This window comes from Pteropus medius, unplaced genomic scaffold (assembly GCF_902729225.1).
Source record: "Pteropus medius unplaced genomic scaffold, Ma_sr-lr_union100, whole genome shotgun sequence".
In the NCBI taxonomy this organism is placed as follows: Eukaryota; Metazoa; Chordata; class Mammalia; order Chiroptera; family Pteropodidae; genus Pteropus; species Pteropus medius.
In genome coordinates, this window is record NW_024349802.1 from 18447403 (window position 1) to 18582152 (window position 134750).

The 134750-nt window shown below is 44.2% G+C and overlaps 3 protein-coding genes, 1 long non-coding RNA gene and 3 pseudogenes across 65 annotated transcripts; 5 read left to right on the forward strand and 2 right to left on the reverse strand.

The window, feature by feature from the left end:
- Nucleotides 1–7140: 7140 nt before the first annotated feature.
- Nucleotides 7141–63186, reverse strand: ZNF300 (zinc finger protein 300). 50 transcript variants are annotated; one of them, XM_039836588.1, is made up of 15 exons: nucleotides 63088–63186; nucleotides 62505–62610; nucleotides 38795–38913; nucleotides 38173–38324; nucleotides 36795–36907; nucleotides 36467–36562; nucleotides 23657–23713; nucleotides 21554–21616; nucleotides 21225–21340; nucleotides 19619–19713; nucleotides 15554–15597; nucleotides 15256–15335; nucleotides 11286–11412; nucleotides 10958–11053; nucleotides 7400–9726 (listed from the first exon to the last, which is right to left on the reverse strand). In XM_039836588.1, exons 11-15 carry the CDS (start codon nucleotides 15579–15581, stop codon nucleotides 8168–8170), a joined length of 1890 nt encoding a protein of 629 aa, XP_039692522.1. In that variant the 5' UTR covers nucleotides 15582–15597; nucleotides 19619–19713; nucleotides 21225–21340; nucleotides 21554–21616; nucleotides 23657–23713; nucleotides 36467–36562; nucleotides 36795–36907; nucleotides 38173–38324; nucleotides 38795–38913; nucleotides 62505–62610; nucleotides 63088–63186; the 3' UTR covers nucleotides 7400–8167. The 50 variants fall into 50 exon arrangements, with proteins under 50 accessions (XP_039692515.1, XP_039692522.1, XP_039692523.1 ...); XM_039836581.1 differs by lacking the exons at nucleotides 62505–62610; nucleotides 63088–63186 and adding an exon at nucleotides 41465–41693 and having other exon boundaries at nucleotides 7141–9726; XM_039836589.1 differs by lacking the exons at nucleotides 62505–62610; nucleotides 63088–63186 and adding an exon at nucleotides 41576–41696.
- On the forward strand, nucleotides 19698–28239 carry LOC120581202 (protein phosphatase 1 regulatory subunit 12A-like; annotated as a pseudogene).
- On the forward strand, nucleotides 34850–34968 carry LOC120581869 (uncharacterized; annotated as a pseudogene).
- Nucleotides 41810–55776, forward strand: LOC120581578 (uncharacterized). Of its 5 annotated transcripts, XR_005647331.1 has the most exons (5): nucleotides 41810–41989; nucleotides 43526–43618; nucleotides 50980–51078; nucleotides 52160–52338; nucleotides 52654–55776. It is a non-coding gene; the product is annotated as an uncharacterized LOC120581578 (long non-coding RNA). The 5 variants fall into 5 exon arrangements; XR_005647328.1 differs by having other exon boundaries at nucleotides 41810–42213; nucleotides 52160–55776; XR_005647329.1 differs by having other exon boundaries at nucleotides 51767–55776.
- On the forward strand, nucleotides 43722–43840 carry LOC120581834 (uncharacterized; annotated as a pseudogene).
- Nucleotides 63187–68901: 5715 nt separating the features above from the next.
- GPX3 (glutathione peroxidase 3) lies at nucleotides 68902–77235 on the forward strand. The gene is made up of 5 exons (XM_039836631.1): nucleotides 68902–69057; nucleotides 73791–73944; nucleotides 75123–75240; nucleotides 75667–75766; nucleotides 76166–77235. The coding sequence occupies exons 1-5, from the start codon at nucleotides 68974–68976 to the stop codon at nucleotides 76385–76387; spliced, it is 678 nt and encodes a 225-aa protein (XP_039692565.1). The 5' UTR covers nucleotides 68902–68973; the 3' UTR covers nucleotides 76388–77235.
- A 199-nt stretch (nucleotides 77236–77434) lies between these two features.
- Nucleotides 77435–118842, reverse strand: TNIP1 (TNFAIP3 interacting protein 1). 9 transcript variants are annotated; one of them, XM_039836573.1, is made up of 20 exons: nucleotides 118684–118837; nucleotides 110499–110604; nucleotides 109116–109212; nucleotides 103991–104162; nucleotides 102662–102796; nucleotides 101210–101295; nucleotides 99684–99767; nucleotides 97629–97820; nucleotides 94107–94201; nucleotides 92351–92471; nucleotides 88924–89013; nucleotides 87270–87335; nucleotides 86986–87117; nucleotides 84812–84940; nucleotides 82557–82688; nucleotides 81335–81460; nucleotides 80730–80795; nucleotides 80223–80414; nucleotides 78821–78911; nucleotides 77438–78231 (listed from the first exon to the last, which is right to left on the reverse strand). In XM_039836573.1, the coding sequence occupies exons 4-20, from the start codon at nucleotides 104124–104126 to the stop codon at nucleotides 78197–78199; spliced, it is 1908 nt and encodes a 635-aa protein (XP_039692507.1). In that variant the 5' UTR covers nucleotides 104127–104162; nucleotides 109116–109212; nucleotides 110499–110604; nucleotides 118684–118837; the 3' UTR covers nucleotides 77438–78196. The 9 variants fall into 9 exon arrangements, with proteins under 9 accessions (XP_039692509.1, XP_039692512.1, XP_039692511.1 ...); XM_039836574.1 differs by having other exon boundaries at nucleotides 109104–109212; XM_039836575.1 differs by lacking the exon at nucleotides 110499–110604 and having other exon boundaries at nucleotides 77435–78231; nucleotides 118684–118842.
- Nucleotides 118843–134750: the final 15908 nt, after the last annotated feature.

Genomic DNA, 134750 nt, shown 5'->3' on the forward strand with positions numbered 1-134750 from the left:
GAAAGAAAATATGAATTTTGTATGTGCATTACAACTGAAATTTTCTCCTTAGGTTTCTTAATTTAGTAAAAATATAGTTTTAACCATGACACCAATATTTGTATTTACATTATTGTTATAAAACAATTTTATATTCATGGTTATTAAACTTTTTAGCTGAATTTATCCTTTCAATTATGTAATTTGTTTCATTCTCAATGAAATGTAATTCCAAAATAATTTCTTTTACTACGTGAAATGAATAAAAGAATCAAACATTATCAGAATTAACTAATTTTCTGGTTGATACATCTAATGACATCGATACAAACTGACCTCATTGAAACTCTTAGCAAGGTTTTTCTAATAAAACAAAACACCAGAAACTTGCTCAAGAAAACTTGAAGTAAAAAAAAAGAGCATATCTATTTTAGAAGAACAGTGACTAGACCTAAGTGTAAGGATACATGCCACAAAGTGATATGTCAACCCCCTTCTGCTGCCACATGTGTAAATATATCATCTTTGGCCGCAGTCGTCTTAGTATACTCACCAACTTTCAAAAAATGCTGATGCTTCTTCAGCTAATCGGTGTCTTCTGTTTTTTGTAGGGTCAGTGATATCACTGCTACCCCTAAGGTGGGTGAAAAATGTCAACAAATGTATCCTGTAAGAAGCATATACATTAACTCTTTAAAGGAACAAAAATTAATTATTTTATTAAATTTCAGCTTTTTCTGTTTCTCTTTTGTTGTTGTTGTTTATCGTTGTTGAAAAGGTTCATTGCCAAATGAAAAAAAAGTTTAAACTATTAAATAGCTGAATATTTATATCATACATTTAGTGACAATCACTATAGCTAGTGTTCAGCCTACTCTTTTCAACTTTGTACATAGTAAGACCACCTGGCCTCTGTTTATCACACACATCTCATTACGACTTATGAATACATTGACAGCTTGTATAAAGCCACATGCTTTGATCTGAAACCATCCTGTAAGGCCATTCCAGCTCCAGTGTTCCTCGTGGGATAGATGAAACCTCTCTTGCCATTGCCCCACAGTTCAACTTCGGCTTTCTCTGCTGTCTGCCTAATAAACCATCTGTACTCCAATGTGCACCTCAGAATCTGCTTCCCAGAGAGAACTTGACCTAAGACCCAAGAGTTTTTATGTGATCTAGCATGCTATATTTCTTAAGGCCTAAGGAGAAACTGTACAGGGGAAGGTTTGGCTGAGAGCTGAGAAGGTAATCTGGGTGAGGGTGTGCCTGCTGAAGCAGCCATTTAGGATCCTCAGGGGCGAAGGTAAGCTTTGGCCTGTGGTAACCATGGGCATAAGAATGCCTGGGTGATGGGAGCTCTGAGACCTGGGCACCAAAGAGCAGGTGACACCTGCTGGGCGTTGGAAGGAGTGCATGCTTTCCATTCAGACTTACCAATTCAGCTTGCTGACTGAACAAACGGTCTAGCCGTCTGTTATGTAGAGAGGGAAAAGAGTGTGGATTGGTAATAATATAAACTTACAGAAACTAACAGTAATAATATCCAAAGGTTTTCTAGTTTGGGTTATAATGCATTCAATCAAGCCAGGGTGATATTCTTTAAGCCATGTGATGCTACAGTTAGAAATGTTATACTTAGCATGAGAGTCTTGTGTTCTAAGAAGCTGTATTTGTCCAATAAGAGGTATTTGGCTTCTGATCTTTATCATTCAATAAAAGTCCTTCCCTTGCAACTATCACAGGGATTGTATCAAGACATCTCATGTTTCATCAAGACATACCCCCAACCACAGCTTAGGGGCTTTCACAGGATCTACAAAGAGAAAGTTCAAGATTGCTCTGAATGGTGAACTCTGCGTGCTTCTGTTTCAGTTATCTGTTGCTGTGTTAACAGGTCATCCTCATATTAGTGGCTTCAATCAGCAACAATTATTACCATGGCTTATGAGTCTTTGCATTAGTTGGGCTCACCTGGGTAGTTTTTCTCTACATGAGGTGAGCTATGGCTGCAGTCACCTGAAAGCTCAACTGGTCTGGAATGTCCAAGATGGCTTGCCAGAGACTCAACTGATTTGGAATGTTCAAGATGATGGCAGTCGGTGACTGAAGGCTGGGATCTCATGTGGGGCTGGCTGTCAATCAAAGCACTCAGATCCTCCTTCATGTGTCATCTTCAAGTGGCTCACTTAGGCTTCCTTAAAAGTCTGCTGGTCTCAGAATAATCAGACTTCTATGGAGGCTGGACCTTAAGAGTGCAAAATTGGAAGTGGTTATGTTCTTTTTAGTGGTACGTCAGGGATAACATAACACCGCTTGTGCCACATTCTATTGTTTAATGCAGATCATGGGGCCAGATCAGAATCAAAAGAACACTAAATGAGGAGACCACCAGGAGTTGTTCGATAGTGGTCATTGACGTCAGAGGTTACTGCAACCTTCCAATCTTTCTTTTTCCAAGTAGGACTGTTCACAGTGGTTATCCTGCCCCTGTTCCTTCATCAAATGTTAAGTGTGTGTGAGTTTTAACTCATATGTCTCTGAATTAAGAGCAGGCACATCTCAAATTTATACAGAAACTATCACGAGACCCTGAACTTTGAGCTTTAGGACAAATGACAGAAAATTCGGCTGAATCCCTTAGGGAGGGAGTGAGGACATTTTGCACATTAAAGGAAATGAATATTTATCAAATAAATATTATTTCATATAAATAGTATATATAATATATAACTTCATATTAAATCTTTTTATATAACAATATGTAATTATATTATATATATGTAAGATATTACACATTATATTATATATTTTAATACAATGTATTACATTAATGTAGCTATTAATATATCTATTATAGAATATTTTAGAGATGCTCTCTAAAATTAGTTTGCATTCTAAAGATATTTAAGATTAACTTTGTGAAGGAATGACAATAGTGATCCACCTCATGGACTTCTTTCAAAAACCAAATAAATTAGTATTTCTAAAGGATTTAGGACTGTGACTGGCACATAGCAGACATTGAGTAAAAGCTTTCTAAATGAATTCTTTAAATTTATATATAAAAAATATGTAACCCCTCCCCCAATTTAAATCTCTGAACTCCCTGAATTCTATCTGCAGACTCCCAAGGGCCCAATGGACCTCATGTTAAGATCCTGTTGTCAGAACAAATAGGAGGCATTAGCCGAATGCTTCCTCCCTTGTACCTCCAAATTGTTTCTGCCCACACCATCTGCGATGGCCCCTCAAAATTCATATGTTGAAATCCTAACCCTCAAGGTAATAATGTTAGGAGGCGGGGCCTTTGGGAGGTGAATAGGTCATGAAGGAAGAGCCCTCATAAATAGGAGCAGTCCTTTATAGAAGATACCCAAAGAACTCTCCTCTCCACCATGTGAGGACAGAGAAGTCAGCAGTCTGCAACCCAGAAGAGGGTTCTTACCAGGACTGGACCATGTTGGTACTCTGATCTTGGACTTTACTTTCAGCCTTCAGAAATGTGAGAAATAAATTTGTTTCTAACAAGCCACCCAGCCTCCGTAATTTGTTACAGCAGTCTGAATGGACTAAGACACTATTCTTTCCTCCTGTATCAGAGAATAAGGTCCTCTTTAGACCTCACTTTCCCTCTGTGTTCTGTATTCCAGGTCATCCCACTTCACTGGGGACTTTGTGCAATAGAGTGTCCTCTTTTCTTATACACAGCTATGTTCCAAGATAGAGCCATCAAAATCTTTGAACACAACAGATACTCATCAGTTTGTGCATAAGTGTCATAAAGACACCAGAACCTAAGCTGAGCAAAGGGGTGATGGCGGGGACACTACCACCAGTAACAATAAGCATTACTTCAAGATGCCAAGATGGGCATTGGCCTTATCTAGAGATGAAAGGAAAAGATGGTCCCAAACCCTGAGATGTAAATCCCAGTGAAATAACCCATTTTCACTTGTGGATGCCAGCACCTACCCCTTCACTGGCCTGGGCTGACTCTGAGATGACAGTAGCAAATAGAAAGGGCACTGAGTGAAAAATATAGAAAATTACCCATTATGTATCCATAATTTGAGTCAGCCAGAGCTCCATATAAAAATAAATGGTTTAAACATTGAAAGGTGGGACACATGAAAATGACTATGGCCGAGCACCTGCGGGGGAATGTTAGAATATTAGCCATTTGATTAAATTGGGCTGAATCTGGCTGCTGCTGTGTGATATTAGCCTGGGGTCTCTGTGATTTTAGCATTGCCCAAATTGAGCCATTTTTCAGCTTTTATATAATCAGAACTTTTTTGCTGTTTGATGTGGCCTATCACTTCCTACTTCTTGAAACTCCTTCTTGGCACACATGATAACACACGCTCCTGGTTTCCGTCACGTTTCCTTGACCATGAGATGTTTCTTTCCTCAGTTGTTTCTTCTCCCTTATTTCTGAAATCTCCATCTCTTGGTTTCATCTACCACTGTGCTGAGGACTTCCCAACTCTACCACCGGCCCAGCTTCTCCATAGAGCTTCAGAATCATGACCAAACACCTGCACAGTCGGCCACCTCCATCTGATATCAAGCTTTGTCACTGGCTGCTCTTTTGACCTTCAGCTGTGTCCCTCTTCAGATGCAAGAGAATGTCTTTTGATTTATTGGAAAAACCTCATTTACCTCCTGAGATAACCAATGGAGGGATACAACAGTACTCCAGTCATTTCAGCTCAGGGCACAATAGCTTTACCTGTCTTTGAGGTAGAAAACAAGCAGAGTCCAGAGGTAAGACTTAGCAAAAACTCTAGAAGGTGGGGCCAGGGTGCTTTAGGAGAGGAACCAGAAGCTAGTCCTGCAAAGTTTTTGGTGCTCTCTGGGGCTCATCTGCAAAACACATCATGTTTGGAAGGGCTCAGAGCCAAATGAGCTTCATTTGGGAGGTTTTCCTAATTCTGAATTTCAGAGATTCCTTAGATGTCAGCTTCTCTAATTTCATACCCAGTGTTGTAACACCCTTTACAGAATCTTGACCACTAAATCTATTCTTGAAAACATATTACACCAACCCAGGCAGTCTGAGTTGATGTGTTGTTTTCAACTATGAGAAAGCACTTTGTTTTTAACCATGATCTGTCTGTATCCCCATGACCGTCCTGCATTGATTTTGTATGTCAAAGGCAGTGCAACATGGCTGTATACACATGAAAAATTTGTTAGTAGCTATCAAAATGTAAAATGTGCATACTCCTTGCCCAGCAGTTTCAATTCTAGGAATTGATTCTTCAGATATATTAACAAAAGTTTATAAAATAAAGGTGTATTAGGATGTTTACTGGTGAACTGTAGTAATTCTTTTTCTTCGCCTGCTCATGAGGGTCACAAATGTTAAATCATGAATAGTGCAAGGTACATTGATAAGTACCATAAGTACATTTCTCATGTAAGTACATTACATGAGAAAGCAATTGTGTAATATTAAAATGATCTGTCTTCCTCTCTGGACTATGATCTCCATAGTGTACTAGATTAACTCAATTGCGTAGTAAAATAATATCTCCTGAGGGAAGAAAAATTTAGTCTTACTGTTTACCTACTCTGTGCCAGGTGCTGCACTTGGCACTTTACATGCATGTCTAATGCTCTTAACAATTTTATGATTAAGGTATTGTTATCTCAGTTTTACAAATGAAGAAAATGGAGACTCAGAGGACTGGAATGACCTGCATATGTCACCAGAGCTAGGATTCAAGCTGTCTTTCTGACTACATAACTTGTGCTCCTTGCCAGATATTGGGAATAATTTATTTTAATTCCTAGTATAAGCAAAAATGGGTATTCTATTTTTTTTTAAAAAAGAACTAATATATTTTAGACTTATAGAAAAGTTGTGATATCCCTCACCCAACTTTCCCTCAACTTTCCCTAAACGTAGTGCAATTACAAGACCAGAAAATTAACGTCAGTTCAATATTAACTAATATAAATTTCATATTTGAATTTCATCAGTTTTCCACTAAAACTGTTTTTAAAAACTTTTTTATAGGCATTCTTCTGTTCCAAGATCCTATCCAGGATCTCAGACTGCATTTAGTTGTTATTTCTATGTAGAGGTCCTGCACTTTGTGATTAGATTTCAAGTGGTATCTTTAAAATTTCACTCTGTTGCTGGTCTGCAGAATTATTGTTCTATATTTACTATTTTTAATATTAAAATTGCATAAAGCAACTAATCTTTATTTCTAATACCTAATCAGTATATATATTTTATACACAATTGTATCATCTGCAAATAATGTCTATTTTACTTTTTCCTTTCCAATCCTTATGCCTATTATTTCTTTCTCTTGCCCCACTGCACTGGCTGGCTCCTCCAGCAAGATGCTGAAGAAAATGAAGTGTTAAACCAGTAGATGCTAATTGCGAAGTGGGATTTTTATAGAAACCCACAAGGTTGCCTGGGGACTGTGACAGTGGAAAAGATCAAATGGAGGCCTGTAAGGTGGGAATTGTGGATCTCTGTTATATCCACGTAAGTTCCAGAGCTGTCACTACATAGAATTCCCTCTTCATTAAATTTCTGTGTTCCCAATATAATCTCTTGTCCTTCTCAAACCTTCATAAGGGCTGATTGAGACATCTTCCATAAGGAACCCTCAGAGTAGCCTAACCCATGAAATGTACCCCTAGGCCTTCTCCAGTTCTAAATGGTGAATTATATTTGATATTAGTGTTCTCAGCTCACTGTTCATAATGAGACCAGGAACTTGCTCATACAGGTTCCCACATCTCTGTCAGGTGTGCCCTCTCCCCTGCAGAGGTTCTCATATTTTCACAATAGATCAGCCATGCAAGAAGGGAATCAGGTGAGTGGGAAATGTGAAGGAATCAAGTGAGAACATGAACAAGGGTAAACTACATTTATCCATATGGACAACTTGCCAGGTATGCTCTCCTGCAAGGCACCTCCAGCATAGGTCCTCATCTAAACCTGCTCATAGAGGAACAGGTAGAAACAGAGGAAGGAAGGCAGGAGATATTTTAGAGATATCAAATTCTCAAATCTATGACAGGCATGATTTCTCACCTCAAGAGTTTTCCTGTGTCCTCAGTTCCCAAGGAAAACTGTTGGGGCTGCAGGGCAGGTGTCAGAAAGGAACTGAAGAGACAGACAGGGTCTTTATGTGCATTCGCCACAATTTATATAAGTGTATGTAAAACATAATAAAAGTATAATAAAATGTCACTTTAACATACCAAGAATCAAGGCCACCAGGATCAAAGACAGTAAAATGAACCAGTCATTGGAATGGGAGATCAAAAGCAAGAGTGTCTGGAGTACAAAGCAGTTCAGATGTGTCTTTTACACATTAATCTTAGCATCCTGTTGTAGTAGAATAGAAAAGAAAGGTTAAAAAGAACTAATATTAATTAAAAATATGTCCAACGCTGTACTTTTATTTACCAATAAGAAAAAATATTCAGACGGGTGAAGCAAGCTTGCCCGAAGTCACACGATCTGAATAGTTGAGCCAGTATGTAAATCCAAGACCATCTGGTTCAGAACCAAAGTCTTTCCACTATTCCAAATTCCCAGGGAGGGAAAGTAAAGGGGAGACCTGGTCAGGAAGCATCTATTTCAAGGTCCAGGATACTTCCAGAAATACAGGTCAACATATATACTTGAGATGGGAAAGCACATAAACATCACCTTTATTGAATTTGATTAACCCATCTTTCCATCTTTGTACATGAATATTAGATATATACCTTTAGGAGTCAAGCTAAGCCCCTCCATATAATGCAGTTTCCAGGAATTGATTTTTTTTTTACTCGACCTTTCTTCATGTCTTTTATAGAGAATTGCCATATGGTCGAAATTATGATAAGCTAATATTAGCAATTTCACAATGTCTGGTTATTGTTATGTGGCATAATGAGGAATATGTAACTTGACAACATTCTGATACAAAATTTGTTCTACTGATCACTCAGTTTGTACCTTTAAAAGCTTTACATGCCATTTTGAAAATGTCCTTCATTTATATAATTTCCATCACCTTTGCTGAGTTAGGTATCATCACACTACAGATATGAATTCTCCTATAAAATTGTATCTATAATGATATCTTCCACAAACTTATCGAATTCATCAGAGTTCCAGTATTTGTTAAGGCTTGAGCTAATACTGAAGGCTTTCTTGTGTTCAGTTCATTACAGTTTTACTATTATTATGAATTCTCTGGTGCACAGTGAGTTGTGACTTCTGAATGAAGGCTTTTCCACATGTAGCACATCGATAGGGTCTTTCCCCAGTATGAATTCTCTGATGCAAAACAAGGTCTGACTTCTGGGAAAAGGCTTTCCCACATTCAGCACATATATAAGGTTTCTCTCCTGTATGAATTCGCTGATGTCCTGGGAGGTGAGACTTTTGAGAGAAGGCTTTCCCACATTCGGTACATATATAAGGCTTTTCTCCTGTGTGAATTCTCTGATGTCCAATGAGATGTGATTTCTGACAGAAGGCCTTTCCACATTCACTGCATTTATAGGGTTTCTCTCCAGTATGTGTTCTCTGATGTATGATGAGCTGTGACTTCCGGGAGAAGGTCTTCCCACATTCAGTACATTCATAAGGTTTCTCCCCAGTATGAATTAACTGATGTGTAATAAGTTCTGTCTTCCTGCTAAAGGCTTCCTCACATTGAGCACATTTGTAGGGTTTCTCTCCAGTGTGAATTCTTTTATGTATAATGAGGTGGGACTTCTCACAGAAGGCTTTTCCACATTCGGTACACTCATATGGCTTTTCCCCAGTATGAGCTCTATGGTGTATAATCAGCTGTGACTTCTGGGAGAAGGCCTTCCCACACTCTCTGCATTCATAAGGTTTCTCTCCAGTGTGAATTCTCTGATGTATAATGAGGGGTGACTTCTGGGAGAAAGCTTTCCCACAGTCACTACATTCATATGGTTTTTCCCCAGTGTGAACTCTCTGATGTATAATGAGGGATGACTTTTGAGAGAATGCTTTCCCACATTCAGAACATTCATAAGGTTTCTCCCCAGTATGAGTTCTCTGATGTACAATGAGATGAAACTTCTCACTAAAGGCTTTCCCACACGCACCACAATCATATGGTTTCTTTCCAGTATGAATTCGTTGGTGTACAATAAGTTGTGACTTCTTAGCAAAGGCTTTTCCACATGTAATACATACACAGGTTTTCTCTTTAGTTTCAGCATTCTGGTACTGAATAAGGGATTGCTTGTGGATGAAAATGTTTCCACACTGATTATCATCACAGGGTATTAATCCATTTTGAATTTTCTCAAGATTAGAATTAGATGCATCTTGACTAGATGATTTTCCATATCCAAAATTCTCATCAGGGGGTTTTCTTGAATTGATCTTATTACAACTAGATAGGTCAATATTAGATTTCATATACTTTTGAAATATATCATAGTTATGGGGGCTTTGTCTTGAAGTACCTGGCTCTATGTACTCTTGAAATATTTTTCCCAATGTATTATATTTATGGCCCGACTCCACAGTCACTGTTTTGTTGTTGATAACTGTTACTTGACTGAAAATTCTGTCTTGGTTTTCCGGACATCTCTGTAGCTGGCCATCACCTTGACAGATTTTTAAAATGGAGTACAATGAATCATCCTTTGTGACTCCTTTCAGTGTCTTATTATGGATGGAAAAAGACCCCAAAATACATGATTGAGGATTGTCAAGGTTACTCTTCCTGTCTAAAGGAAAGAAAAATAAAATAAAACAACCATAAAAAACAATTAACAGAATGCAGAGGAGTGGAACAAACAATTGATCCAACATAGTTGATGAACTCAGAAAGCATAGGTGAAGAACAAGCCATCTTGCTTGTACTAAGACAGTACAGCATATAGTAGGATCGCGTGAATGGAGAGATAAGGATGTTAAAGAGAAATATTCATGGATAACTAGACCTGAAGGAGATAGACAAGTGTCTGGGTTATTGTCACTCTAATCTTGGATTACTTCTCTAGAATCTTCCCATTTCCCTTGCTTTCTGAATAGAAACGCTTTTCACCTTTTGAATTCATTTATTTTATAAACCATCTGCCATATGTATATGTATATGTAACATATGTGTATATACATGTACATATATGCATATATATACACACATGTATGTATATATGTATATGTGTGTATGTATGCATTAACAACTACTGTCCTACCACTACCATTCAGAGAAACAAGGTCTCTTCAGCACTCAGAATATTTTAATGCTCCTCAGTCTATTTTCTCAATTAACAACTAACACAAACAACAGAAAAATCCAAGAACCTGTTATGAATTCAGTATCAGATTTACACCAAGAATCCAAGCTTGAATTCCAAGCAGGAATCCATGATTCTCCATAAATATCTTCTATATGTATCAAATAAAATTAGCAAAGTTTTCCCAGAAGAGTCATATTTCCCTAACTCCAAGGTTTTCTTCATATACTGCCCCCCCCACCACCACCCGTTTGACTTCACCTTCCTCCTTTGGCATCATCAATACTTAACATATCTTTCAGAGCAGCTACCACTGCATGCTCTGAAAAAAAGCCTTCTCAAATTCTGTTGCATCTCTTCAGATTCTAATTTTCTCTACACTTTTAAAAACAGTCATTGTATTTGATGTTTAATTTTGTACAGCTATGTATCTGAAAGTCTTACCTGCTAAAGCACAACCTATGTTCTTGGAAAAAAATTGCCTTCTACTGTCTATTAAGGCTCTTCATAAAAGGCATTATATAGAATAGTGAGTGAGGATCAGTAACAGCTCTGCCCTATAAAGACTCACAATTACTTGATTTTTTAATGTATGCCTATTAAATCCTCAGCATGAGAGCAAAGAATAAAAGAGTTCAATAAGCATAGAAACATAAGCCTTAGGCAACAATTAAAAAAAAACCTAAGCAAATAACACTGATATTTCACTGATTTTCACCTGGATAGATCCAATTTGATATGTTTCTTTTTATGATCCATGGATCTTCTCCTTGTTCCAACTTGGAGATGACATCTGGTTTGGAAACTGGATGCCCTATTAAATGGAAATCACAGAGGAATTGGAATGGACTGCACTGAAGGAAGAGGAGAAGGTGCAGTTTAAGTCTACCATGAAGCAGTCTAGCTGGCACTAGGCAAAGTAATGGCCTCCATTTTGGAAGATTGTAAAAATCATTATATATGTCAGGAACCACCTAACCACAGCAACTGACAAGGAAAGGCACCTCACTGTACAAGTCTAACTTACACAGGGAAGCCATGCTTACCCATTGAGACCAGGTGGCTGAAGTTCTCCAGCATCACATCCCTGTAAAGGGTCCTTTGAGCAGGGTCCAGCTGTTGCCACTCCTCCTGGGTGAAATCCACAGCCACATCCTTGAATGATACTAACCCCTGTAACAGTATATTCCTGTTCAATCTGAAATGATCATTCTCATAATTTCTACTATAGTATATAAAACTATACCTACACCTAGTTTTGTGTCATGGTATTTGGGAGAAACAATGTAAAAGTCTGTCTTTAGCAAGAAGAGTCAGAGAGATAAGGAAAACATAAGAGGTAAATCATAAAATTCCTATCTATATACAAATGGTAACTTAATAAATGACAAGGGTAGCATTCAAATACCTAGTAGGAAGACGGATTACTCAATGACTAGTACTGAAATAACTGGATAGTCAATAAGGAAAGAATAATGTTGAATCCATATGTTATAAGATGAATAGTGTCCCCTGAAAATTCATATGCTGAAATCCCAACCCCCAATGCCTCAGAATGTTACCTTATATGGAAATAAAATCATTGCAGATACAATTAGTTATATGAGGTCGTTAGGGTGGACCCTAATCCAATATGACTGATGTCCGTATCAAAAGGAGAAATCTGAACAGAGAGAGAGACAGACATAGATGGAAAAATGCTATGAAGAGACATCGGGAGAAGATGTCTACAAACCAAGGAGAAAGTCCTGGAATAGATCCTTCCCTCACAGCCTTTAGAAGGAACCAACCCTACTGACACCTTGAGTTTTAACTTCTAGCCTCCAGAACTGCAAGAATAAATTTCTGTTGTTTAATCCAACCAGTTTGCTGTACTTTGCTATGGCATATCTTATGTCTTGAAAAATTGAAAAAATATATTCTGGATGAGGCAAAAATTTAAACTCTAAAAAAATACCTCAAACCATAAAAGTTAACAAAACAAAGCACGGAAGAATTTATATTAATAATTATAGAGAAGGCTTTTTTAAGTATAATATTAAAAAAGAGAGAAAAGCTACATTTAGAGAATTACAGAATGCCAGAGTTCTTGAAGATAATCAATCCCCTCATTTTGTAGGACAATAATCTTAGTTTCTCCTAAATCTAACAGTTCTCCTATATATATGCAATAGCTAGTAATAAAATGAAATGGATCAATGACAATAGAAATACCAAAGAACAAACTTAACAAAAATTGTGCAGGAAACATTCATGAAAAAAACAACAACAACGAATTATTCATATGGCATTAAAATAAAGGACTTAGGTAAGTGTAGAGCCCTGAGGTATTTCTGGAGGAAAAATGAACTATTTTAATTATGTCACCATTATGTTCACAATAGTTGTCATCTAATAGTGGAATCTGAGTGGTCTGTATTATTTTAAACTATTTTTTCAGGGTTTTCTCTAAATATTCCACTATCATCAAATATTGCTTTAAGAATGAAAACAAATTAAATATTGTTTCGAATATCAACAGTCCCCTTCTTAAAAGCATCCTTTAGACTCACCTTTGCATATATAAATAGTCTCATCTCAATCTTATGGTCTTTCTCATCCCACACCAAGTCCCATATTCACACCATCAAGCTGCCAAGAATTTAGTTTGTCCTTGTACCAACACCATTAACTTTCCCATTTAATGTTTGAGAAAACTGAGGATTATAGTGCTTAACTAACTACTTGCCAGAGGTTACACAATGAATATATGATTAACTCAGATTTAAATGCAAGTGTTCTGTTTCGATCGTTTGTGTTCTCAACCATTGTGCTCCACACTGTGTCCTTGATATTATAAACAAAATAGTTTATATTTTATTAGTTTAACACCACCTTTAGTAAAAACTTTCCATTAAACACCCTCCATTTTAGTTTTCCTCTAATTCTCAGCCTTTCTAGAATCACTCTGCTCTTTCAACTTCTGCAAATGCTGTTTCCCATTCCCACTCTCATTCCTTCATGATCCGAAGTTCAAAAATCTTTCAAGCCTGTCCCCAAGTGCCTTATAAAGCTGGTTGTTCTCCCTCTCTGCTGAAACAGTTTCCTGCTCTCATACCTATTATAGAACTTTAATGTGTCATTGTTGGTTTCCACATCATTTACTCAAGAAATGTTTGCTAAAAAGGAATGAGTGAAGATTATAGAGAATAAAATAAAGTTCATGTTAAGTTAAAAAGTTTTGTGCATTAGTCAATTATATATTTTTGATTTGAAGGACAGTAATATGAAAAAGATAATCAATGTAGAATACAGAGAAAATCCATTCTGATAGAAAAATGAATAGAAATAATTCTAACATTCTTGTTTTGCTTTATTAATGATATTTGAATGCTTCGATACACCAAATATGTATAAATCTTGTTACTTTTGAAAAAAACATGCATAATCAGTGGGAAATTGTATTTTTGCCATCTACAGACAAGTTTTACAGCTTGGGTAACTGTGGGAATGAAAGAGATGGGGGTGGTGGAAGTGGAATGTTACACTAGCTACTTTCAAAAAATTATTTTCAATAATATATATTTATCCCAAGATATCAAAAATATTATTCTAACATGTAATCAACCTTTAAAAATTATTAGTGAATTTTTAAAATTATATCTTTGAAATCCAGTACATATTTTATTGAAATGTCCAGAGCACATTTCATTGAGACTAGCCAATTTCAAGTGCTCAGTAAGCACATGTGGCTGGTGGCTCTGTATTAGACAGCACAGCTCTAAAGATACTAACATCTGAGAAGGAAAAAAACCTATCCTTTCACAAGAGAATTCAGTTTTTAACAATAGTAATAACAGCTAACACTTAAAAATAGAACCAGCCCCAGTTACAGTTCAAGGCATGATTTTTTACTCAATTCTCACAACAACCCTATGAGGATTATAATTTCCATTTTACAGATGAAAAAAAAATCCCAGTCAACCAGGCCACAGGAAATAGTATACATCTGCTAAAATAATAAAGAATAATTCTATGTATTGGGATGGGAACATATTAAAAATGTATACAAAAATCTTTACATTAGACAGTAAAGTTAAAAACCAAGTTGTAGAACAGAATGTTTACTGTAACATTATTTTTCCAAAAGGAAGGCACATGAAAATAAGAGACATTCTCACACGTTTGTACTTTCACATATACAGACTTACTTGCAGTTACATAGTAAAAGGTTTAGAAAGTTAAAACAAATGGTTAACACCAATAACCTCAAGAGGAGGGCAGTTTAAAGTTGAAAGGTCTCTCAGCTTTTAATTTTTATCTTTCCATATAGTTTAAAATTTTTATACTATATATATAGTAAATATTGATAGGAAGAAAAATATAATAGACTGTTAAAAATGAAAGAGCAAAGGTGGAACAGGTCCTGAGTTGGACAGTAATCCTACAAACTCACAAAACCACAGCAAAAGATACAAAGCATCAGGGACTCCTGCTCTCCAGAGTTTGCCAGATAAATTATAATTTAAGATCTGCCATTTGAAATATGTATTTTGGAAGACCATTCAAAATGTACACATCCTATGTTATCTAGATTTTATTGGTGGATTAAAGCTGGATGACAGGAAGCCTCCATAATCAATTTGGTCCTCTAAGGTTTGAGGTCAACAAACTTTTTCAGTAAAATATGTATTTTTAGCATTGCGGGCCATGTGGTCTCTGTTGTACTTAACCCAACTCTGCCATTGTAGCATGAAAACAGCTATAGCCAATACACAAAAACAGCATGGCTGTGCTGTCAATAAAACTTTGCTTATAAAATAGTTGGATTTGGCCCACAGGTAATAGTTTGATGACCCCAGCGCAAAAGGATAAAGTTCAAGGAGTTTAGCTATGACACTGATATCTCCCCTCTAGAAGTCATCATTTTATGACACAGCTATAAGAAATTTATTGCATTTACCACAGGAGTGTTGTTGAGAACACTGTGTATCCCGTCACCTAGAGAAAGATCCAAAAAGGAAATTTTAGTCTTACATGGCAAGAAACCATTTCTTCCCATGAGAAATTAACCTGCTTTCTCTTTAGAGGACTGCATATCATGTAACTGATGATGTCTGTAAGAAAGATCAGAAAAATTGATATATCAATATTTAAAAATGGTTTAAGGCCAGGTTATCTACATTTACCTAGGAACTCTTTCTAGGTCTTGATATTTATTTTGGTTACCTTTTCCCTAATCTAGACTTTAGCTCTTTTTACGTTTCCATTTGATTCTATGGAAAACCAAGGAGGAAATTTAAAAAATTAAAAATTAAAAATAAAAGCAACTCACCTGGGACTTCATCATTTTCTGCTCTCATCTAGAAGGACAGATGCCTGATAAAGGAAAATTGATGATCAGAAGGATGTTTTCACTGACCAGACCCAGATAGCCGCTTCCGGATTCACCAGTCTGGAAACAACTACCACCAGAAGTGGAATGGATGACCAGAGAAAGTTGTTTGGTCTTCACAGAAGGGTGGGCAAGCACCATGTGAAAGAGGAAGTCCTCTTGTGATTATACTGTGATCACATAGATCTTAGACAAGGTTTTTTTAACTGCATGTTTCATGTTGATTTACTAACCACTTATTTTTCCCCTTTATGAACAAGCAGTTACATTTGTAAAATGTTTTCATAAGGCAACAAACATGGAAAGATCTATATGAGATTTAACTGCAGGTAGAGTTCCCTGGCAATAAGAATGGCAATGACCACATGGAAAGCTGAGGAATGCATTCCCTTATTCCCAGCAGCTCAGTTCCAATACTCTCTTATATTTTCCCTCAACTCAGCAAACTCTCCTGCCAATCAGTATTCATGAACCAAAATGTTAATTTTAAGATGTTTTCTGTTTAAATTTTTATTGCTGATTTTCGACAGTGCAGTTATCTGCATATAAAAATAGTGATAGGTTGGAACCACTGACAAAAGTATACATCTTGATGCAGGAAAGTACATAGCTAGTGAATTTTTCTGTTTGCCATGCAGACAGAGCTGAACTGGTTGAGGGTAAGTGAGCACTCTCGTGACAGGGAGATTTTATCAAAATAGATCTAAGAAGAAACAATCAGGAGAAATAATTATACTAATCTCTGGGTAGTCAGCAGCTGCTCAATAACTATTTCTCGAATATAAAATGATTTAAATAAACTAGAAAGGGATAGGACTAAAATCATATCCTTTTCAATTTGTTTCATCTTGTTTTAAACCTTTCATTAATAATAAATCCTTTTAATAATACTATCCTTTTAAATTTGTTTGGTCTTGTTTTAACCCTTTTCCTGTTTGCCTCGAGATAACTTGCAGATTACAGCCGTAACCTTACCCCCAAAGTTTGCCACAAAATATCTAGCTTTTATTACTATTTTCACATCGCTCTAGGACAGCGATAGTCTTTGGGAACAAATGACATCATTCTATTTATAGCATTGTTTTTTAGTAGTTTGATGGCTGAAAATGTCAAAGCCTAGAAAACGTAGCATTCCTACATGAGCTGTACTTTTTTTTTCCAAAATAATCATTTCTGTGGGGTGCACCAGGCTAAGGGCACAATGATGTACTGAGATGGGGTTTAGTCTTTAAGAACTCAACAGTTGCCTATGATCTGTGGAAATTTTAATTTATGTAAAAACCTTTCCCAGTAAACTGAGGCTAATCATCAAAACGCCCCAATCCCACTATTGCTCATTCCAAATCTCTGAAAGCTCAGGACCTAGCAATCACACACTCCACAGAACTTCCCTATGCCTATCACATGACTGACTACTACATGTACACCCCCCCATTTTGTCCACAGTACCCTCACCAATCACTGAAAATCACCGACCCCAATCATCCCCACGAGTCAGTCCCCTTACACGCCATCTCTGATCACAGACAACCTTAACACTGACACAACGTTCCCCAGTTACTAACCTCATAGCTCACACCATCCCTCACTCCCAAATAAACCCAACACCAATCCCATATTCCTTTCCCAAAAGTGACTTCATAAACCTCCAATCACTGACCCTCACGGACCTTTCCCCCCATTACCAATCCAATAGACTCATCACTGCACTTATCTGCTTTCTGACCTGCAGCTCCGTTATCAGGTCCCTAAACGCCGGTCAAGGATTAACCCCGGACCGCTGTCACATCCACATTGGCGAACTCTCCTGGTTCCTGTCTGGGTGAGCAAAGAGTGGCGCTTCCGAGCCTACGCTATTCCGCTATTCCGTACGGAGCGGTTTTGCCCACCTCGCCTCCCTGGCGGCTTTGTTCAGGAGGCAATATGGCCGCTCCCAGGCACTGGGTCTAAATGGGAGCCGCCATCTTGAGAGTTCAGGCAGTTCCGTACCCTTGGAGGAATTCTTTTTATTCAGAGCCAGTAATTGGGATGTGCCACCAGCAGCGAGAAGAGGGAAGGTGATGGAAAGGATTTTACAAACAAGTAAGGTGCAAACTTTGCTGAGAGATTTTACAGAAGCATTGGGGAAGAAGTTTTAGTGATACAGCCTCTTTTAGAAGACTGCCTTTGGTGACAGAGGAAAAAATTGGGGATAGTAAAATATTCTTATTGACGACTCTTCTTAAAAGTGTTTGTAAATGGTACAGCTTTATACTGGAAGATTCTACTTGCTGAGAGGGGTGAAAGCAGGACTGGGGGCCTGAAGTGATGGAAGCGTTCACTGGGTGACGGAGAAAGGGATACACAGAAATAATGAACTTTATGCTAAAAACAATTATAAGGAATTCTCTAGGGGAAATTATTACTGTAGCAAGAAGTTGCAAAGGCCGACTGAAAGAAAAAGGGGAATCGCGAGGAGAATCCGAGACTAGGAAAATGCAGAAAGATAATGAGAGCAAAGGAGAGGCCGGTGTAGGCAGAGATGAGAGATTGAAGGGCAAAAAATGGGAGGCACGGGAACGGAGGTAGGAAGCTAAGGGACAGAACAAGGGAGGCTCAGACAGGGAGAAGGAGACTGAGACAGGGAAAGGGAGACTAAAAAGTAGAAGAAATAAAAAAAGGAAGAGAGTGATGAGATTAGGTTTCAGGGAAATCACCTGGTTAAAAACTGAACCAATAAACCATCATATAAAACATCAATAAAACATCACTGATATCATAACCTTTAGACCTTATATCAAGTTTCTATACCCTTTTTTAAAAACAGTATGTTAAATTGATGTTTCGTGTGCATAGATAAAATTTTGAAGCATCAGTTTTCAGAGAAGCCTGATTTTTGGCTTATGTAATTAAATGAGCAGCAATTTTACATTTAACAGTTTAATTTCTCATGTCAAATCAAAACAAATCTGGACTTAGATAAGGAGAGATTTTTTTCAGAAAGATTATTGCAGTAGGGAAAAACACTAATCTCAGAAATCTGCAAGTATCTCAAAATCAAACAGAGTAAGTCTTTTCCTTTTATAGGAAAGGCTAAGAAGGGTTAGCAGGAACTTTTGAAAGGTAGAGGTAGGCAAGTGGCAAAACCAAAGGCACTTCAACAAGAAATGTTTCTGGGGTCCTCAGATTCTGAGAATAAGCTGTTAAGGATGTTTGCATATACATATTGCTTTAGTGTGTGGTTAAACTTGAGGACAAGCCAAAGTTTAGGGGCCTGTGGAGAAAAAGAAGCCTGATTATGTTTGGTCAAGAAGAGGGTAAGAAATGGGCAGTTGTGATCACTCACTACAGTTTAAACTTCCAGAGATACGTCAATATCTACAACATGACCAGTGCTTAAGGCAGTATAGCCACTGTGTGAGGTACTAAGGGTATAGTAATGATTAATTCAGAATCCTCAAGGAGCGAAGTAGATATGAGAAGGGGCCGGACTGTGCATAGCCTTGTAGGAATTGTGACAACTTTAGCTCTTAATTCCTAAGAGTGATGAGAAGCTATCATTATGTAATAGCTCCTTAAAAAAGAAGTTGAAGAATTCCTTCATGATGAAAGAAATAAAAATTAAAGCTGCAGTAAGGTACTATTTTTCATCAATTAACTTGTAAAAAAAAAAAAATTTGGAAACATGTAGTGTTAGTAAGGCATGGAATCAGGAATTCTCATATATTACTGGTGGGACAGAAACATGGTGTAGCCCCTAGATAGGGAGTTTGACAATAGCTAGCAAAATTACATGTATTAGTTATTTATTGCTGTGTAACAATTTACCTAGAACTTAGCCATTTGAAACTATAAACATTTAATGTTTATAGTCTCATAGTTTGTGAGTCAAATCTGCTAGGTGGTTCAGGTTTAGTCTCTCATGAGGTTGTAGTCAAGCTGTCGGCCAGCACTGCAGTTAGGCTCAGCTGGAGAAGGGGATGATGGCAAGCATCAGAATACCAGTTTCCAAGCCCCGTTCCTTACCGGATGGGCCTTTTTTTAGACTATGTGATTATCTTCATGACATGGCAGTGGTCTTCCTGCTTCTCAAGTCCACCTCAGGATGCAGAAGCTGGCTTCTACCAAGACCAAGTGAGTGGAGGGAAGGAGAGGGAGAGTGAGAAAGCACACACAAGATGGAAGCCACACTTTTTATAACGTAAATTGGAAGTGATAGCTCATTACTTCTTCTGTATTCTGTTTGCTAAAAGGGAGTCATTATGGCCTGCCCAAAATGGAATAGGAATTGGGTTCTACCTCTTAAGAGGGGGATTATCAAAGACTATAGGGACATAGCTCTAAAACCACAACACTATATAGGTTTTACCCTTTTATTCAGAAACCCTACTTCCAGGACTATATCCCAAAGATACACTGGCAAAAAGATATGTTCAAAGGTTATCCACTGCAGTACTATTTTTAAAACCAAAAGACAGCAGTCAACCCAAACATCTACTATCTGAGGTCTTGTTGTATAAATTGTGGTATATACACAAAACAGTACTATTCACCTGTCAGAGAGAGTCAGACAGAAATATCTCTATGTACTAATATGGAGTGAACTTCAAGATATGATGTTATATTAAAAAAAAGTGAAAAAATTGAGAATAGTTATTGCTATTTAGTTTCTTGAAATGTGAAAATGAATAAATAGATATACAGTCAGTTCTCATTATTCACGTTAGTTAAATTCTATAAAGTTTCTGCAAACATAAACTTAGTGAAAAATGAACCAGTGCTCATAGGAGAAATAATGTAAATATATGTGTATACACTTACACATATATACATATGTATGTATGAATGTATACATAACACACATATATAGGTTATAATCTTCAATTATAACTTTGTGGATTTTACAACTTTGTGTAATTAAGATTATAATCTTGAAATCAACTCATACTGGCAGATTCTATTTTATTTTACAAATGAGAAAATGAGGTTTAGAAGCATTAAGTGAATAAACTGAAGTCACTCCACTAACAGGTGCCAGAAGTGGATTCAGACTCTATCCACTGGTCCCATAGCTGGAGTTTCTTGTGCTACACTACACTGCCCCTGCGGTCTCCATCCTCTCAGCATCTCTGTTTGAGAGCTGGAATAAGAGGGAGAACATCCCCTTGTTCAAACTCAGCTAGAAAAGAGTGCATGGGGAAACTCAAATTTTTCACTGCTCTGTGTATGTCTGTTAATGACTGCAAAGTACTGATTTGGGGATTACAAACAAGTTTTAGCAAGTAGGTGAATTTGCAGGTATGGAATCTGTGAATAATGAAAATCAATTTATATGTTTATCTTAAAAATAAAAAGCAAATAATAGAAGAAAAAAACCATTAAATAAAATATATCTATAAAGGTGTTGTTGGTTATCTACTGTGCTGAGATGTAGCAATGTACCCTTAAACTTAGTGGCTTAAAAAAGCACACATTTATTGTCTCAGTTTCTGTGGGTCAGGAATCTGAACATTAATTATCTGGGTCCTCTATTTCTGGGTCTCCCACAAATCTATAATCAAAGTATTGTCCTGGGATGGGGGTCTCATCTGAAGGTTAAACTGGGGAAAGAGCCACATCCAAACTCAATTACATGACTATTGACAGAATTCACTGATTGCTGGCCTTAGGGCATTCAGGTCCTTGCTGGCTGTTGGATGGACGCTCCCACAGTACCCTGCCATACAGGACTCTCCATCTTGCAACCTGCTTATTTAATAAGGCAAGAAAATCATAACCTTTATAACCTAATTACAGAAGTGACATCCCCTCAATGTTGCCATATGGTATTGGTTAGGAATCACTTATTCATATGGAGGATATTACAAAAGTCGTGAATACTAGGAAGTAGGAATCATTGCTGGTCATTTTAGATGCTTTCTACCACAGGGAAAAAGGAAATGGAAGGGACAGAGATAGTACCCAATCTTCTTTACTGTACAATGTTCTTTTTGTTGTTGTTGTCTTTGGATTTGACTTTAGAACCTGAAAAAAATCATGTAATTATGAAACAAAATTAAATCTTATAAAACATTTCCAAACTTCCACTTCTGGCCAAAGTGAAGTAGCAGGGAATGAACTGCACTTTCACCTGAAACAATGGAAAAACTACAAGTATATGAGTCAACGGTTTTCAATACATTAGTCATCAGGCAGTGAAGGAGAGTGATCCTTAAAGGTAGGAAACAAATGAGGTGATCCGTTTGCCCAGTCTACTGCCTTGAGAAAATTTCCAGAACATGGCACAGGGAAGGGAAGTCCAGGTAGAGGCCATCGGATTCCCAGAGTTGAGGGGAAAGAGCTAAGAGTACAGAGAGACCGAAACAGCTAGAGTCACAGAACACAGGACCAAAGAGGAGAAAGCTGCACAAAAGAGAACTCCAGAGACTCGCAGAGGGTTCACTTCAAGTATTCATCAGAGTATTGGTCAGTGTGTGTAGGTAAGGAAGCTGATTATCAGAGTCCAGGAAAAGAAATACCTGAAAAGAATGAGGAAACAGCAACCAGATCTCACAAAAAGCCAAAATCAATGCCTGTTACTACAAGCCAGACTAGAAAACTTTTCATGGGACATGGGGAAGACTACTCAAAAGGTTCTGCCTCAATACTGGGAAATAATTAGTATAAAAATCTTGCCCTGGTGCCACTTAACAAATCAGACCTGAAAGGATCAAACTGTTTCCAAATAACAACTGAATTGCAGAGAAAAGTTTCAAAAATATTTATTGAGACACAAAAGTATCTAGCATCCAAGAAAATAAATTCACAATATCTGGCATCAATCAATAATTACCAGGCATGTATAAAAACTTGAAAATGATACTCATAATAAGGAGAAAAATCAAAGAAAAAAAACCAGACCAGAATTGAAAAAAATATTAAAAACTGCAGACGTGGATATTAAAAAGTTATTATAGAGCTTGTAGTCATTAAAAGGACAATACAAGAATATTATGGAAACTTGAAATTCATAAATTTGACAAGGAACAAAAAGTGGACCGTTTCCTCAAACACCAAAACTCAAGTTGAAATAGGTAATTGGCATAGTTTTGCAATGACATAAAAACTTGATTTTTAAGTAAAGACCTTGCAAAAAGAAAAGACAATGTCACTGGAGAATTTTACCAAAATTTAAAGAATTAACATTGGTTTTACACAATCTCTTCCAGAAAATGGAAAAGAAGGAACACACCCCAAACCGAAACCACACCAAGACAGTACAACAAAAGAAAACTACAGATCAATATCTTGCATGAACAAAAATCCTCAACAAAATTTTCATAAACCAAAGCCAACAATCTGTTAAAAGAATTACACACTATGACCAAGTCGGATGTATTCCACATATGCAAAGCTGGCTCAAATTCCAAAATTAACCAAGTAACCCACCTATCAAAAAGACATGAAGAAAAAGTATATGATTATATCAATTAATACAAAAAATGAATTTGACAAAAATCTAACACCAATCCATGATGAAAACTCTCAAAAAACTAGCAATAGAGGGGAATTCCCTCAGCTTGTAAAGAGCATCTACCAAAACAAACAAAAAACCCTACATCGCACATAATACTTAATGGTGAAAGACTGACTGTTTCCCCGCTTAGATCAGGAACCAGACCATGGTGTTTGCTCTCACCACTCTAGTTCAACACAGTACTGGAAAGTCTACCCACTAAAATAACACAGGAAAACAAAATTAGAAGCAGACAGATGAGAAAGGGAAGAAATAAAACTGTCTCTATATGCAAATGATATGATTGTGTAGAAAATTCAAAGGAATTTACCAAAATTATATCTAAAACTAATAAGTGAGTTCAGCGAAGTCACAGGATACAAGATTATCATTGCATAAAAATTAATCATAGTTTTATATACTAATAATAAACATAGAAATAAAAACAATGTTTTCAATCATGCTAAAGAAATGAAAATACTTAGGTTTACACTTAACAAAACATGTACAGGATCTTTAGAAAGTCACAAAATATAGTTGAAAGAAATCAAATAAATGGAGAGACATACCATGTCCATTGATTTGAAGATTCATAACAGTACAGATGTTAATTCTCCCAAATTGATCTATAGGTTTAAAGAAATTCCTATTAAAATCATAGTGAGTTTTTTTGTAGACTTAGGATTATTCTAAAATTCATATGAAAAGGCACAGGACCTAGAATAGCTAAAACAATTTGACAATGAAGAATAAAGTGAAAGGAATCATTTCTACAACTTCTATTCAACATTGTACTGGAGGTTCTAGTCAGTGCAATAAAGCAAATTAAAATAAAATAATAAAATAAAATAAAATAATAAAATAAATAAAATAAAATAAAATAAAATAATAAAATAAATAAAATAAAATAATAAAATAAATAAAATAAAATAATAAAATAAATAAAATAAAATAAGATGTCCAGTTTGGAAAGGAAAACATAAAACAATATTCGTATATAACGTGATCTTCTATGTAGAAAAATCTGATGAATTCTACCAAAAAAGGCTACCAGAACTACTTAGTAAGTTTAGGAAGGTTGAAGCATACTAGATCAATATATAATAGTTGTATTTCCATATATTACAAACAATCAATCAGAAATTAAAACATCTATAGATTTTTTTTTAAATATGAAAGGCTAGGGAGTAAATCTGACAAAAGATGTGAAATACCTGTACAATAAAAACTATAAAACATTGCTAAGAGAGATGAAAAAAGACAAAAGGACTATGTTGTATTCATGTGTCAGAAGCCTCATTACTGTAAATCTCCCCTAACTGATTTAAAGGTTCAGTGCAATCTATTCAAAATTGCAGCTTTTGAGAAGAAATTGAAAAGATAGTCCTTAAAATTCATATGGTAATGAAAAGGAATAAGAATAGCCAAAATAACTTTGCAAAAAAAAAGTTTGAGGTCCAACACTACTTGATCTCAAGAGTTTTTATACACATAGCTATTATAATCAAGACAGTGTAGTATTGGTGTAAAGATAGGGAAAAAATGGATAAATGAAACAGAATTTATAGCTCAGAAGTAGATCCAGCTGACAAAATGACAACAAATTCTCAACCAAAGTTTTTCAGAGGGAGATAGAATAGTCTTTTTAAGATATAGTGCTGGAATAACTGAATACTTATATTTTAAATGGAAACAATTCATTATTCATACCATATACAAAACAACTCAAAATGAGATCGTAGCCCTAAATATAAAATCTAAAACTATAAAACCCCTACAAGAAAATGTAGGTGAAAACCTTTGTGACCTAGGATTAGGCAAAGATTTCTTAGATAATGACACTAAAAGCAGGAACCATAAAATAATAAATGATAAATTGGATTTTGGTCTCCAATTGTTACCATTAAGAGAATGAAATGACAAGCCACAGACTAGGAGAAAATATTTTCGAATCACATACCTGATAAAGAAACAGAAGCCAGAATATATGAAGAACTCTATAACAACCAAACCATTAAAACTGAGCAAAAGATTTAACAGACACTTCACCAACGATACACCGATGGCAAACAACAACATGAAAAGATGCCCAACATCATTAGTCATCAGAGAAATGCTAATTAAATCACAATGAGATGCCACTACACACCGACTAAAATGACTAAAATTTAAAAACTAATATTACCAAGTGTTGGCAAGGATGTAGAGAAATGAACTTACACACACTGCTAGTGGGAATATAAAATAGTGCAATCACTTTGGAAAATAGGTAATTTCCTTTAAACATAAATCCGTATGATCCAGCCATTCCATTCCTAATATTTATCCAAGAGAGTAAGTATTAGGCATGTGCGCATGCAACATACAAAACATATGCATATAAACACCTGCACAGGAACGCTCATAGCAGCTTTATTTGTAACAACCAAAAACTGGAAGAAACTCAAATGTCCATCACAGGCAAGAAGATAAACTATTCGTACAATGGAATACTAATCAGTAATAGAAAGGAATGAACTCTTGATACACGCAATAAATTGGATTAAATTCAAAACAATACGCTGAGTGAAAGAAACCAGTACATAGTGCATACTTTGTGATTCCATTTATATCAAATTCTATGAAATGCAAAAGAATATAGAGTGGCAGAAAACAGATCAGTGGTTGCCTGGGCATGGGGTGGAGAACTGGTGAGTGAAGAGTAATTACCAAGGGTAAGAAATTTTGGGGATGTTTGTTATTTTGACTGCAGTGAGTTTCACTGGTGTATACATCAGCCAAAAGTTATCAAATTGTATACCTTAAATGTGTGCAGTATATTGTGTCTATTAAAACTTAATAGATCTGCTTTAAAAAAAAACTCCACCATGCCTTAAAATGACCTACATTCTCTGCTCCTTCCTCATATTTCTGATGTCATTATAAATACCTCCTCTCCCCATTCACTCCACTTCAACAGACATTCTCCTTCTTCCCCAACTCACTTTCACCTCCAGGCTTTCGAGAATGCTCTTCTTACCAGTATACAGATTTATCATTACTATTACCAATTGCCATAGCAAATACAATTTAGATTATCTTCCCAAAATGAAAATGACTTTCTCATCCTTTCTTAATCCAAGCCTACCCACACCTTATAATCTTTAATGTATGAAATTTTGGAATGTAATTTCACATAGGTTGTTAAACCAGTATAACTGTTCATTCACTCCATCACTTAGTCCTTCAACTAATATTTAGTGAACAGCTATTATGAGCCATGCAGTCTTCTAGAGCTTGAGCTTTATAATACAGCTGAATACTCCTGCCCCAGCCATGTTTAAATGCTAGCAACTTGGACAGACAGTAAAAATAAACAAAATAAATTACAATATGACAAGGATGCCATTAAAAATTGAAATAAAGTAAGGTGATTAGTAACACTTGGGGGAGTATTGTAGTGTTACATACGGAGGTCTGTTAGTCTTACAAAAATCTGACCTAACAAGTCATCTAAGAACAGAGTCATAATACAGTGTAATTCTGCAATGATAATTTATAATGATAATGAAGAGTATCTGCTCCTCAAGGCTACCAGAAGAAAGAGAATAATAAAGATTAGAGCAGAGTTAAACAAAATAGACAATATAAACCAATAGAGAAAATCGACATAACCAAGAGTTGGTTCTTGGAAAAGATCAACAAAATTGGCACACCTTTGGCTAGACTGAGAACAAAAGAGAAAAGATTCAAGTATTTAAGATCCAAAATAAAAGAGGGAACATTATGATTGATTTTACAGAAATAAAAAAACATGAGAGTACTGTGAACAACTGTATACCAACAAATTGAATAATCTAGATGAAATGGATAAATTCCTACAAATCCAAAGCTTATCATAAAGAAGTAGAAAATCTGAATAGATATAGAACTAGGAAGGAGATTGAATAAGTAATCAAAAATCTCCCAACAAGTAACCGTGACTATAACTGCCTCTGGTACTGTCTCTTCCAAATCACAAGTCAAGGAGAGATGCACAGATCATACCTCACTCCTGTTAGAGATAAAGAGTCTGAATCCCAAGAAAAGCAAGATCTAGATAAGCAAGATAGTCTTGAAGACTGAAACCAGGAAACAGTAACTGATATTCAGGAAGCTGAAAAAACAATAGGAAGAAATTGTTCTACCTGAACTAGAGAACAAGAAAGTAAGGAAGAAGAAAAAGAAAAGATAAAAATAAAAGGAGTCAGAAACATCTAGAGATGACTGTAAACAAAAGTTCTCCAGAATATAGGATGAGACTTACCATTGTTACAGACTAGAATCAACTTCAAGTTCAACCACTCCATCCTCTTGACTTTCTACCATGAGTAGTTTACTCTGCCTCAAGTCAACTGAACAGGCCAAACAGCCTTGTAGATATAACTTGTTTACTACTGGGGATGGGGAGACAGGGAGTGGGGGGTGGGGAGGGGGACCGGGGAGAAGGAGGGAAGGAGGGAGAGAGAGAGAGGGAGAGAGAGAGAAAGAGAACGAACAGGAAAAAAAGAAGATAAATCACAGCCTAAATCAGAGAATGATGGCGACCAAGAAAGATCTTCATATTGGCAACAAGATAGTGATGAAAATGAAAAAGAACAACAATCATACAGAAGAGGATTCAAATAGGAAAGAAACATATACAGATTCCATTTCTAGATGTGAAACCAGTTCCACATCAGCTAGTGATCAGTATAATTCCTTGTTGAGTTTCTCTGGAGCATATGGTTACTTAGAATGAAGAAAATCTTGCAGTAGTAGGCTAGAAAAGGATGGTTCAACAGACTTTAAAAAACTTTATGAACAAACTCTAGCTGAAAATGAAGAACTGAAAACACAGCTACATAATACAAATAGGGAACTGACAGATCACAGATTGTAATTGGTAAAGGCCACCCAGAGATAAGAAAGATTTGCTGAGAGGTCACTATGGGAAATGAAAAGAAAGGAATGAAGAGCTCCAGAGAAAAAAATATCTGAAGTCGAAGAAAAGTTCAAATGTTACCAAGACCTAAAAACAGACAACCAGAGGCTAAAGAATGAAAATGAAGCCTTGATTAGAGATATAAACAAATTAAAAAAAGAAACAAATAATAAAACTGCACATATTAGTAAACCAGTGGACCATAACTGAGTCACTAGAAGTCTGGGAAGAATCCTTTGGAGACTGTCATCTTCAGATATCCTGCCAAATGTCCGCTTATCTAGGATTTTTGTTTCATTTTTTTTTCTTGTATCAGTACCCTTATTTCATGTTAATGCAGCTGCTGAGTTTTTTCTAATGACCAAGGAAACTTGTTTACAGCTCCAGTTTATAAGGAAATTGTTCAAGGCCAGATATACTTCAGATATTTAACCAGTAGGCCTTAGTTGTACATAAGTATTTTTGTGTCAACAACTTCCAGCTCTTACAGAAAACAGCTATTCGACATTTTTTTAATGTGCCAGTTTCCAGTTTTTAATATTTAATTTTTTCTTTTACAGCTAAATTTGAGTTTGCATTTTTTTCCCCTTCTAATTCTTCACATGGCAGAAAATAACATTTACAGAAAATAACGATTTGTCTTGTGAGATCACTGTCATGTATTGGGCTAATGTTGTGTTTCCTCTCACCTGGAATTAAATTGCTTGTCAAAACACTGGCCTTCATTGCTTGTGCAATATGCATTTATTTCTTAGATAAATGCTTTAAAGTCGATTGAGATTAGATTCTTTTCAGTCTTGTTTTCTGCCTTCATTGGTCACTTTTTTCTGTTTTTTCATTATTGGAGTATAAGACACTAGCTTCTGTAATCTTCACATTCATTTTAGCAGGTACTGAGTGATGCTGTTATAATATGTGTTGTTTTGATTTTTAGACCACTACATGGCATGCTTCACTATTTGGGGAGGTAGGGGTGGTGCTTAAACAACAGAAATTTATTTTCTCACAGTTCCGGAGACTGGAAGACCAAGATCAAGGTGTCAACATGGTCAGGTCCTCTCCCTGGCTTACAGACAACCACCATCTTCTCATGTCCTCATATGGTCTTTCTTCAATGCCTGCCTGAATGCAGTCGGCTACTATTTTCATATTTCAATATCTGTTCATACAAAGTAGGCTACCCCATAGCTATGTTAAAAACAAAACTGGCTAACAATGTGATATAAAGATTTTAGAAGGTACACATTACGTGGAGCTATATCTTTACAAAAAGTTTTCTACTGTAAAGTACTTTTACTTTTCTTTTCAGTTTTCATTTGATAGTATTCAACCATAATTAAAGTTGTATAATTGCTTCACACTTCACCTATATTTATCTGAGTGCTAAAACTGTTATGCAGACACCACATGTAGCCACATAGGCCACTATATTGCCGCCATATGTGACTTCTCCAATCAGGGTGCTTCCCTGAAGATTCTCATGGGAGAAAAGTTGAGCCCATAGCAAAGAACACAATAGCATTTTAGAGATAGCAGGTGGGATTTTTTATGTCCAGACATCATATTTGCCCAGGTGAGCTATCCCAGGCATGTCTTCCCCATTCCTAATGGCTTTTCTCTGAGGGCCACTCAATGCTCAGGAAAAATAGTTGGTGCCACAGGGAGGGGGTAAAACAGGAACTGTGGAGGGACCACACAAGGTCTTTATATGCAAACACAATCATTTATATGTGTTTGCAAAATAAATAAATTAAAAGTAACTGAAGTCTCCTTAACATGGCATGAGTTAGGCCACCAGATACAGGAGCAGTGAAATGGACATAGGACAGGGCAGGAAATGCGGAAAATCAAAAGCAAAATATTTGGAATGCAAATCAATTTTAAACATGTATATAGTGGTATTAACAGCCTACTACAAGAGAATAGAGAGAGACAATAAAGGGAAAAAATATTAGCTGAGAAAATGATCTGTGTTAGGATTTCACATACAGATGATGGAACAGACACAGGGTTAAAAAAAGGCTTCCCTGAAGTTAGACAATCTGCTAGTGGAAGAAGGATTAAAACCCATGACCATCTGACTTTAAAACCAGTGTCTTTCCACCACAATAAGCTCCTAGAGATGCACAGTAAAAGGGAGAAATGAACAATAAGTGTCAATTCCAAGACCCGGGTCCATTCACAGACACAAGCCAACTCATATGGCTTCTCTCTAATATGAGCTCTACGATGTATAATCAGCTGTGACTTCTGAAAGAAGGCCTTCTCACACTCTCTACATTCATGAGGTTTCTCTCCAGTGTGAATTCTCTAATGTATAATGAGGGGTGACTTCTAGGGGAAAGCTTTCCAATAGTTACTACATTCATATGGTTTTTCTCCAGCACGAACTTTCTGATGTATAATGAGGGATGATTTTTAAGAGAAGGCTTTCCCACATACAGAACATTCATAAGGTTTCTCCTCAGTATGAGTTCTCTGATGTACAATGAGATGTGACTTCTCATTGAAGGCTTTCCCACATGCACTGCAATCACAAGATTTTTCTCCATTATAAATTCTTTGATGTATAATGAACTGTGACTTTTTAAGAAAAGATTTTCCACATTCAATACATACACAGTTCTTCTCAGCTTCAACATTCACATATTGAATAAAACATTGTTTACTGCTGATCTTTTCATACTATCTTCAAACTCTATTATGAAGTTATTTATGTTTAAAATAGGAAGAACCAGGTGTTCTCCCATATCCAAAAATCAGTGCTTTTTCTTGCATAACCCCTATTACAACAGAATAGGTTTATATTATATTTCAAGCTCTTTTCAAATGAATTATATTTACACAATCTTTGTCTTGAAGTTTCTAGCTCTGTGAAATTATAAACTATTTTTTCAAATGCATTATATGTACGGCCTAACTCCTTAATTACTGTTTTGCTGTTGATGATCATAACTAGCCTAAAAAGCCTGTCTCGATTTTCCTGATCTCACTCCAGCAGGTCATCACCTTGCCAGACTTTTAAAATGTAGTACAATGAATGATCTCTTGTGACACTTCCCAGTATCTCCTTATGGAAGGAAACATCTCCAAGTACATCCAATTGAGGGGTATCAAGTCTAGTATCCCTGTCTGAAAGAATAAAGAGATAAAACAAAACATATAAAGATTTAGTGCAGGACAGAAAAAAATAAATGGATGTTTTAGAGTGGTCCATGAAGAGAGCAAATCTGAAGGGCAAGAGACCATTTAAAACACAATAAAACATGTTAGTTTATCATGTGAGTAATTACAAATGAACTTTACTTCCGACAATGGTGACAATGTAGTAGTCATGGAATTCACTTTAGAAAACAGGTATAAAACTGAATAACATGATTTGCAAAATTACCAATTCAGGGCATTGGAAAACTACCAAAGACAGCTCACAAGCTGTAAAGTGTTTACTCACCAAACACTTCTACTTCATTAGGTAAGAATGGGGAGCTTGTGGCATTCTTTCCTAGGGTTTTCCTACTCCCATCCCGAGTTTATAGGACAATGACAGATAATGCAAATCCACAGGGTACAGTTTAATGCTGACAGTAAAGCAGCTAGAAATTTAACAGGGAGAATTTGAAAGCAAAAGAGTCATAGAAAGGTAATGGATAGGCAATTTCAAGAGAAGAAAGTATATAAAAGAACCGATTTGACTATAAAGAGGCAGCAAGAAGAAATTTCGAGAGTAATTGAGCTTTACTATGTTATGATTGTTGTGGTAGTTAGCTTACTCTATGCCTTTGACAAAATTTAAAGATAGAGTAATATTTATACTATATAAATTAAAAAAATAAAAGAACCACATGAAAATTCTAAGGTTGAAATGGAAATTTCACCAACTGGGCTCATTAGATTTGAGAAAGCAGAAAGCAAAATCAGAATCAGTAAACTTAAGGATATATCACTAGAAATTATCCAACCCAAAGAACAAAAATCTATTATAAAAATAAACAGAACCTCTGCTATCTGTGGAGCAATATTAAGCATTCCAGCATATGTGTAGCTGGCATGCTAGAAAAGGGGGAGAGAAAGAGGCGAAAAAAATATTTGGAGAAATGTCTTAAAAATTAACACATTTCATGGAAAACATTAATTTACACTTCCAAGAAGCTCAACAAACCTCAGGGAGGATACCTAGACACCTAGTCACCTTATTTTGGACATATTTCACAACACTGAAAGCACAAAGTCTAAAGTCTTGGAAGCTAATCCAACCTTAGAAAAGAGTATGACAATTCACTAAGACACAGAAAACAGGCTCACTCGATATCATAGTTATACAATGGTAAAAAGGCAAGTACTGTTCAAGCTACTCTACATAGAATCTTTGAAAAGAAATGACACATTTTCCATGTTTTAAATTGCAGAGTAGTAAACAGTTTTACTATATTTTCATCTCTCTGTACACAGTTATAATGACCAGTAAGATATAGTTTTTAATGTTTTGACAAAAAAGTTTAAAAGTCACAAAAAATTATAATTTTTCCTATTGATTATAAAGATTATTTTGCAGAGTTTTGGCTTCCATGGTAATTTTATGGTCCCTCATTATCATACAAAGTGAAAACTACCTGTACTTAAATGCTCATATTAGAAAGCAAAACCATTCTCAAGTCAATGACCTACGCTTCCACCTTAAGAAGCTAGAAAATTAACAAATCGAATCCCAAATAAGTAGAAGACAGGAAACATAAATATATAAGGGAAATCAATGAAATAGAAAATGGGCAAATGGTATTGAAAAATCAATGACATCAAACCCTGATTATTTAAAAAAATAATAAAATTGATGTGGTTTAGCTAGTGATTAGGAAAAAAAGAAGACATAAAGTAGCTGTATCAGGAATGAAAGAACATCTGTATACTAGATCCTACAGATATAAAAGAATAAGGGAATATTATAAAAAACTTTATATCGATGAATTTGACAATTTTGACAAAGCGGAAAAACTCTTTGAAAGACATGAATTACCGAAACCGACTCATAAAAAACTAGATAATCTAAATAGATCCACATCAAGAAAAAACTTAGTAAATAAAAATCTCCCCACAAAGAGAAGTCCAGACCTAGACTGATAAATTCTTTCAATGAAATAAATCATAATCGCAAGTAGAACAGTTTTTTTTAAGTCTGTGAGTCCTTCTAGCAAATCGTCAAACCCGAGGGTGGTCCTGCAGACTCACAACACAACTAGCAAACCAATTCGAGCAACATATAAAAAGAATTATACACCATCACCAAGTGGAACTTATCCAGGAATGTAAGGTTGGTTTATTATCTAAAAATCTATTAATTAAAATTCAGTAATACCTCATATAAATAGATAATCTAAATAGATGCAAAAAATGCATTCGTCAAAATCCAACACATCTTCATGATAAAAACACTCAACAAACTAGAATAAAGACTTTGTCAACTTGACAAAGGGCATGACAACTTACAGCTAACATACTTAACAGTGAAAAACTGGATTTTTCTCCATAAGATCAGGAACAAGACAAGGATGTCTACTCACCATTTTATTCAACATTTTACTGAAGGTTCTAGCCAGGGCAATTAAGCAAGAAAAAGAAATAAAAGGTATCCAACATGTAAAGAAATGTTTAAAAGTATCTCCATTTGGAGATGACAAAATCATTTATATAGAAAATCTTAAGGAATCAAATAAAAAACTTCTGGAACTAATATATGAGTTCAGCAAGTTTTTAGAATACCAAACCAATATACAAAAATCAATTGTATTTCTATACACTTGCAATGGACAATCCAAAATTGGAATTAATGAAACATTTCCATTTCCAATAGCATCAAATAGAATAAAATACTAAGAAATAAATTTAACAAAGAATTACAAAACTATAAAACATCGTTGAAAGAAATTAAAGATATAAACAAATGGAGAAAACATTTCATGGTCCTGGGTCAGAAGGCAATATTGTTAAGACGGTTATACACCTCAAGTTGATCTACAAATTCAACCAATCCGCATCAGAATCTGAAGACACTTATTTGTAGAAATTAACACTGAGATTCTAAAATTCATATGAACCCTGAAGAGCCAAAACAATCTTGAAAAAGAAAAAATAATGTTTCAAAAATTACACTTCTCAATTTCAAAATTTATTACAAACAACAGTAATTAAGAGAGTGTGATATTGTTATAAAGACAGATAAATAGATCAGCAGAATATACAGTCTAGAAATAAACCCTTTCATTTATGGCTTATTGGGTTTTTTTGCAAGGGTGCCAAGACCATTCAATGGGAAAAGAATATATTTTCAATAAATGGTGCTGGAACAATAAATAGCCACACGCAAGAGAATAAAGTGGGACCCTTACCTCAGACCACATGTAAAAATTCACTCAAAATGGATCAAATACATAAATGTCAAAGCTAACAGTATGAAAATTTCAGAAAAAATTTGTGGGGTAAATCTTCATGATTTTGTATTTGGCAATGGATTCTTCGATATGACACCAAAAACATGAGAAACAAAAGAAAAATAGATAAACTAGGCTTCATCAAAATTAAAAACTCTTGTGCTTCAAAGGTGACTATCAAGAAAGTGAAAAGACAATCCACAGAATGGGAGGAAGTATTTGCAAAACATGTATCTGATAAGAGACATATGATATTAAAAAATCTATATAAACAACTATATCTATATAAAGAATTTTATATAAGTTTTATATAAAGTTCTATAAGAAATTTATCTATATAAAGAATTCTTACAACTGAGCAATAAAAAGATAAATAACTCAATTCAAAAATGGACAAAGTTTACAGCCATGCTACCCTGAACAAGCCTGATCTCATCTGATCTCAGAAGCTAAGCAGGGTCAGGCCTGGTTAGTGCTTGGATGGGAGACCACCTAGGAAGATCAGGTGCTGTAGGCATAAAAAATAAAAAAATAAGGGATTGTAACCTGACAAGGTCCTTGAAATCTGTGAGGTCAACCAAGGGTTGCCTCACCTAAAAAAAAAAGAAAAAAGAAAAGAAAAAATGGACAAAGGATCTGAATAGACTATTTTCCAAAGAAGATACATAAATGGCCATAGGCACAAGAAAAGATGCTCAACATAGACATCAGGGATTGTTTTGGTTAAACACAGAGTTGCTATATGACCCAGCAATTCCACCCCTAGGTTCATATCAAAGGAAAAATAAAACATATGTCTACATAAAAACTTATATATGAATGTTTATAGTAGCATTATTCATGTAGCCAAAAGGTGGAAGCAAGCCAAATGTCCATCAACTGATGAACGGATAAACAAAATGTAGTATCTCCACACAATGCAATATTATTTGCCAAAAAAGAATGAAGTACTGATACATGCTATAATGTGAACGACCCTGGAAAACACTATGTTAAGTGAAAGAAGCCAGTTACAAAAGACCATATATTACATGACTACATTTAAATTAAATATCAAGAATAGGCAAATCAATAGAGACATAGAGTAGACAGTGATTGCTTAGGGCTGGAAAGATGGAGAACAGACATGTGACAGCTAAAGGGTACAAGGTTTCTTTTGGAAGTGATAAAAATGTTTTAAAATTGACTATGGTGATGGTTACACATACCTGTGAATATACAAAAAAACACTGATTTATTTACTTCAAATGGGTGAATTGTATGGCATGTGAGTTATAGCTCCAAGCTATTTAAAAAATAATAGAAAATTTCTGGATATATCTAATGCAACATTAATTATACTCACACTGTGCATCCAAGCTTATATTCCACTATTCCCCAATAAACATCTTTTTACTGAAATCAAGTAAGCCTAGAAAATTTCTGCCAGAAAAGCCATATTGATTCCTAAATGCAAGAATTTGTACATCTTCTTTCCTAGAGCTTGCCCTCATCCTCCTCTTTCTGCCTAACCCACAATTCAGATACACTTCAAAGTTACTGGTTCATGCTTTAAAAAAATGCCTGCATAAACTATGCCCCATCTCTTTAGACTATAATTTTCACTGAACTCCGAAAGTATATTGGACATGCAATTTTTTACAGCCATGAATCTTGATGTCATGTCTTTCTACATACAACCTATGTTACTGAAAAACATTAGCGTTCTGCTGCCTTTAAATTTCTTTTAGAAAGGCACTAAAGATACGATTACTGAGTGGATCAATATGAAATTTGAAATTACTGAGTGGATCATAAAAAATTACTGGTGGATCAGTAAGAAATTTCTCTCTGTACATGTTCTATTAGTACTTAAATAGTTGTTGAATACCTACCACATGCTCAGCATAGGAGCAAGATGGAACAGAAGCTACAGATCTGGGTAGAAACAAGTCTCAGCCACCAGCCAATGAAAAATAAGAACAAAGAAACTGAGATTTTACTTCTCTTTTGTCTCCCATCTGCCAGATTTTTACCTGGATAGATCCCATTTGATAGGTCTCCCTTTATGATCCATGGCTCTTCTCTTTGTTCCAACTTAGAGATGACATCTGGTTTGGAAGCTGGATACCCTATTATAAAGACATCATAGATGAATACATTGGAGGAAGAAGAAAGGGTACTGTTTAAAAGCCTCACAATGAAGCTGTCCAGCTGGACCTCAGTAAAGTAATGACCTTCCACTGGAGAGAGGAAAGAGCACAAAATCCTTACATATGTCAGGAACCTACTCAACTCAATCAAAGGAGAAAGGAGAGGCACTGGATTGGATGATGCTGAGTTATTTAGGAAAGCTATCCTTACCCACTGAGACCAGGTAGCTGAGGTTCTCCAGCATCACATCCTTGTACAGGGTCCAGTGACTGCCTCTCCTCCTGGGTGAAATTCACAGCCACATCCTCAAACGACACTGGACTCTATAATAATAGCATGCTCCTGTTCAATCTGAAGGGATAATCCTCATCATTTTTACCATAGTAAACAAAACTATATGCCCAGTTCTACATTATGCCTATTGAGAAAAATGATGCAAAATTCTGTCTTTAGAAAAAAAGTCAAACACGTCAAGAGAACAGAAGAGCAAAAGAAGCCTAATTATACAAATGGGAATTCAATAAAGGCAGCATTTCAAATAAGTGAATTATTCAACAAACAGTATTGGGAAAACTAGATAGTCAATTGGTTAAATATTAAAGTTGAGACTTTATGTTTTAAAAAATAGAATAAATAACTTCCAGATAGAGAAAAATCTAAACATCACAAATTATTAGTATGTACTAGGTTAACCCAGGAGGAAGGAAATGTTAAAAGTTCTTTCATGTTTTAATTTTTACTCCTATTTACTTTTTAAAATGTTTACACCAAGTAGAGATAATTCATGCAGGCTAGGAAGAAAAAAAACAGTAAAATGACTTTATAAACTGAAAAATAGAGAAAAAACTGGCATTAAGTTAGGACTAAATTCACAAACCCTGAGAACATAGCAAAAGCTATGGAGTATGAGACATCCCTGTTGGCCAAGCGTTAGCCACTGAATTATAACTTAAGAACAGCCTATTTGAGAGAAATATTTACTTTGGAGACAAACAGACGCTTATCACTCCATCTTATCTAGGTTTTATCCCTGGATAAACTGTACCAGAGTTTCATAAAAAATAATGCTTGTGGAGTTTGGCTCTGACATTATGATGACTGCCCTCTAAAATAAATATTTTAAGACACAACCACAAAAAAAAAAAGATAAAATTATACAGGAGTATAGGTCAGGACATCATCTAAGACCTAAAAGAATATATTTTTTTCTTCCTAAATCAGCTGAATTCTCTTTGTGGAGAGAATATAAATCATGTACATGTCCTCTACCTTTCCACTGTGGCTGCCAGAAGATATCGAACAAATTTGTGCTTTAATTTATAAACTTATATAAAAATATATAATTTAAATATAGTGAGTGTATTATATTTAATATAATTTATATATAACAAATACATATATTTGAACTATAATAGTAGTTTTATGTGGTTTAAAACCACATATCTGCACATTACCATACTACATAGCAACTCTTTCCAAGTCTTTATCTTTTGTTTGCTCTACATTTCCCCCAATCCTAATGTTTAGCTTTCTGCCCTTTTCCATTTGATTGTATAGAAACCATGTATAAAATAAGGAAGCAACTCACCTGAGACCTGGTTATTTCTTGCTTCTCTTCTAAAAGGGTGGAGGTCTGGGGAATCACGACTGGGAGACAGACTCGAGTCTCCAAGGGCCAGAACTGACATTCACTAGTCTAAAAACGATGACCACCAGAAGTCAAGTGGATAACAGGCCACCCTACAAGAGAAGGTTGTTTGGTCCATACAAAGGGGTCAGCAAGCACCATGTAGAGAAAGTCCTCGTGATTAGAATATGATCATGTAGAACTTAGACAAGGTGTATTTTTAATTCAATAAATGCAGATACGTTTTCTGTTGATTTACTAACACCTTATTGTTCTCCCTTGAACCAGCAATTCTAGTAATTCTATTTGTAGGATTCTATCGTGAGACAATAATCGTGAATATGTGTATATACTTATTTAACTGCAGATGAAGCAGTTCTCTGGCAATAAGAATGGGAATAACCAAATACAAATTTGAGGAATGCATCCATATTCCTTAGACAGAAGCAACCAGCAAAATCCTAACAGTTCTTTCATATTTTTATTGCTGATTTTCAACAGTGCAGTTGTCTACATAAGAAAATAGTGATAGGTTGGAACCACTGATAAGTGGGAATATACCACAATGCAAGAAAATATTTACCTGGTAAATTTTTCGCAGTCCCAGGACGGGTCATGAAGATAGGGATGAACTGCTGAACTCATTCACAGGAAGTGAGTGATCCCATGTTAGAGAGACTATTTCGTATGGGGTACCTTAGGCTTTATCAAAATAAATATGGAAAGAAACAGTCATGTTCACATTTGGACACCCAACTCTGCAACAAGCAAATACGAGATGTTTAATAAATGTTTGTTGAACAGAATATATAACGATTTCAATAAACTTAGATAGAGGCAGGGCTGAAATCACAGCTCACATGAGAAAGAGAGAAAAACAGCCCCTCACATCTGAGAGCTGGCCTGGCACTCACAACTCTCCTATTTAACATAATTACATAGAACATCGACATCAGACAAGGCCACACTGTGACCACGGCAGAATAAGACAAAAACAAGACTTCTCTGAAATCATGTTTTAACACAGACAAAACAACAACACTGTCCAATCCACAAAATACCAAATACCACCCTCTACCAGTTAACCTGAAGGACTGCTACTTTTGTACCTATTACAGTTTTAGTCTCAGTCTAGTCTTTCATTTTTCTAGGTAAGATTTATTAAAATTCCCAATCATTGAATTATCCCACTTCCTGACGATATCCAATTCAGAGCAAAGCCCACTTGCTTAAGCCTGCCTCAAAAATCACCATACTTTATACTCACAGGTCGTCTCAGGGAAGTGGAAAGGCTGACCCTGTGAGTGAGATGTCCCTGCGGGTCCCCATTGTGCGCAAGTTCCTAACTTGATGCTAGAGGAATAAACCCAACTTGTTCAATACGGGGTTCCTAGTGGTCTTTGGCTATAGAGAGAACTGACAATAATAATCCTATCCCTTTAGATTTATTTGGTCTTATGTTCAAAGGATGTTTTCTTCCGTGAGGACTGAGTGATGGAGCGAGATGGTGGTTTGAGAAAACATCTGAGGGTCTTCGACTTGGCAGTGGCCTCTGACCTGCAGAGATTGTAAGGTGAAGACTTTTCTAGTAGACTGGGACTGACCTTTATCAGCCCCTGGTCCCTGTTAATGATTTCCACAAGTCACTGAATCACTAGGTACAGAAATTCCACAAATCACTGGCCACACAGAGACCCCATTGGCACACAGACCCATGTAGTTAATAATAGAACCTACTTCATAGAGTTGTTATGAGTATTAAATTAGTTAATACATTCAAAGCACCTATAACCGTGCATGGTATATAGCTGCAATGATCTGACACCAACTACTTGGAACTAGACCAGACTTCACAGGTTAAGGGCACAGTCTTACACAAGACTGCCCTCACTTCAGTCACCAGCTGTAAACTCAGGGGTTCTTAGTATACCCTCACTTCTGGCCAGTGGGCTAAAAATTCAGGGGTTCCCAGAATTCATTCAGGTTTGATAATTCACTTCAATGACTCACAGACAAAATTCAGGAAAGCACTATAGATGCTCAACTTACAATGGGGTTACCTCTCAATAAACCCATTATAAGTTGAATATATCATAAGTCAGAAATGCATTTAACCTACTGAATATCATGGCTTAGCCTAACCAATTTCTACTGAATGCATATCATTTTTGCAGCATCATAAATTTGAAAAACTGTAAGTTTAGCCATCATAAGTCGAGGCTATCTATATACTTATGATTACAGTTTTATTATAGCAATAAAATATGAATAAGAACTACCCAAAGGGAGAGACTCGTAGTGTAAGGTCTGGGTCACAAAAAGCAACTGTTGTTCTCTCTGTGTTGAGTCGGGATGTGTGACCCTCCCAGCACATTAACTGTGTGACAATACACAGAGTATTGCCAACCAGGGAAGTTCACCTGAGCTTAGTTTTTATTGCGATTTCATTACCTAGGCATGATTGGCCATGAAGATAAACTCAAACTCCACCTCCCCTCTACTCCTCAGAGGTCAAGAGGTTGTCCAAATGATATCCTGTGGTTCAAGGCCCCAACTGTTTAATCACATGGTTGGTTTTTGTAGGGTGGCCAGTCTTCTATCTAGGGGCCCACCATGAGTCATCCAGTTAGCATAAACTATCAGGGCCTACCATGAATAACAGAGACATTCCTGTTGAATAACAGGGACAGTCCAAGGATTTAGAGGCTACCTCCCAGGAACCAAAAGCAAAATCTTTATTTTGCTAGCCAAATTCTTTATTCCAAGGATTTAGAGGTTACTTCCTAGGAACACTGAACAAAAGCCAGCCAGATTCTTTATTATACAATAGTAAATGCTGTATAGACATTTCCTTTTGTTGAAAATTTATGTCATATAAAAACTGTTATAACACGGAAGGTGATTATCCAATATTATTTTTTCTAAATAACCAGTTTCCCTGGAATTATAGATATCAATCAGGACACTGATTAACGTTGCAATAAATCAATTTGGAACAACAGTATCTTCATGATACTGAACTGTCCTGTGGAGGAAAATTGTCTCTCAGCTTTTTCAAGTTTTCTTTTTAAATATTACTCAGATGAGTTAGCTATTGATCTTCATATTTATGTAATCTATATAAATGTGTGTGCTTAGAAAATATCCAACTTCATCACAAAATACTAATTTAAAGCATTGTTAGCTTCTATTTGCAGGCATTTTAAATAAATCTCTGAGTTGCATTTCCCCTTTTTTCATACTTTATACTCACAGGTCCTCTCAGGGAAGTGGAAAGGCGGACCGCAAGAAGTACAAAAGGCCTTCAACTCAAAGTCAAATTCCAGAGTGAAGAGCCCAAACTTTTGGTGAAATGTGATCCCACCCAGTAGAATTCTTGAAATGGAGTAGGTCTGGTCGCTAATGGAGTAGGCTTGTTGCTAAGTGCCACCTGTGCCTCCCTCTGAGTCTTCTTTGCGGAGAGGACTGGAAACTGGGGCGGGGAGCGCAGCGCTGTAATCAGGTGAAACACATTTAAACTAGGTGCCTCACGCGCACCTAGCCTGTCCCTGCGCATGTGCAGCACTGATACATGGGAATTCTGGGAGATGTAGTTTGCGGTCGGAGGGAACACGGCGCCCCTTTCTGCATTAGTGTGCTCTCCTTGACCTCACATCGCTGACCCTCAACCGCGGCGGTGGGTCCCGAGTCCATCACTAGGCTGTACTTGGTTGAAACTGGAGGTGCGCCGGCCGAAGAAGAGGGCGCAGGTGAACAACAGGGCTCAGCAGACTTTGGGGTAGGTGTGGACGGGCATGTGTCAAAAGCGGCAGTGACCCTGCACAACCTGGGCTCGTGAGGCCAGGCGGACGGGTCTCAGAAACCAACGCGGTGCACGGGCACTGCAGGTGTCGCGCCACGGAGCGCATGCCTGTGCGCACAAGTGGCAGACACCACGAGGAGGAACGCCTTCAGCAGTTTCGAAAGAGAACCAAGCTTTACTGAAGGTCTGAAATGTTCCAGGTGAACTGGTATTTGTTTTCCATAGGTGTCTAACTTTATCTCTTACAGCAACACTTTAAGTCGGTTTTTCAAACTATGGGCTGCAACCCAGTAGTGACTATGGGTGGTGAAGTCTTGTTCAGTGAGTCAAGACTAGGATATTTATTTGCCAGTACTTTTTCTTTAGTTGGGATACAATTTACGTGCAATGATTTGCACGTGATTTACAGAGAATAAAAGTGTAAAATTTGTTGTCTACACCCAAGTAACTACCACCCCACCAAAATATAGAACATTTTAATCCTCCAGAAAGCTCTGCCCATTCCAGTTAACCCTTCCCCAGACCAGTTTTCCAATTTCTATCTGTATAGGTTAATTTTGCCATTCTAGGTCATATAAATGGAATCCTGTAGTATGTATTCTTGTATGCAAGCATTTAAAAAAGTTAAATAACACTAAACTATCACACATATATCCCAAGTGATAAGAATTTTTTGTATAACTTACTACAGCTATATATATATGTATATATATATATATTCAAAGACTATTTATTGAGCATCTGTGAGCCAGACACTGTTCTGGTGCTGAGGATACAACATTGAATCAAACAAAAATCCCTGCCTTCATGAAATTTTAGTTTTGGTAAGTAGGGATAGTCAATAAATAATAAGTACAATAAATCAGTAAATGAGATAGTATATTAGAAGATGAGGTGTTATGCACGAAGAAAAAGTAAATCAGGGTAAAGTGTAGAAAGGTTAAGTTTGAATTAGGTAGACAGGAAAGGCCTCCTTGATGATATTTGAGCAAAGACTTGAAGTAATAGAAAAGTGTGCTGGGCAGAGGAAACAGCGTGCGTGCATCCCTGCGCATGTGTGCGTGTACACGCACTAGGTTGTTTTGTAAAATATGTTCATTACCTTAATCAAAAAGTAAAAATAGTGAGAGTCCCTGGTACAATGCAGGTATTAGTTCCAATTTTACTGAGGCTCAGAAAGGTGAAGTGACTTGCTGGAGAATTACATCAACCTCATCTCAGTGGATGAGGACCATTTCCCAGTGTCGATTGGCATGTGCCTGATTGACTACTTTCCCTGTCTTAGTTGCTCCAAATTGCCAGCCCTTTGAAGTACTTTTACAGGTTTGGCCCTGAGTCTCAGTAGACCAAGATTGATAATCTTTTGGGAGGCATAGCTACAAGTTTGTTGAAGGACATCTCTTTTTCGGGTACAAATTGGCATCTTCATTAGGCAGTCTGGATGAGTTCAGAGTTCAAAGGACCTAAGGCTTGGGTAGCTAGGCCATATCCCATATCATTTCCCATTGACAGGATATCAAACCACCAAGCCAGTTGTGATCCACAAGTTGGAAGAAGAAGAACCATGGATGATGGAGAGAGAAACCCCAAGTTGGAGCTACCCAGGTGAGTTAGGTGAAGAGGGGTATAGATGGAGGTGAATGAAATTAAGATCACAGCTGGTCAGTCTTAGAAAAATGTGCTTCAGGACTCTTTCTAAAGGCCTTCGGTCCATGGCCACACTACCTTGAACAAGCCCAATCCTGTCTGATCTCGGAAGCCAAGCAGAGTTGGGCCTGGTTAGTACTTGGATTGGAGACCACCTAGGAAAACCAGGTGCTGTAGGCATAAAAGATAAAAAAAGGATTGTAATGTGACAAGGTCCTTGCAATCTGTGAGGTCAACTACGAGTTGCCTCGCCTAAAAAAATTTAAAAAACTAAATAAATAAAGGCCTTGGACCTTTGGAAATAACCAGGGACTGTTGACATAAGTTTCCTACCTACCCGAACGCCGTTTCCATGGGTCACTTTCCCTCATTCATGCTCTTGTTTGCATGGTGGTTAGAGAATGATATTATCCCCTTCAGGGGTATTCCACCTGTGATTTTTATCAGCTTCATTAAGGACTTTGAGATTTTTTTCTTTCTTTTTTTAAATTTTGGCAAGATATACATACCAGAATTTACTATTTTAACAATTCAGTGACATTAAGTGTATTCACATCGTTGTGCAACCATCACCATGGTTCAGATCCAGAACTCTTTCATAATCACAAACTGAAACTCTGTACCCACTAAACAATAACTCCCATTCCCCCTCCCCACCAGCCACTGGTAGCCACTATTGTACTTTCTATTGTTATGAATTTAACTATTCCAGATACCCCATGTAAACAGAATCATAGAGTCCACAGTTTAATGTGTCTGATTTATTTTGCCCAGCATATCTTCAAAGTTCATCTATGTTGAGGCATGTGTCAGAATTTCATTGCTTTTTATAATTGAATAACTTTCCATTGTTTGTATATACCACATTTTATCCATTCATCTGCCAATGAACATTTGAGTAGCTTCCACCCTTTGGCTATTGTCAATAATGCTTATGTAAACATTGTTGTACAAATATCTGTTTGAATCCCTGCTTTCAATTCTTTTAGTTATATACCTAGAAGTAAAACTGCTGGGTCATGAGGTAATTCTGTGTTTACATTTTTAAAGAATTGCCATGATGTTTTCCACAGCTACTGCACAATTTCACATTCCCACAAGGGTTCCAATTTTTCCACATCCTCTCCAACCAACACTTATTTTCTGTTTTTCTTTTTTTTTTTTTATAATAGTCATTCTAATGGATATGAAATAGTATCTTATTGTGGTTTTGATTTGCATTTCTCTAATGACTAATGATGTTGAGCATGTTTTCATGGGCTTATTGGCTATTTGTATATTTTCCTTGGTGAAGGAAGTGTCTATTCAAGTTCTTTGTCCATTTTTAAATTGGATTTTTTTGTTCTCTTGTCATTAAACTGTAGTTCTTGGTATATTCTGCATATTAGTCCCTTACAAAAACCCACATTATTCCTTCCTCCAGTGTTCTAGTTGGATTTATTTGATTCTTTAGATCTTCTTAAATATGCCTACCAGATTTGCTACCTAAAGGATACTGCTTATTCTCTCAATAACCTGATAAAATAAATCTTCAATTGTTGTCTATTACCTAATATATGATATTTAACTCCTTCAGCTGTCTACCCTCTGCAATGTCAGTTTTTCTTCTTTCCTCAGACTTAGCTTTATTCCTTTTGAAACTATAATTAATGACCTAACTGGGTAAGGATTCTGGCCACCAATTACAATGTATGTGGGGTGGGGTGGGAGGGGTTTTCCCATATCATCAAGGAATTCAACAAAGCTAGCTGGGTATCCTACAATTCAACTCAATTCTGACACCGTCTACCCAGAGATTGTGTCAGAGTCCACAGTTTAAGGGCTCAGTCCCACAAGATTGCCCTGCACTTCAAATGCTAATTGCAAGTCCAGGTTGTTACCTGTACTTCTGACCAACTAGATATAAATCGGAAGTCCTCCTCAAGTTTGATTAATTTGCTAGAGTAGTTCACAGAATTCAGGAAAGTCATTTACTCACTAGATTACTGATTGCAAAGGATATTAAAGGGAATGAATCAACAGCCAGATGAAGAGATACATAGGGCGGGGTTCCAAACAAAGGCCCTTAACGTCCTCGTGGAGCTTGGGGCCTGGCATGGTGGCCTGGAAGTGTTTTGATTCCTCATCCTGGAAGCTCTGTAACTCGCCTCCGTGTTTACAGAGGCTTCATTAAATAGGCATGATTGATTAACTTATTGGCCATTCATGATTGATTCAACCTCCAGTCTCTCTCCCTTTGCAGAGTTCAAGGGGTAAGACTGAAATGTCCAACCCTCTAATCATATGGTTAGGTCCGCTGGTGATCAGCTCCTGTCTTAAGGTGCTTTCCAAAAGCCTCCTCTTTAACATCACAAAAAACACCTTTCTTGTTCTCACCACTTAGGAAATTCCAAGGGCTTTAGGAGCTCTGTGCCAGAAACAGGGACAAAGACAAAATATATGTGTTTCTTATTATAAATCACAGTATCACACAAAAGTTATGTATTGGAGCCTCTGGGGACTCAATGCGGGATACAGAATGAAAATCTACTCACTTTTTTAAAGACTTGATGACTTATGTGTTAGAAACTGGGCCAGGAAACTCAGTAGAATTGTCAAATTTTGAAACAAGGAATGATATTATTGTTCTGAATGTCGTGGCTTAGTGTAATAAAAGTCAGGTACTGTCCGAGGTTTATAAAATAGATGGAAATGAAAATGGATCCATGGTGAGACATCTGCTGCTTAAGGTCTCCACATTAGTGGAATCCAAAAGTTTGGAAAACATGATATAAAGCAGAAATTGACAAACACACAGTTGTGGGAAAGCCTTAGCAAGAAATCAAATCTCATTATACATCTGAGAATCCATACTCTAAAGAAACTTTATGAGTGTATTGAATGCGGAAAAGCTTTCTCTCATAAGTCACACTTCACTGAACATCAGAGAATTCACACCAGGGAGAAACCCTATGAATGTAATGTGTAGGAAAGCCTTTTTCCAAAAATCACACCTCAGCATTCATCAGAGAAACCGTATGCTTGTGATGAATGCGGGAGAGGCTTCAGCATGAAGTTACACCTCTTTGTACATTGGAAAATATACGCAGGAGAGAAACTTTATGTATGTCCTAAGTGTAAGAGAGCTTTCAGTAAAGTGTCATGCCTTATTAGACACCAGAAAATCCATACTGGGTAGAAACCTTTTGAATGTAATGAGTGTAAAAAAGCCTGGTTTGGGAAGTCTGACCTCATTACACATTACAGAACTCATACAGGGGAAGAACCTTCTGAATGCAATCAGTGTGGAAAAGCCTTCAGTTATAGCTCAGCCTTCTGTTGACATAAGAAGACTCATAAAGAAAAAATTCCATAAAAGAGAAATTAATGGAATATCTTCAACTAAAAATTACAGTGACGGAAAGCTTTCAGTAGAAATCAAACCTGATTAAGTGTCAAGTCTTACTAAGAAGAAGCCTATTAATTCAACATATTTTTAAAAGAATGTAGCTTTATTTCTATGGAAATCATATTCCAGATGTGTTGCCACAGTATTTCTAGAAGATATTACAGATATGTACTCTAGACTACAAAGATTTTTGATATATATAAATAACTGGAATTCCCACAACAAAATTAGAAAACCATATATGGACAATCTGCAAGATATGAAAGCATTATATTCCTAGCTGTGCTGCATTATATTATGCACCATATAACATAAATCACATATGTATCAGAATTGCATATGTGAAGCTAATATAATTATGAATATAAAAGTATTATATATGGAATGTCATCTACCAAGATTTTCTGCATTAAATAATACCATTTTTTCTTCTATTAAGAAAATAAGAATTTTAACAAAAACCATGGCATTCAATAAGAGTTTGAAAGTGTGAAACAATAAACATTTTTCCTGTTGTTTGCTGGTACATATAAAAGATTTCTGCTACTCCTTGATCAGTGATAGAGTATTATAGAGGTGTTGTTATTTACATGAAATATATAAATATGAGATAGATATCTTATGAGAGTGAACAAAAAAATAACCTTGGCCTCTTAGAACACGCACTACAATTTAAACAGTAATTTCTAAATTACCCCCTTTTTACTTACTGTTATTGTTCTCTCCTAAACTCATTATATTAAGCCCTAATGGCCAGTACTTCAGAACGTGACTGTATTAACTTAATTATTTTAAAAAGTAATTAAGTTAAAATGAGGCTGTTAGAGTGGACCCTAATTCAAAATGACTGGTGTCCTTATAAGATAAGGAGATAGGACATACAGAGGGACACCAGGAATGAAGGTGCACAGAGGAAAGACCATGTGAAGAGGCCATAGAAGGGTGGCCATCTGCAAGCCAAGGAGAGAGGCCTCAGAGGAAACACCCTGCTAACACCTTGATCTTAGACTTCTAACTTCTAGAACTGTCAGAAAATACATTTCTGTTATGTAAGCCACCCAGTCTATGGTATTTTATTATGGCAGCCATAGCAAACTAACACACGTACTACTGCTCTTTTTCACTGGAGTATTTAATAAATTTGAATATACAAATTATAAGTACTACGCGATCCAGCAATATGATAAGGGGCTTGCTGTACTGTGCACCATTTCTCTCTATTTGGAATTTCCTAATCACCTTGCAATAGAAATACTTTCATAAGGATTTCACGATTCAGAAATATAGAGACATTTTGCAGAGAGAATTGTTTATTTTTAAAAATCCATTTAATGGTGGGAGACAGATATCCTGTTAACTTCCGTGTGAATATCCATGGCATTAGAAATCAATGTGTTTCTTCTTTATTCATTAAAAATGGAACCTTATTTTCTTAAATTGAGGTGTAACAGAGAATTAGGAATACAGAGAATATGTATACAAGAGGTAGTGTAAGAGCTTTCATTCTGGAGCCAGGAAGATCTAGATGATATATCTGCTTTGAGCCTTATTTTCTCTTCTGTGAATTTGAAATAACAACACTATAATTTGTTGGGTTATTGCAAGAATTATACAAGATAATATATGTATAATACCCATAAGATGTTACCTATTTTTATATTTTTTCAAGGATATAACTGGAAAGACACATTCTAATTAGAAAGACAGACAAGGAAATGATTCACTGTAATTGAGGCTGTGATAGAGGGAGATAGAGAGGACTGTGAGGGGGTCACATGCATCATTCTGTTTCATTCTCACAAAGATGTAGGCCTTGAACCACTGCCTCCATTGCCCCTGTTTTAAGTCACTGAATTTTGAGGCTGGTCCTAGAACTATACTGCTAATGTTACAAAAACTAAAATATGTGACACTGGCTTAGCACCTAGGCAGTAAGAAAACTGATGTCAGAAGCCGGAAAGATGTTTATAAACCAGCAAAACTTTTGGTAAAATTGCCTCCTCTATGTATATTTACTATGCTGATGGCTCTAGAAGATATTAGAAAATAGAATATTAGTAATATTTGCTGGTTGATATTAACTACATTGGATAAACTACTACAAGAAAGAAATAAACTCAGGAAAATTAATGATCGACAAGCAAAAATAAAAGCATACAGTCTAGAAATTTGGGGCCTTACAGAGTTAAAACAAATAACTATTTCTAGCCTTCCAAAAGTAAGAGAATGATTTAAATAGCTTTGAGAATCAACAACCTGATAAACCTTATCGGTGACATAAAGTGACTCAGGAGAAAGATTTCATTAAGAGGCTGAAATCTCCTCATTCAAGCCTGATACCCTCATAGCAGTGTCTCGTCCGCCCACCCCAGCTCTGTGTTACAGAAGATCAATTTTAGTGGTAGCTAAGAAGACTGGTCTCCCATTCCCAACCTAGCTCCTGGCTGTACAGCAGGGTAGGGTAGGCCAATAATACTGGGGCCCTGATTCCCTCCCCACAAAATCTTTGTTTGTAGGGTGGATGTTCCATGCTGTGGAGGGAGGATGGGCAAGCTGAAAGGACAGCTGGCTACCATTCTCCCAGCTTTCACTTGTAGATCTGAGCTTCCATACTTGGGAAAATAGATTAAAAAGACTTCAGACTTCCACTTCTCCATTCAAAATCCTAGTTGTAGGGAGGGGTTTCAATGCCAAGAGGAAAAGCTTAACTGATAGAGACTGCTAACTCAACTAGGGGCTAGTGTCAAAATTTAACTGGATTTTTGGACATCCAGTTGGTATTAGAGAATTGATGTAGAAAAACCCTGCGCATTTAGTGTCAGAGTGGTGCCAGAAAAAAGACATTGTACCCTTCAAAAGTTAAGGAGAAATATTTTCTCAGAAAAAAATATTAAGGGAGTTTGTCACTAGTAGACCTACCTTGTCAGAAACATTATAAGAAAATCTTCAGAAAGAAAGAAAATGATATAAATCAGAAATTTAGATCTACGTAAAGAAAGGTAGAGTATTATAGAAGGAATAAATGAAGGTAAAATAAAACCTTTTTTTTCTTAGTCTTAATTGATCTAATAAGCTTTTTTAAAAAATAGTAACAGCAGTATATTGGTTGATTATAGCCAATGGATAAGTGAAATAAATGATAGCAATGTCATATGAGATGGAAAGGAGGAATCATATATATAGATATAGATATAGATACATATCTATAGATATATCTTTATACTTGAGTTTCTTGTAGACAACACACACTGATGATGGGAATGTAAAATGATGCAGATGCTTTAGAAAAGTCTCTGGACGCTCCTCAAATGACTAAGCATAGAGTTACCATAGGAACCAGTAACTTCACTCCTAGGTACATACCCAGGAGAAATGAAAACTTATGTCCATGCAAAAACTTGTACACATATTTTCAGAGCACCACTATTCACAGTAGCTAAGAGGTAGAAACAACCCAAATGTCCATCAACTGATGAATGGATAAGTAAAATATGCTATATCTATACTATGGAATATTATTCAGCCATAAAAAAAGAATGAAGTACATGATACAGCATGAACCTTTAAATATTATGCTAAGTGAAAGAAGTCAGTCACAAAAGACCACGTGCCATACGATTCCATTTATATGAAATGTTCAGAATAGGAATTACACAGAGACAAAAAGTAGACTAGTAGTTGCTTAGGACTGGAGGAAGGGATGAGGGGATAGGAATGATGGCTAAAGAGTATAGAATGTCCTTCTGAGGTGATTAAAATGTCCTAATATTTACTGGTAATGGTTACATACATTCAGTGAATATATTGAAAGCATTGAACTGAATACTTTAAATGGATGAATTTATGGTATGTGAACTATATCTCCATGAATTGGTTTTTAAAAATTGAATTGTTGGGCCTATAATATGTAGAGGTTTAATATATTTTACAGTACAAAGGAGGAGAGAAAGAAAGAAATTATAGGGGATTGATGAAGTGACATCAGATGGTAACTTGAAACCACAGGAAAAATTGAAGAGTGCCAGAAATGGTAAATGTTTTTTTAAAATTTATATATATGTGTATACGTGTGTGTCCTTTCTTCTCTTAGTTTCTTCAAAAGACATAAAGTTATATAAAGCAAAAATTATAATACTATATTGTTGGCTTTTAACATATATAGACATTATGACAATAATAGCGCAAAGGGGGTTAGAAGGGAGCAAATTTTCTGTATATCACTGTTATTAAGTGAGTTATTAATCTGAAGAAGATTGAAATAAATTAATAGATATCTAAGATGTCTAAGCCACTGGAAAAATCATAAATAGTTTTAAAATCAGTAGATATCTAAGATGTCTAAGCCACTGGAAAAATCATAAATAGTTTTAAAATCAGTAGATACTCTGCCATTAAGAATGGAGAGCCTAACTTCTCAGTCCCAGTGTGTGCGGTGCATAGTGACTTTGAAAATGGATAGAATGTGAAGAGAAGGGCAAACAGTAACTTTAAAGTGGAGAAACATGACAAATACCACCTCAGACAGGTGGTCAATGTCAGAATCAACACTGATAAACCACGTTGATAACATGTACTCTTGATATGACACGTGGCACTTTACCTCAGTGGCCTTCCTCCCCAAAACAAATCGCAGTCTAAGCATGAGAAAAACATCAGAAAAATCCCAATAGGGGGACATTCCACAAAATACCTGACCAGTTTTTCTCAAAACTGTCAAGGTTATAAAAACAAGGAAAGTCAAAGAAACTGCCTCAGCCAAGAGGAGCCTAAAGAAGCATGATGGCTAAATGTAATGTAGTATCCTGGATGGAAGGAAGCCTGGAGAAGAAAAAGGACATCAGATAAAAACTAAAGAAATCTGAATAAAGTATGGAGTTTAGTTATTAATAATGTATCAATATTGCTTCATTTATTATAACAAATGTATCAGAGTAATGTAATAGAATCAATGGTATATAAAATCTTGACTATCCATCTACATGCTGCAGAATCCACAAGTGGTACCCGCCACAAGTGGAATCATCCTCTAGAAGTTCCTGAGAAAGCCCTGTGGATGGAACGAAGTTTAGAACCAAAGACGTTGCTGGTCCTCTTCCCATTTTCTTTAACAGAAATTACTCGAGAAGCATCCTGACATCTCCCCGTACACAGAACATGATGGAAAAGAGAGTTGGCAAGATTGGGAAGACCTAAGCATATGAACATTTATTTAAACATGATACGCCTGGAGAAGATGGTGTGAAGAATGGAATGAGGTCTGATAAGACTCCAAAGGAGGGCTGTTTTAAGGGTGAGATGATGTGTCCTGGGAGCGCACATAAGGGAGAAAGGTTTTCTATGATATATATCTGTTAGGTTAGCAGATGTAGTGCACATGTAGTGAATTAGGGGAGCAGGGGAAGCATGTGGCAGGGCGGGTGCCATGCATCTGGGATTAGAGTGATTTTAGGAACAATTTGAAGCCCGGGGGCTTACCCCCTCAGTGTTCTTCACCTCACAGAACAGCAGAATCCCTTGGGTAAGACAAACCCTGATCAAAGACCCAGACCTCCACCTCTTTCTCTCCCAGGAAACTCATTTTCCTTCTGGCACTGTTCTTCTGCAGGGCAGAATTCTGCTGGGTCTTCACCTCTTACAATCATCCTTACAATGATCCTTGGAAAGAGTCATCATCTGGTATTCTAAGATGGGTCCCTTGTAAGGCCATTTTGGCCATGCCATCTATACTTGCATCTCTTCCCACAAAGGCATCTGAGTCTAGTGGCCAATGGACTATTTCTCTTTCTAAAAAAGTATATATGTATATTACTCAGCGTACTTTTCTACGTCCTCTCTCCTCACTGGAACGTGCCTGCCTCATGGAGCATGGGATGGTTTTTGTGATTCACTTCTCTTTATGAGGTTGGTCACAGAGATCTGCAGGTGGGCTGTGTTTACTTTCTTTAAGAAGATGTCATTGGCTCGGGAATATCAGTCAGCCATGTCTGAATCCCAGACACAAGGAGACCCCAGAGAAGAGGGTGAGGCTGCCCCTAACTGCCTAGATGACTAAGTCACCAATGTATTAGAATCTTGAAATCACAGCACCATGGAAACAGAATCACAGAATTTTGGATCTGGATGGCACCAGAGAGCTCACATAATCTAAAACATTAACAACAACAACAACAAATCCTGGGGACAAAGGGTCAGATTTAGGACTTCTGATCAGCCTGGCCAAGAACAATGGCTACACAGCTCCCATCAGCCCACATCTGAGATGCTTCCAGAACAGCAGCCAGATCCCGTATTCTCCTTGGCTTGCTATTCCTACCATCTGCCACTTGGGGCTCTCTGCCTTGAGCAGGTTCAAGGAGCAAAAAAGTGATAGTTGAGGTTGCCTCTCAGAGAGGCTCATGTTTCTCAGGTTGACTTCAACATTAGCTTACTGTGTGTGTGCGTGCACTGCATTGGGACCTAAGGCATTTTTACAATATACGATTCAGAGTACTCCCTGACTCAGATTGGCCTGTCACAAGAATAGGTACCTAATTTTTTTTTTTTACTGATAGATTCCCCACAATTAAAGAAACTAAAATTTTCTAATGGCAATAATACATGTTCACTGTTAAAAACTCAGACATATAACTATAAAGAAGAACATGAAAAGCAACTGAATTTCGCCTCCCAACATAAATGCTGTCAACATGAGACATTTAAAAATGGGCCATAGTTTATAAGTTTATAACTAGAGTTTTACTTAGCAATACACCATAGACATCTATCTCATTATATTCAAATTGCTCAATAATATTTCCCCGTGTGGATGTGCCATAATATATTTAGCCAAACTCCTATTTAGAGGCCTGGTTTGTTTTCGATTTTTCAGTAATATAAACAATGCTGAGATAAAGCTCTGGTTCCTAGATTATTTATGTTGGCTGGTTTTAATATGTGATATGAATTTTATCCACAAGGGGGAAGCAGGCTACTGTGAGAAGACAAGCTAAGATTGGGGAGGAAAACAAAAAAAAACCCGGAAAGTTCTTTGGCATACATAAATTGACTTCAACCTTGAGGCAAATATTAATGTTTTCCTCTTTTTAAGGATAAGGAAACTCATGTGGGAAGCGTAAGCCATGTGTGCAGATTCTCACCAACCAGTGAGCACCAAGGTGGAATTCAAAGCATCCTTTTGATTCCATATAGCTGGCTTTCTTCATTTCACTACACTTCCAAAGTTGACATCAGTAAGATATTCTTCCTACATTCAATTCAGTTCTAGGTACTGTGCTGGGATATTATTCAGCAATGAATAAGAGGATCCCTGCCCCTCAGGGGGTCATTATCAAGTGCGAGGGCAGATTTATACATAAATAATTGAATGACTAAATGCCCACCAGAAGAGACAGAGCCCAGGAAGGCAGGAAGTCATTTTGGCAGTGAGGCAGGGCACAGCTTTATAAAAGAGGCTCAATGACAATAAGAGCTAAAATTAATTGAGCTTTACTCAGTAAGAGACACTGTGTTAAGTGCTTTATATGCATAACCTAATTAAAAGGTCCACGTAGACCAGGAAGGTATTGTATCCTTTTCACAAAGACAAAAATTAGTGGTCAGAGAGGTTAAGAAACTGGCTACTTGTGGCGTAACACTGCAACCTACATCCTAATTTGGCTTACCATCCCCAGAAGGGATGATAGACCTTCAACAGGCAGAGCTTGGAGACTCCTAGAAGAGGAAACACAGAAACAAAATCTTAGAGACAACAAATACCAGCACCTTTGGGAATACAAGGGGCTGGGTGTATCTGGGGTATGAAAGAGGAAGGATCTGAAGAGATAAAGACTAGAGGAAGAAAACGAGTCAGATTGGATAAGTCTGTGAATAGCAAACCAAGGAGATCCTACTTTATCTTGTATTGGGGGGAGGGGAGCCCAACCACAGAGAATAACATTACCTGTGTTTTATGAAGGTTATTTTGGTGCATTGCATAAGGGAATAAGAAGATTAGTTAGGGGATTATTAAAGTAATCCTGGCCAAAGATAAGAAAGAATGAGAACCAAAAGACATTACTGAGATAAAATCCACAAGATTTGACATCTCAGATATCACGGAGAGAGAGGAGAGAACTATGGTTAAGAGTTCCATGTCTGGGCAACTGGGAGAATGTGAGCATGTACACCAAGCGGGGGCTGTGAGGAGGGAGGAGATGAGGTCACTTGTTTTACATGAGATTTTCTTACTGAGGGACCTCTGAGTGGAGATGTTCAGTGGAGAATTAGAAGTAGTAAGCTGGTGATTTAGATACAGAACCTAAGAATCAGAAGAAATGACGCAGGGAGCTGGCCAGGGAGAATCTATACTTGAGATTCAGCAGAAGATGAAATCTGCTGAGAAGAGACTGTTCCAAGACCTGACCACTGTCTGACCTGTGAGCTGGACCTAGTTCAGAAGGGAGATTGCTCACTGCAAGTCAGTGCCCATTCTGTCATAAACCATCACCCCTGCCTTGCCTCCTGGTATGTGCTAGTTCCTGGAACAGGCCGTTATTTTGACCTGGTCAAGCATATAAAGTAATTCCCTGTACCTGGTAGCATTCACCTGCTAGACCCCATGAATGTTGCCATTTTACTCTATATAATTCTTTGGCACCTACCCAGTGGTGCAGGGATCCATTTGTCTCGCAGCTGCCCAAGACATGCCTCTTACGTAAGCTTCTCTTAATAAACTCTATTAACTACCAGACTGAAGTGGCCAGCCTCTTTCTTTGGTGTTTCCTTGTCCTCTACTTTCAGAGGTAGATTTTCAGTCCCAGGACCTTTTCCTGGGCCTCCATATACTAAAAACCTGTAATTCCACTGCCAGGTTTCTGTCTTAGATAACTAAAATCACACATGCACAAGAAAGCTAGTCACGGCAGCATTGTTTGCAGCAGTGAAAGTCTGGGTGAGGGGAGGAATAAGTAAATAACAAAAACATCCACATGGTTAAAAATTAAGTATATTAAAAATAATAACATGGACAGATCTCTAAAACATACAGTGGTGAGAAAAGCAAGTTGCAGCACAATAATAATGTGTAATACTACCTATGGAAAAAAAAGAAAAGTAAAAAAAAAAATGCTGTCATGTATATTTAAAATGTGTGTGTGTGTGTAGAGAGAAAATTTTAGAAGGATAAGCACTGCTAATTATGCTAAAGGAGAGGAATTGTGACGAAAAATGGAGAGAAGAGGTGAAATGGGATTTTAGCCTTAATTGTCAAGTTTTAATTTTACAAAAAAAATAGTCATGTATTACTTATGTAAATAAATACTCTCGAACTATTAAAAATATATAGACTCAATGGAAAGAAGAGAGAATGGAAGAGAGGGACATATTCGAAGACTCTGAGTAGGGCAATATTGTGGGGAACACTGAGAGAAGTTTCTGGAAGTATAAGGTGGAAGCGGGAATCCACTCACCCACCCTGCAGAGGCAGCCAGCCACATGAGCCCTATGAACTCGGTTAGTTTTTAACAACTTTCAATTACAGCCACAAGCTCCTGTGTCTTTGAAAGGTCACATGCCTCACCACTTGCCTTGGAATGAGACTGTGTATTTTCTGTTCTTTTCTAAGTTGTAAATATCCTAAGATTTTTCATCCAATTCTTGTGTTTGGACATGTCCTCCCTTCCCCAGAAATTCCACAGTGGTTATTCTTGGTGTCCTCATTCCAATCCTTCAAGCTGCCTATAAAATCCACTTCCTCCCATTCCAGTCCCCGCAAATACCTGCCTCATCACTTGTCTCCCATTCAGAAATATTCCCAGTCTAGGTCACTTGTAAGAGCATTGCTGTGGGAGGCCTTTTATGGACTTTTTCAAGGGACACCCAGAATAGATGTAGCTAACACTGACTGAGCACACGGAGGTGCCAGGCACAGTGCCAAACTCAGAGAGAGTATCTCATTTAACCTTTCCAACAAGTGAAGAGGGCAATACTATTATAACCCTTATTTCACAGCTGAGACTCAGTGTGTGGTGGTCAGCATAGGGGTGGATAAGCATGTGTGTGTGTGTCTTACTACGTGAGTTTATCCTAAAGGACTGAATGAAGGTGGGGTGTAGGGACTGGGGAGGAGTGAGGGAATAGACTAGGAAGCAACTTCTCAGGTGATTGAGAGGATTCAGTTTGCCAAGTGCCTTGATAGCCATGATTTCATTTGATTGCACCGCAGTGCTGTAATGGTGGGGGCCATTAGGGAAAATAATGAGATGAGTCAAGCTTTAATTCCCGTAAAGTGGCAACCATTGGGCCAAAGGCTTTTAGGGCCCATTAACCCCACTATTTGGCCTTGAGCAAGTGCCCAAGGGGTCGACACAGACAGGACGTGTGCTTCTGTGGCCCCTTCTGGCCCAGCTCTTTAAGAATCATTGAGTTCTTAGCAGCCACTCCTCCCAGTCTAGAAACTCTTGGCCAGGCACCTCCTGCTTTCCAAGCCCGCCTATCCCAGGAGATAAAGCTAAGAGGCAGAGGAGCCAGTTCCTGGGGTTAATAAACAGGCTGTTTGTATCCAGGAGCAGTCACAAGGCAGGAACAGACAGGCTAGGAGGTCATGCTCCTTCTGAATGTTGAGGTTTCTCATAAACATTTGCTCAGTGAGCCTTCTGGGATGCAGAGACAACTCTGGGCCCATTGCCCTTGCCGGGCAGGGCGCCAAGGCCCCCACTGCTCACCTCCGTCTCCTTTCTCCCCACTGTGTTTCTCCTCTTCCTTTTCTCCTGTCATTCTTCTCCTTTCTTCTATGATGGAAAGGGGATACCTTTCCACAGTAGACACATCTGATAACTTTGGGCAGGTATTTCATCCCTCTTGAATCTCAGTTTCCTCCCTTGTAAAGAAAAATGGAGGTAACAATGAGGCCCTTCTCGCAGGATGTATGGGAAGGTGCCTAGCTCTATGTTGGGTATTTGAAACACATCTGTCTTTCCCTTTTCTCCTTTCACTCCATCTCTCCTCCCTAATCCTGGCCCCTGCCCTTTTCCTCATTCTATTTTCCTGCTTCGGTCCTGCCCCCATCTCCACCTGGGAAATTTCCACCCCCTCGGACTGTTCTTCTGTGTGAGTGGGTGGGAGGGAGAGCCAGGTTTAGCCCTAAGGACAGATGATCACTGCGAGGCCAGCTCAGCCAGGCCAGCCTTGGCACTTACCCATAAAGCCACACCCTAGGCCACTCTGCTTTTAATAAACAACCCATAGGATTTGGGAGTGGAGGGAGGATGTAGAATGGGTGAGGCAAAGATATTTTAACATTTGGCTTATTTTTGCCGGCAATCTGACTCTTCTGGTGGCTTAATGAGGAGAGATCATTGCGTAAATTGCTGTGTGACTTTGGGCAGTCCCCTTCACTCTCTGGGCTTCAGTGTAGGGAGGGAGGATAGAAGTGGAGAGTGCAGGCCCTAGATTTGCCAGATTGTCTGAAATGGAACCCCAGCTCTACCACTTACTAGCTTGGGTGATTAACTTCCCTATGCCCTAGTTTCCAAAATTTTAAAATAGAATTTATATGTTCTTTATAGGGTTGGTAGGGGATTAACTAAATTAGTCTGTTTAAAGCATTTAGAACAGAGCCTAACCCATAGTAGGCACTCAGTTCATCTTAGCTATTGTATGTAAATGAGAGGTTGAACAGAAGGTGTCTGCACGTGGGGAGAGCAGGATATTCTCATAGGGTTTTCTAAAGTCCTGAAATCTCTCATTCTTCCACTTTGTTGACCTCTGGATAAAAACAGGTCAGAATCTTGTCCACAAAGTACTTGACTGTCCCAGGGAGACTTTCAAAACCACATGGAGCCCTTAGAGGTCATGTGATCCATGGTACAAAAAGGGCATGGAGGGCCAGAGAGACTACAAGGACTGGTCTGAGATCACAAAGCTGTGATGGGTGGCAGAATTGCCAGTGGAAATACGGAGGGTAGGGAGGGGTTTATTAGTTCAGGCACCCACTCCACAGCTAAGATACTCGAGGTCATCACTGACATCTTTAATAATTACTATGTAATGAAGAGGAAATATATCCCAAGTACTGCCCCAAAAGTTTTCACATGCATTATCTCAGTCCATACAAAAATCTCCTTTTTACAAATGTGAAAAGATGCCTTGCCCAAGGTGAAACAACTGGAAAGAGGTAGAGCTGGGATTCGAATCCAGGTTTTTCTGATGCCAAAAGCAAAGTTCTCACGTGACACACATTTAATGCTTCTTAGTGCCTAACTTGGGACTTGAGGCAACAACCCAGAAAATAAGCCCCTTTCATTTTTGTCTGACTGAGCTGGCCAAGCAGATAACACCAATGGACAAACCTGGCCTCCCGGTCACCTTTCCAATCCTATCCACCCTGACCCGCAAGACACAATGAGCGACTAGACCCATGTGGGAGAGTAGGTCCTCTCCTTCAGGGACCCTGCCTCGATGCTATTTGTCCCCACCGTCAGGGGGAGAAGCAGTGGCTGTTTTAGCCAGAAGCAGGGAAGGAGGACTTAGAGTCTGAAGTGAAGCTTATGAGCCCGGCTTGCCCAAACTTCAGCCAGAACCTTGATTTGGACAGGAAGACTGTGAACAAATGGGAAGTGGGAGGAGAAGCAAGGGGCGGGGGGCAGTGTCACCTGAAAAAGAACTTCTCAAAAAAACAAAGTTTACAGTCGGTATGAATTTGTCGATTTAATGTAGTATAGGACACATATGGTTTATATTATACAATCTGCCTTCACACGTGTGCAGAAACCCATCTGTTATGTTCATTGCAATATGCTCGGTGCCCAACCCAGGGCCTGGCTATCGTCAGTGCTCAATAAGCATATAAAAAAATGAATGAAAATATGGATGGATAGAATGAAACCTGGGTCAGAAAACCTGCATTTTAGCTTTTAGCTCCATGGCTCGCTGTGACCCTTGGGCAAGTCACTTTGGCTCCATAAGCCTCAGTATTTGTAAAATAAATATCGTGCTAGTTTCTATTTCAAGGGCTTTGAAATCATAGAGTTCAGGCTGGGTAATGGTGGCTTAAACACCAAATACCAAGCTGACAATTGTATTCTTCCAAAGTACACTAGATTACTGGGCTTAGCAATCTATTCAAGGGGCCTTGCCAAACCAGGGCCAAAGGAAAGCCAGAAATATGGTTCTAGGACTGGTAATTAAACATGAAAGAGCCTGTAAAGCTGATTGGAGGAATGTACCATCTAGGAGGGTGCAACAAAGCAGGCATGCGTAAGAGATTCTCTCTCTCCTAGGGGTTCTTCAGCCTTGTCCATTCTGGGGATCAGTTAGCATTAGCTGGAGCACAGATAAAGTCTGAGAGGTTATAGGTCATCTAGTCCACACTCCTCCCTAACCTTCTAAAGGTAAGAAGATAATCGCCCAGTGAGGGGGTGGTTAAGGCTGAGTGACAAGGTTCAGGAATTCTAGTCCCAGCTCACTGCACCACATTCAAGAGGGAGAGTATGCAAGGATGGGTTTTAAGAGAAACAGATTAGGCCAGGGAAAGAATGCCTCCACATAGCAATGGTTTAAAAGGGCTTAAAAATAGGAGCCATCTAGATAAAGAAGAAAGAAAGGTTAAAAAAGAATTGCTTACACCTATATGGATTACGTTTCAAAGCTATTTCACAAGGAGTAGCTTGTTCAATGTGTCGTTTTGAGGTGGAGCATTACTGATGCGGCGTCACAAAGCCTAATTTTCATCACCCAGCTCTGTCGTATACAAGCCCTATGACCTTGGGAAAATCCTCTCTCCGATCTGCAAAATGGTCATTTAAAGAATGAGGACAGTAAGTGCCTTTCCCACAGAGCTGATCCTCGGGGACCTGTTCAGTAATGGATGTGGAGGGAGGTTGGTTATATACTCCACAAAATGCTCTACAAATGGGCAACTTCGCAAGGTGGTCACAAGTGAGGACCCTGGAGCCAGACCTGGATTCAAGCCCCTGTCACCAATCACCAGATGTGTGATTTAGACCACTTGCTTAACCTCTCTGTGCCTTAGTTTCCTCATCCATAAAGCAGATGTGGTGGGAATCAAGTATGATCACACACGTGAGGTGTTTAGCACAGTCCCTGGCACATACTCAATGTGCAACGTGTTATTAGTTATTATTACTAGTTGAGCAAGAGGGATTTTCTCATTTAATCCTCAGATAATCTTATTAAATAGAATTAGTCTCATCTTGCAGGTGGGGAAACTAGAGAGAAGAATTAGGCCTAGAGAAAAGAATTGCTTACCCACGATTGATAGCTAATCAAAACATAGCAAAGCCAGGACTAGATTCCGATGCTCTGACTATTACTCTAGAAGAGAGTCGGGAAGCAGGGTGAGTGGCAGTGGAAACGCTGGGCAGTGGAGTCCAAGGACCACACTTAGAGTTGCAAGGAACTAGATGATCTATCTCTAAAGATCTTTCTGGCCGGATGGTCTCTATCAGGTTGAGAGAGTAAAGCCTGAGAAGTAGGACAAGAACTAATTCTGACCCTGATGCCCTAAAAGACTTTGGAGGCCATTGTAAGGGCCAGGTTATTTATTTATTTCCGATGGACCCCTTAAAAAAAGGAACTTGATGTTCAGAGCTCAGTCAGGCTTTCAGCGTCAGGGTCAGCTCACTCAGACCCTCCTCCCTAGCTCATTTCTTAGCCTCACCTGCACTTCACTACCTGAAGGGAAGAGATACAACTTTCTGAGCCATTCCCCTCCCCTGTGGAGGGCAGGAGGCAGAGGTTTGTCCTTAAGTAAAGGCAGGACGAACGAGGCTAAGAGACACTCTCAAATCTATGTCTCTCCTCCTTTTTCTCATTCATTCATTCATTCATTCATTCGGTCAGTCTTAAACAACTATTTATTGACTATTCTGCATGCCTGGTACTCTACTAGGGACTGGAGTTATAACAGAGAGTAAAACAGATATGGTCTCAGACTTCATGTGGCTTACATTTTAGTTGGGAAGAGAAAGGGATAGACCATAAATAGGTAGATAAATAAGTGAATGAGATCATTTAAAATTATGAAAATAGAAGAATAACAAAACAAAGTGACGGGAGTCTTCTGTCTACTGTCCTCAAGATAAAGTCCAAGGCCATTCAAGCCCATTTTTTACCACTCCAATTGTCCATTTTTTCCACTCCAATCTTATCTCTTGTCACTTTTTACCTTGAACTCTCTGCTTCAGCCACAAAAAACATGGAGCATCATAGTTAGAAGGGGCCAACCAGCCTTTGATCAAGTGGTTCCTTTCACCCCAAACAATCCTTCCCTTTTCCTTACCTTTTTCATGTCTCTCACCCAGCTAACGCCTCCTACTCCTTCCCAGCCTACTAGTTACTCCTACCTGGAAGCCGGCCCTGCCACCACTGGTCTGGCTTAGGTGTCCCTCTCCACGCCGCCACTTTCTCTTAGGAGAGCATCCATCACCCTACGTAGCCAGTTTACTGTCATCAACTCACCAGACTGTGAGCTCCTTAAGGGCTGGAATCATGTCGTTTGCTCTGAATGGTCAAATCCTCAGCATTTGGCACACTGCCTAGCGCGTAATTGGCACTTAATAAACACCTGTTGAATTAATTAACACTTAGTAAGTTTAAGAGCCCAGTAATATGAAGAAAAGGCATTTATAAGACTTGGTTTTTATAAGACAAAGGGAGGAAAGTCTCAGTGAGCCGACCCTGAAACTAAAAGCCTGACTGAGCTCTGAACATCAAGGTCCTTTTTCTTAAGGGGTTTGTGGTCCATCAAAAATAACTAAATAACCTGGTCCTTACGATGAACTCCAAAGTCTTTTAGGGCATCTGGGTCAGAATCAGTTCTTGTCCTACTTTTCAGGCTTTGCTCTCTCAAAGGAAGGGAAAAAAACAATTCCTCAGTCTTTGCTGCAGTTCATATGCAGCATCTTTTAGCTCCAATGCTCTATCAGAGCCTCCTTACTAAGGAGGCTCACCAATCAGGCAGGGAAGAAATTATTAACCCCATTTAACAGCTAGGGAAGGTCCCCCCACCCCAGATAGATGAGTCTATATTAGCTGAAGTTACCCAGGTGGACGGTAGTAGAGTGAATGAGGTTAGGGCCCCAGAGACCTCAGACACAACCTCTTCATTTTGCAGGGGATGTAGATGGGGTGGTAATATGCAGACTCTGAACTGAGTGTTCTAGCTCACTGAAAATCAAAATAATCACTTGAGGGTGACAGTAAAGGAGGAGACAACATGATTTACCCATAGTCCACCCTCACCCTATAACCCAACCTCGACTGGGCAGACGCTCAAGGGCACCGCCCCATTTTTCCTCAGGAATTCCTCCCTGGGGTCAGTTCATGAGAAACTGTATACTCAGACTGATGGCACGATCAAAACCTCAAAATTCTAACTTCCTCGTTTCAGAATTGGGAGGAGTCCAAGGCTCAAAGAGAAGGGACTAGTCTAAGGTACACACTGAGACCTGACCAGGACTCCAGACTCTCAGTCCAAAATATTCTCAAGCAATCCCCTTGATATGGACCTTCTGAGTTGGGGAAGGGGTAAGAATGAGGTGGCCTTGAACTGGCCACTTGTTAGCTGTGGTCCTCTTGGGTGAAGAGAGGCAGGAGGGGCAGTGAGCTACTTTCCCATCTGGTTGGCCTACTCCAGAGTTTGTTCCCTCTAGTCCTTGCCGGTTTTGTGCATTATTAGTTAACCCACAGAAAGTAGGATGCAAGTTGTTTGCTGGTTGGTGACTGTTTATGAAGGTTGTTATTACTACTCCAGCACTGTAGTGTCCTAGCTAACAATAACCTAGAGAGGGTACAAGGTGGATGGACTGAGGGTAGCAGAGCTCTCTACTTAGTAATGGGGAAAAGGATACGTTTTTGGGTTCCATCAAAATATAAGGATGTCGAAGAGGAGGGAAGGGACATTTTGACTGAAAGCTTGGAATTGTAGCTAGCCTAGATGTGATTCTTGTAGATGCCTGTATTTGCTATGAGGCCCTGGATGAATCACTCAACCTCTCTGAGCCTCAGCCTTTCAGACAAGAGGGTCAAAAGAGAGTTTCTAGTGACTCTTCCCTTTTTTATAACTCTCCCTCCAACTAAGCAGGCTCTGGAGGGACTGGGAGTCATTAACTCCATCTCAGCATTTGTCAAGGCCTATATTTGCCAGGCCAAGTCCTATTGAAGTTTAACTGGGAAATCTGCAGAAAAGGGTTAGCACGGCAGGCCTGAGACTGCCCTCCTTAGAAAGATCTGTTTGCATGGTTGGCCCTTGGTTGGCTTTCAGGAACTTTGATTTCAGGAGGATTTCTACGGTTCACAGAACTGATAAGAGTGGCTTACTGTGCCTAAACTGTTTGTGCAAACAATGTAGTTTGTGCTGAACACTTGCTTCCCTTCTGAGTGGCGGGAATTTTGGTACATACCAGGCAGAGAATGCCTGCGATGCTGGCCTCCAATAAAAGCCCTGGGCACTGAGTATCTAATGAGCGTCCCGGCAGACAACATTTCCCATGTGTTGTCATGGTTTGTTGCTAGAGGAATTAAGCTCATCCTGTGTGACTCAACTGGGAGAGGACTCTTAGAAGTTTGTGCCTGGTTTCCTCCAGACTTGGTCTCATGCATCTTTCCCTTTGCTGGTTTTGCTTTGTATCCTTTCACTGTAATAAATCATGGTGTGAGTACGGTGACATGCTGAGTTCTGTGCGTCCTCCAAGTGAATCAATCACTGAGTGTGGAGATGGTCTTGGAGACCTCAGACAGGAATTAAACCTAAATTTCACAGAGACGACCATAATCCTATACCAATCTCTTATGAATATATAGCTTAAACCAGCACTGTCCAATAGAAATATATAACATCAGTTGCATGTGTAATTTAAAATTTTCTAGCAGTCACATTTTAAAATAAAAAAAAAAAACAAGTGAAATTTCAAGAATATATTTTTAACCCAATATATTAAAATATTAACATTTCAACATGTAATGATATAAAAATGTATTGAGATATTTTTATCCTTTTTTTCATACTAAGTCTTCAAAAACCAGTGTGTATTTTTACATCGATGGCACATCTCAGTTTGGACTAGCCCCATTCCAAGCGCTCCAGCACTGTCCAGTGGCTGTCATGTTGATAGCACAGGCAGAGAGATGAATGGCAAGGGCTCTGGAGACAAGACATCTGGGTCAGAATCCTGGTTCTGCCACCTACCAACTGCATGACCTTAAGCAACGTTACTTAACCTTGCTATGTATTAGTTTCCTCGTCTGTATAACGGGGGTAATCATGTCAGCTACCTCATGAGGTTGCAGGGACTTTTCAAAAACTGCATAAATCTAAGGCGGTATCTGGAACACATAGGATGTTGGGTGAATGCTTGCTGTTACTCTTATTATCCAAAAGCTTGGCCCTTGAGATCAACTCCTCCCATAGATGAGGAAACTGAGGCTCAGAGTTTAGAAGGCAGTGGTTTCAAAAGCAAAAACTCTAGTCACTTCTCCTCTTGATGGATTCCCTGTCTCCTGGCTGGCTCTGAGGCTGGATCTGCCAATTATTCAGAAAACCAGCAGCTGGCCCCACCTGGATTCTGCAGTCCCTTCCTGATTGCAAAACAAGGCCACTATTTGAAGATGGCACTGAAGTGATGGGGGCTGGGCCTCCATTCTGCTGCCTCCATCCAGACTCATTGGTTGGGCTGGCTCACCCCATCACTGAGTCCAGGACTTACTCAGCAATGATAAGGCTGGCTTCCTTTATTTGGCTTTTTACAGCCTTTATTGTTTATTAACTCATGTTCTATCTTCCTCAAAGACACAGAGCATCAGCACATTTTTCAAAACCTCTTTCTAAGTCATCTGCGGTCTCCATTCACCCACGAAGAAAATATTCCGGATAGGTAGTGAGATCCCTGTATCCGTCTTTAAAAAAGAGGGTGAAGAAATACTGGATGCCCAATTATCTGGGATGCAGTAGAGCACTTTCTCAGGCTGGAAGCCAAACTGGCTTATGATTTGTCTACAGCATCTGTCTCCACCCTTCCTTTCCCAAAATATAATGCATATCATCTACCCTCCTCTAATAAGCTCACTCAACATGTCTCACATGTCTCAAATCTTACTAGCAGCTGGAATCAGACCAGTTTTGTGGACTTGAACTTGTTCGCATGTGCTAACCTGAAGCTCTGCTTATTCTATATGCCAATAGTGTTTTATTTGATATTCATTTATTTAATAGATAGTCATTGAGCATCTACTATGTATTAAGCCCTCTGCAAAGCGCTGGGAAGGAAGCCTTTGTGGACCTGATGATTTAGTGTAGAAAACAGACAAACAAGAAATAACAATAAAGTATAACAAAGGGTTGATGCAGAAAGTGTCAAATGCTCTAGAAACTATGATTAGGTGACCTGAACTATAATAAGGGGACTATGTAAGGGCACCTGAACAAAACTCTTTTCTTAAGAAGCGACATTGAAGTTGAGACCTGAAAAATGGTAGGAGAGACCAGTTAAAGAGAGAACATGGAGTGCTCTGGGCAGAGGAACAGCATAGAAAAATCTGGAGGTGAGAGAGAATGGCATGTTGGAAGAACCAAATAAAGTCCAGCACAGCTGGGATAGAGAGAGTGAGAGGAGCGTGGCAAAAGATGAGGAAGCTGCCGAACCCCGAGGACATTGCCGGAAGCGCTAAGGAATTTGGACTTTAACCTGAAGGCAGGAGGAAAACAACCTGGTGCAGCATAACATCTTTCAAAACATAAGGTTCCTGGGAACAAATCAGCCACAATGTTTCTAAAAAAGCTGGTGGCAAAAAGCTTGGGAGGTACTCTTCCTTGTGTTCATGCTCTTTGTACCAAAGCTCAGACCTCATTTGAAAATAGTCTGTAGCCTGAAGTTCCTCCCCCATGCCCGCTGTGCTCCCCCAACCTCCCACCCCACTGTCTGTGGGATCGGTACCCCTGAGTTTAGTGCGGCAAGGGCCTTCCTTAGACCCTTGGAACTATAGAGCCACAGAGACCACCACTGAGAGACTGTCAAGGCTCTTGTTTAACAGAGGCCCAGGGAAGGAGAGTAATTTGTCTGTGGCCCCACAGAAAGCCTCAGGCCTCTGTCACCTTCTTGTTTCCCCTGAAGAAACTGAACAGTAGGGTTGGGACTAGGGTAAGGCAAGTCGGGCACACAGGGTGCAAAACTTAAGGAAGCGCTCACTCCCAGGGGCCAGCTCTGCACTTGCATGACCCTAGGTGCCCACTTGTCGCATCCTCGTCCTGGCTCTGTAGGACACACCGTGAGTGCAGAGATTATAACTTCCAAGAACTCTGACATCTCTCGGGGTGTTAACATAATGCTGGGCACATATTTTGAGGGGCACTAGATGCTTACCGATGCTAATGAACAGTACATTTCTGACAAACTGGTAGGTATACAGATGTTTGTATCTTTGGGTACATATGACCTTCAAAAGACAACAGAACTAAGTGAAGAGGGACTGAGACTGAAGTCTAGAGACCTGGATTCTAGACTCCTCTCTGCCACCTATTTGTTATGGGAACTTAGGTAAATTGTTTCCCATCTCTAGGCTTCAGTGAAATGAGGTGGTTGAATAAATCACATTTATTGAGCACGTAGTCTGTGTCAGCCACCGTTCAAATGTTTCTGTGATTTAACTCATTAAAAGACTTTCTGCCCTTCAGGCTTCCCTTCATTTCAACAGGCTGTGGTTTGAGGTGAGGAAGGCTTCACAGAGAATGTGGGACTTGAGACAGACCTTCCAAATTCCCACGGGAACAATAATATCTTAAATCATAATAAAGGCATCGTATCTCACAGCCCTTCTCCATCAGAAGACAGAGACTCACCGGCCTCAGAATCACCTTTGGAACATGTCTGAAGGTAGATTCTCAGCCTCTTCCCCTGAGATTCTAATGCAGCGATTCCACAGTGGGGCCTGGGAATCTGTATCGAAAGCTTCCCAGAGAGTCAGACAGATTTGGGAGGTGCTGATCTCAGTGCCTTTCACTACCTGTGGACAAACTCTTACCTCGACAGCCCAACCTGATCATCGGAATCTCCAAGCAGAGAAATGGATTCATCAGTTAATGCAGCAAACATTAAGCACCTGTTGTGTTCTAGGCCCTGTGCCAAGTGGTGATTATGAGCCCTACTCTCAAGGGATTCCTAGTTTGTCACTTATTTTAGAAGCAAGTCATCTAGCCAGAACCAGTGGGGCCTTAGAGATATCATCACCAATCCCATTATATAGGGAAACCGAGGCCCAGAGAGGGAAAGCAGCATGTTCGAAACTCCACAGGGAGCAAATATATTTCCTGCTCCCAAACCAGCTGAGGTATCCCAATGGTCTTCCCAGGAGGGGGCTGCATTTTAAATCCTCCGTCACCCACTCTTTGCTTCTTAAGCCCTAACCCTACACAGAGTAAATGTTCCGGGAATTCTATCTTCAGGTCTTGCTGACATTTTTAATCCTCAACATCTGTTCAACCTAGATGGAGGCAGGAGGGAAGAGGGAACACCTTGGGGTGTTAGACTGCCTAGGAGTGCTTCCCCGGATTGAGCTTCCCATCAGTGCTTCCGTGCTGAAACCCTTTCCCTGGCTGTGATGGAGGACATTGTGCCTGCCTCCTCCTGCACTTTAGAGCCAAAAGAATAGGGGGCCGCCTCTCTTGTTCACAAGGACCTGTTTCTCACCTCTCTGCCCAGACTTGCTTGTGTCACTGTCGCCCCGGGCCTGGGGAGGGGGAGAAGCGGAGGGTAAGTCGTGCCCGCCCCCGAAATACTAGCCGCCCTCCCATTGGCTACAAGGACTCCGGGCCAGCCACTGATTGGTCATCGCTGAGGGCTTGAAAGGTGACTGAGAGCACCGGACACCTCAGACAGACCGTGGCCCGGGATCAGACAACGTCTCAGGCGAGCCCGAGACGCGTCCCCAGCCCGCCATGGCCTGGCTGCTCCGGGCATCCTGCCTTCTCTCTCTGCTCCTGGCCGGCTTCGTCCCGCTAAGCCGGGGGCAGAAGTCGAAGGTGAGTGAGCCTACGGAGTGGGGGGCAGGGGAACGAACATAGTAGCCCCCAGGTGTCCATCTCTCAGTGGCGTGGCACGCATCTTCCCAGGCTTCCCTTCAGAAGGGCTACACCTTGGCGAGAGGGGCACCCTTAACTCCTGTTGCCTCCCTCATGCGCCTGGATCCCCCACACCCAGAGCGTCGGTCTCCTCGCACTTCCACCTGTTGGAGACCTGGGTGACCCGGGTGGGCAGAGTAAACAGGAGAGGAAGGTCCCTCTCCCCGAGTTCGCGATTTCTCCCCCACCGCTACCTCAGAGTCGCCTTGCTACATCCATGCCACCTCTGAACGCCAGCTACTCCCCTCCAGTCTGGCCTGAAGGGAGCGCGGCCACGGAAAAAGGCCTACAGACTTGGCATCTGGTTGGTCCGCTGTAGAGAGGTTCCTAGGGAGACTGACAGGCAAGGAGGAAGGGAAGGAGATCGCAGCTGGGTGGTACCCATTTTGAAGCATTGCCTTGGGGACTCTTAATAAACGAGGAAGAAATGCACTTGGATTTGGGGCATTGGTAGCAGAGGCAGAGATCTGTGACAGAAAGAGCTCCAGGCTGTCAGTGCTCAACACCCTGGGCCCTGACTGGATCTCTGCTCCTTTCTGGGCCTGATTCTCCATCTGCAGAAGTGGGGCTGGGGGCAGCGGGCAGTGGCAAAATGAAGCTGGTGATTTCAGAGGGGATGCTTAGAGGAGCCGTAAAATCCCCCGCTGTTCTCTGAAGGGTTTCCTGCTCTGGGGCAGCCTCCCAGCCCACCACCCACTGCCCATATTGGTCTGAGCACCTGGTAGTTGGAGCAAGCTGGGGACTGCCAGCTCAACGGGAGAAGTTTTCCTGAGCCTCAGTCTATCCCCAGTAGGGTGTGGGGATATAGAGGCCAGGGGTGACCCAACATGCCTATTTCCTTGGATGGTATGTGCCAAGGTGGGCCCTGAAGACATCTCCTCTTCTCCAGGGTAGGGAGACAGAAGCCAGGCATAGTGATAGACTCAAAGAGAGATTTCCGTCTACAACCTCTGAACATACACATACACACACACACACACACACACACACACACACACACACATCATGCTTGTGTAAGCTCAAGAATCTGCTTTGAACTGTTTCTACTAAAATCTTCTGGGTCTTTATTCTCAGATCTTAACAGTCCATGATTCTGTTTCCAAAATTCTATCCACTGCCCAGGAAGCCCATTCCAAGTGCAGGATTCCTTCTGTCTGTTTTCATCCCCTGTCCTGTCCTCAGCCTAAAGCCCATTCAGTGTGCCCTCCTTGGACTCATCAGCCTAGAGACCAGATGGCTATCAAGCCACTTCCTCCAAGCCTTCTCCCTTTTCATCATCCCCAACTCAAAAGACATTTTCCAGGGCAAGGATGGGACCGATTTCAGGACTGAGGGTGTGGGGCGGCAGTGGGAGCAGACCATAGGTAGACCAGCACCATGGAGTCGGTCCTGCACCCTCAGTTTCAGGAGAGCAAGAGAAGGGAAGGTTGGGCCCTGCCACAAAAAGGCTAGAGGTAAGAGCACGGACCCCATGAACAACGCTTCACAGCTGTGTGTTCTCTGCAGCACTCTCGGGAGGAAAAGATGGATTCACAGAGAACAGGATGGGTATGGACTAGAAAAGTCTTAGGGTGAGGTATGATCTTATCAGATGCAACCAACTAGGACTTGCTGGCTAATGACAGTCTGGGCATGCCCATCCCTCCATCCAGGTCCTGAGAGAGTTGAGATGTCTAGCCCTGGGTTCTAGGACTCAGCCACGTACCTTACCCCCTACTCCAGGGCCAAAGGGTGGGGAAGGTGCATGTGGAGAATGGGATGGATAAAAGGTGACAGCTCCAGAGGGATGTCTGCCTCCTCCCGATTCAAAGGGACAGGCTAGAAACAAAGGGAATCCTTTCCTTCCCTCTCTAGACCGGCTTAAGGCTGCCCAGGCTCCCGTCCTTGCTCTATAAAAGGACTTTGCCGAAGCCGGAGAGAATAACAGCTGCTGACATGCATTGGATCCTAGTAACCAGTGGTTTCTAGGTGACTAAACCAGGCAGAGAGAATCATGGAAACACAGGCTGACGGAGCTGAAGGGCCCTTGAAACAGCACTGAATCTGACCCTGTCTTACAATGGAGGAGCCGGGAAAGGAGTGGTCAGAGTCAGAGTGAGAGGCACACAAGGCTCAGAACTCACATCTCCTGCCCCAAGCCCAGTTCTTTTGCAGCATCGCACTGATGAGTGATACGATGGGAGAGGAGAGAGACAAAGACCAGCAGCCCAAGACTCCAAGGTCCTAGCTGAGTCCCTACCCCGCTCCACTCTCGAGCCACCAGAATTCTCCTGTCTTGTCCAGCTGTGGAAGGATCGAGGCACTCTCACTGCCCTTCCTCTCCATCTCCTCTCCCCCCGCCCCCCATTTAAGGTGCTCGTCGCCAGGATTCCCTGGACCCAGAGGAGGGAAGGGGGCTCACATAAGAACTGGGCTGCAGTGCCCAGTGGTGAGTGCAGGCCATGCTTCTCCTACCATGGGCCTCCCTCTGACCCCTATTGTTCTGAACCCACAGCGCTGACCTCGCTGGCCTCGGTAGAAATTGCGGAAGCTCTTGTCACTCATCCTTCCTCCTATAGACACCTCGCCAGTGCATCATCTTCTTCATGCTTGGCTAGGGAACATCAAAGGCCTCTTCACAATAATGTGGGAACAACAGAACCCTTTACCTGAGCTGTAGGCAGAATAACCACTATCCCTTGACGTGGGGATTTCTTTCCAAGAGTCTTTCAGGTTGGTTTGATCTGCCATTAGATTCGCCCAGCCATTTTGGGAGGCAGGTGGTGTTACCATCACCAGTCAGTAGATAGAGGCTCAGAGAGTAAAAGTGACTTGCCCAGGACTACAGAGCCAGCAAAAACTAAAGCCTAATGAGAAGAGATTCCCCTTGCCCCGCCTCCATCCTGAAACTGTGCCTAGAAGTTGAACCTTCATGTTGTTTATAAGCTTTCATTATTTGGACAATCTCTTGGCTTTTTTTTTCCTCTCCATTTCCCAGAGTTTGTTTTTGAATTAGGGCGAAGTGGAGGAGGTGGAGAAAACAGAGAGGCATGCAGGAAGAGAGGCCTCGCTTTCTGGCTGCTAGACCTCTGTGGCCAGCTGAGGTATTTGCTGTGTCCTAGTTGTTTGTACTTTGAGGCAGAAATGACCCCAGCTGGGGCAAAGGAGGCCCAGGGGCTGGAGGAATGTTGAGCTTAGGTCTAAGGCCTGCCTCCAGCACCCACCAAGAGTCACAGGGAATGGAACATTAGATTCACATAAAGCAGGGAATTTGCACTGACGCCGAGAGCTTGCAGCTGTCAAGGAATAGAGGGCCCCAGACTCACCTGGTTCAGCAGGCCTGTGATGTCTTCAAGACAGAGGTGGCTTTTCTACAACCTCCTGGGGCCACACCCTGCCAGCCCAGTACCCTTCACCCAGTTCGGCTGAGGTACCTCACCTCAACAACAAGTTTTCTAGGATTGATGGGAAGAGAGAGGGTGGATTTGCATCTGTAACTCCAATCACCTGTCTCTCCTGGTCTATAATGCTAGTTTGCACTCGATTTGTTGTCTTTCCGCCTCTCATATTATGTCAGGGGCAGAAGGCACCTTAGAGATGACCTGATACAATGGTGGCAAGCTCTTTCCTTGCCCATCATGACTGGCCCACCTACTGATTGTGTTATCGATACCATTACACCCTTTCAAGAGTAGACCCGGATTTTTGTAGTCTGGGCCAGAGATGAGGGAGGGGCAGAGTGGAGTCCGATGCAGTCTCCTGCTTGCTAATAGTAATCCCATCCTTCCTTTCCCACTGATATGATGCTATCAAGCCACCATGGTTGAGAACAGCTGATCCAGTTTAAGGTTCTCATTTTATAGAAAAGGAAACTTGAGGCCCATAGAAGAGAAAGGGCCTATCCAGAACCACACAGGGAGTTAGTGGCAGAACCGGATGTAGAATCCCGGTCTCCCGACTTGCAATCCATTTTACGCTGTCCCTACTTGTTCTGGAGGTGGACTGTGGGGCAGCAGTTGGGCACAGAGGAAGGCATAATGGTCATTGTCCCAAGTGCTCACTTTAGAGAACGTCTAATATACGCGAGGTTCTGTTGCTTTACCCTTCCCGTATTTCATCCTCATGGCGGGGCTTTCGCCATTCTTGGCTCCTACTCCTATATCTCAATCTTACAGCAACAGCCTCAGCTTTCCAATCCTCCAGGTTTGGAACCTCTGAATCACTACTCTTCATACTGCCACTTCCTTCTTTCTGCTCAGTTCTTCCTTCACGATGGTCTTGTTCAGGCCCCCCTCATCGCTTGCCTGCAGTATTGCAACAGCCGCCCCAAAAGTCTCCATTAGCTCAGCCAGTAACAGTCACCAGTATCAGGGTAGTCTCCCTCAGAGCCTAGAAAATGTTTTTAAGTTGACCTATGATGTGAAGTAATGACTGCAGTTTTTCTCTAGGTTTCCATAGCATTCGCCAGCATATTAAGCGGTTTCATAATCATTATCTTGCGCAAGGAATTAGGAAACCTTAGTTCTAGTCCAGTCCTGATGCTCGGATTGACCTCGGGCAAGTCATACTCCCTTGGGCAAAATTATCTTGAAAATAGAGATCCCCAAGTTCCCTTCCAGCTCTCACTGCTCCGTGATGCTGGTTTTCTGTTCCAGGTGGACTGCCACGCTGGCATGAGTGGCACCATCTACGACTATGGAGCCCTCACCATCGACGGGGAGGAATACATCCCCTTCAAGCAGTATGCTGGCAAATACGTCCTCTTTGTCAACGTGGCCACCTACTGAGGCCTGACAGGCCAGTACATTGGTAAGAGCCCACCTCTCCTCCCCTGCTAGATTTGGGGCTGTTTCTGCCAGTCGGGCATAGTTTAATCACAGACCCTTTCCTGGTGCAAGGGGAAAGGGGTGACAGTGATCATGAGATTCCAAACTGTGTATCCCAACTCTACTGTGTTCCAAGGTTTTGTGAGGATGATTATCTAAGCCTGAGGTCCGATCACCTTTGGACATTTCTAGATTCCCAGTTCTTCTTCATCCCTGGGAATCTTAACTGCCCCAAAAGCAGAGATTGGGTTTATGCCCGAAATGTCTTTCACTGGAGTAGGAGAAGGTAGCAGCTTTTTCTTCCTGAGAACTTCTCATCTGCCCTCAGCCACATCTGCCTTAGCGCTTCTCCTGGCCCCTATCTGGAAAGCAAGCAATGGGCCCGAGGCCATTCCGCCCAGGTTTCGTGATCCCTAGTATCGTCACTCCTTTCTTCTTAGCTGGGGTACAGTGAAGAGGGACCAGCTGGGGCAAAGGCAGCTGACAGCACCCACAGGAAAATGCTCTGGGGCTGAGCATAGCCTGCTGGGGGGAGCTGAGGGAGGCAAGGTCAGTCTGACCCTGAATGTTCGGCCTGAAAATCACAAGTGAATTCCCGGAAGTGTAATGACAGCGGGCTGGAAGGCCCAGTGGGTGGGTGGTGTTTAGAATGCTTCCGTCAAGCCCTTGGAATAGAGCCGAGTACATTTGTGTGAGAGATGGACTGGATGCTGGCCTTGCACAGGAAGCAGGAGGCACTGAGGAAGCTGGGCCAGGGCCTCCCGTGGATCCCTGAATTTCCAGAGTTTAAGAGGATTGTGAGGGCCCCACTCCGCCCCACTCCAGGAAGTCCTCTGCCATCTCCCCGTGATAAATGGTTCTTGCTCCAAGAAACTCAATCCTGAGAGTCTTGAAGGAGCCTGGCCCAGGGAGGTAGTGGACCTTGGCAGTGGGCGGGTGACTGACAACTGACTTCTTTCCCCGAAAACCCTCCAGCCCATCCGGCTTAGAGTCAGGAGGATGGAACTTGGATCCCAGCAACACATTTGCTCGGTGATCTTGAGCAAGTCCCCACTGTCAGGCCTCAGTGATTTCAGCTGTTCAGTGGGTGAGCAGACAGAGTGGTACGGATGAGGCAAGGCTTACCGGGCTACCCCCGTCTCTGCTCTCTCCCTGGCCCAGAACTGAATGCACTACAGGAAGAGCTTGCACCATTTGGTCTGGTCGTTCTGGGCTTCCCCTGCAACCAATTTGGAAAACAGGAGCCAGGAGACAACTCGGAGATCCTACCTGCCCTCAAGTGAGTGTTCACTCAGGGTCCCAAGAAAGCTCCTCCAGAATAGCCCGCCCTGTGCCCAGCCCAGGCATCTCCTGCACTGGCCCCTAGTCATGATGGATGTTTATCAGCCAAGACTACTTCTCTGTTCCAAGAACCTCCCGTGTAGTGAAATGAGGGAAAGAGGACAGGGATGACTGATTGTGAGTGCACGATAGGGGTGGGGACCACTACAGACGGGGAGGGGTTACTGAGAAGGAGCCAAACTGGAAAAGGAAGTCTGCAGACCCACATTATGCCTGTGCCCATTCGACAGTCATTGGCTCCCACTGCCCACTATGGAGTAAAGTCCAGATTCCCAAACCCCCTGCCCTGCTCTGTCCCGTCCTCTCGTTTCTGAGCTGTGTGCCCATCTACCTCCTTGGGACCCACACGTGAACATTCCTCCAGGTACGTGAGACCGGGTGGGGGCTTCGTCCCTAATTTCCAACTCTTTGAGAAAGGAGATGTGAACGGGGAGAAAGAGCAGAAGTTCTACACGTTCCTGAAGGTGAGTGGGCAGCGGCCTGTGCAGGGGCCTCTGCCCGGCTGCCGCTGGCTCTGTACTGGGCTCCAGCCCCTGCGGAGACAAGGCCCGTGCCATCCCGCCCTGCTCCCGGCTCCCGGGGAATTTCTTGTCCTCTATTGTTCCGCCTAGAGGGCTTTGCAGACCCTATGATCTCATCAGCTAAATTTTACAAATAAGACCCAGGCAGGGCCCCAGAAGGGACAAGCTAAAGGTCTCACAGTCTGATAGAGCTGAAGATGGTCTGGGATTCAGTCTCTGAACTCCCAAACTGGTGTTCTGTTTTCTGTGCCAGGCTGGTCTCCTACCCCCAGGAAGGCCCGGGGAGAAGGGGAGTGGGAGGGGCTCCAAGCCAGGTGAACTCTGCTCTTCTCTCTGCTCTAGAACTCCTGTCTCCCCACCTCGGAGCTCCTGGGCTCACCTAACAGCCTCTTCTGGGAACCCATGAAGAACCATGATATCCGCTGGAACTTTGAGAAGTTCCTGGTGGGACCAGACGGTATACCCATCATGCGCTGGCACCACCGGACCACGGTCAGCAATGTCAAGATGGACATCCTGGCCTACATGAGGCGGCAGGCAGCCCTGGGGGTCAGGGGGAAGTAACTGAGACCTGTCCCAGCCCATGTCCACCATACAGGGCTGGGGAGGATGTCCGTTCAGGAAGGAATCCATTTTTCCTGCCACACCACACTCCCGCCAGACCCCTTCCTATTACACAGGGCCCCAAGCTGATATGAACGTGTGCATATCGTTGTGTCTATACTGCTGTGCATGTGGGTGTTTGCACACATGCCTACAGGTGTGTGTGACCATGTGTGTGAATGCACGAGTGTACTGCCACACGTGTCCACCAGCATGAATACCCAAGAGTGTGCGCCGATGTGTACCCACAGCTGTGTGTCGTGGAGAGCGCTAGAGAGCAACAGCCCTTTCTCTCCAGTTCTCTGCTCCAATGATAACAATTCACTTTCAGCTGAGCCCAAAGGAAAAACAAACCAGCTCTAGATCCAATTGTTCTCCACCTGGACCTCAGCTTTGGGGCCACCATCCCCCACTGCCTCCAGATACCACCCCCGAAGTGCCCAGAAGTTTCCGGGTCTACCACACTGCCTGAACTGCCCTTTCCATAGTACAGCCACTTTCCTTCCTGAAGGGCCCTCCCTAGCCTCCCTACCCCCCCAGTCCCCCCGCCCCCAGCAGCCAGGGCAGATGTGAGAGCAAGGGCCACGTTCCCCTGTCCGGGGTGGCATCTCCATGAGGGAGGGGCCCGAAGCCCTTGTGGGCGGACCTCCCCTGAGACTGTCTGAAGGGCCAGCCTTAGTGCATTCAGGCTGAGGCCCCCAGGCAGCGATGCCGCCCCCGCTACTTCGGAGGATGTGCCCTCACCCCTCACCCTGGCCCACTGGCATGAGACTCACCCCTGCCTGCTCAGTAAAGGCCTTTCTGCAGCAGCTGAGCCTACTGTGGTGCTTCCTCAAAGGGGCTGCCCCAGCTGGGGATGGGGTGGGGGTAGGGGGGCCCCCAGATTTATCGGCCAAGAGTAATAGTGATGGTCTCAGGAGCCTGGGGGGAATGGGGCACAGAGGTCAAGGACCAGGACAGCAGCACTCTGAGTAGGAAGGGAGCATCAGCCAGGACATAAAACAACACCAGTCACAGAATCTTCCTCTTGGATTTATGTCCAAGATTCATGCAAAGAGCTTCCCAGGGATGGACAGCCATCCCAATCCGGGCCTCCAGCACAACAAGCCTCCAGCAGCAGGGCCTCGGGCCTAGCAGCTTTGGGGCGGGGCCCCTCAGCAGATGTGGCTGACGTGGCCTTCATCCCAGGCTGCGGTGGCACTAGCAAGGCTGCTGCGGGTGGAGGTGGAGGGCCCCGCAGCAGAGTGTCCTGTCATTCTCTTCTGCTCCCAGAGGCAAACCCATTCTTCCCACAGCTCCTCACACACAGGGAGGGCTGGGCAAGGAGTAGGTCCTGCTACTACAGAGCTTGAAGCATAATTAAACAAACATAAACTGAACATGGTTCCCCAGAGGAGCTGGAACCACTTCTGGGGAAGTTCTGAAAGAAAGGGGTCTAAGCTGCACCCCACTCTTGAGATTGCTGTCCCCCAGCAGATTCCGCGAAGGATGGCAGGTCGAAGCCAGACGAGGCCTCTCTCCGTTAGGTGGCAGGATAGTGAGTTTTCCCATGTTGTGCCAAAGTCGGCCCAGATGAAAGCTTTCTGGGTGGAGCCTTTCCAGTCTGTAAACAGTTCGGGTTGGGGCCAGGGCTCAAGATGGTCACCCATCTCAGCTTCCTGTCTGGCTGAGGCTCTGGCCGCTCAGAGCACCATGGCCTCTAGTTTTTTTGTAATCTGAGGTCAGCAGGCTCTACAAGACGAAAGTGGAGCGAAGTCACGTAATCTGGTCTCACTGAGGCCCCTCGCGGTCATTTTTTGCAGAGTCTAAATAAACAAAAATTTTGAGGACTTAAAGATGATGTGGTACAGTAGATTTCAAAGTCCTGTGGAAACCAATAGAGTAACAGTGAAAGTAACGGCTAGAGTTATTGAATGTTACTGAGTGCCAGGCCCTGAGCTAAGTGCCTTAGGTACATTTGTCATTCAAGCCTTGCCCAGCTCTATGAAGCAGGCAGATTATTACCCCTTTATGGAAGAGGGAGCTGGGGGCACAGAGACGTTTTAAAAAGCTTGCCCAAGGTCCCTGATCTAGGAAGTGTTGGAGCCTAGTCAGTCTGGCTCCAGATCCCTGGAGTGGCACAGTTCTAGAGGAGGAGATGGCCCTCTCCCTTTGACCACCCTCTGCCCCTCATCAAAGTGGCCGCCAAGGGGCTGCACAGAACCTCCAAGGCTCTGTGGGGAACGTGAGGAAATGACTGAGCAGCCCAATCCTTCCTCCCAACCACTAACTCCTCCCACCACACTCCTTTCTATTCGCCTGCAGCCTCTGCTCACACTGCTGAGAGGAGGCGCGCCACCTCCTGGCAGAGCCGCTCCTCTTACGAAACTCCCTGTACTAGGGGATCTCACTTGCCTGGTTCTGCAGGCCTGGCCGTGGGCGAGTCCATCGCTTGGGAGGTCTGATTGCGCATCCCTGAACAGGGTGGCCGCCAGTTATAGTCCGGCTGCAACAAAACGTGGTACTTAATAATCAATAACCACACTTGAAAATGACAATAGCAGCTACAGTGCCAAAACAGTACCAAATACACATTAATCGAATATACAGTTGTCCCTTGGTATCCTTGGAGAATTGGTTCCAGGACCCCCTAAGGATACCAAAATTCATGGATGTTCAAGTCTCTTACATGAAACAGTATAGCATTTGCTTATAGCCTATGTACATGTCCTCTGGTATACTTAAAATCGTCTCTAAAATACTTATAATACCTAACATAATGTAAATGCTATGTGAAAAGATGTCATACTGTCTTGTTTAGTGAATGACAAGAAAAAAGTCTGTACATGTTCAGCACAGATGAAACCATCTTAGGCCTAACTGCTCAGTACACATCAGCAACAACGAAACTTGTTTTTCCCCAATATTTTCAATCCACGGTTGATTGAATCCACAGATGTGGAACCCGTGGATACCGAAGGCCAACTGTAATCGAATCCTGACAATGACCCAGGTTGCCATCTCCATTTTACAGGTAAGGGAACTGAGGCTCAGAGGGGTTAAGTAACTTTCTGAAGGTCATTCATCTAGGATGGTGGCCAAACTTCTATTAGAATCCACCTCTCCATAACTCCAGAATCAATCTTTTAAGCCCCACACTACACTCCAGTGTTTAAAGAAGGTGTGTGTAAAGAATGCTCATAGGGAGAGAAGCTGGAGAGGCCAGATAGGAGGCTGCTGTCATTGTCCAGGTGAGTGGGGATACCTGAGGGGGCTGTGGCAGAGGGGCTGAGAGGATGGAACAGGTGACAGCGGCTCTTTGGAGAAAGAAGGAAGCAAGGAAAAGAAAACAAACAAAAAGGAAAGGAAACAAAAAAGCAAAGGAAGAGGAAAAGGAGAGAGAGAGAGAGAGAGAGAGACTGAGAGAGAGAGAGAGAGAGAGAGAGAGAGAGAATGCCTGTGAGGATCTGTGAGGATCTGTGGCGTACCTGGTTACATGTGGGAGCTACGAGAAAATGTCAGACCCACACTCTGATACCCCTGGCCTTGCTGGCTGGACGGAGCCCTCCCTGCTGCCCTGCTCTCTTACTCGGCCTATTCTGTCCCACCTCAGTGACTCTGAACAGCTCTGGGCTGCGGAGTCCTGCTCCTGGGACAGCAGGCCAGAGCCGAGCCCCGAACATCTGCCCACACACAGTGCTGTTCATGAAGGAGCCAAGGATGCAGACTCTGACCCTCTCACTTGACCTTATCCTCCGGAAAGTGTCTGAGGTGGCCTGTGTATATGTCCTGGACTGAAGGAAGGTCACAGACTCACCAGATGGAAGAGGCGGGAGTTGGGGAGTGGGGGCGGGTGCTCCATGGCCATGGGGGGCGGAGGGTAGCGGATCTGGGACCAGTCCTCAAAGCCGTGATGTGGCACCATGGGTGGCATGGGCGGGTAGGCATAGGGGTAGGCTCCGAAGAGATGCTCTGGGTGGGGCTCCATGTGGTAGCGCTCTGCCGAGGCCTGTAAGAAAGGCTGACGTCTGTTTCTGCTCTGTGACGGGCAGCACAGGTCATCCCCAGTGATGCCCATCTCATCTCCCATTCTCTATTTAAAATTTTAGTTCTCTGAAGGCTGGCACATGGGCACGGAATAGCAACAGTGCTGACAGCTAATGCGTCGTGAGCACTCTGCACCAAGTACTGTTCTAAGTGCTCCACCTGCATTATCTCGTTAGTTAGCTGGAAGTTGAACAAACACTGCCTCTTCCATCAGGCGATGGCTTCCTAAGGAAGGTACGGCAAGGTAAGTGCTGCTTCCTCTCTCAAGCCCCCTCACCTTTGCTTTCCTCTTCTGCTGTTTGAGGACTTCTTTTGCCTTTTCTTCATCTTTGAATGCTTTTAGCTGAGGAAAGAAGGAGGGAGAGAAGATTGTTGGTCCAGCTGTTTCTTAGCCAAGTCTGGACCCAGGGCCTAAGCAGCCCCAGAACTGACCGGCTGATGTGCAGGGCTACCAGTCTAGGCTGTCCTGCCTGGCCAGACACGGGAAAGGGCTCTGTGGGGCAGAGCATAGCCCAGACCTGTGGCTATAGGTGAGGCCTGCTCATTTGGGGAGGTTTGAACACAAGTCAGAAGGGTTACTGTGAGCCTCCTTGCTTCTGTGCTGCCATATTATCATTTTCTAGCTGCATTCTGTGAGAGAGGGGATGGCCTGGGATCAATTAGTAAATTTGCTCTGTAAAGGCATCAAAACCGATTGTGAAAAGTCAGAGCTGGAGGTCAGAGAGGGGAACGGTCTTGCTGAAATACACAGAAAAGGGGCGGCAGAGCTGGAAGGAGAACCAGTGCGTGTCCTAACATCCAGTCTCACTGGGACCCTCCAACCCGTGCCCCCTTCTCATGAGCACAAGCCGATGGCCCCTTCCATGGTCCCACCCTTCTCACCTGGGCGTTCGAAAGGGTGACCTGGGCCTGCAGTTTCTCCACCTGCTTCTTCAGCTCTTCTTTCTCCTCGTTCATGCGCTCTCTATCACTGCGCTCCCTCTGGAAGTCCTCTTCAAAAATCTTTACCTGGAAGGGCAGGGACGGGGGATGGGATAAGGAAGGGCGGGCGGTTCTGAGTGGAGGTTCAAATCTACTCAAACCCAGAATCCAGGGCCTGCTGCTGGGAGTCACAGATGTCAGAGCTGGTGTCACCCCATCTCAACATCCCCTGTGGGGAAGGGAACGGGGGTACACCTCCAGCCCCACCTCCAACTTCAAAGACAGTAGCTCTGGGTCCCTTTATGTTATATTCTGGGCTTTGACATAGGGCTTTACTTAAACAAGTAAAAGCCTTGGCTTTTTTTTTGTAAAAAAGGTCGACAGCCACCAGCCAGTGCAATCCTTTCATTCTGCTACAGCCCCAGAGGCAGAGGCCAAGGGACCAGAGCGTGGGTAGAAGACTGGCTCTGAGAGCTGAGGGCCTATGAAACTCTCCCAAGGCTCTGGGGGTGCCTGGCAGGGATGAGCCCTTGCACTTTCACATCCTTACTCTAGGTCAGTGGGGCGCTGACTGGTTTGAGATGGCAGATCTAAAGCATGGCATCATATAGAAGCACATGGGAGAGCCATGACCTTTTCAATCTCCTTTCAAACCTTCTGTGTCCCTCACAGAGGAAGTCTCCGTTTTAGGCTAGTATGTCTTTAATGCCTTTCTTGTATGCATCAATTTCCCTAAATGAAGGGAAATTCAGGTTCAGAGTCACATGACAGTATTCAGCTCAAGTTTAACAATGCTCTTTTGCTTTTACTGTATTTCTTGCTTACAGTTACTTTCTATTTATGGCAAATAATAAACAGGTTTTTCCATTTATAATAGTGATATAAAGCTCCCTTTTAATTAGATTTATTGAAAGTAATTTACTTAAAACTTATTTTTAAAATATAGGTAAATAATAGCACAGTTGGGGTGTAGAGATGGCTAAATCATCTAAGTGACAGAATAATGACCTAGTTAGGGACACATTGCTGGAAAGAATAATCTTATAACCAGACAGGGGTTCTGGCCAATGGCCAGAAAACGAACTACTAATTACAGCTTCCCCCACGATTCCCAGCCCTTCGCTGGCCCTAGGGAACGGGAATGCTACAGCTCCCACTGAGCACCTCTTCCCCTTGGGCTCACCTGCTGCTTCAGCAATTCGTTCTGCGTGACCAGCTCCTGTTTCCTTAGGAGGCCCCCAGCTCCTTCTGGGTTCCCAAAGGCTGCTGGTGGAGATGATGGAGAGGCCTGGATGCTCAGTGCTTCCTCCAGGGCCTAGGATCAGAGGTGAGAAGAGAGGTGATGGGCCCATCAGGAGAAGCCCTGGAAGTCAGGCCCCCCTCGAGGGGTCATCCTCAGGGACCCCCTTCCTGATAATAACGATAATGACAACCACCACCACCAATACTATTTAATACATGCAACCCTATTTACTGACACCGTACACACATTATTTCATTGAATCCTCTCCATAGTCCTAGGAAAAAACACTATGATCATCATCCCCATTTTACACAAGTGAAAACTGAGGTTCAGGGACCTAAAGTGATTTGTCCAACGTCACACAGGTAGTAAGTAGCAAAGTGGGGATTCAAACTCAGCGTGTGCTCTTAACCAGCAGCCTAAACTAGGGTGTTCATGTAGAAGAGAGAATCTCCCCTTCCCTGAGCAGGTGTGGCTCAATTCCAGCACCCCGACCTGGAAGGAATATCAAGTCCTTTGGGGGAAGGAATCTCATTCTGCCTGGCCCTGAGATTCTGCAGCTTCCACAGCCCATTCCTACCAAGCCAACCCTTCCACCCTCGCCTCTTCTAAAATTAGATTAGACTGGATTTTAATTTTGACTTACTTAATACTTTACCTATCTAACCCTGAGAACGGACTAAAACATCACCAAATAACATTCGAAAAGAAAAAAAGAAAAACACTCTATTATAACATGCTCACACATACTTTTCTTTATGTAAACAGTGTGCTCGCATCATCTAGAAAGGCTAAACGGTTTTCTCCGTCAGCCCTCTTAACATTGGAGAACGTTGGACCACCTCTCAAGACTGGCCACCCTCGTCGTCACCTGGGCTTTGGCCCCCTGGACAGCAGGGCCTCTGCTCACCATGCGTTGGCACTGCCTGCAGCACCTTCCTGGACCATGGGGAGATAAAAGAAACCTTCCCCAGCTTGGACTTGTGCCCCCACTTGGTCTCCTCAACTCCCCCCCAAACTCAAGGAAACTGCTGCGCCAAGAGTCCATTTAGGATGGGGGAGGCTGTGGCTCCCTTCACCCTCCTACTTTATCTGATCCATTTTTTGGTTGAGGAGACTGAGGTCCAGGGACAGGGAGCACGCTGCATTAGTCATCCATGTCAGTGCCTCTGCCCCCACCTGTGCCAAGGAAACCTGCAGGGCAGTGATCCTGCCTGGGTCATCTCTCCACCCAGCGCCATGTACGACATTCTGCCTGGATTTCAACTCCAAATTCCCCAGCTCGGGACAAATCATTCTTTTCTGGAAGAACAGGTCCCAAGGCCCCAGACTCGGCATAATCGATGCTTTTGAAACACCAGAACCATCGGAAGGGAAAAGCTGAGCCGCAGACTCAACAGCTCCTCCAGGCCTGTGGAGAACGTTTCCTCTCAGAGCTCCCTCCTCATGCTCTTCCAGCCTGTCCTGGAAGATGGGCTGGAATGACTGCGACCAGGGCTCAGATGCCAACAGAGGCCCAGAGAGGGTCCCGCGTCTAAGCTGGGACTAGAACCAGTCCCCGGAACTCGGCCCGGCCCACTGCCACCAGCCTTGGCTCAGAGGAGAGGGCTCCTGTCTCACCCAGCCTCCGCCCTGGACGCCCTGTCTCCCTGGATGCCACTTCTCAAGGGCAGGTGAGAGCCCTTGGGCCTGTGCTCACCACCCACTCCCTTCGGCGACTATTTCCTGAACACATGCCTGGTGCCAGGCACTGTGCCAGGCACAGGGGGTACATAGCCTGGGGAAGAGGCACGCCCCCCACTGCTGCAGCAGAAGACAGAATGTTATGCCAGTAATCACAAGACAGCGTGGGAAGGGGTGTGAAAGAAGTTGCCGGTATTCTAGGTACATAGAACAGGGTGACCTGAATGAGACTTGGGGAAGGCCGTGCTGAACCTGAACAAAGCAGGTGGCACAGCACATCCAAGGGCCTGGGGTGGGGGCACAGGCTCATCCCAGGGCTGGCCACTCTGCGTCGGGGAGGGAAAGGCAGAGGTGGGGGAACAGTGAGGCTGCACAGAGGCCCCCAGCACCAGCGCCCTGACCCAGGAGTCGCCCTCCTGAGTTGAGGGTCGGGCCACTGGCGATGGAGTGGTCACTTCAGGTGGGCTCAGGGAAGTTCTGTCTGCCCAGGGACCAGGGCCAAAGGCACCCACCTTGTTGAGCCGCTGGATCTCCTTTTCCTGGTAATCTCGCTGCCGGGTCAGCGGGCTCAGCTGATCCTGCAGGTACTTGACTTTCTGGCGCAGCTCCTTGGTCTCTTCTGCCAGCCGCTCCTTGTCCGTCTATAGGGAGCGCGGGGTTGGTAAGCAGGAAGCGTGTGCAGGAGGCTTGGACTCCCTGTGCTGCCCGCCCCAGCCCTCCCTCAGGCATGCCTCCCCTTTCCCGCTCTCCCTCCGCAGCGCCCACAATGCTCACACACAATGTACTGTGCAAGGCATCTGGGGTCAAAGTGCTAATGCTCTGTCCTCAAAGAGGCTCTTTTGGTTGAGCAAAAGGCCCTGGGTTCTGACACCAGCTCCTCCACCAGGGAGCTGAGACCTGGGGCACCGTCACAGCTCTCTCGGGTCTAAGCTTACCTATCTGCAATGGGTAAGGGGTTCTTAGCCTGAGTCACAGATGGTTGTCAGGAGGTCTGTGAGCCCCAAAACTAAATGCGAAATTTTTTCTGTGCAACTTTCTAGAGAGAAAAGCCATAGTTTCCATGGAAATCTTCTGTGACACACAGAAAGTGATAAACCACCAAGAATCTCTAAAGGACCTTTCTGTTCTTATAGTCTCTGAGCCTAGAGGAGAGAAGACATTCAAAAAAATACATATCATGAGGCAGAAAAGTGTTCCCTCACAGAGAAACAGTACTGTGAGGTTAAAAGAAAGAGTACTGGAGCCGAAGGCTTCCAGGTGGGAGCCTGTTCCAACAGCCACTATGGAACAGTCAGGGCGTCTTCCTTGCAGAGGGCCACAGATGGATTGGCCTTTAGAGAGAGCCACGTCCTAACCCCTTTATATGACAGGAAATGGAATGTGCAGAAAGAGGAGGTGACTTATCCCAGGCCACACAGTTAGCTGGGGCTAAAGCCCAGGTCTCCTAATTCTGGTGTTCTCTCTCCCTTTGCAAGTCAAAGGAAGTATTTAAAATGGGGGAGGTAAACTACTCTGGGCTCCCATGACAGAGGCTCCAGGATTAGCACGGCCTCTATCACCATGTGTCCTTATCTACAGGGCCATGCTTTGTCTTGAAACATCCCACCTTCCCCAGCTGAAAGGGAGGTGCTGTCAGATTTAGGGCCTTGCCCATCTACTGGTGTGAGCCAGGGGAAGGGACCAAAGAGCCAGGGGTCTGGCTGACAGTCACGAGATGTGACTGCACTCAAAAGAAAAGATAGGTAGTGTCCTCTCTACCACTCGTCTTCAAGGTAAGGGGGGTCACTGAGGCAAGCTGACCACTCAGATAAGATGCCGATGAGAATGAACTCTGAAATGCAATCTGTGCTGATAATGTCCATTTTGAAGCAAGGCAAAAGCAGCCCGGGCCCAGTTCCCATGAAAGGGAACACATTGCAACATAAATAAAACCCCCTACGAGTATGGGAGTCAAATGGCCTTTCCTCTTGAAGCTGTAACAAGATCCTCAAGGGCCTTGGCTTGGTGTCAGTCATACACATGACAGATCAGATGCTATTTCTTCAGTGTACATATTCCTGGCCCCCCAAGACTGGATCTGGTCCCCCTTTCTGTCCTCTCAATCCCTGTAACTTCTCCTGTGTAGTACTTAACACATACTTACTTGCTTCTATAATTAGCAGTTTAGTGTCTCTTTCCCCTCAAGGTTGGGATTGGACTATTCACCCCTGAGTCTCTGTGCCCAGCAGAGTGCCAAGTGCATACTCTGTTGAACAATGACCAGATGGACAAAGAAGCTTTGTCTAATGGTTTAGCCCCTCCCCCACAAATAGCCATAATTCTAAACATTCAGCAGCAACCCATTCCCATCAAGTGCACTAGAGCAGGCCTGCTTGAATCTCTTTTATATTCTCGGCTTCCCTAGATTATAAGATTTTAATTGAACAAAGGTTCTTCTGTATAAAAACAAGAAAATATGAAAAGCAACACCTAATTTAACCTTTTTAGATGGAAAACTGAGGCATGGGAAAGGGAAATGCTTTCGCCTACTGCCACACAGCCTATTAGCACCAGAGCCAGAGCTGGACACCCCAGGTCTCCTGACTCCCACTCCCTGGCTTATTTACTCCACTGAGCTCTTGGTTAAGGGGGACTGGGGAATAGGCCTTTGGGAGCTGAACCTGCAGGGCTCAGCAGTCACACTTGCCTCCTCCATTTCAATCTTGGACTTGGCCAGGAGGAGCTTGCGGTCAAAGTCACGCTGCTTCTGTTCCCGCTCAGCCTCCAGGTCAGTCACCTGCTTCTGCAGATCCGCCAGCTTCTGGCGCAGCTCAGTGATCTGGGTTCACGGCAGAGAGAAGAGTACGTGAGGGTGAATGTCCAAGGCTCAAAGCTGCTGAGAAGGAAGCAGCAAGCAGGACACTGGGGATGTGCTGAGAGCACAGCCGAGAACCTGAGTTCAGCCTTGACTTCCCGCATCTCCCACGCTACCTTCTGCTCATACTGCTGCTTCATCAACCGGAAATGCTGGTCCCATTGCTTGTTCACTTCGAGCAGCTGTGCAGAGAAATTGGGGTTAGCAGGAGACAAGCAGAGGAGGACCAAAGACAGCCACTCCACACACACCGGCTTCCCAAGGAACACGCAGTGCGTGTGAACAAAGGGTGCCTACAGACACTGCCTTGATCCCTTGCTTCCCTTGTTCCTCAGAGATTCACCTTGATGGACTGCCACGTTTTATCCTTGCCAGGGCAGCGAGACTAACATCAAGACACAGAAACGGTATATGAGTTTGGTGTATGATGATAGATCAGACACCTTTTTAGATAGCAGTTTGGGACTATGTATTAAAACTCCAAGTTCTCATTCTCTTTACTCTAATAATTCCACTGTGAAAAAGGTAACCAAAAGAAACACTTGCACAAGTGTGTTAAAACATATGTGTATCATTGACCATCTCGACAATGTTTGTATCAGAAAAAAAATCTAGAGGCCAACCTAATCATAGATGGGTTAAGGAAATTAGAGTATGAACAGAAAATGGAGCACTCTGAAGCTATTCAGAAAATTGGGCATTTAATACATTGCTTCAGTTCTAAATGACACAAATTATTTGCCATACTCAATATAACAACTCCTCAGGGAAGAAAAACAACCCTACATCATTAAATAAATAAAATAATGGGAAAGGGTATCCCAATTTCATAAACACAGGATGGAAAGTACTCAAAATTAACCTAATATAGTATATTTATATATACTAACCAATGTCCTCAAAGATAATTTTAAAGAAAGAAGTAATTTGCAATACAACATATATAATTTTTAAAACAGATTATACATTAGTAAGTACATAGAAAAAAAACAAGGAATATACAATGAATTGTTATCAACTGTAGTAATCTTCAGGAGGCGACATTCTCAATCTTTATATAATGAGTGTTATGTTACTTTTGCAATCAGAAAAATTACCTTATGGCACAAACAAAAAGAAAACCAAAAGTAATATGCACGTTGAACAAAAGACTAATGGAGCCTGACTTCCAGATGTGCTGGAGGACCAGGGGCAGAAGGCCCAGGGATGTGGAGAAGGCGCTGAGCTGCGTGGAGAGGAGAGGCGAAGAGAACGCAGAGGACTGGGTTCCACTTCCAGTCGGGAAATACTGGCCCAGGGGTGGGGGATGGAGGAGGAACAAGCATGAGACACGAGGGAGTAACCTCAACTTCTGGAGACTCTCGGCTGGTTAGAAGCAGTGCCACAAGGTGTGGGATCCTCTCCTAGTATGACATTCCCTTCCTAAACCAGCTGACGGAAGAACCCCAGGCTCTCTATTCCTGACGCCCAAACTTGCCTGTCTTAGCATAGCCTCTTTCCACCACCCAGGGTTTACCAGGGAAGTGTTCCTAAGCTACCTCTCAACAATTTTAGGCCATGCCTCAAATGCCACCTCCTCAGAGTGACCCCTTTGGGAAGGGAAAATGGTCAAGAGACAAGAGCCCAGGACAAGGCAGCAGGTCTTTTCCATGGGTAGACAGTTCAGTGGTCACCCAGGGACTAGCCAGAGCACCAAGGAAGGCCTTTGTCCTGTCGGTCCCAGGATGGAAGACAGGTCTTCCCTGACCATCATCCTCGCCGGCCACCTACCTCAGTGCGCTGCTGCTCCAGCATCTTCACCTTCTTCTCAGCTGCACCCAAGGCTCCTGCCTCTGGCATCTTACCTGCTGTCACACTAGCCTGGGGAGAAACACAAAAGGGCCTTCAGCAGAGCCTCAAATGATCATTTCCTCCCCACTCAGAGCTCCTCTAAGGCCCCTCACTCAGCCCTCTGTCTCTCACCTCTCTATTCTCATACCCATCGGAACACTGATACACGTCTCATGTCATGACTAAGCTCCCTTTGGGAAGTCCATTGAGACCATTATTCTCCCTCCTTGACCCACACTGGCTCCTAGGTTCTCCTCCCCTACCCTCCGCCCCCTCCCTGCGGCCACTTCTTTCCCTGCTTAGGCTCTATCTCTGAATTACTACTTAGCCGCTTTCCCCCACCCCCCCCACCTAGCCTGCAGCACACCTGCAGCGTCCCATGTGTGTATGTACACACACACACACACACACCAGCCAAACATCCTCTGGCCTGGAAGGTAAGAGTTATATATTCCTTAACATTTTATAAAATGCCTATCTTAAAAAGTTTTTAGAAATATAAAAAACTAAATAAAGACGTGTGTGTGCATGTGCAATTAGTACATGTACACATATTTCCTAGCTCTAGCCTCTGAGAGGGCCTAAAGCAGTGACACCCCAGGAGCAATGAGCACACCCAGCGCCCAGATCTTGGTTTCTAAATGCCATTCTCCACAAAAAGAGAACAGTGTTCCTTAGAGAAGTGGTTAATTCCAGGGCTGGGGCAGGGAAAATATAAGATGAGTTTGGAGCATCTTATGGTGCTAGAAAGTAAGGAAGTACTCAACAATAAAGGCATGTCAAATGGGCATAGGAGAAAACTTAAAAGATCGTCCTATGGCCAAACTGGAACAATTTGAACTAGAAAATAAATTGTGATAGTACTGGATTATAACCCAAAGAATAAATTTCCATCTACTGGTAGAAAGAAATAGCTAAATAATTAACTAAATAGGGGAGAAGGGACAATTCTATCTTACAGAAGAATTCCAATTAGTGACTGTAGAATAAATGAGGGAAACACAAAAGCGCTGTGAGATCCACCAATAGACACTGCAATTAGTGAGCAAAAGTGTAAGGAGAAACAGGACTTTGCACGGTCTCAAAGTTTCTCATCCAAAATAGAAACTTATGCATTTCAAAGAGAAAATTTGTCACTTTATATGGAGAAACCTGACAGACACCCCGTTAGCCACATGATCAAGGCTGACAGTAATAAGACACAGTGACATCATGTCCCCTTGACATGATGCACCGAGACACTGTGTCATTCGTGTGTTCTTGCCCAAATCCATAAGCTCGATCCAATCATGAGAAAACATTAGATAAAACCAAACTGAGGGACAAGCTACAAAATAACTGGCCAGTAGAACCTAAAAGTTTCAAGTTCCTGAAAGAGAAGGAACAACTGGGAACTGCCACAGACTGAAGACTAAAGAGAGGTGACAGTGAAACGCAACGTAGGGTCTGGAATCGATCCTGGTACGGAAGCACGCGAGTGAAAAACTGATGAAATCTGAACACAGTCCACAGTTTAGTTAACAGTATTGTCACAATGTTCATTTCCTAGTTTTGATCACTGAACCATGGTTATAAAGTAAGACCTTAAGTCTCTGGGTGAGCCCTGAGGGTAGAACTTGTGGGGCTTGAGCGCCCCCTGCAGGTTGAGGTCGGTAAGCACACCCAAGGAGTAAGGAGCGCGAACTAAGGGAGCCCTCACCTCCATCACCTCCTCTGAGGAAGGCGCGAGATGGGCCTGTCTCTAGAGGCCTGCTGCCTCCTGGAGGCGAGCTGTGCCCAGCAGTACTGGGGAAGGAGGAAGAGGGAGTGCCAGGCTCCCGGAAGGTACACCCTTAACCTCCACAAAGAACAGAGGAGCCGGCCAGCCCGGCTGCGGACACCGAATCTGCCATTAAAAGCAACAGCTAATGTTCACTGTTTGCCACATGCCAGGTACTAAACCCACTTTATGGGTATCACATCGCTGAATCCTCCAACCACCCACCGAGGTTAAGTGTCAATATCTCCATTCTACAGAGGAGGAAACTGAGGCCAGAGAATATATATAACTGTCCAAGGTAGTAGCGCTGGCAAGAGCTGCAGTCACATTCAGCCCGCACGCAATGCCGGGGCACAGGCTTCGCCACTGCCCCGTCCCGCAGCCTACGTGGCCGTCCCCCCTGGCAGGGTAGTAAGAACATCTGGCTATCCCGGGAGTTGAGAGAGATGAGTTGATATTAAAGAGCTTTGGAAAAGTGAAGAGGCCTGCCTACAGAGTTCCGAGAACGCGGGAGAGATCAGGGGAGTCCACAAGTCACTTCCACAAGAGGGCAGACAAGGCAGGCTCCAATGTGATGGGTAAAAGGAAGCAGAGATGGGGCTAGGTGGCCTGGGATTCAGAGGCCACTCCTCAGCACGAGTCCCTGCCTGATAGCAGGAATCTTGATTACGTGATGTCTCATGACCTCTCCAAGCCTCCTGCCATAGCTGGGTTGTGGAGTAATAGTCTTGGCCCTGCCTACCTTAGAGAGGAGGTCCAAACTAAACAATGGATTTGTGTCTTGGGTAAACTCTACAGTAATACTTAATTAACTTATTAGGATAATTACTACTATTACATAGGTGTGGGGTTTGTTAAAGATGTTGAGTCCTTCTGTGCGGCCATTAAACCCCATTAAAAAAAATGTGTCAGTAAAAAGTTGGGACTCAGTGCTATGGCCAGGAGAAAGGCACAGATGGGGCAAGGAGGAGAGGCAGCTCCCACTTGGGGACTGGATACGAGCCAGGGCTGGGAGTAGCGGTGGGAAGGGAGAAAGTGGGCTAGCCCTGTGGCATAACCAGGCCATGCCTTCCTCTCTCCATGTCAGAGGCGCCAGGGTGCAATCACAGCAGCTTAGCAGAGTCCTCAGAGAACCTTTCACGGGGCTAACACCCTAGTTCCACAAAGAATATCTGAGACCTTGAAGTGACTTTTGGAGCCACACCATAGGCAAAACCTTGATAAACTGGGATGTGTTTAGGGAATGTAGCCAAAGTAAGCAAAGGACTTGGCACCACCTTCCATGAGCAATGACCAGAGGAGCTGGAGCTATTCAGCCTGGAGAACAGAAGGCTTACGAGGGCCGTGGAGCCACAGTCATGGCCATCAGCCTGCGTGTGTGTCACAGGGAATGAGATGCTCTCCATGTGGCAGGAGGCAGAAGGAGGGTTAAGCAATGAAAGCTCCTGGGAGGCAGAGTGTCAGGCCAAGCTAAGAAAAAGCCATTTAACGACTAGAACCTTCTATCAGTGGAACCAGCTGCAGCAAGAGGTAGTAAGCTCACTGCCGCCGGAGCCAGCAGTGCATCAGCAACGGGGGATGCTGTGGAAGGAGCTTCTGACCACGTACCTGCGGCTGTCTGGACAGCCCCTTCTTGCCTGCGCCTTCCATCTTTGGTGAGCCTGGTCGCCCAGAGGCACCCTCTTTGCCGCTGCTCATCAACAATTTCTTGAGCTCCATGTTTTCCTCCCTAGGTCAGAGGCAAACAGAGGTCAGGTTGCTGGCCCTGGGTTAAGGAGGCTGGCGGCCTTGGACATACTACTCATCTGAGTTGCAGCTGAGTCCTAGGGACTAAGGCAAGACCCTGACACCTCCCCTCAGGTCTAACCAAAAAAAGGCATCCTTAAGCCACTGTGTGGCAATCTGTGGGTTTCTCTAGAAGTCTCAGATGACCAACAACAGGGTGTTCCCAGCTGTGGGATGTCTGTACACATGAGATCTTCAGGACACAACCAAACCTGCATTAAATAACCCTGAATCACGCTCTAGTGAGAAAGGCACACTCTTTACAATTATCTTCAAACTTCTTGTGTACAGCACAGGAAAAGCCTCAGTTTGGCACTAACAGGTCTTGATCACCGTTCTAAATACTTGCTAGTCTCCCCTGTTAACAGAGAAAGAGCAGGCTTCAGGCTCTGAGCCTTCAATCGGCAATAGTACTTCACCAGAATTTATGAACATCCTTCCATTTTCGCTGAATTTATTGTTGGAGTTATCTTCTATTTCTTATAGGTAATGCTATCTTCCATTTACTCTAGTGAAAATTTTCTTTATAATTTTAAATAAAAACATGATTCAAATTAAATTCTTAGGTAAAAAGAAGGTAGGTGATATAGGACATAATAAAAGTGGATTCAGACTGAAATATGAAAATATTTCTTTATGTTCTATTTGCCAGCTGGGTTTCCATGTAACAATAAAAACAAAAACAAAACAAAACAAAAAAAACAAGAAGTGGCTTTCCTAAGGTCAAACACCGAGGCTTAAATCTTGCCTTCTAGTCATGAATCTTTTCTCCAAGCTGGGTTTTTGGATCTGTGGATGGAGTCACTGTGGCTATAAAACTCCAACTGCTTGGAAGTAAATAAATACATGCAGAAGCAAATAAATATATGCCGATTCAAAATGACACAGTGGCTCAACAGTTACACATTACTCTGTCGGGCCTCACATGCCTCTCTCTGGGCCTCAGTCTCCCTCTACACAACGAGAGGTGTGGCCCTCGTGATCTCAAAGGGCCCTTCCAGCTCTGACAGTCAAGATCAGTGTTTCTCAAGCGTGATCCTGGGCCCACCTACGTCCTAACCACAGAGGCCCTTTGGAAAATAAAGATGCCTAGGTCTTGCCTTAGGCCCATGGAATCAAGAGTCTTGGCAGAGGAGGGAGGGGTGAGAGTGTAAACTTGTGTACTTTGCCTGACCCTCTGGGATCCTGATGCACAATTAAGTCCGAGACCCCATAGTCCAGATGAGAAAGCCCTGACTGTTCTCAGGAAAACAGAGCAGAACCGGATGGTGACCAGCAGGGGGCAGCAAAGTCCCGAGCCTCATCTCCAACAGCCAGCCAGGGGCTGTTAACAGGCTAAGCTTAGGGGCAAGTTCTCGAGGAAAAACTGCAATTTGTACAGCCCTTCTTCTGAAGTTCTCAAAGCACTTTATAAACAGACGCTCCTCAAGGTTCCCAAGGAGAAAGGTCACGAGATCTGACATCCAAAGCACGGCTCTGGGCACAGGCCTCAGAGCCTTCATCCCGGAAATCAGTGCCTTGCACTCCCTCCTCCTGCCCATCCGACTCCTCACCCCTCCTCCACGGGGCATGGACTTACCGCAGCCTCTCGGCAGCCTGATCCCGCTGTTCCAGGCCCTTGTCCAGCTTGGCCTTCAGGGCCTCATTCTCCTTCCGAAGCTGCTCACACAGGGTCTGCAGGGCAGAGAGGTAGATGAGGGCTGGGAGGGGGTGCATTCCCAATGATGATGTTAGCGGACAGGGCAGGGGCTCCAGCCATGCCGCTAGGCCCATCCCGGCCCCTCCATGCATCCTCTCCCTCAGGAGCTGGCCATGAGGATGCCTCATGGCAGACCAAGGATCTGTCACGAGGCCCTCTGGTTCTCCGAGGCTGAGTTCCACTCTCCTCCTTCACTGATGTCCCCACTGGCCTTCGCCTGGCTGACTTCTACTTCTGCTTCAAGTCTTAGCTTAAACATCACCTCCTCAGAGAAGTCCTCCCTGACTCCCACATTTCAGGTGAGATAGGTCACCTCCATTATCCTCACGGCTCCCTTCCCTCACCCTTTCTGGTACCTGTGACCATTAAAGCTAAAGAACCGTTTGTGTCCTTATTTTCATAATGTCCAACTCCATCCCCCCGCACTCTCAGTGGGCTGGGACCCCCTCGCCACTCTCTTGTCCACTACCAGGTCTCCAGCCCCAGCTCAGGACATAGTGCAGGTCGACACTTAACTCTATAGAAGGAATGTCTGAATGACTGAACGGCCACATGAATGAATGACCAAGTGAAGAGCTGACAAGACCATGAGAGCGCAAGTGCCTCGTGAACTGCCAGTCACTGGATGCTATCTGAGGACTTTATTTTCAAAGAAGGCTAATGCAAGGTGAGAGCACGGAAGATAGACAAACAGACTTGGGGCCTCACAGGTGGGGAGCGGAGGGAGGTGCCGACTAGTAATGGTGAAGCGCTGTCTCAATACTCAATCTTTCAACAAACAACATGCACCAGGTACCTGGTTGGGTGCTCTTCCCCCCACTGCCTCATCGGAGCCTCACAGCGTTCCTAAAGCTACGTAATTCATCTCTATTTTAAAAGTAGGCTAATGCAGGTGAAGTAATTTGCATGAGGTTGCACAGCTGTTAAGAACCACCGCAGGGATTAAGTTCCACCTGGCAGACCCTACCCTGGTGGGTCTCTCCCCCGTGATGAAAGAGCGGAGAAGGGAGGCAGGGGTTGTGAGCTGGGCTGGAAGCAGGGACAGTGGTGTTCACCAGACATTCCACCCGCTGCCTTCCATTTCCACATCCCAGGCTCACTGCACTCATGTGACCAGTTCCGGCCAATGAAAGACGAGTGGAAGAGACAAGTGTCCCTTCTGGGCTGGCCCATGCATGACTGTCTGGTCTCTTTTCCCTTGTGGCTGTGGCTGTCTCATGTTCCAAAAGGCATGAGCTGGTGGGGCCACTAAGTAACTGTGGAGCAGAAAAAAGTCCCTGCCATAGAATGAGGGAAAACTTTTATGTTACCTTGGGAGACTTTGGAGTTGTTTATTTCCACAGCAAAATCTAGCCCTTTCTGACTAACGTAGGAGAGACTTGGGAAGTCTTAATGGAGGAGACAGCCTGGACCTGGAGGGTGGTCAGACATGAGGGATCTGAGGCAGAGAGAACCAAAAGCTACTGTGACTGGTTCCAATGCCTAGCTAAGGCCTTGCACCATATCTGGCCTTGAAAATGTTTGTTGAGTGAACCAAGAAACAAATCAATGAATGAGGAGAAACCGGATTCATCTGCCTCTACCCACAGGCTGGGCAAATACCAGGATGCCACAGCCCTGGGCGGGGCCTCCAGGGAAGAGAACGTCCTGCTCCTGGTCATTAAGGGAAAGCAAGGACGTGGCCTGGTGTGCTGTCCGCCCTTCCAGGCTGGAGGGCTGTTTCCTCTAAGTTTCTGGGAAAATGTCCTGGGCACAAAGCAGCTGATGAAGAAAGGTTGTCACAAAGGTGATCACATTCCGTCATGGGCTAAAAGCTCACCTGTGAGTTCATTAGTTCATTCATTCATCAAATGTGCATTAAGCATCTATCAAGTGCCAGCCACTGGGACATAGTGGTGAGTATGACAAACAAAGTACCTGCCCCTTTTATGAGGCTTACATCCTAGCAGCAAGTGCAAGAGTAAAAACACAAAGTAAATAAACCGCCTAATAAAATTATTATAAACTATGGTAAGAGCTAAGAAGGAAACAAATAGGGGCCTAGTATAACAGAGGCTGGCAGGACCCCCTTTTATAAGGCCCAGAATCAGTCCTGGCTTCAGAGTCAAAAAGCTGACACTGAACGTGATCTCACCCCATGTGATCGCCAAGTTCACCTCCTCAGAGCTCAGCGTTGCCACCTCTAAGCCTCACTGACATCTGAAAGTCGCTGAAAGTCATCTCCCCCAGCCTGGCCCTTAGGCTCCGATCACTCCTCCAGCCTCACCCCTCAGCCTGGCCCTGACTCGAGATGGGATGGGGGTCCTGCACTCTCCCTGGGATACGCTGCTCCTCACAGCTCCCCCACACCGTGTCTCCTTTGCTCTCATCAACCTAGGCCCTTCTTAAGGTCACACACAGTGGACATGCCCCCCATTAACTGGGCACTTGAACATCTGCTAACATAAATGAGACCACAGACCAGTGACCGGCATGAGAGGGTCTAGGAGAGAAGGAGGAGAATTCAAGTTATAGCTTTGTCACTAAGAGCAGGTGCTCAGGTCCTGAGCAGGTCCTCTCGAAGCCTCAGTTTTACCATCTGTGAATCTTTCCCTCTACCCAAACCCGCAAGGCTAAGATCCCCTGCCTAGGACAGATGATCAGTCATCATCAAACCTGAACAGTGGCCACTTTGTGAGCATTTACTATGCTCCAGTCTGTACTAGGTACTTGACGTAAGACCTGCAGCAATCCCATGAGGCAGACATTCCTAATGCCATGCTACAGATAGGAGTAGTGAGGGATACAGAGGGTAAGTGACTTCTCCAAGGTCATATAGCAATAAAGAGCCACTACTGGAACTAAGGACCATATGACTCCAAGGCCTGGGCTTGCATAAGGAAGAACTCTGACTTCGTTCTCATGGCACAGGAAGGGCTATGGAAGGGAGTCACCTCAATCGGGGAGGCAGACTACGATGGGGGTTAGGGAGCATGGCCTTTGGATTATCAAATGCCAGCTGCACCATCTATATCTTAGGCCAAAAAAAAAAACACCTCTCGAAGGCTGTGTCCCCATCTGTGAAATGGAGATGAAGATGGCCTTCCTGCTTTTATTCCCTCCCTCTCCCCGCCTGCCTTTGAAGAACAAGGCGGGCAGGATCCTGCCCACATCCATGGCCTAGGGCACCCCAACCACGAAAACTGCATTGCCCACCCCGGATTTCCCAATTTCCCTCCTCTTACCCGTCCCTTCCCACAACTTCCCTACCCTACTCACCACCCCAAAACAAGAAGCCTACAGTCAACCCACAGTATCGCCCTTGGAAGTCCCCAGGGTACCCTGGATCCTTAAGAGATCTAGAAGAGGGGGAGGGGGAGGCACACCTGCCCATCCCAGGTGACCCTCCCGGGCTGGCCTCACCTGCAAGATAGAGGTGCGCTGCTCATTCTTGTGCACCTTGGAGGCCAGGCGGTTGAACTCGAGGGCCATGCGGCCCAGGTGGGTGAAGAGCTGGCTGTGGTCCGGCTCCTCAGCACACACACTCAGGGTGGTCTCCAGGCGCTGCAGGTGCAGCATCAGGTTGCTGTCCTCATGGGGCAGAGGGCCCAGCTCCTGGCAGGGGGAAGGGGACAGGGACCACTCTTCACCATGGTCTGCGTAGGCGCCACCAGCTGTTTTCCCTCTGCTTCCCCATTCCTCGTGACTCAGTTTCCCCATCCGATCCCAGCTCAGCCTAGGGAAATTCTCTGGTTACACAGGTTCCATCTGGGGCTGACTCACAGGGCAGGACCCAGGTCTCCCAGGCCACTGGCTGGCTTGGAGTGGAGCCACTTTCCTCCCACACTCTGGGCCTTGCTGAATGCCTGCAGATAAATCACTCGACCGCTGAGCCTCAGAATCCTCATGTACTAAATGTACACACACCCCTCCCCTCCCTGCTACGTCACAGGGGTCTCATGAGGGTGAACTGACACATGAGTGCAGCAAGCCCAGGAAAGGGGTCTCACTCTATGTACAGTACTGCTTCTTTGGCTCGGAGTCTTAAACAAGGAGCCACACAGAGACAAGAACTCCTGACTTTTATGTGATGGATGGTCCAGGCATTCCTCAGCTTCTCAGAGCACCCAAGACTCAAAACAGGTTAAGAATCATAGCTCTAGAATCCCAGCCTAGTAGCGTGTATAAGAAAGGAAGCATACCGGGGGCAAGACAGTCCAATCTCAATACAAAATCGATCTCTCTCTCTCTCCATCCCTCTTATGTCTAAAACACTCCTTCCAAGGCAGTGCCTTAGTTATGCCGACACCATGCCCAAGGATCCACGGTGGCACCTTACAGCTCACTGCCTCGAGCCCAGCTTCCTGCCAAGTGTTGAGGCCCCACCTTCCCCTCTCTGAGCCCTCACACCTCCTCAGGCTCCTTTCCCAGTGTCCCCTCTGCTCATTCTTCCTGGCTCTGCCCACATTTCAGCTCCTGCAGCAGGCCTCCTCTAAACATTATGGAAGTCGCGGGATGTCAGAGCTATGGGGAGCCTCAGAGTTCAGGCTGGGAAACCAAGGTATGGGGAGAAGGAACACGCCCAAAGCCACTTAGTGGGTCAGTGGCAGAGCCAGGACTGCAACTTAGGCTTCCTGATTTTCAGTGAATGCCTATGTGATACTGTTGGTACCACATGCCAACGGGATACTGCTGCTTCTTCAATTCTGCATTCCGTCACCCACTGCCTCTCCTTACAAAGGATCTGAGGGGGCGAATGCTGCTTTCTATTTAAGGCCCATAAACTGCTTCATCCTCTCATCTCTCCCACTAGCCTACAAGCTCCCAGAGGGCAGAGAGGCTGTCTTGTCTTTGCTCAGCACAGACTATGCACACCGCGGGGTGAGGGAAGGTGGGGTGGTGAGGGAGGGGAGGAAGGGGAGACTGAGTAACTCATTAAGGAGATGGAGTTACTGGTCCAAGGTCAGAGAGTAAAATACTTTCTGAGAAGGGATTTCTTGTCTCCTCAGCCATCTTCTCAGAGCCCTCAAGGACTAAAGAGGACAAGGGGACAGAAGTTCCCAGGAGACAAATACAGACCCTTTTTAATACTCAGCCTGCACAAAAGAGTAAATTACCTGCCATAAGCCACTCTGGGCCTCCTGACCCTTTCTTTTCTACCTGGGCTAGAGGCCCATCAGTTCAAAGGCTAAGTTATAATTGGTGGAGGTGCCCGGTGCTCAGTGGAGACCAGCAGGTCTGGCAATGTGCCCAAGCTTTCACAATGATCGGTGCCTGTGTGACCCAAGTAGGGGAAGTCACCAGCAAGGGATTTGCATATGCGAGCGAGAAGTACTCTGCTCCAGCCCCCCATGTATCCCCAAGTGACTCCAGGGTACCCAAGGTCCTGTGAGCAGGTCTTGTGCCTCTCACTCAGGGCCAGGTGACTGAAACAGAGAGGAGATGTGGGACGTGCCTAGGGACCTGCCATCCACTCACCATCGGGCTCCTGGTGTGGCCGCCGCTCTTCGGGGGAGAATTCCGCTCCTCGGTGGGGACTACTTCAAATTCAGAGGAGGTGCCCTATGCAGAAAGGGAGGTAGGGGCGGCCTGAGAGAAAACCACCTCAGCCCTTCTCCGGGAACCCACAGCTGAGAGCAGCGGGGAGGAGAGAGAATGGGAGGACAAAACCCCTTCTCACATCCAGTTCGCCCAGGCAGTCCCTCCGTGCAGAGGCTGAGCTCGCTGGGCAGTTACACATCGCTTCATGTGAGAGCACAAAGCAGGGTTCCCAAGAAGTCTGCCCACAACCCACTGTGTCATTTGAGGTCACATCCCCGCCGTGATCAGTTTCTTCACCTCTAAAAACACAGATATTGGACTAGCTGATCTTCAACTGTTAGAACTTTAGGATTTTATTTTTAACTTGAACTTTTAAAATGTTTTCATGAACTCCATTATGGTCAGAAGCTTATATCCCCTTTGGACAGATGAGGACACTGAGGGCATTCTGTTAATGTAAAAGTAGGGACTGAACCCAAGGCCTACAACTCCAACATTCCTGCCATGGCACCAGAGCCGCCTTCACGGCCCAAGAGTCCCTAACTGACTGCCCAGAGAATCCAGTTAGCAGTTAGTGTGGCCACCGCCAAGGTGGTCCTATACCAGCCTTGCCAACTCTGTCTCAGAGAAGCCCAACCCAGAGGAGCGGGCTGATCTGGGATAGGTACCAAAGACGCTTCAACAAATCTGGAGAGATTTTTTTTTTTTTAGGATTCACCCAAATCCAGGTTGGCTAAGGACTCCCAGTCTTTCCTACAACTCTCGGCCACTCCCAACAGATAGGCTGATGATCTCTCTGAACCAGCAACTGACTGTGGGACTGCTATTAAGCCTGGTCTACGAAGACAACTTCAGCCTCTCCTTGTCCCAGGAAAGGGCCGACAGATGGGAGGAGCTCTGCACACAGCTCCCACTGAGCCTCGTGGCCCCAGCGGTCCAGCTCTGGATCTCAGCCCTGGCCTATAAAATCTTTCACCTCTACATTGCCCTTGCTGTCTACGTGACCTTGGAAAATGCTCTTTTCTCCCTGGCCCTGATGTATAGGATAATGTCAAATGATACAATCACTTGGGTTTCCTCCAGTCCTAGGATACCAAATGAAACTTCGAGGCAAATCCACAGAAGACAGTTTCTGAACTTCCTTTGAGAATATGAGTTCCATGTCACCACATCTACCTTGTTTTCCTGGCCGTGTGCACAATCAATACCTGCTTCATATTATGCAACTTGGTATAAGGGAAGACCCTGTGCATGCCAGGGTCTTCCCAGTGAGTTTTAACTAAGATCTTCATTTGGAAATGAGGAAACTGAGGCCCCAGAGAGACTGAGATCAGCCCGTGCAACATCACACATCAAGTCAGAACCTAGGCTTCTAGACCCCAATCCTCTCTTCCCGTCTTTGTGCAGCTAACAAGACTTTCAAGTCCAGGCAACTTTCGGCCAGAACTCCAAATACAACTTACACTGGATGGTGGTTTTGGGACTGGCTCTGGCTTGTCGCTAAGGAGTGCAGGGTCAGCGGGCGGTACTGGGACATTTGCATCCTTTCCTGGAGAATTAAGAAAACATGGATGAGCAGCAGGGGAAGGGGAAAAGCCCAGATCCCACCCCCTTGAGAACAGTCCTGGCCAGAACAGTTCTCAGACAGAATTTCTACATGAGTCTGGGAAAATGGGACATGGTCCCACCAGTGCCAGGTAGCCTGGGGAAATGACCAGCCCTGGCATGACAGAGACAGAACCTGGGCAGAGAGACCATCTTCCCTGGACTTGCTGGAAAAATCCCAAGGTGGCCACTGCTCGTTGGTACCCTGGACCTGCCTCAGTGATGACAAGGATGACAATTTACAATTAACAAAGTGCTTTTATATTTCTATCTCAGTCAATTCTCATGACAGCTCTGTACTCCCACTTTAAAGGTAAGGAACCTGAGGCTTGGAAAGGTCACCAACGGGCCCACAGTCGTATAGCCGGCAACTGCAAAACCAAGACTCAAACTTAGCTCTCCCTCCGCGGTCTCCTGGGGCTCTTGCTGCAGGGGGCCCCTTGAGAATAACTGCATGGTTCCCTCTGCGGATGGGTCCGGCAGCGATCCGGGACTCAGAAACACTTCTGAATGGACAAGTGGAGACTGGAAGCACCCAAAGTGATGACTCTGATTTCATCACTTTCCTCTATCTGTCCATTCAGCCAGTGTAGCTGGCAGTCCGATGGAAGGCTGGCACACTGGCCTGGGCAGGGACTGTAGGTGGGGCTGCAGCAGGAGGCCTCTGAGCCCCTATGTGGAGCCCTTTTCCTCCCTAGTTCCAGACCTTGCCCTCTAGACTCAGAGACACGCCAGAAGAATGCATGGTGACCACACACAGGACTTTACCCTTGAGCCACAGGCAGTGTTTTCCTCTAATAGTTAATATATGTAACTTTACATCTGACATACACTACAGCAGGCTAATAGGCGGGTCCAGATTCTTCCATGGACCTCAGCTTTCCCAGTGTACAATGGAAGGTAAGAGACCGGACCAGAGAGCTTTTGACTCATATGCCAACTCTGAGGGACTTGAAGCAGCCGCCTGGAGCACCCTGCCTGCCACCTAGTAGCTGCTCATTAAATATTTGCTGAATACACTGACAAAGATCCTGAGGCCACATCTGGGATGGATCCCATTGATCCCATTGTTGGGATCCATAACTAATATTTGCCTCAGGAATGCTGAGTCACCAGCCATTTTTGGACAAGATTATTCTGAAGTCCTATCCAAATCCGACCTTCTGGGGGACACTGTAGCCAAAACATGACTGGAAGGATGGTGTGTGGCCCCAGGGTAAATGAAGGAGATCTGGACTTCTGGACAAGAAAGGGGTTTAGGGAGTCATGAGCACAAGGGAGGCAGAGGACAACCCAGGCTCCCCTTGGACCTGTGAGCTCAGGTAGATGGTCGAAGGAAGCCAAAGAGGGCGATGGTGGTGGGAGCTGCTCGTTGTCCTTGACCAGCTCCTCTGCCTTCTGCCGCAGCCTAGATGCTTCCATCTGGGACTCTTCCAAAAGTTCCCCTGGGAGGACAATGGAGAAAGGAGGAGCAAAAGGCATTACTCAGCTCTGTGCATCAGTTCCACCCGCCCCAGGCCGTCAGCTGCTTCAGCCTGGCCTTTGAAGCTCCAGGCCCTGGACTTCACTCTCGCCATCACCTTATGGGCTGAGTGGGTCACACATCATTCTGACCCACAACTGGAAGCAAGCCAATAAGGAAGAGGACCCCACAGTCAGGGAAAGAGGAGTGGAGGGGAACAACCTCCTGGCCCCGCCCCACCCCATCCCACCCCATCTTCCTGCCCCCCCTGGCCGGGACTCCACAGAAAGCCAGGGGCTCTCTTAGGCCTACCATATGGCACCCGGGGGCTACTCACAGCCTACACCCCCAAAGTCAGGGACTGCCTGAAGGGATGAGACCCTCAGCAATGCCAACCACCCCGGGCCTCAGGTCTCCTTCCTCCACAAGTGAGGGAGGGGAAACTCCACCCCTCCTTCCCCAGTCTGCCATCCCGCAGAGATCTGCGAAGCAAGGAGAAAGCATCTGGAAAACGGGGGGCTGGGCCTGTCCCCGAAGCCTAAGCCCATAGAAGGTGGCAGCAAGGCAAAGGAAGGGTTTAGGAGTTTGGAGGAAAGAGAGACCCCTCTGGACAGAGAAATCAATGAATGTCTCACATGGAGGAAGAGATGGCATCTGAGCTAAGTGCTGTGTACGGGGACAAGTCGGGCATGTGGAGGTAGATGGGGTTGCTCTAGGCAGTGGGGACAGCCTGAGCAAAAGCCAGGAAAAGAGAAATCAAGGGACCTATTCCCATCTTGCTTCAAGCCAAGCTCAGCTCCCTGCGCCAACACTAGGGGACCATACTCTGGTTGCCCCGGTGATGTCAGCTCTCCCCCTTTCTGGGGCTTCTGGAAGACGAGGCCATTCTTTTTCCACATCCACAAATTGAGCCTTCCAGCTCTCTCTCCCCAATCCCATGCTTCTTTCTCAGTCCCTCACGGTATTCTGAGTCCTGCCATCACGGTCGGGAGTGCTGGGGACTTAGGGCTGGGTATGCTGCCACCATGCTACGGAAGTCCATAAAGACACAGCTGTGGGGCAGGAGCCAATGCGGGGCCAGGAGGGACAGAGGGATGATGTGGGTGGAGGCATATGCCAGCTGGCACTGCAGGCTACAAGGAGGAGGCTTGCGGGGAGAGTGCAGGGTCTGCTTTACCTAACATCTTTATCCCTTGCATTTTTTCCTTTAGTCGGGAATTCTCCTCCACTAGGCGCTCAAAAGCTGCGGACGCCTCTCCCGGAGGCACGCCGCCCCCAGGGTCGTAGATCCGGTACGGTCCTCTCCCTTCCATGAGGGTGGCTCAGCCCCTGCCGTGGTGCCCGCCTGGCTGTAAGGACAACAGCAGGGAATCAGGGGGCTGGCCAAGCCCTTGAGGTGCCCCAGAAGGCAGTCCAAATAACCCATAAGAGAACACAGCACTTCAGGCTGGTCTGGCCACAATACAGCAGAGCAGAACAGTCACCTCCTTTGATCTGGATGCTCTGCCTCTACTAATGCAACCTAAGAATTGCATCAGTTTCTCTGAGTAGCCTCACTGCACTGCTGGTTCATTTGGAAAAGCAATCAATTGTCATGAGTGATGTCGAGTACAAGGAAGAGCACCGGATTTGGAGTCAAAAAACTTGAGTTCATGTCCTCTTGGTGGGGTCCAGAACAGGGACCCTGCATCACTGCATCCCCAGGACCTAACGCAGTATTAGTTAAGAAATGAATGCCTAATAAACACTGAATGAATAAACATTCTAACCATTAACTCACTGTGAAATCATGGGCAGTCCCTTCCCCTCTCTGAGCAGGGGAAATGAAAGTTTTACGCTAAATCGGTGATCTTTACAGTGAAATGCTTGTGCCCTAAGGGATATAAGCAAGTCAATCCAATCCAAAGTTCCATTTATATGTATATCATCTTTTTTTAAAAGAAGAAAAAACCCTGACTAATATTTAATATACTAATTGACAATGTCACCCTCCTCCTCAAGTCTCATGTCATGCATGGCCTGTCCCTTCCAGTTCTAACGAATACATGAATTTTCCGCCAAACCACTACTTGCGCAGCAAGTGTTTTGCATTAATCTGTTCAATTTCATCTGCTCTATTGCATTTGTAACCACTCTGCAAAGTGATTTCAGAATCCCAGTTCTGTGACTTAATAGAGAAATTACTTTCTTGCATTTGTTCATTCATTCAACAAAAATTTATTGAGCATCTACTCTGCTGGGTATTAGTCTGGGTGCTGAGCAATTATCAGCAGACAAAATAGACAGAAATCCCTCGTGGCATTTACATTCTAGTGGTGGAGAGAGAGAGAGAGAGAGAGACAGAGAGAGAGAGAGACAGAGAGAAAGACAGAGAGAGAGAGAGAATGAACGTCTATAGACAAAATTAAACAGGGAAATATGAGGCAGGGACTTTAATTTTTAAATGGAGCTGTCAGGAAAGGCCTCACAGAGAAGGAGTTATTATAGCAAAAATCTGAAGGAGGTGAAGAAACTAGCCATGCAGATATCTGGGGGAAGAATATTCCAGGCAGAGAGAACAGTTAAGTGCAAAAAACCGCAAGGCTGAATGAAAAATTAATCCAACCTCCAGCTCCATCTACAAAGAGCTCTCTAAGCACAAAAGAGCTCCAAAGGCCTGCACTGGGAACCTCAGAAGGACTTGGGGCCCCAAAACCTCCCTCCCAAGATCACCACCCCCAGGGCAAAAATTGTTTCAGTCAGGAATCCCCAAAGGCCCTTTGAGCACCCACACAGTGCTCCCTGAAAGAAAAAAGTGAAAAAAGACTAATAATAACAGCCACCATTCATTAATCATCTACTTGCCAAGCACTGCATTAAACACTTCTTGGGAGATGTATTATCTCAGTTAAGCAGTACAACAACCTTAAGATACATAACTAAATTATCCTCATTTCATATGGGAGGCTCAGTGAGGTTAAGTAACTCAGCCAGGATTACAGAGCCAGCAAGTGAGAGCCTACATGCAAATCTAGCTCTGCCTAAGAAAGCTGAGTTAAACCCCTGTTACTCTCTAAGAGCTCCCCCACCCAAGACTCACTGACAGGAGTTCGAGCTGTTTGCAGGATAACACCTGGCTATTAGGTACCCTCTGGGCTGTTTCCCCTGCCTTATAGCATAAGAAATTACAAGGATTTTGCACTAAGGGTCCACATTACCAGAGAAAGAGTTGTGCCAGAAAGAAAAACAAAGTTCTAGCGAACAGGACCCCTGCCCCAAAGACAGACAATGAATACACACTTCAAGGTGCACCCACGCCCGGCTGGGCCCCATACAGGCAAAGGACAGCTGCCTACACACCCAATACAAACTTCATCACTTAGCTTAGGGGGGGAGGACTTGTTTTTAACTTGAAAGGTCAATGTTACACAGCAGAGCAAGAAAGCTCTGAAGTGTTCACTAAATTAAGGCACAGTGTGGGTAAAGCACTTAGTAGAGTGTCTGGCATAGAGCAAGGTGCTCAAAAATATTGGTAGATGTGGGGCCTGGTCCTTCGCCTCTGCTCACCCTTCTCATGTGCCACTCCAGCGAAAAACTTACTGACCAGTATGGAATGTATCTGACTGTTGTAAGCATTCATACTTTTGACTGAGAACTTCCTGGAGGCAGGATCTTGCTTTACACAGGTCTGGCACTTGAAAGGTGAGCCATGACTGACAGCTGAATGGAGTTCACAAATGGGGAGACCAAGAGCTGGATGGGCTTATAGTCACCTTTGCTGATAAGCGGCAGCAGGTGTCCTGGTTCCTGCTTATTAGTCTACACTCACTCTAAACAGAACTCGCAGTAGACATTACATGATAATTTGGGTATGCTTTTTGCTCCCTATCTGGCTTGCCCAGTAAATTAGAAGCTCTATGAGAGCAGGAGCCGAGTCCATTTTGTCTGAGGGTATCCTCAGAGTGGTCCAGAATAGAGCCTCGATGAACCTCTCATCGGAGCAGAAAGAGAAAGTACCAGAGCCCTTGACCTTGACCCTGCCTCCTGAAAGGCTATCATCTGGACAGCCTGACCGTGACCCACTGACCAGAGGCACTCTGGATAACCATACTCTTCTAGAATCAGAGCTGGAACAGCCATGCTCCCTCAGAGATGCCTAGATGTAAGACCAGGAGACACAGCAGGATGCAGGACAGAGGAACTGAAACCCATCTCCACATCCTTCAAACCACACAACACTCAAGCTCTCCCTCAGCACTGGGCAACCAACGGGGCAGGGGTTCAGGGAAAGAGAAAGAGGGGGCCGGCAGTGCTATTCTCCCCAACTACAGCCTCGGCAGGCAGAGCTTGGGGGCCAGGGGAGAGAACAGGCTGCCAGGCAGTGGGAACAAAGACAAAACAGCCGACTTTTGAGAAAAACCTCTCTGGAGATCAGAGGAGCCACCCAAGGGAGGGCCTGGACTTCTGGAGTAAAGACAAAGAGAGAAATGGGGAATTTCCACATCCCGCTGACCTCACGTCCAGATGGTCGGCGGCAGTTACAGGATGACTACTAGGCAGGCAGGAACTCTCCTCCTAGTCAGTGTGGTTTTTGTAACTTTTCCTGGAGAGAGGAATCCTTCCCAGGATGATAGAGCTGGATGGGGATCCCCAAGGGAACCAGGCCAAGCCCCATTCCCAGGCATCCAGGAACTCTCTGAATGAGGGGATGAATCACTCTCCTGCCCCCAAGACCGATAGCTTGTTCCCCTCTGTCACAGACCCTGTCCCTCACACTGGGGTCCTGGGGCACAAGCCCAGCTGACCACACCTCATGGTGTGAGGGCTGTCTGCCACAGCCAGAGCATGAAGACCAACGTCATCAAAGTCAGAGTAGAGTGGAGCTGGAACCAGGTCCCTGCTCCCTCCACCTGCCCGCTACCCCTGCCCTCTGTTCCTGTTCCTGCACTGGGATCCCACTGCAAAGCAGAGGCCCCACTCCATGTTCTTTCAGGGTCTGGCCTGGACTCCATATCCTGGGCCTGGTTTCAGCAGCTACAGATCAGCAGGGGACCCTCCAGCAGTGGGACACCAACCTGCCTCCCCAAACATTAACAGTCAGCGCAGACCTTCTTCCAAAACAAGATCTCAGCTGGGGTGGGGGTGGCGGGGGGGGCGGGGAGTTCCCACAGCCCGCCCCAAGGGGCCTAGGGGTGCCCACTGGAACCAAAAAGGCCCGGTTTGGGAGCAAAAAGGGGCCCAGACAGACAGGCCAGGCGGCAACCACAGAGTATCAAGATTGAAGTGATGCTGTTGAAACTGAAGAAGCCACCAGCCCAAAACAGGAGGAGGAGGTGGTGGCAGTGTGACGGGGTGACAGGCAGCAGCTAAAGGGAGTGTGAGGGGGTGGGAGCGTGGGCCCAGATCAAAGCCTCCACTCAAGAAGAAAAGGGTTGAAAAAGGCAAGATCTGGAATTAGACTTACATTCCAGCTTCTGCACTAAAATGCTTCAGCCTATCTGAGGCTCTCTTGTGATTAGTCATGTGCTGACTCCAGGAGGGGGGGGCTCCCTGGCCCCCCAAATGATATGAATCTGCATAGCCAGCAACATTTGCAAAATACCTAGTAGTTTCCCAAGCACTGTTTTTCCATGTGATTGTTACAACAGCCTTGAGAGAAAGGCACAACTGATATCTGCTTGACAGATAGGGAGGTCCACTTGGGAACTTAATCAGCTCAATCAATGCTGCTGGGCCCGGGCTGCATCCTGGGACAACCTATACCCTGTGACCCTGCTGGAAGTTACGTTCTCCCTGCTCCAAAGGGAAAAGTCCAAGTAGATTTCTGGTATTGCGAGTTGGGAGGTCACGGTGGCCAATGATTACTTCCCCAGGCAGAGGCAAGGACTGCCAGGGACACTGGTGGGTGGGGGTGACAGAGGGGTAAAGGGAAGGGGTCTCCAGGAAGGGACGCAGAGGACAGAAAGTCAAAGGATCCTGGCATCGACTGTGCTGCTGCTCTCATGGCCATGGGCGAGCCCATCCACTCCTGCACCTTGGGTCCCTCATGTGCACGGGGAGGAGCCTGCACTAGAGTGACACTAGGGGATGTCTTAGCACTGCCCTAAGGAGCGACAGGGACCCAAGCTGTGAAAGCTACCAGCAAGTCTAGGAAAGAGAGGGGACCTAGCACACTGGAGAGTCAGGAAAAAGGGTTCAAACAGGGCAGGATCTTAGCATGGAGCAGGTAAGGCACGCGGGGTGCAACATGGAAGGGGGTGCTCAAGTGCAAGCACACAACCCGGAGCAAGAGCCCTCCTCACGTGTCGCACCTGGGGCCTCACCTGTGCTTGCCTCACTCTAGTCCCAGCTCTGTCCACCCCTGCAGGCTGTGTGATACTGGACCAGTCGCTCACCTTTTCTGGGCCTCAGTTGCCTCATCTGCAAAATAGGAATAATAGAATCTACCTGTACCAGATTAAAACAATTAAATAAAACAATATGTGTACAGTTGGAAGAGAGTTCTCACTTTACACTTCCTGATCATTTAATTTACCTAACAAGGAACATATTCATTTTATCATAAAATTTCCAAAATAATAATAAAGTGTGTATAATACCCAGCTAAGTACCTGGTACATAGCAGGTCCTTAGTAAAAGGCTGAGGCAGTCCCATAACTGTACTCAGCTGATGTAAGGGCCAAGTCTCCCAATCTTCCTGCTCCATATACTCCTTCTTTTAACGAGTTTTAGGTTCCTCCATTGGCTCAATAAGCTAGGTCATGGTATCTACTTAATTTCTGGTAAGTGGAAATAACCTTTAAGCAAGAACACTGGTACAACACTGTAGCCAGTGAATATGTAGTTACAAGAAGCCCATAGACCACTGTACCAAACTCATGCAAGACTGGGAATCACCTGAGCCTCATTTTCCTCAGTCATAATTGGTAATATCCTGTAATTCCTCCCTCCCCCCAGGGATGAGAGGAAGTGAGGCATCACGAAAGGACCTTGCAAACTAAAGCAAAAATCTGTCCCCACGCATTTCACGGTGAGGGCAACTGTGGCCCTAGGTCCATCCATCAAAGAGCAGGCTGTGCCCTCTTGATGACTATCAGCAAAGACACAGCACCTACTTTGGACAGTGTGTTCTCAGGGAGTCCACCGTAGCATCCTCGCCAGTGAGGAGCCAAGGACTTAATAAGTCTCTGCAACCAATTCAATAATAAAGAGGTTGCAGGTGTCAGGTGGAATATGAAGCACTGGGGCTCAGAAATCGTGGGATCTAGCCCAGGTACACCAGGGCAAACACCTTCCCCTCACTGGGCCTCCGTTTCCTAAAGGGAGGGGTTTGCAACAATAGCAATAATATAACATAGTAGGGAGACTAGATAATCTTTTAAGCCCCTTCTAGTTCTAACATTCCAGAACTTGCAATTTATTATCACCCCTTTCTACAACCTTCTGATCTTGAGAAGGCTACTCTCCCCAGCTCCAAAACCTCCTAAAGCCCAAGTGGATCTCCCTGACCCATCAGTCCTCCCACAAGCGTTATGAGGGGTGCTGTCTCCTCCCCCAAAGCACTCAGAAACTCCTGGATGGTATCTGCAGCCCTTCACTGGGTGTCCTCTCCTCCCTGCTCCAGCCAAGCCTGAGGACTGTGTCCCTCAAACACGACAACCGTCTCCCCTGTGTCCTTCTCGCTCTGCTCCTCTACTCTGACTCACCCTCGGAGGAGGCCCCACTGTCTCCACTCAGCCACCAAGACCCGAGCTCCACAGCACCAGCCTGGGGACAGGAGGGTGGACCAGGGCCATCAGCCAGCTGGAACCACTGAAAAAGAAGACCAAGAGCATCTAACTAAAGCCGGGGGACGGCCTGACGTGGTTAAGTGCTATCATATGCCACGACCTGGGCTGTGTCGTGATGCACAATGCCGCATTTTCCTCTCGCCACAGAAGCAGACTCAGAGAGGTTAAGCCACTTGCCTCGGGGCACATAGTTGGTTAGTGGCAGAACAAGGACTTCGGCCTTGACCTGTCAGACTCCAGCAGTGGTGCCCTTTGCACTGGACTGAAATGCCTGAGAGGCAGTGAGCTGAGATTCAGGTGGAGGAAACCAGTCCTGCTGTTGGCTTTCTGGAATGTGCCCCCAAGTTCCCAGCCCCTGTCTCGACATGTCTCTAACTCTGTATGCAATCAGGTCCCAGTCTGCCCTTGATCACCTAGAGTCACCAGGGCTTAGACTCTCAGACTGGAAGGAAGCTCAGGAAAAATTTGGTCCTTGCTTATCCAGTCCCCAGGGGAGCCAAAGCACTGTAGCTGATCACCTTTAGTGTCCAGACTTCCCCAAAGAGCCCCCCCAGGCAGCCAGCACTGGCTGTACTCAGGCTACTCCCAGTTCTGCTTCCACCAGCCCTTGCTCTGCCCCTGAGGTCTCCTGATATAAAGAACAAGACGCCCCTCTTCTCCATTTCAGCCCTGAAGAGAACTGGACCTTGCAGCGTTCTGCTGAAGCTAATCGGCCCTGGTTCCCTCCACTGCTCCTCACAGGGATTGGCTTCCGCACCCCTCCCCAACCACCCCCCTTAACCCTCCACCTCTACCCTATCTGAAGCTGGTCCTGAAACTGAACACAGCACTCCAGGTGTGGTTTGCCTGACCAAACAGAAACTTTCACCTCCGCCCTTTTACATATTATGTTTCTACTGATGTCGCCTTAGGTACATTTGTTTTTCTTATAGCTGGGTCACCCACAGTAAAGCGTGCCCTTTTTCAGTGATGTCAGCAACCTGCTTATATGTCTGATAGGCTGAGAACAAAGTTCTCTTGTAGAAAAGTATGGTTGAGGAGGTTTCAATTACCTAAAGGGCCAGAGGTAACTGATTGAGTAATCCCCTAAGAATCTAGAAATATTTGCAGTACTGTACACAGGGGCTGGACAAAGATGTGAACTGCCACGTGCTTTGTAACAGCAAAAATGTTCTGAATGTCCATCAAGAGGGCACTGCTTTAATTACTCATTCAGTGGAATACAATGCAGCCATCAAAAAGAATGGGGCAGACTGCTTTGCAATGACATGGAAAGATGCCCAGAAAATATTAACGGAAAAAGCAAAATATGGATTTACATCTATAACAGGAAACTATTTTTAAAAAAACACAACTCTGTGTGCGTGTGCATAAATCTCAAATGTGCATGAGGTCTGGAAAGATACACACCAAACTGCTACTAGTACACAGCTCTAGAGGAGAACTTGGAGTAGGGGACTAGAACCAAAAACCTCAGGGGTAATTTTGTAGCTCTTTACAAAGGAAATATGGACTCGGTCTGTTTTTAAAACTTTAATTTTAAATTATGGCAGAGAGGAAGCAGGAGAAAGCCTTCACTTTTCTACCTTCACTTTATGCCTTTTGAGTTTGTTGCTTGAGTTTTGGAGTTATTTTTCCCTCCAATGAGCACATGTCATTTTGTAACATTTTAAAGGGAGATTCTGTAATAATTTTTTTTTTAATTTAAGGGGTTTGACAAGGTCAGAACAATAGGGAAGGCCTATTGTTCTGGCTCTGAAAGAGGCTGGAGGGCTGTTGGCAGGGGTGAGAGCCTCCTTACTATGTATCTGCTTCACGAGGACAGACAAGGCTATAGTGATGCGATCACAGATAAGGAGCTGAAGTCCAAGGACATATTTTCTAATCAACGAATTTGGTGGATGGAGAGCTGGCAACTATAGACAGTCTCCACCTGGAAACTGCCAGAAAGGATCTGGCTTCTGGAAGGTCAGGGCTGGCCCTGAGGTGACAAAGGTGGTTAGCGCCAGACTGTCAATAACTATGCTCGGCTGGGGACAAGTGCGAAGCTCCCCCCATGACCGTGGGTCCTCACACCGGGCCTCACAGCTGCTCTGCTGGAGAGGAAGCTGGGTCCAGACAGGTGCAGAGCTTGGCTCAGGGCCACACAGTTCCCAAGGGACAAAGCAGAACCTACACCTGATTGTCACAGCCCTGGTCCCCACCCCGTACTCCCCAGGCCAACAGCCATGTAAGGAGGGCTGGGGAGGCAGCCCAAGCGACTCCAGCCCCTTCCCTTCTCCCGTCAGGCACACCTCCTCGCAGCTCTCGGGACCCACGGTGCGCACACTCCATGACCAGAAGCCCGGCTTCCCTCCTGGCAGCGGGGACCTTGCCCAGCCCAGGAGGAGCACAACTATTAGCTACAGGGACAAAGGGAACTAGGCCCAACCTTGGGACAAAAGAGATGGGGGACTTGACTGACTGTCCTCTGCCTCCCAGTCCCCAATATGTCCAAAGCTGGTTTATCTCACAAAGGTGATTCTCCAGGTGTAACTCCCCCTTCAAGAGGGAAGACGACGACTTCTGTGAATTCTCTCATATTAAATATGACGGAAAGAGGGTTTAACAGGTTCAAATCCCGGCTCTGCTCCCTTTCCAGGTAACCCTAAGCAGACCTCACGTGCCTTGTTTCTCCCTATGAAATGATGTGAGAACCAACTAGAAACCATAGAGCTCTCTGTAGATTTTATAAAGTGCTACCCCATCAGGAGCCATAAGGGCTAGGAAGGGGACAGTTACACGGTGGTGACAATACTCAGCTAAAAGCCAAAGTGTCTTGTTTTAACAGCAAAAGCTGGAAATTACCTAATGAAGAAGAAAACGAGTAAATATCCTGGGGCTGTTTCCTACCAGGGAATACTACACAGCCATAAAAAAAATGAATGAAACTTTAGTGACCCAGAGCTAGATATATAAACATGTATGAATCTCACAAATATATTAAGCAAAACAAGCAGTTTGCAAAAGAGTCAAGTCTGACAGCACTTAGGTAACATTTTAAAACACACAAAACAATACTACGTACTGTTTGGGGAGGCATATATTTATAATAAAATTATAGAGGAATGCAAGAGAATAAACTCTAAATTCAGAAGCCTTGCAACTTCTAGAGGGGAGGGGAAGGGGATGATCAGGGAGACATTTCAGGTGCACAGAATATGTGTTATAGTATTTCTTAAGCCAGATAGGTGGGTCCCAGGTATCTGCATGTTACCCTCTATGTCTGAACGATTCCTTTGTATTTTCTCAAAGTCAGGGGCTGGCATGAGTGGGGGGTAGTAGCATTTGCAGAGGCAGAAGTGAGGCTGTGGAGGGACCACAGTTCCTCAGACCTCTGATGAAACGGGCCATGACGAAGGCAGAGGACAGTCTGCCGGCTAGCAGAGTGGAGCAAGTGCTCTCTAGTGTGGGTGGAGACCAAACCCCTGACTCATGGGACACCCCCAACATCCAACCTAAAAATACCAGCTCTGGCCTCTGAGTATGACTCCTTGATGACTCGACTCCCACAGCACCTCCCCTACCCCTTTCCCCACACACACATACATCTGCCTGGGCTACCCGGTTTGTCCACCGCATAGGTGCTCAAGGATACAGGGAACAGCCTCAGGGTGAGGTCTTTGGGAAGAGAAGGAAACTCTTCTCTTTCCAAGGAGGAAGGCCCTCAGACAAAGAGCCGGCTGCTCCTCAGGCCAGTCATCGGTTCCTATCGGACGAGTGACTGTCCTGGGCCAGTCATGGGGAAAAACATCAAGAACTTCCTGCAGCTGAACGTGGTGGTGGCTGCCCAGGTCTGTCTCTAGGAGCTGGGGAGCTTCTCCCTGCTTCTCTGCAGACAGCCCCAGATACCTTCCCTTCTTAGAGGAACAGAGAATGGAGGGGCAGGCACATGGGCAGGCAGCAGTGGCAGCGCAGCAGCGAGAAGCAGGCACAGAAAGGCCTGGCTCAGAAGGAAGAGCTCAGAAACCAAGGAAGCCAGAGGGTGGCCCAATCACTGGGCTACAGAGTTTTTAGAGCTGGAAGAGGATAGCCTAAGACACCAGCCAGTGTAATCCCTTCATTATGCAGCTGGGACACCAAAGCCAGCAAAGGGAAGAGACCTGCCCAAGGCTGCGTGGAGAGTAGTGACACAGGAAAGCAGAATGTTGGTCTCTGGCCAGCTGCGCCCTCTTTATACCATGCTACTGCCCTCCCTCTCTTCTTTTCTCCCTCCTTCAAAGTGGTCAGGTGAGCACGGAGGGGAGCATGCAAAAGCGAGCATCTGTAACAACACTGGGAGAGGCTGCAGAGGCTCCCTCACTCTGGGCTGGGGGTCAAGTTGAGGTTGGATGATCACCTGCTGGGGTGCTGAATGCGACTGAGGGGAAGTTGGGTCAGATGTCCTCTGTGCCTCTTGCACTAAGCTTCCACTATTTCAAATGGATGAAAAGACTTCTGAAACAAAGCAAGGATGACCTAGCCAGAGAGGACACAGCATGGCTCATAGGTGTCAGAGAGTCAAAGGCAAGTTTCCCCAAAGCATGGAAAAAATGGACCATCCTCATGATTATCACTGTTAAAAAGGTCAGCAGCGGGCATTTACTATTGGCTTTACTTGGCATTAGCCCGGCACTGAGTGCTTAACACGCACTGTCTCATTAGTTGGCACCTGTCTAGAAGGTAGCACTGACATGCAGAATCTCACAGATGAGGAAGCAGAGGCAGTACCAGCGCAGGTGCGCTCCACACCAGGGGTTCTCAGAGAGTGGCCCAGACCAGCTGCAGCAACATCACCAGTACCTATTGGATCAGACTCTGGGAGCACAGCCCAGAGATCTAACAAGCCACCCAGGTGATTCTGATGCACGCTAAGTTTGCCAACCAACTACTCTAACCACTTCCCAATGCTGGCAGCATGGAAAAACTGACACTTCTTTACCTGGCAGTCAAGATCTTAGGGTTTTTCCTAGCCCAGCTGGTCAGCTCCCCCAACCTAGCAGAGCCTTATACCAAATCCGCTGCCCAGTCTACCCAGTCTACTAAGTTCCAGAAGGGACCTAGGCCCTGCTCTGCACCACATCATCTTTCTAGGGCTTGGCATTAAAGTTGCCTCCCTCCAGAAGCTCCCTGCCCACCTAGCGCCCCCAAACTGCTCCGCACTCCAGTTAGATTTACTGCCAGGCACTTGCTGGCACACAATGGCTTCCAGACAGTGCTCACAGCAAACTTCTCCCCATCCCACTACAAGTTCCTAGAGGGCAGAGCCACTTCCTTATGCCCCAGAGCATCAAGCCACACTGCACAGCACGGAGCACAAGAAACGTTTACATACTATCAGAAAGGGAAAAAAAAATGCCTAGGGGAGCAAGTTCTGGTTCTCATCATGACTCTACCAGTAGCGCTCTGAGACAAGTGCCTCAGTTTCCTCATCTGTGAAATGTACCATTTTTCTACTTTCTTCAATTCTACTCATCCATGAACAAAGCCAGGACAGCCTTACCCCAGACACTCTTATCCGGGGGTCAGGGATACACACGTGAAACTAAAGAAGTCCCTGCTCTCATCCTTCTATTCTAGGAAAAGAGAAAGACAACATAGTAAACACTGAAATTACTACAGGCCAGACACTAAGTTCTACGCATATACTTTCTCATTCACAAATAAACAAGATTTCAGAGCATGATAAATATATGAAAAAAATATAATAGTATTATGATAGAAAGTGAAAAAAGGGGCTACTTTGCATAGAAAGGTCAGGGAAGGCCCCTCCAAAGAGGTGACATTTGAGCTGAGACTTGACAGAGAAGGAAGAACCAGCCATGGAAAGAGATGGGGAAAGGTGTTCTAGGCAGAACGAACAGCACATACTTGCATGTCGGAGGGGCAGAAGGAACAGTACAAACTTGGCATGTCAGAGGGGGAAAAAGTAGATGCCATGGCTAAACCGCAATGAGTGTATGGGGTAAGGTAGGATCCAGTAGTGCCCAGAGAAGGAGGCAGACAGAAGACCTCTTACGATTCTGAGGTACTCAAATCAGGTTGTCCCGACCCAACCCAGGACATCCGGGCCCAAGTCATAAGCAGCACTAGGGGTAAGGGTATGAGTCAGACCCCACAGCTTCCTGGGGCCCCAAAGGACCTGGTATGGGCATAGGGGCAGGCACCAACCCTCAGCATGAGTGCCACACCATATCCATGGGACAGCTATGGGTGGGGGAAAACAAGGTCACAAAAGTACGTAGAACACAGGACACTCATGGCTACAGCTTCCAGAGGGACATGATCAAGTGCTTCCATGAAGCGCCAGTCCTTGATCACATTATTTTCCCAGGACACAGCCAAGACAGAAGCCTTGGTCAGTGAAAAGGGAACATGGCCTAGGGTTCAAGAATTACTAGTCTTGTCTACAGCCATGCTACCCTGAACAAGCCCGATCCCATCTGATCTTGGAAGCTAAGCGGGGTCAGACCTGGTTAGTACTTGGATGGAAGACCAGGTGCTATAGGTGTAAAAAATATATTAAAAAAGAAGGGATTGTAAGGTGACAAGGTCCTTGCAATCTGTGAGGTTGTAAGCTTGCCTAAAAAAAAGAAAAAGGAATTACTAGTCTTGGGCAAGTCAACCTTTTGGGGCCTCAGCTTCCTCACTGAATATTAAGACTACTAACAGTGATGACCTCCTCAGGTTGTTAAAAAGATTAAATGAGATACTGAATGTAAAGCACTGTGCCTGGCACATGGTAGGTGCTCGTAAATGTAAGCTGTTATTATTACCATCACTGGTTTTTTCACTGCCCTCGGTTCGCTGCTATAAAATAGAGATAGTAATACAATATCGCGGGATTGCCATGAGTTTGTACTAAAAAATATTCTAGCCTCTTAATGCAATATCCATTACAAGGAATAAAAAAAAAAATTTGAGAGTCCCCTTTCCTGACCTCTCTTCAGATGCTGAATTCCCCTCTACCATACCCCACTGTTTAGAAAGTGAGTAAGCGCTGCTTAAATTCCATTTTGACTATACTGTGAAATAAAAATGATGCATTAGGAATCCACAGATTTCGCTGCACTGTCATTCTGCAAGGAGGTGGAGATGGATGTTTTTGATTCTTCTGCATCATCCACAAAAGTCCCGCCCCTCAACCAAAACGCAATCTCTCACCCAGTATGTAGCTCAAAAACTCTCACCCACTCCCATACACACAATTAATGGATGTATAATGCCATAGCTTCCATACACATCACACATACACGTACACAAATGTTCTACAATGGAAAAGTCATCCATTCGTAGAAACTCTACACCCAAAATCACTCCCAGAAATTCACTACAGCTACCCTGCACATGCACACAAATGTCTCCAATGCTGCATATATATATATATATATATATATATTGCACACACACACAATAATAATACACACACACACACACATGTATATATAAATACACACACACACACTCAACAGAAAGTGGAACAAGAACTCTGAAGCCAAATGCCAGCTTTCGAATCCTGACTTTGCAACTCCTTAGCTGTGTGACCCCAGCCTCAGTTTCCTAAACTGCAAAATGGGAAAGATAATACTACTCATTTCGAGGATGGATGTGACATATTAAATGAGTTTAACACATGTAAAGAGGGTTAAAATCAGCGCTTGGAAAGCTCCCAATAAATTATTTTCCTCTTCATTACAAGTGCACACTGCTTCCAAAACTGGTCTCCCACACTGTAAACAGACCCACACGCCCGCACACTCCTCCCCACCTGGCTGGTGCACACCGCCTACATGCCCCGCACCCAGCCGCCAGCACGGGTTCCAGACGCGCTCGCCCGCGCAGTGCGCACGCGCAACCACCCTCCGCTCCGGGCAGGGATTCCCCACGCAGTCCGACCCCAGCCACCCCGGCAGGTGCCCGCGCCCTGCGACATCGCGCGCGGGAGCCCAAGAGCCCGAGAACCCAGGCCACCTGGCCGGTCCTGACCTCCCACCCCACGCCCAGTCACTGCCGAAGCTCTGAACGGCCCGGTCCAGGACTCCCTTCCTGCCGCTCCATCCCCGCTTCGGCCTGGCCGGCTTACCCGAGGGTGGGGCCCTGGGGGCACAGCTCCCCACTCTCTGCGTCCAGCCTTGAGACCGGGGACGAGCTAGCGGCCCAGGCCAGGCTCTGGCTCCGCAGCACTCCACCGGCTCCCGGGACTGGGTCGGGACGAGGAAGTGCTGGGGGCCGGGCTGCCCAACCCCTGGGAAAGTCCCGGACGATTGACAGGTCGCTCGTCCAATCGCGCCGCGTTCTCTGGGCGTGCCCGCGGCCGCCGGGGCGGGACCGAGCGAGGTAAACAGCCGGAGAGCTGGCCTAGTGGACGCGGGTATCGCGTGCTGGGTCCGGGCAGCTCCTCACGGCATTCAGTGCCCCGGAAGCCCCGGGTGCCGGAATGAGGCTGCGGCCACCCTGAAAACCGGAACTTCAGAGCGAGAACGAGCCGCAGTGACCACTCCTTCTTGGTGCGGAGGGGCACCCAGGCCAGAGCAGGGAAGGAACTTGCCAAAAGGCACGTAGTCATTTGGAACTAACGCAGAGCTAGTGCTCAGGGCCCCAGAGTTCGGTCCGGGCGGTCCCGGACTTCTTAGCAGAGCTCATAGAAATTGCGAGCTGCATGGACCCCTCAGGAATCTTATTGTTATTGCTAACATTTACTGCTCCAGACGCTGTAAACACTTTGCATGCTTTACTTTAATTTACGCAGCCACCCTCCTGAGATGGGTTTTATCCCCCATCCCCCTTTTTTTTTAGCCATAAATAAATATATGAAGCACGGAGAGGTTAGATAATTCAGTAAGCGACTGAACCAAGATTCAAAGCCAGGTGGGCAAATCCAGAGCCGGCCTCCTGCCCTGTCTATCTGGTATACTTTATGTGGGTCAGATCATTCAAATAAGCTGTGGGATTTCCCAGATCCATATGGAACAGTAACTTAGTTTAAGCTGGGAACACTTATTTTTAAGATCATTTTATTTAAAAGAGGGTAAGTTTTAATTTCAGAAAGTAGAAGGGCCTGATCTTGGGAAAAAGGACAGCTCTTTAAATTGAGTAAATATATCTTTGTGAAAAACCTATCACAAAAAACTCATTTCACTGACACTGTTGAAAACAGTCATTGACAAATCTTCATTCTCAAAGGATTTGGGGAACTATTTCACACAGGCCCTCATTTTACAAAAAGATCTGTCAATCAACTGTGACTGTATGAATACACGCGCACAGGCACGTGTACACACACACACACACACACACACACACACACACCCCCACCCAAGTATATGCTTAATACAAGAATTCTTTCGGGCTTTGTGACATCCTGGGATGTTTTCAGGTACTTCAAAGGTGTTTCCAAATTCTCAAAACAATATTAATTCTAGTTCATTTTAATTATGAAAATAAGTATATATCTACCCTGATTTTGAAGAGAGAGAAGGAATGAGGGATGCAAACACCAAAACTCCACTGAGTGTCACCAGCAGGTGAGGGCACGGAGAGATAAGAATCTTTGTGTCGACGCTCCCCAGCATCACCTCTATCTACTGCCTCCCCTCCCCGAACCGGCTTTCTTCCTGCTCTTTGTACCTCCCAGACTGCCTCTTCCTAGATTGCTTTATTCCTAATCCCAACTCAAATCTTCTCATGAACACTGAAATTTACTTTAAAAACAATGAAAGGTCTCCAACTATTTGCATTTTGTTTCCAGTCTATTTCAGCTATTTTTATAAATTGTCTGATCTTAGAGACTTAGGCAAATAGTTTCATTCCCAGATGAACTCCTGTGTGGGCTTTTTGGACAATGCTCTAGTATGACATAAAAAGATCACAGTCATTTTTTTGCCTGATATTGCTATTTTTGGGTAATTTCTCTTAACAATTACAATTCATCTCTTCAAAGTCATAACCACACCCACCCCTCTCATCCTTTTAAGTCTTAATTTGACTTCAGAACATCCACCATGTTAGAGACCATTGATCGCAATCCCTTACTTGACAGGTAGGTAAACTGAGGCCTCAGTGTAGTAAAGGACTTGTTCAAGGCCAGAGACATTGAGTGAGGCAACCAGGGCTGGGATCCAGGACCTTGGCTCCCAGACGTATGTGCTCTTTCCACTGCACCATATTGTCTTTACAATGTCATGATTTTTCTTGCTTTCTTTCTTTTCTTCCTCTCTTTAATCCACCCCTCCCTCCCCCTGCCCAATTCCACCCCTGACCTATAGATGTTGCGGTTTCCCCTCAAGAACTGGATTTCTGAAAACGAGGCGGCTCCTCCCACATGCTCAGGGCTGCACTTGGGGGGAGCCTGGCGCACCTGGGGTATGGTCCGTGGCTTTACCTGGGGTGCGAAACCAGGATCTTCTGCGTGTAAAGCAAACGTGCTAACCACACTATGGAGCCACCCCCTTTTTCTTACTTTCTTACAAAAATTCAGCAATACTCATTATGAACACAAGCTATGGATCTAACTAATGGGGTTCTAGCCCCTTCTCAACCACTTCCTACTTGGGTGGCCTCTCTAAGCCTCAGCACTTCTCTGAAAAATGGAGATAGTAATTGTACCTACCCCTGAGGTGATCATGAGGATAAATGAGATAATGCGAATAAAGCCCAAAGCTTGGCACACAGAAGGCATTTGAAAAACAATGGATGTAGATTCATGCATTGGGTAGAACTTCACAGTTAAACCCAGGAATACAGTCTCCCGGGTTCCATCCCACCATCCACATCCACTATGAGACCCTATACTCTGGGGGCCTGGCAGCGTGGGAAACAACAGGCCCTGTAGCCTGTACCCCCTGTTCCCCCCAGATATAGAAGGTGATTTCCAAGCCAGGAAACTGGGCCTGATGCTGGGAGGTAAGTGACTCAGGCAGCTGGGAACCTCTTGTTCTTCCAGAGTGACAACAACCACCTGCACAAAGCCCCACCTGCGAGGAGAATCAAAAGGCCTGTGTTTTGTTTTATTGTTTTGTTTGAACACATGCAGCTTCCCACTCTCCTTTCTGCCATTCTCTCCCCCTCTGCCACCTCCACCAAGGCTGCTCCGAAGTCAGACCTAAATTCACATTTTAGGGAAATAAAAAACATACCCCCCAAAACACCTATAACTGAGCTCTAAATCAAGTGCCTAAAGAGAAGTGGAGGCTGCATATTAAAAACTATTAAAAGGTAACATTTGTGGAGTATTAGCTGTGTGCTAGGCCTACATTTTTACATAATATATCTCCCAACCACCCTCTGAGGTCAAGACCATTATCATCCCCATTTCACACATGAAACTAGGGCTTGGAGGTGTTATCTAACTTGCAAAGGTCTCATACAACAACAGGTAACGGGAACAGGAAGATCCAGGCTCTTAAACTCTCAACGCTCTTAAACATTATACTATGTAGTCCTGCCGGCTAGCAAGGGTTGTTAAGAAGGATCAAATGCAGCCTTTGTCCTGTGGGAGTGAAGGGCCAGAGGGGGACAGGGGTACCCTGGAGGTCTTACAGAGACGTTACCATTAGCGCTTCTCCCAGAGCAGTGCTAGCTCCACCTGTCCCACCAATGGAAAGCCGAGCTTCTAAAGCAAACAAGTACATGCGTCACTCCAGTATGTGAATTAGTGAGTTGGGGCCTTGGCTGGGGATTTATCAGTGAAACTCAGGGTGAGCAGTTAATGAACAAGGAAAAGAGCAATTCTGGGTCTGGGTCCCAGTCTCTGTCTCCACAGCCCGAGGCGGTCTCAGGACCGTAAAGCCCCGCTGTGGATTCTAGGTGCTTTTTGGTATTGGGTGTGTGTGTATATGAGAAAGATTCTAGTGATAGTTAAATGAGAAATGCATGTCGAGCACACGATGTTGACTGAAGTTGTGCTGGGTAATTGCATTTTTTTTTTTTTTTTAGGTAAGAAATAAATAAGCGAGCAGAGTCTAGAGTCCCTGCTTCCCACCCTCAGCCCTAGAAGGCATTTTTAATTCTCTCTACCTACCTCTCAGATAACTGCATGAGGGCATAGATAAAACGGCGGGAAGATAGCCTTAAACTTGCATTCGTTCAGTACCCTAAGGTGAACTAAACTATATCATATCCACCATTGCCTCTCCTCCAAGTGACAAATCCTGCAAGGGTTAGAGTGTGGACTCTGAAGTCAGGCAGACCTGGGCTGATCACAGCCCTGCCACTTACCCCTCGTGATTGCTTTCTGCCTGTTTCCTTATCCATAAGGCTAGAACAGCGCCCAATGCACAGGGCGAAGTGAACAAAGTACCATCAGTGAAAGGCAGCAAAGATAATTATGGCCATCAGCTCTATAGGGTGGGCAGGGATGTCTCTCCTTTTTCCAGTGAGGACTCTAGTGCCTAGAGCTGTGGAGAAACTTGCCCTAGACCTCACAAAGTGTGTTCTCAGAAGTGCCAGGTCTAGAAGGCATTTCTCCTGATTTTTTCTCCAGGGTCTTTCCTGTTTTCCTCTTTCTCCATCCCAACTGTTTCCCTCGCATCCCTGGACATGTTACTCTAGGGTTTCTAGGGCACCACTGGAGGAGAGGAAAGGACATAGTGACACTGGGGGAAATTCCAGGCCTTGTAGCCTACGTGGCCTAACTAGGCCCCTCCCACAGTTCCTAGGAGCCCCAGGCTTCCGCTTCTCCAACTCCTCTCCCTCGGGCTTTCTGTCTCCAGGTCAGGGTGTCAAGCCAGATCTGGGTTTGGGTCCAAGCTCACCCCTTGTCATCCTCCTGGAAGTAGGAAGAGGTCAGCCAGGCCCAGCCCAGTCCAGCCCAGCCCCTGAGGGAGGCAGGCCCACGGGAACCAGAGCGTCTCCTAACCCTGGGAAGCCCTCACAGGGCCTGAGAGCAATCTTCCTCCAGCCTCGCCCCAGGTCTTCTCCTGCTTCCTCTTCCAGGACCCCTCCTGCTTCTCCCTCTATTCTTCTCTAGCCCAGGAGCCACTGTGACCGTGACTTGGCCTTCGTTCCTTGCCGTTCCTTGCCAGGGACTTCCCTGGGCTGGGCCTCTGACCAGCTTTGGAAAACCTGGACTGTTTGTGATCAAAGAAGAGGCCGCATCACCACTGTCTGTCAGCCTTTCACCCACTCCTAGTGCCTCGGGCTCCCTGTTAAAGGTTCAACCACAGAAAGGTCCAGCTGCCCCAGAAGTAAACAGTTGGGGAACTCTCCAGAGATTCACCTGCTCTAGTGTTAAGGAGGGTCCCAGCCTTCCGTCCCCAAGGAAGGTGGTGGGGGACTCCCACCTGGTCGCTTCCTGTCTAGGTTTAGATTGCTAAAGTGCCCAACACATACGCACACACTCCCCCTCACACAAACACTCACTCACATAATGACCTAGACACTGACAGACACACTCATATTCTCCCTCACACATCAATACACACACACTCACGTAATGACCCAGACCCAGACACACTCACACACAAACACAGAAACATGCTCACGCACTTTCGTTCACACGAACATACACATATACACCTCAGGAGATCTGACACACGCTGACAAACAGGTACACGGTCTCACACACACACAAACATCTGTGTTCACACTTATGAACCTACTCCCTTTTCTTGGGGAAAGGATAAGACAATAATGGACCTTTCTTTTCCTTCCTTTGGAAAAACTAGTAGCGACTAGAGAGAAAAAACTGGTTGAGGAGGCAGGGCAAGAAGAGGGGAGGCAGGAAGAAGAAATAAATGGAGGGAGAGAAGCAAGAGGAGAATGAGGCCAGGCAAGGAGGTCGAGAGGCCCAGAGCCCAAGCCCTGAGATGGGAAGAGGGAGCTGGGCCGGGAGCAGCCAACCCCAGCTGGCAGGGAAGCTCAGGCCAGGTGGCTTTTGGCCCAGAGCCGGGAGGGTCTGGTGGCTCCAGCACCCTTGCGCCCAAGCCCTTTCCCTTGTCCTGGCTCACCGCCCCCAGGCTGGGTCACTCACCTGGGGAAGGGCAGGAGAAGACGGAGGGTGTGTGCAGCGGGGGCTGGCGGCCCTGTGAAGGTTCCTCAGCTCTCTGTCCTTCTGCAGGAAGGAGGCTGGGCTGGGCTGACTTTTAGGCAGGAGGGGAATTCCCCGAGATGGAGGAGCTAGGCAGCCACACAAGGCCCAGCTGAGGCCCCTTCCCGCGCCCTGGCAGAACACAGGGCCCTTCTTTGTCAGTCCCCACCTGTCACTTCCCAGACTGGCTGTCACTTGCCGTGAATTCCAGGGAAAGAGAAAGGCTCTGGGGAAGACCTGGAAGCCTCCTGATCCTGTGACTGGTCTGGGAATTGGCACAGGGGCAGGGGCAACCTGGCCTGCCCACCCTACCCCACCCTCGGCTTCTCCCAAGGTCCTCTTTTTCCTCCTTTGCCTAAGGTGGGGGATTCCAGTGCCCACAACCCTGAAGAAATCGCCAGATTCTCATTCCACATCCTCCTGCCTCCCATTTTATCTCATCTGTTTCCACTTAGTCTCCATGGATTCTCCACAGGGAAGGAAAAGCTGACTCCTTTCCTTTGTGCTGAGTCTCATTCAGAGGTCGAGTGGGTTTTACAGACCTACCCACCAAGGAGCAGCCCAGCTCTGCTAACCAGCTGGTGCTCCTGAGCCTCGCTGCCCCATCCTGAGCCTCAGAGATGGGGATGAGTCCAGCTTTGCCTACCTCATGCGGAAGTGATTAAAATGATGGTTTGAAGACATCCATTGTAAACTATTGAATACAAACATAAGCTCATTATCCAATGAAAAGATGGCGGTGGAAAGGTTCGGAGGGGGCCGTCCGGATGAGCTGGACTTTTTCAATCATTCTTGATTCCAGAGTTTCTTCATTCTTACAGTTTCTTCAGTATTATAGACCACAAGGACATAGGAATGGACAAGTCTGACCTGTTTCCTGTCTACTCAGAACTCATAGACTTTGGGGCTGCCCTGTCTCGTATAGTAGCCATTAGCCATATGTGGCTATTTAAGTATACATTAGTTAAAATTAAATAAAATTAGTAATCCAGTTCCTTGGTAGCACTAGCCACATTTCAAGTGCTCAGTAGCCACATATGGCCACCACATTAGACTGCACACATATAAAACATTTCCATCATTGCAGAAAATTCTATTGGATAGTATTGCTCTGGGGGCTGTAGGCAAATTAATAGGTAATTACAATAGAGTGAGGTAGAGATGTTTAGGCAGGAGAAACACAGAGAGCTATCGGATGCTAGACAAGGGAGCATCTGCTCAGGTTTTGGGGATCTGGGAAGTCTTCCTGGAGGAAGTGACACCTCAGTTGAGACCTGAAAGCAGCCGAGCAAGAGTATTCTGGAAGCGTTTTCTCAGCAAAGGGAATAGACTACGCAAAGAGAAGAGTACACCTTGGGAACTGAAAATTTTTCACTCTGAGTGGAGCATGGAGTTCGGGGCAGGCAAGGGGGAGGTAACAGAGGAGGACCTGGAGAAATAAGTGAGCCAGGACATGAGGGGCCACAGTTAGCCCTGGGTGGGGGTCATGAGGGAAGGGGGACAGTCCACTGAATCCAGTCCTCAACTGCTTCTGTGCCCTTGAGATTGGGATTCCGTGGGGAATGCTAGAGAGATCCGATCCAATGGCCTCACTTTACAGATGAGGAAGTGAAGGCCAGACAGAGGAAGTGACTTTCCAAGTGAATAAATGGAGGGACTTCCTGACTCCTAGTCCAGTGCTCTATCCCACACCACCCTCAGTCCTTTGGTTGCAGTTGCCACTTCTAAAATGTTCAGTAGCCACAAGTGGCAAGCAGCTACCATACCAGACTGTGCAGATATTTCCATCAACGCAGAAAGTTCTATAAGGCTAATGGCACTAATTCTCGAGCTAGACCAGGCCCAAAGGAGGATATGATTCCCTCCACGTGAACCCCTTTCTCTGCTGGGATTAAAATACACCTTCTCATACCCACATCGTCAGGTGCAGAGCTTCCCTCACCTGTGTCCCCAACAGCTCGGAAGCAGGCATTTGGGCTGGTGGCAGGACTCAGTATCAGAGACAGAAATCTTGTCCCTGGCTGCCTTTATGAAGCCTCCTGGTGACCTGGGATCAGCGCCCTGAGTTAGCCAGAGGCTTCCATGAAATTGGAGAAATGGAGTTTCAGATTCCTCATCAGTAGAATGTGTCACTTAGCCCTGATGTTTCTAGATCGCCACATTCACTCTATACATGATGTTTTCTCTCCAGAGACCGCAATAATCACAGACCTTCAGTGAGTCCACGAAGCCCTGCTTGGACCGATTTCTGCTCATGGAGTCTTAAATGGCAGAGGGATTTTGAAGGGCAAAGGAGACTAAGGAGCCGGACCCATATGAGCTGGAATCTCGTTAGGAACTCTCAGCTTGCACATCCTGGGGGAAGATTAGCGCTGGGTTTCTTTGCCTGCCAAAATGCTGAGAGCCATCAGCTTCTCCCAATTTCTCTCCTACCTCTTCCTTCTTCCAGCCATGAATTCCCTGACATTGCCTTCCCTGTTCAGGCCATGGGATAGACATCGAGGAAGAAGAGGCCCTTTGGCTGGACATCAGAAAAGCTGAGTCTGAGTCCTCGTTCTGCTGTGTTATCCCAGGCAAGTTCTTTTCCCTCTCTGATTCTCAGCTTCCTCTTCTGTGAGAATGTAAAAAAAAAATCAGACTAGATAATCATTAAGGGACCTTCCATTCTGACACCATGAAGAAGTCCAAAAGTTCAGAGGAAGGAGAAATCAGGGCAGGCCAAGATGATCAGGAAATAATAATGCTAATAGCTAATATTTAAGATTAACATGTACCAGGAATGGCACTGAATGCTCTTAAATGAATTATCACATGCATTCCTCGTCAGAGCCCCAGGAGATTGGTACTACTATGTTACAGACAAGGAATTGAAGCTTATAGTGGTTTAAGCCAACAGCTAAAAAGTAGCACAGCTGGAGTTTAAACTCAGGTACTGTCTTCAGAGCTCACTTGGAGATGATCTCTGCTGGACCTCAAAAGATGGGTGAAATTTGGATATCCATGGGGAAACTCTCATAGGCCCATTGACACTTAATTATTCAGCCCCACCTCTCCCACCCTGACATCTTTGGTTTTGTTGATGTCATGGGAACAGCACTGGGCCAGTCTCATAATAGTCAATCAATCAACATTTATCTATTGAATGAATGGATTTGACCCTGTGGGTTTCCTGATTTACCAGTTCCGTTGAAAGCTCTCAAGGAATGGGGACTCCTCATGTGCTTAGGACCCATTCCAGGATTTGGGGCAGATTTCTGGGCCCCACCACAGACCTAAGAGATGAGACTCTCTGGGGGGTGGGCCCTAGGGGCAGCATTTTTAATTACCTCCCAGGGATAATCTTAGTACTTAGTAGGGTTTGAGAAGCCCAGGTTCCCCTGGCTGGGTCTTTCAACCCCAAAGAGAGAAGTATCTGCTCAAAGACAGACAACCAAGGAGAACTCACTGTCATGAACCATTAGGAGGTACCAAGCTAGTACTTTCTGAGTCCCCCAAGCATCCGATCCATGACTTGCAAAAACACTTGGAGTCTCCAAGCACCTGCTAGGTACCACGCCCACTGTCATTCCTGACTCACCGTGTGACCTCAGCAGAAGTTTCCTCCCTCTGTCCCTCACCTTCCTCATCTGTGTAAGGGGATCAATTCCCTTTGCCCATCTATAATCCCGGGAATGGCTTTCTGCCTAGAAGGGGTGCCCATTAGGATAATTTCATAAAGAATATCCTAGGTCAGGGCTTCATTGGTTTTAGTGTCCATCAGAATCAGAATCATCTGATCCATTTGATCTTCAGTAGGGCCTTAGATCAGTGTTTTTCAGTTCTGGTTGCACATTAGAATCATCTGGGGAGCTTTGTAAAAATACGGATACCCAGGCCCTACCCCAGACTAATTACATCAGATTATTGGGGTGTGTGGCCTAGGACTGGTACTTAAAAAGCACCCACCCTAGGCAATTCAAAGTTGTGACCCCTGCTCTTGAAGCTGGCATTCTCACAGATGGTTCTGACGTGGGTGGTCCCAGGACCTCACTGTTTCTTGGGGCACTGTGGCCTTGCCCAACCTGTTCCCCTTTTTGTACCAGGGCAGGTGCCTTCTCAGTACCAGCATCAGAGACCGTGAGGACAACAGATTTTAGAATCTGGAGACAATAGAGCTCTATTCCACTTTCTGTGTGTCACAGAACATTATACATGATGGATGTGAAAGGAAAAATTAAATCTCAAACCAAGTCACTATGAAGAGAGATAATTCCGAGAAGTGTAATTCTGTCAGCATCTGAAAAATGGAATTCAGGGGTCCGCTTTGTGAAATTGTGCTTCCCAAGGAACCAGATGTGGGGCATTATGTTGCAAAATTCTTGTCAAAGGAAGATGATCCAAGGACAAATGTTGCAAGACTGTGTTGCTAAAAGAAGTGGCTTCTTAGCCCATTAGATCTGGAACAAAGCTTAGGAATTATTTTAACAAACCCCGTGGTTGGACAGAAGAGAAAACTAAGGCCAAGGGAGGGTCAGGCAGAGAGTTGTTGACAAGCTAGCAACACAGTCCAGGCTTCCAGACCACGTGCTGCCTACTGCCCTTTCCTCTATTCTTCAAGTATTTACCACTTCCGTTTTTGCTCCAGGTCCCCAGTTCACCCTCTATGCTCACATTCTTTTGGACAGTACCCGAAATCAAGGATGGGACCACATCTGTGAACCTGGATCTATACCTGCCAAATGACAGGAGCCAAAGCCAGCAGGAGGCTGGGGCATGCTGGAGAGGAAGGAGCAGTTTCTGATGATGTGGCCTGACCTCAGAAAGGAAGCCTGGTCACCAGGGGGAATTTCCCCGGGTGAGATCTCATGTCTATGCAAATATTGTACTCCAATTAACCTGGACCCCAGGATGGGAGAGGGGAGCAGGGAGAGAGGACACTGGGAGAGGCGAGGAAGTGGGGAAGGCAAGGCACAAGGTCTGAACCTCCCAGGGTACCAGACATTGTGCCAGGCTCCTTGTATGTAATCTCATTTTGTCCCTGAAACATCTTTCTAAATAAGAAAGTTGGGAGCCTGAGGCTGGAGAGGGGACGGTACATTTGCCCAAGAGACTGCAGTACATTCCAACCTCAAGGGGAGACTAAGGGAAGAGGCAACGATGATGATGAATTAGGTGATGCTGCTGCTGGTGACAAGGATGACAGTAATGGGGCCTGAGTCCGAGAAGTCTGACAAAGTTTCATTTTAGGTTTCCATCTCACTCACTGGGGAGTTTTATCCTGGGAACAGCTAAAAGGTATCGCATGGGGAGGTAGTAACCTTGACTCCCTTTGGGCAAATCCCAGTGCTCAGAATGGTAGGGGACATGGCCGCGGGCGCGGTTAACCCTTTCGTCACCAGCTTCTAGAACATTCCTGGAAAAGCGAATGAAACGGGAACAATGCTTCTGAAGGAAGATGTCTCTCTCCCACCTCTTTATGTCACTCACTTTGAGCCTCGCTACCACCAAAAAGCCCTCCCCAGGGACGCTGCCCCCTCCAAGGCTGATCCCACTTACCACCTGGTTCCCCAGGGAGCTAGCAGGTCTTGCCTCCCCAGAGCAGGGCACTCAGGCCCCAAACCTGCCTTCCACAGGGCTTGGGTGTTTTCTCCTCCTATAGTAGAAAATACCCAAGAACAGGCAGCCGCCAGTTTCTGGAGTTGTGGACTGCAAGGAAGATTGTGTGCCAAGAAAAGTGTGAGTGTGAAAAGCGAGTTTAGGTACTTGCATGAGACGTTCCCTGCGAGGCCAGTAGCGCGTATATGGGCAACTGTCTGTATTTGTTTGTTACCGGCAGTGTATTTGTGGGCCTAATCATTCTATTTTTCTCTATGTGGTCTATAGTGTATGTTTCTGATTCTGGGTGCGGATAGTGTGTGTCCCTTTGGGTGTACTGGCAGTGATTTGGAATCCTGTGTGTGATTAATAGTGTTTATGGGCTTTGAGTGGATACGATATGTGAGAAAGTGGGAATGGAAATTGCTGGGCCAGCACAGGCTTAGGGTCATGATGTCCATCCTCTACCTTCCCTGTTCAACTATCAGGCCCTCCCATCCCTCCTATGGCTATCTCTAGGTCAAGGTCCATGGCCATCTCAACGGGGCGGCCAGTAGGAGGTTCTAACTGCAGTCGGCAGCACAATAGTGGGGTTGGCTGGGAGGAAGGGGTGGGGCCATCCCAGATGGAAATGTATGTTCTGGAAACTGCTGTGACAGCTGGACTTGGGGGCAGGGCTCATTCCTGGATGACTCTGGTTTGGGGCTTCCTCAGTCCATACCTAGCTGAGAGGACAGTGGGATGGCCTGCATCCTGGGCCTTTGGCCTCACATCCTGCCTTTAAAAGCACTTCCTGCCTCTGGGGTCCCAGGTAACAATTCCTGGCTTCGCCCCGGCCTCCCTCTCATTTTCCACAGCTGCTCAGGCAGTTCCCTTGGTTTCTTGCTCCTCCTCTGTGTTTTTCTTTTCTCCATTTCTGCTTCCTTCACTCCGGCTTAGGTCTTCATCCCTCCACATCCGGGGAATAACTGCAGGTCTGCCCAGTGGTCTCCCAGCCACTGCTCCCCGCAAAGGCCATCTCTAAAGGCCATCTCTAATCACACTTCTCTGGTCCCTAGCACATTCAGGAGCTGGCCAGGGCCTGGAGGGGTGAAGTCCACGCCCCAGCCTATACTCTCTGTGACCTTCCCAGATGGTGTCACACTGGGTGTGGGACCCAAGGGCCCAGTGACACTTTCTATTGCCTCTACTTCCCACCTCTGTGCCCTTGCTCAAGCTGTTGCTTCTGCCTGGAACTCCTCTGCCTTTAATCTTTGACTGTTGAAAGCATCTAACCCTTTCTCATGAGGTGCCTCGCACATGCTCCTTTCCAGGGAGCCATTCTCAGGCCTCTCTGTGGTTAATCTGTGGCCTCTGCACTTGATACCACTTGCTACTATTGCGTGGTTGACTTTTTCTAATAATCTTCTTTCCCCACTTAGCTCTCTGAGGGTCAGTGGCACGGCGTTGGGACTCGGTGGTCATCAGAGGCTGTTGAAGAGACTCCCCCACTCCGTCTTTCTCCTCTATGAAATGGAATAGGGCCTACTTGTTAATAATGAAGAGCTGATACTTACTGAGTTCCTTCCTATGTCCTGAATGATGATATACATGCATTACTTTAATCTTTACGACAATCCTGTGAGATAGAAACCTTTGTCATTCCCATTTTACAGATGAGGAAATCTAGACAGAGGCCACGGGACTTGTCTACTGCGAAGTGGTTGACTGGGATTTGAGGCCAGCCTGTGCATCCCCGTAAATGTAACCACTGGGTTATACAACCAGAATTTCCCACTTGCCTAACTCCAGCCGTAAAGTAGGAAAGTCTGCCTTGGGAAACCTGAGGTTGGAGGGGAGTGGAGAGGGCTGTCTGAACACCGATTTACCGCTCTGGATTCTGAAATCCGGGTTGGGCAACTTGCCACTTCTTCCTCCCATTCTCAGCTCAGTCTGGCTTCTGCCTTCAAAAGAGGATGTGTCCCCAGAGGGAGCAGAGCAGGAGTCAGGAGATGCAGGTGCTCACCGCAGATCTAGCTCTTACTAAAGCCATGGTCACATTCCTGCTCTCTGGGCTTCAATTTCCAAACTTAGGAAATAAGAGGGTTGGTATGGATGATCTCTATGACCATTTCCCGTTCAGTGAACCCATGATGTGTTGTCTATATCTTCATGCGATTTGTATCAATTCACCACTTGAACCCTCGGTTTCCTCATTAGAATGAGGTGATCACCCCTGTACCACTGCAAAGTCAGGGATGGCTATGGAGAAGTTTCTCCCATGGGATTACTCTGGCAGACTGGGGTTCCCAGCAAAGCTGGGGCACAGTAACTATCAGGGGGTTTCAAATAGCCAGCAGTTCCCACACGGCTCATCAATGGCAGGAAACATGACAGTGGCAAATCCCAAACAGTTGCTCTTTGCTTGATTAAAAGGGCGACCCCCTCCCAGTCACTTCTTTCAGTCATTTCCTCGTGGCCCCAAAGACCAAAGTGGGCACATCCTAGTCCAGAGCTTCTGAAAGGGTTTGCCCTGAAAGGAAAATGCATCACTCAAGGCTGGAGGGGGGCAGTGAGGAGCTAGAGGATGACTCTGGGGTGAAGCCTCCCCTCAGAGGGGAAGAATGACGAAAGCAGACCAGTCAGCGTGTTTATAAAAGCACTGACCCTGGGCCAGGACTGTAGGAGCCCAGCTGTGCCTGCTGCTAAATTGCTCTGACCTTGGGCCAGTTGCTTCCTCTCTGTGGAAGTGACAGTTGTCTTTCTGTAACAGAGAGGGAGGTGAGAATTTTTCAGGGCCCCTTCCACACTTAGAACATTCACAACCATACTTCTTTCCTCCCACTTTGAGACAGTCGTGGTTTGGGCTTCTGCTTTCTCTTTCCTTTTAGTTTTAATTTAGTCTCTACTTCTCTCCCTTGAACTTTGGCCACAGAAGCAATCTCTGGTACACTGTCACTCAATGTGGTGTTTTAGGGAGCGCTGGGTGGGAGGGACACTCGAATGGAAGCTGAGGACTAGGACCACGACAGTCTGTTTCTATCTTTAGCATCTAGCACATGGCATGGCATATAAGAGGGACTCGATAAGTATAAGCTGCATGAATGAATGAAAATAAATGAGTGAACAAGGTGCCCTAAATTTAGTGGCTACTCTTTCTTCTGCCACAGCTCCAAGAAAAAGTGGCACCTGGGTCTCAGGGTCTCAGCCTCTAACTGGCCACTGTTCCTTCATGTTTTTCTTAAATGCGCGGCTAGATACACACCTTCCCTACCCAAGAAAGGCTCCCCCTGGGTTATAAGATAAAATCCTGACATACAAGTGCTCTACAATTGCATGCAAACTCCCATTTCTAATCTCATCTACCTCATCTCACAAACCCGGAGGGCTATCCTCCTACTACAGGCCTATCCCAGAATGCAACTCACCTTCACTGAAAATTAAGTAAAAACTGAATGTTGAGAGATTAGAACAGTGTCTCATACATCATAAGTGCTCAGTGTGAGCTACCCTCATTCTGGTTTCTAGGGATTCTAGAAATTCCTGGCTTCTCCACTTGCGTGTTCCCCTCGGCCTCAAGGGGCTCCCAACTTCTATTCTCTCAGATTCCACCTTCTTTTTTTTTTTCTACTCTCAGCCTATTTTTCCCTTAGTACTTATTTTAGAGGAAATTTCCTATGTCTTTGGATACCTGTGTGGGCTGCCATTGGCCTCTTGAAAACAAAGCTCAGGAAACATCTTGGGATCTACCTCTTGGCTCCTACAATGGGGCCTGGCTCAGGGGCTGACAGGTGACTGACTCCAAGTCAGGTAGGCCCTGCTCCGCACTTCCAGGCATCATCTCTTTTACCCTACAATGGCTATGACCTAAGTATAACTGGGGGCCCTATTTTACAGATAAGGAAACTGAGGCCCAGAGATGACATGCTCAGTCAGTTAATGGCAAAGGTTTGATTACACAGCTCTTACCCATTTTGTTAAATTTTTCTTTTGGTAACAGTAAAATTAAGTTGGGCAAATACCCCCAAAAGCTCAGCTGACTCCCATGGGGTTTGGGCTCACAGCCCCGTGGAAGGAAGTGGAGAAGACACAACAGGGTAAACAGTCTTCCTTTCAGACTCATTTTGTCAGAGATGAAGAGAGAGCTCTTCAAAACTGTCGGGTCCAACCCTTCACTGTACAAATGAAGAAACAGAGGCCTAGCAAGGGCGATGGCTAGTCCAAGGTCACACATCGAAGGACGAATAAGACCAGACCCAGCATGTCTTCTTACTACCCACGGTCTCTGCACAGCTACTATAATAAACACACAATGAGCTGCCAGGATAGGTCAAGCCAGCCAGGATAGGCGGCAGAGCCCTCTAGCCAGCAGGCACCTTCAGGCCACGGTCGCTGGACAACATTAGACCCAAGTCTCGGTAGAGGAAGAGCTGGGGGAAGGGAGACAGAGAAACTGCAGTCAGTTCTACTGCTTATCAGTGATCTTTACAAAGTGGAAACTTTCCACGGGCCTCCCCAGATCACGATCGCATCTGGTGCTCTTGAAGAGTTCGAAAAAAGGAAGTTTGGGT

Coding starts and splice junctions, on each gene's coding strand:
- ZNF300 (XM_039836581.1), bottom strand. CDS start 15,581: ATGAGAGCAGAAAATGATGAAGTCCCAG. Junction 15,336..15,553: donor AGAAAATGATGAAGTCCCAG/GTGAGTTGCTTT, acceptor TCTTTCTTACAG/ACATCATCAGTTACATGATA. Junction 11,413..15,255: donor AAGAAATGGTTTCTTGCCAT/GTAAGACTAAAA, acceptor ATACTGTTACAG/GGGTTAGTATCATTCAAGGA.
- TNIP1 (XM_039836575.1), bottom strand. CDS start 104,126: ATGGAAGGGAGAGGACCGTACCGGATCTACGACCCTGGGGGCGGCGTG. Junction 87,118..87,269: donor AGCAGCAGTATGAGCAGAAG/GTAGCGTGGGAG, acceptor CCGTGAACCCAG/ATCACTGAGCTGCGCCAGAA. Junction 84,941..86,985: donor CCAAGATTGAAATGGAGGAG/GCAAGTGTGACT, acceptor CGCTCCCTATAG/ACGGACAAGGAGCGGCTGGC.